This window comes from Elephas maximus, chromosome 4 (assembly GCF_024166365.1).
Source record: "Elephas maximus indicus isolate mEleMax1 chromosome 4, mEleMax1 primary haplotype, whole genome shotgun sequence".
Lineage (NCBI taxonomy): Eukaryota > Metazoa > Chordata > Mammalia > Proboscidea > Elephantidae > Elephas > Elephas maximus.
The window spans coordinates 64,707,749-64,846,437 of NC_064822.1; the positions used below are offsets into that span (position 1 = coordinate 64,707,749).

The following is a 138,689-nucleotide window of genomic DNA, read 5'->3' on the forward strand; positions in this document are numbered from 1 at the left end:
ATGACGTCAAGAACAAAAGTATGATATAGAATGATGGAACCACCATCAAAGCCAAGATTGAAAGCTTAAAGGACCTCATGCTTGATTACCATTAGTGTAGTACTATTGTGGAAAAGGTTCCTGGTGACAAAAATGGTTTGTATTTGACTACTCACCTAAAAGCTGGTGGTTTGAATGCACTCAGCAGCGCTGGGGAAGAAAGACCTGGCAACCTGCTTCTATAAAGATTACAGCCAAAAAACCCTATTGAGCAGTTCTACTCAGTAACACATGGGGTCAACATGAGTTGGAATTGATTGGACCACAATGGGTTTTTTTGTTTTTTTCTCGTGAAAAAAATATCACTGCTCGGTGTGTCCTCTACAATAAATGTGTTGGTATTGATACACTTTAAAACACTTCTTATGATTACTTAGCTTTTTGTAAGCAGTTATATCATCCTTTTTCATCCAAACGGGGCCTTTTATTGATACAAAAAAGAATTTTGTAAGAAAAACAACTGCTGAAAAATGAAAAGAATATATTCAAATGTTCTAGAAAAAAACTGATTACCCTGGGAAAGTTATAAGGAACAAATTTATTATTTTGATGACTAGTAAGTAAATTTAAAGAATGAAGAATATATCCTGCCTTTCCTATATGAACTGTTACTGGGTAACAAAATGGTAGTTGAGGGAAAGCATGTCTTAATAAAACTGCTCCAACTGATAAATGTCAAAGAAATGGTACAATTAGAATATCACCATTTTATAACCCCCAAAGAATTAACGGCACTGAACGTCCATTGATGTTTGCTAACGTTACAAAAAGAGATAATCAGATGGTTTTCCCCATCTGATTGAAGAACACAGCACCACCTAAGATCTTACCAAATAGATGGAACTTGAGTTTAAATGAAACTTTGGATCCAGCTGTCAGTCTCCAGGAAATACAGAAAACACAGGAACAGGCTGAATTGCACCAGGAGTGTGCAAACTACCAGTTCAGGCTGTGGGAAACTTGAGAGGTAGTATTCTTAACATGTGAATTGAAAGGGAAAGATAGACTTGGGTAATACTGAACTACGGTGTGTAGAAATGCACACTTAAGTGATAAAACTATAAAGAGATATAGAGAAGCAAATACTATCAAAGTCAGGATAGTAGTTACTTTTGGGGAGAGAAAAGGGGCAGGGCTGGGAATGGGGTAAGAGGAGGAGCTGGCAAAATTCTGTTTCTTAACCTGGGTTGTACATTTTGTATCTTTGATTTATGTTAGATTTTAAAAGCTTAAGTTCAAAAAATAAAATACATTCCATACATTGTGGTTTATCAAAATATCTTTTAAGTTGCTAGAGGTGTCTTCTCTCTCTTTCTGTTCCCTACCCCCATTCCCATGGTACGTGTGTGTCTGTCTCCCTTTCTCTCTCTTAAAGCTTATTGATAGAAGTCTCATTGTTTGTCCTACATCATTTTCCTACAATTGGGATTTTGTTTATTGTATCTCTGTGTTGTCATTTAACTTGCCCCTTTGTTCCCAACTTTTCTGTAAATTGTGGTTAAATGTAAAGGTTTGATCAAATTCAAGTGGGTTTTTCTTTTCTTTTTTTGTGAGAATAATTCATAGATAGTGTGGTATATTTCCATGGAGAGGCACATAATTGTCTGTTCTTGTTATGGGATGTTCGCAACCATTGATGATAATTGCTTAGATCCATTATTTTACAAAAAAAAAAAAAAACATTATTTTCCTAGTCATTGCAAAACAGTGACATTTTAATTCTAGTGATATGTTTTTAAGAGTCCTAGAATCCTTTTTAGGTATAAATACAAAAATATTTATGAACAAATTGGTGTGATGTCTGAGATTTTCTTAGGGATAATCTGGGGTAGGAAGCAGTGGATGGAGGTATAAAATGAAACAAGATTAGCAATGAGTTAATAAGTGCTAAAGCTGTGTCATGGGTATATAGGAGTAGGTAGTTGCTGGTTAATGGAATTCTGACTAATGATAAGAAAATGAATCATAAGATTATTAAAGTTGAATAGAATAATGGTCTTTATGGCACTAAGAAAAGGAGAGGTGCCAAGAAGTGCTGAATGGAGACACACTACAACCACTACAAGCACAGACACTCCTACGCTCAAGTTCAAGGCAGACTCCAGCCTCTAAAGAGGTTTCTCAGAGTTTGCTGTTGTTGTTCATAAGATCCATGCTTTTCTCTTACTCTTACTTCTGTAGTTTCTGCGGTATTAATTTTGACAAGGGAGTCAGAAGTCATGCTAGTTTGCCAACTTGATCCAAAATATTGCTTTTTTGTACTAATAAAGGTACTGAGCAAACCTAATTCCTAGAGAAACAGAAAAAAATATTTGTACCTCTTCATTTCTCACAGGCCGCTAGACCCTTGAGATAGAGTCTGATGCCTGCATTGTTTGGGGAGAATTAGTTAATTACAGGCCAGTATTCAAGTGTTCCACCACCTGTCTGTACTGTAGTGGCTTGCATGCTGCTATGATGCTGAAAGGTATGCCACAGGTATTTCAAATACCAGCAGGGCCACACATGGTAGACAGGTTTCAGTGGAGCTTTCTAATCAAAGCTTGGCAATCTACTTCTGAAAATTAGCCAATGAAAAGCCTATAGATCACAATGGAATATTGTTCAACATGTTGTTGGAAGATGAGCCTGTAGGATGGCAATCACTCAAAATACAAAGGAGTGCTCCAACAATAGGCTCAAGCATGCCAGCAATCATGAAGATGGTGCAGGACTGGGCACCATTTCATTCTCTTGTGCATTGCATTGCCATGAGTTGGAGCTGACTTGAGAGCAACTAACAACAACATTCGAGTACTTTTGTTCTCTCTCTTGGTTCTGTACAGACAGGTAAGAGGAAGGCCTCTTTGGCATGCAGGCAACACGATTCTTCCCAAATAGACTTGGGGTTGGAGCAGTAATAAGGAACACTTTTTGACTTCAAGTCCGATCTACATTTTTCAGTACAGCTTTAGCAATAGTAAAGCTGGTATTTTGATTCCTTTGTCTATTTCTTAATTTTTTCAAAATGCAGAGGGAAGAGAGGTGTTACTAATTATTACCTTTAAACCCTAAAAAATAGAATTTGATAATGGATTAGATGAGTGGGCGGAAGAGGAAAATTGTTAAGAATTACATGTAGTCCAGACTTACAGCATATTTGGGTTAGAAGTTATGATGAACAGCACTTAAGACCATTCATTTGTTATTTATTCATTTATTTTGGGGGACTTACATAAAGTGACTATAACTGGAGAAGCAGAAAGCACCTATTTTAAATCTATACATTTATATGTAATATTTCCAATCCACGAAGACAAATAAAGATCTGATTTATAAAGATATTGATAATGACAGGTAACACTGTATTTTTATACAAAGAATGCATAACTTCTGTTTGATTGCCAACCAGTCCCTCTCCCAGGTGGTATTTTCATAAGCACTGCTATGCCATATTTTTTTTACATGTTGCTACAAAAAAAAAAAAATTAGCATAGCGAGTTTACAAAAATACCTCTCCAAGGAGGGAATGATTGGTAAATAAAGGTAGAAGGTGCATGTTATTTGCATAAATATACAGTAATAATGAAAACTAAAAAAAAAAAAAAAGTATTCGACTTACTTCAGAACTGACTTACAATGGAATTGTCAGAACAGAGCCCCATAGTAAATTGGAGATTACCCATATTCTTAAAGTTTGAGCACCTGGATATATGTTGAAGCCATTTACTGAAATGAGGAACACTAGAAGAGGCAGAGTTTTGATGGTAAAATCTAGAGCCTCATTTCAACATATTAAGCTTGAAATGCTTAAGATTTCCAAGGCAAGTAGCAGGACCTACTCATTTGGAACTCAGAATAGAGGTCAAAGCTGAATAGGAATTTGAACATTGGAACAGGAAGTCTGATTACTCAAGGCAAAGCAGTAATTTTCAGTAGGATTGCATTTCAAAAGCAGGTCAGAAAAAACCCCTGTCAGTTTTTTAGACAGAGTTTTGATGAATCACACGGTAAGAGGAAGATGGATTACTTCCTTTACATTTCAGCTTTTTTTTTTTTTTTAAGAAGACTGCAACAAGTTTACTCAACCAACCACTTTTGTGATAGTAGCTGATGACTGTTTCATTTATTTAAAACCTATAATCTCCATTTCAAACATACCGGACATAACAGATCCATCAATTGAAAACAAAATTACTGAATTCTCACCATGTTTTAGCACTGGAGTTAGTGTTGGAGATAGGAAGTAGAGGAGGACTCTGTACTCTCCAGGATCTCACAGCTGAGTGTGGACCAAATCAGAGTCATTAATAATCAGAGCCCAGTGTGTCCGAGCTGCACAGAAAATGGTGTTCCAGTTAGGCTGAATCCAGGAAAGCTTTTGAATGACCATGAACCCTGAACTGAATGTTGAAGGCTGAGAATCCATAAGTAGGAGGCAGCAAACACACTCTAGATTAATGCCAAGGGATGGTGCATTTCTGTAAGTGACCCACATATTACATAATCTCTCACTCACCCTCCTCTCAAGGACCCTTTTGGGTGTCCTACTGCGATGACAGTGATCAAGTTCAATTTCCAGTTTCCCCATAAGTGTGACTCTGGATTCTCTCAGGGGAAGAGAGCAGATCATGGTACCCTGCGTGATATGTATTCCTTGTTTTTTCCTTCCTCTGTTCCACCCCTCGCAGAAACACCCTAGGTATTTCCGTGGGTTAGTAATCGCTCCCTTGCCTACCTCACTGAGTTCTTTTATTGAGAGTTTTTATCAGGAATGGGTGTTGGGCTTTATCAAATGCCTTTTCTGAATCAATTGAGGTGATGATATGATTCTTTTCTTTTGTTCAATTTATGTGGTGGTTTACATTAATTGATTTTCTAATATTGAACCATCCTTGCATACCTGGTCGTGGTGTATTATTTTTTTGATATGATGCTAAATTCTATTGGCTAGAATTTTGTTGAGAATTTTTGCATCTGTATTCATGAGAGAGATTGATTTGTAATTTTCTTTTTTTGTGATGTCTTTGCCTGGCTTTGGTATCAGGGCTATACTAGCTTCATAGAATGAATTTGGGAGCGTTCCTTCCTTTTCTGTGTTCTGAAATAGTTTGAGTAGTACTAGTGTAAGCTCTTTTCTGCATATTTGGCAGAAATCACCAGTGAAGTCATCCAGGCCAGGATTTTTTTGTTGATGTTGGGAATTTTTTTTTAAATTGTCTCTTCAATTTCTTCTCTTGTTATGGATCTGTTCAGATTTTCTATCTCAGTTTGTGTTAGTTTAGGTAGGTAGCGTGTTTCTAGAAATTTGTCCATTTCCTCTAGGTTCTCAAATTTGTTTGAGTACAGTTCTTCATAGTATTCTCTTATGGTCCTTTTTATTTCACTTGGGTCTGTTGTAACTTCCCCCATCTCATTTCTTATTTGGGTTATTTGCTTCCTCTCCTGTTTTTCTTTTGTCAGTTTGACCTATGGATTGTCAATTTTTTTAATCTTTTCAAAGAATCAACTTTTGGTCTCGTTTATTCTTTATATTGTTTTTCTGTTCTTTATTTCATTTATTTCTCCTCTAATCTTTATTATTTTCTTTTTTCAGGTGACTTTGCACTTCTTTTGGTGCCTCTTCCTATTTGTTCGAGTTACAGGGGTAACGTTTTAATTTTGGCCCACCCTTCTTTTTGATGTATACATTTATTGCTATAGCATATGTCCTGTTAAGATATAGAAGTTGCATTTTAGAGTAGGGACTCTGTTAAGTGCCCCACAGTTTCGCTGTTGATGTTGTTGTTATCTGACATTGAGTTGGCCTCTGACTCATGGTGACCCGACGCACAATAGAACAAAACTTTGCCCATCGTAAACCATCCCCATGATGGGCTGGAGATTAGATCATTGTGATCCATAGAATTTTTGTTGGCTGATTTTTTGGAAGTAGACACCAGGCTTTTCTTCCTAAAAAATTCTGGAACTTGTTCAACATCATAGCAACATGCAAGCCTCCACTGACAGCTGGCTGCATATGACATGCATTGGTAAAAAGCAGAACTTGGCTCTCCCGTATAGAAGACAAGAGTTCTACTACTGACCCACCATTGCCCTCACAGTTTCCCTAGGACAAGGGAAACAGTTATTACTCAATAAAAATCCGTTGTTTCACTGGTTGCCTGCTTCTTTGTATTTTATTGTTCCCGAAGAAAGCTCAGAAGCCTTTTCAGAGTTTCTGGACATTTCTGACTACTGGAAGCTACAAAGAAACATAGGAGTAAAATAACAAAGGGAAATCTTAACTGCTTTGAGCTATCTTAAGTATCTTAATAAAAACTGTATCTTTGTTATTTGGCAGAACATGTCCTGATCTCTCTCAGTTGCTCACTTCAGTTTTTCAGTCTTTTAATTCATTCTCCTTATTTGTAGAAACTCAAAGTAATCTGATTTCTCCATATTTCTTTAAGTCTAAATATGGGTATCCTAATCTACTTCTGGAAACCCTGCTAGGGTAGTGGTTAAGTGCTGCGGCTGCTAACCAAAGGGTCAGCAGTTCGAATCTGCCAGGTGCTTCTTGGAAACTCTATGGGGCAGTTCTACTCTGTCCTATAGGTTTGCTGTGAGTCAGAATCGACTCAATGGCACTGGGGTTTTTTTTTTTTTTTTTAATCTACTTCCTTTTGATGAATGAAGTACCTACCCTTAAGACCACTTATCTTTTGCACATGATCTTGAAGAAGTAAAATGGAGCTACTTTTGGTGACAATGTTCTTTCTTTGGGTTACTCTAAAGTCTAGGAGATTTTTTTAATGTCCAAGAAAATTGCAAGTTTTCTAAAACAACATGTTCCCAATTCAAGTAAGAGAACAGCTTAGATCATTCTCTCACAAACTCTTATTATCTGCCTTTTTATCATAATATCAGAAAATAGATATATTTTAAAATAAGAAAGAGAGATGAGAAATCCTTAATGCCTTCCATAATAGCAAATCTTGTATATTTACCTAGTGATACAGGAAGCAGGAACAAAATATTTTAGTATTAGATTACTGCCTTAAATTATCCTTTGAACATATTTTTTTCCCCGTAGTATAAAGAACTCTCCCATTAAGATTAAAGACACTAATCTAGAGATTGTAGTTATTGAAGATGTTAATTACCTTGTACAGGATTTTTTGAACCATGGACATTTTTAACACTGGTGAGCCAAAATTGGGAGATAGTGTGTTAGAGGTTGACTACTATTGATACCTACGTATAGACGAGTTCAGAATCAAAATTGGGAAAATACAGCTAGAATTAGGCAAAGGAATTGTAAAATAATACCCAATTATTTTTTAAGTATACTTTAGAATTGTTAAGGGTTGTCATAAGGTTGAGGAAGAAAAAATAAAAAATGTAGTCTCGTTTGGAATTATATTTGAATTATTTAAAAATTAAATATTTTTAATAAGGAAAACGGTAGTAGAGATTGGCATATTTAGAGGAAAAGCATTTGGGAGAAATTTGTTAAAAAAAAAAAAAAAATCTACTGGCCCTACCCCGTTTGGAGCAAGGAAAATGAAGAAAACCAAAGACACAAGGGAAAGATTAGTCCAGAGGACTAATGGACCACAGCCTTTACCAGACTGAATCCAGCACAACTTGACTGTGCCCAACTACCATCACTGACTGCTCTGACAGGGATCACAGTAGAGAGTCCCTGACAGAGCTGGAGAAAAATGTAGAGCAAAATTCAAACTCACAAAAAAGGACCAGACTTACTGGTCTGACAGAGACTGGAGAAACCTGAGATTATGGCCCCTGGACACCCTTTTAACTCAGTACTGAAGTCACTCCTGAAGTTTACCCTTCAGCCAAAGATTAGGCAGGCCTATAAAACGAACAGTTACACAGGCAGTTCAACCATGTATACAAGGCTAAACGGGCACTCTAGCCCAAAAGCAAATATGAGAAAACAAGAAGGAACAGGAAAGCTGGATGAATGGAAATAGAGTGTTGACACATCGTGAGGTTAGCAAGGTTAACAACCAATGTCACAAAACAATTTGTATATGAATTTTTTAATGAGAAACTAATTTGCTCTAAACTCGCACCTGAAGCACAATAATTAAAAAAAAAAAAAAGGAGTAGAAACTTTCATAAAGGTTAAAAAAAAAAAATCACCCATGAGAAACCAGAAACCCAACAACAAAGTACAGATATGGGGTCTAAGCACATACTATCTGTGTATTTCAGAGACACAAAGCAAAAACTGAGACTTGAAACACAAACCTCCTAGTAAATGCAAATCTGAAATCACACTATAAAGTTACTCCCACAAACCATGGCACCACTGGTTTCCTAACTGCAAATCACACAATGAGATGTGTCACTGTGAGATAGTCAATAGACATAATTAATGGGAGAATTAAACAAAAGAATAAAAAAAAAAACAGAAACAAAAAAAATCTGGTACGGGAAATAATGAAGAGATAATTCCATTTCAAGCCGGTATTTACACAGCTGAACTACAGTGAAGTAGCCTCTGAGCAGTGGGATGGAAACCTCAGCAATATTGTGAGGCCTATTTTAGAACAACCAGCTCCCTCCTCTGTCATATCTGCAAGACAAAAGCAGAGGATGACAATCACTCAGCCAACAGACTTGGGAAAAACAGTTTCCTAGGAATTTTGAGCATGGAAAGGGGTAACTAAGAAACTAAGATTAATGATAATGGGAAAAATAAAAACAAAACATTAAGTTAGAAGTATTCTAGAAACATCTTATGAACAAATAGCCACATACAAACTTAGGAAATACTTAGACTGAGAAGTCTGCATCTTGCATCTTCCTATTCTCTTTCTTTTTCAACAGTATTCTCCCTTTAAGGAGCCCTGGTGGTGCAAAGGTAAAAGGTTGGCAGTTCAAACCCACCCAGTGGCTCCATGGGAGAAAGACCTGGCAATTTGCCCCTGTAAAGTTTACAGTCTAGAAAACCCTATGGGGTAGTTCTGCTCTGTCACATGGGGTCACTATGAGTTGAAGTTGATTCAACAACACCTAACAAACAACATACTCCCTTTGCAGCCCTAATTTTCCCCAAACTTCACTGTTGTCTTCAATTTTTCATCTCCTTAATTGTAAGTGGAAACCCTGGTGGCATAGTGGTTAAGTGCTATGGCTGCTGACCAAAAGGTCGGCAGTTCGAATCTGCCAGGCACTCCTTGAAAACTCTATAGTGCAGTTCTACTCTGTGCTATAGGGTCGCTATGAGTCGGAATCGACTCGACGGCAGTGGGTTTGGTTTGGTTTTTAATTTTAAGTTTTTCTTATCCACTCAATTTTTTTGACTCTGAGTCATTTTCCTGAGTTCATCTTTTCCTAATCTACTCTCTTGTTCCAATTCCTAATTCAGTACTAAAACTTTTTAGCTACAATTTTTCACTTTTGCCAATACTCTTAGGTTATAGAAGATCACTTTTGAAACCAAAAGAATTTCTAATCTTCCATTCTAAGTTTCACTTCTCTCTCCTACATGGAACTGAGAAGAAAAGAAGTGCTTACTTTACAGAAACACTGTGTGCGTACCCTCTGGCTCCCCGTAGTGAAACAGACCAGGAACCTCTTAAGCCTGTCTCCCTAAAGTTCTTATCCAGGAAATCTGGATTTATTCACAGAAGTTAGAACTTAATCATCCTACTCTGAAAGGCTGGGATACTTCGAAAGTAAAAATCACCTTTAAACAGAAAATATTGTTAAGGGCTAAAGTTTCCAAAGATTTAGAGATCTTTTCCTTTATTTTAAAAAAAAAAAGAAAGAAAGAAAATTAAAAAATGAAAGGAATGTTAGGGACATGTTCAAATAATCTATTTGGTATCTCACATAAAGTTTCTCTATTTGATTACTAAGTTAGATTATGCAGAAAAACAAGCATTTATATGACATGAAGGAAATTAGTTGAGATACCTTCAAAATATGAAGAAGCATTCCCATCTATTGCTATTCCTATGTACCATTCTTCATGGTACGTTTTCATTGGAATCTATGACATGAAGTAAACAATTCCTTAGAGAAAAACCTAAGTCATCTCATCCTAGAAAGATGAGAGAATTCCAATTTCATGGCTATGGCTTAGAGTTTAAGGGAAGAGATAATAAAGTAGCAATAGGATCCATTAATATTTTACTGTGTGTGGTATGCTTGCAGAAACAGAGTTCTTGAAACTATCTGAGAAGGTTGTTACTAGTCTTCATGAGTCAAGGCCAAGGTGAAGCTCATGTTGGAAAAAGATGTCATGACGTCCTTGGCAAAATAAGAGTGTAATTATCAAAAAAAGAATTGGCTGTCTGAAGCAGGTTCCCTGTCTTCAGTGTCAGTAGCTTGGCGAGAATCTCTAACTTATGGGCCCTTTGTTTTATCCCAAATCATTGATTGCGGCACATTCTCAGGTGAGTAGTCTCAAATATACAAAACCTTAAAGAGATATGGGACTTTTTTTTTTTTTCTGAATACAGCTTTTCAAATGGAGGATATTTAGTTACTGTTAAAAACTTATGAACAAGCTAGAAATAATAAAAATTCCTCTGGGGTTAAAGGAGATCCAACAGCTCATTGGGGTGGGGGTGATGTTCTGAAACATAACTATCAGTTTACATTTCCCCTTGGTCATGCAGGACACAACAAAATAAAGAGTTGAGAAAAATTTAAGGTCCAGACAAAAGAGCAAAGACTTCCTTTCAAACTGTGTAGGTAGTTAACCAGCTCACAGTCCTGTTTTGCTCTTTGCTTACCTATACTTTATGCTCCTGATTTGTCCTCTAGATTGGACTTTTGGCAGCTCTATGCTCCACTCCCATCCCTCCACTACCACTGTTCAATATCCCTCTCCAACCCCAGACAGCAAAGTGTTTAAGAGCTTGGCAGCTAAAGAAAAGATCGGCAGTTCAAAATCACCAGCCACTCCTTGGAAACACTATGGGGCAGTTCTACTGGGTCCTGTAGGGTTGCTATGAGTTGTATTTTTTTTTCTTTTTATCTGATTAGATATTACAGTGGAGTGGTATCCTTTTAACAGACAGTGCTGAGAGAAGAGGTTCAAATCCCCAAACGAAACAGAGGCAAAAGTGAAAATAAAATAAACATCAACAACATACAATCATGGGCAGAGTGACAAATTAGTGTAAAATAAGAGCAAAATCAGTTTTGGTACCAAATCAGAACTGGAGACAGCAGGATATCAGGTGTTGTTGCTTTTGTTGTTGTTGTTGTCATTGTTGTTAGGTACCATGGAGTCAGTTCCAACTCATAGCGACCCTACCTGCAACCGAATGAAACACTGCCTGGTCCTGCACCATCCTCACAATTGTGATGTTTGAGCCCATTGTTGCAGCCACTGTGTCAATTCTCCTCATTGAGGGTTTCCCTCTTTTTCACTGACCCCCTACTTTACCAAGTGTCTTAGTATCTAGTGCTTAGTATCAAAAATTCCACAAGTGAATGCCTTTAGCAAAGAGAAATTTATTCTCTCACAGTCCGGGAGGCTAGAAGTTGGTTCTGGAGGAGGCTCCTTGTTATCAATCTTCCTTTGGTCTAGAAGCTTCTCCTCGCAGGAACCTCAGGCCCAAAGGAGGTGCTCTGCTTCTGGCACTGCTTTCTTGGTGGTATAGGTTAACCTACTCTCTGCTCACTTCTCTTGCCTTTTATCTCTTGTAAGATAAAAGATGATGCAGGCCACACCCCAGGAAAACTCTTTTTGCATTGAATCAGGGATGTGACCTGAGTAAGGGTGTTACATCCAATTCCTAACTCTCTAATCTTGCCTCGTTAATCACAGACAGAGATTAGGGTTTACAACATGTAGAAAAATTACATCAATCACGAAATGGAGGACAACCACACAATACTGGAAATCATGGCCCAACCAAGTTGACACATATTTTGATATTTTGGAGGAACACAATGCACTCCATAACAAAAAGCATGATGTCTTTCTCCAGGGACTGGTCCCTCCTGGTAACATGTCCAAAGTACATGAGACAAAGTCTTGCCATCCTTGCTTCCAAGGAGCACTTTGGCTGTATTTCTTCCAAGACAGACTTGTTCGTTCTTCTGACAACCCATGGTATATTCAGTAATTCTTCACCAACACCATAATTTAAAGGCATCAATTCTTCTTCGGCCTCCCTTATTCATTGACAAGCTTTTGCATGCATATGAGACAATTGAAAATATCATGACTTGGGTCAGGTGCACCTTAGTCCTCAAAGTGGCATCTTTGCTTTTTAACACTTTAAAGAGGTCTTTTGCAGCAGATTTGCCCAATGCAATATGTCCTTTGATTTCCTGACTGCTGCTTCCATGGGTGTTGATTGGGAATTCAAGTAAAATGAAATCCTCAACAATGTCAGTCTTTTCTCCATTTATCATGATGTTGCTTATTGGTCCAGTTGTGAGGATTTTTGTTTTCTTTGTGTTGAGGTGTAATCCATACTGAAGGCTGTAGTCTTTGATCTTCATCAGTAAGTGCTTCAAGTCCTCTTCACTGTCAGCAAGCAAAGTTGTGTCATTTGCATATCACAGATGTTAATGTCTTCCATAAATCCTGACACCACATTCTTCTTCATATAGTCCAGTTCCTATTTTTATTTGCTCAGCATACAGACTGAATAAGTACGGTGGAAGGGTACAACCCTGATGCACACCTTTCTTGATGTTAAACCATGCAGTATCCCCTTGCTCTGTTCAAAAGACTGCCTCTAGGACTATGTACAGGTTCCCCAGGAGCACAATTAATTGTTCTGGAATTCCCATTCTTCTCAATATTATCCATAATTTGTTATGATCTACACAGTTGAATGCCTTTGCATAGTCAATAAAACACAGATATACATCTTTCTGGTATTCTCTGCTTTCAGCCACAATCTATCAATGATGATATCCATCCATCAGCAATGATATCCTTTGTTTCATGTCTTCTGGATCCAGCTTCAATTTCTAGCAGTTCCCTGTCAACGTACTGTTGCAACTGCTTTTGTATGATCTGTGTGATATTAATGATATTGTTTGATAATTTCCACATTCTGTTGGATCACTTTTCTTTGGAATGGGCACAAATATGGATCTCTTCCATCGATTGGTCGGGTAGCTCTCTCCCAAATTTCCTGGCATAGATGAGTGACGACTTCCAGCGCTACATCTGTTTGTTGAACATCTCAATTAGTATTCCATGAATTCCTGGAACCTTGTTTTTCACCAGTGCCTTCCGTTTTGCTTGGATTTCTTCCTTCAATGACAATAGTTCTTGATCACATGCTACCTCCTGAAATGGTTGAATGTTGCTAATTCTTTTTGGTATGGTGACTCTATGTATTCCTTCCATCTTCTTTTGATGCTTCCTGTGTGGTACAATATTTTGCCCATGGAATCCTTCAAAATTGCAACCCGAGGCTTGGATTTTTTCTTCAGTTCTTTCAGCTGGAGAAATACTGAGCATGTTCTTCCTTTTTGGTTTTCTATCATCAGGTCTTTGCACATTTCATTATATTTTTCCTTGCCTTCTCAAGCTGCCCTTTGAAATCTTCTGTTCAGTTTTTTACTTCACTTCTTCCTTTTGCTTTAGCTACCTGGCATCCAAGAGCAACTTTCAGACCCAAGTCCATTTTGGTCTTTCTTTTCTTTCCTGTCTTTTTAACGACCTTTGCTTTCTTCACAATGTCCTTAATGTCATCACACAACTCCCCTGGCCTTCTGTCATTAGTATTCAATGTGTCAAATTTATTCTTCAAATAGTCCCCAAATTCAGGTGAGATACTCAAGGTTGTATTTTGACTCTCATGGACTTGTTTTTAATTTTCTTCGGCTTCAACTCAAACTTGCATATGATAATTGATGGTCTGTTCTGCAGTTGGCCTCTGGCCTTGTTCTGACGATGATATTGAGCTTTTCCATGTTCTCTTTCCACAAATGCAGTCAATTTGCTTTCTGTGTTTCCCATCTGGTGAGGTTGTTTTAAAAAAGGTATTTACAATAAAGAAACCATTAGTCTTCAGTAGTCTTCATTAGTCTTGCAAAATTCTGTCATACAATCTACCACCAAAGCCATATTTTCTTACTACCTATCCTTCTTTGTTTCCAAGTTTCACATTCCAATCACCAGTAATTATCAATGTATCTTGATTGCATGTTTGATCAATTTCAGACTGCAGAAGTTGATAAAAATCTTCAATTTCCTCATCTTTGGGATTAATGATTGGTGAATAAATTTGAATAATAATCATATTAACTGGTCTTGCTTGTAAGTGTATAGATATTATCCTATTATTAACAGCATTGTATTGCAGGACAGATTTTGAAATGTTCTTTTTGACTATGAATGGACACCATTCCACTTCAATTTGTCATTCCCAGCATAGTAGATCATATAATTGTCTGATTCACCTTGGCCAATACCAGTCCATTTCAGCTCTCTAATGCCTCGGATATCAATGAGTCCCATTTCATTTTTGACTACTTCCAATTTTCCTAGATTCATACGGTGTATGTTCCAAGTTCCAGCAATTAATGGGTGCTTGCACCTCTTTCTTCTCATTTTGAGTCATGCCACCTCAGCAAATGAAGGTCCCAAAAGCTTTACTGCACCCACATCGTTAGAGTCATCAGGTCATCATCAAGGACATCAATTTCAGACTGCAGAAGTTGGTAAAAATCTTCAATTTCCTCATGCTTGGCTTTAACGGTTGGTGCGTAAACTGGTGCGTTGGTGTGTAAATTAGTGGTTGGTGCATAAATTTCTGGGCACAGATGGGTGAGCACCTCCAATGCTGCTTCCCTTTGTCGAAACATCTCAGTTGGTATTTCAACAATTCCCGGAGTGCAGCTTGGATTTCTTCCTTCAATACCATTGATACTTGATGATATTCTACCTCTTGAAATGGTTGAACATTGACTAGTTCTTTCTGGTATAGTGACTTGGTATATGCCTTCCATCATAGAACTTAAATCTCCTATTACAGCATTTGTTGGAAGATGTTTATATAGAAAAAAAAAGTATATTTATGTTCCAAAAACCCAATTCAATATTTGTTTTAAAATTATATTCCAAAAATGTTGTGTGTTATATCCAAATATAGTTGACAGATGGTAAGGATCACATACAGATTTTTTAAAAGATCAGACAGCGTCAATAGAGTTTCAGAATCCATGTTACTGCACATACACACAAGCACAAAAACTGCCCCAAACCATATTAATTATTCACTAATCTTGAAGAAATGTGTAAACCTTTTAGACTTTAACATAAAAGATTTACTCAATAGAAATTTTGTTTATTTTTTACATTTTAGGAATGTAGTTGGAAATTTCGGGTTAGTGGGTGTGCTTTATAAATTTCCCATTTAAAACAATGGGAAATAGCTTCCCAGTTGATATTTGTGCAGAATGTCTCATTTTTAGTAACAAAGTACTTGTATTAAGTCTAGAATTTTATAGTTTTTAAAATAGAGCATCGCAGTGTATGTAATCTTCTAGGACTTGTTTTTTCCACCAACATTTACGTTACCAATCTTCATCCATGCTGTTGAGTGTAGTTATCGTTCATTATAGTTTATTCATTTTGAATGCCATATAATATCGAACTGAGGAAACATACCTCAGAGTACTTAAATATTCTTATCAGACATTTCAGCTAAGTTTTTTCTACTACAAACAGTTAATAGTATTGTTCACATTTCCTGAAATACATGTGCAATGTATATGAATGTTGTGCTAGATAACTTCCAATTGTGCCTTCATATTCAATCTCCACACTTCTCCACCCAGCTCTATGACCCAGACAGCTTCTTTGCCTCTGACTTTTGGTTGGGTTTCAGCACCAAGGAGACCTGAAGGGAGATGGGGCACATGTCGGGGAGAAGAAAGAAGGGTGAGGTCAGGTATTATATTTTTATGACTCTCTTATTCAGGGTTACCACTGGCTATGTCCCTTCACCAGATGTCACAGCTCCTCTCATTGTGGACCTCTCCACACCACTCTCTCTCTCTGTATTCTGCTAACTTCATCAGGGGTGACAAAATCTCACTGTTACTAGCCCCAGGGTACTACACTATTCTTTGTGGTTTTCTTATCTTCTGACGTCACCTTTGTAAATAGTCTATTAAATTGTCCTTGAATTATCTTAATTTGAGTGTGCCATATGTTACCTGATGAGAACAAGACTAATACATATGGATCATAGTATATGAATATTTAACTTTACAACATAATTCAAATTATTTTCCAAAGAGGTTGTGCCAATTTAAACTCAAATGAGAGACATATAAGAGAGCCTATTCATCTATGTCTCTTCCAACTCTTGGTATTGTCTTATTAATTTTTCGTCTTGGATATAAAATGGTATATTGCTGTAGTTTTGATTTGTAGTTCTCAAATTATGGGTGAAGGTGAGCATCTCTATAAAAATAAGTTTGTTAGATATACGTATTTCCTTTTCTGTGAAGTGCTTATTCAATTATTTACCCATTTTTATCTTTTTCTAATTGGTTATGAGAGTTGTTTAAATAGTCTTGATGCTACTATTATTTGTTATAGGTGTTTAATATATCTTCTACCAATTTTTTTTCATTTTTTATACTGTCTTAATGAACAGAGGTCCCTGATTGTAGTGTAGAAGAATTTTTCATTATTTTCCTTCTTGGTACATATTTTTGTGTCTTTTTAGAGAAACCTTGCTGTTGTAGTCAGCTACCAAGATGGTTCTCCATGATTCTCACCTTCTGGTATTCATCTACATCTACATCTCTCATGTAATCTTTATTATGTCAGGTTTGGTCCATGTGATCCATGGAAAGTGGTCAAGTTATGGTGTGTAACTTCTGACACTAGATCAAAAAGGATATTGCTGCTTTTACCTTGCTCTCTTGGATCACTTGCTCTGGTGGAAGCCAGCCACCATGTTGTGAGAGCACTCAAGTAGGCCTACAGAGAGTTTTATGTGGTGAGGGACTGAGACCTCCTACCAATAGCCAGCACCAACTTGTGAACATGTGAGTGAATCATCTAGAAAGTAAATCCGTCAGCTCTTGTCAAGCCTTCGGATGACTGCAACCATTGTCATCATCTTAACTGACCAACTTCTCTATGGTATTTTGAAGGAGGAAGGTCAGTTTTCAAAAGAGACTTCCTTATAAGTTTTCTAACTGATGTAATAGTACAGTCTCTAGTACAAGGAATGTTTGTGGAAGGAAGTATAGAGAAAGAAAAGAAAATAATGAAGAACAAGGGAAAGAAAAGAACAGAGGGAAGAGGAGCTCATCCTATCATTAGTGGAAAAGAGGAAACTAGATGAAGGGTGGTTACAGGGACAGAATCATCTGAATGCTTCCATCAACATCTATGACACAAGGATCATACATAGATTCCAAGAGAAAATGATCATTTTATGATAGATATCAATTTTAAGCATGTCCATGAATAAAGTTCCACTCACAGGTAAATCTTCTTCATCTCACATATTGAATTCATTTTTAAATCACAGAAACATCATTCCAGCCCCATTTCCCAGGTGTCCAGAAAACTGTTACAACACATTGCTCTCCAGAAAAGTTGGGCTCCTTTTTGTGCCAGAATCTAACGGAAACAAAAGGTAAAAATATTCTTCATTGAATGCATAATGACCAAATAGAAACTGTGTAGGTTTGGCATTGAATGAAAATGGGGATTGAGGGAAAAAAAATCCCAGTGTTTGCTCCCCATTCTAACGCTGCACTCCTCAAAAACCTCAGGTATAGACAGACTCTTTTACACTTGCTCCTCTAACATTTTACTTGCTAAATATTTGTATGATAGTGTAATCTTGGACCTTTTCCTTATAGTTTGATCTTCTTTTCCCTCTCCACATAGAGCCCTTTTCCTGAGCTGCATTATTAAACAATTTCTTTCTTGCTGGCACATAATAAAGAGGCTGCCTCCTTTCATTTGTCTCTATTCTCATGGAGTTGCCTTAAATTAGTGTCATGGTGACTAAGTCTAGACATAAGAAGTTACCCTGCTTCCAAGGAATATAGTGTGTGGTAGGGGTTGGAGGTGGAGTGGGACATTATTTTTACAATTAAATACCTGGTTTTGCTTCTCACTCATTTTGATCTTGAGCAAGTAGTTGATCTCCTCAGGTATTATCTTCCTCGTTTACAAAATGAGAATCATAATGTTGTTGTTAGCTGTCATTGAGTCAGCCCAGATTCATGGCAATCCATGTACAACTAAATGAAATACTGCTCAGTCCTGGGTTATCCCCATGATCAGTTGTGGATCAGACTGTTGTAATCCAAAGGGTTTTCATTGGCTGATTTTTGGAAGTAGATTACTAGTCTAACTCAGTCTGGAAGCTCCACTGAAACTTGTTCAACATCATAGCAACAGCCTAAGCCTCATTGACAGATGGGTGGTGGCTGGGCATAAGGTGCAATGGCCAGGAATAAACCTGGGCCTCCCAAATTTAAAGGCGAGAATTCTACCTCTGAACCAGCATTGCCCCCAGGAATCATAACAACGTCCCCACACAGCTCACAAGGAAGAATTAAATGAGAGAATGTATAATTAAACTCTGGCTTTTTTAAATCCACAAATAAACAGTATCATTATATGATTATCCTACTAGAATTGAAAATAGCTCTGGCCTCGATATATTAAATCCTATGAATAGGGAACAATTTAGTTGAAATGTCTACTTGTGTTTAAAGGCAGCAAAATGTAATGGTTAAAAGCACCATCTTTGGAGTCAGAATGATGTGAGGTTGAACCCCGTTTCTAATCTTTCTAGTTCATTGACCTTGGTCAAGACAGTCCATTTTTCATCCATAAAATAGATGCTAAAGAAGAGAAGGTTTTGTGAGGAGCAAATATGATAACGCATCTAATTAGTAAGAGCTTTTCATAGATGTTAGATCCTCTTATCATTATAATTATTAATATTAACATTAATAGCCCCAATTAACAAAATTTCCCTAAATTTTCTATTTAAACAATGCCCTATGGTTTGTTAATTCAGGACTGAACTCACCCGAGATTTTCCTTGTAAGGTGTCTGGTCAATCCATTGCCAATTGTTCTTCCCCTGTGGATCTGAGAGTCCAAGAAAATAAGGAAGTGACTCATTCAGCTGCTGAACAATGAAATTCTACATTAAAAAAAAAAGAAAAAGAGGAGTCATAGACTTTGGAATTTCCAGATTGAACAGCATAGGCTGCTTTGTACCTCTAAAGAGAAAAGAAAATGCAAGATGCCAGGAACACGCACTTGCTGGTACACTGCCCAGGAATACAGACCCAAAACACCAAGGAGATTGCAGAGAAGGGCATCCTAACCCATCAATTCCCACCTCAGACCAAACTTCCATTTGGTCTTTACCAAGACACAGAATTCTTTTAAAATGTAAAGTGTGCCTTCAATCATTTTGCCTTCATAAGTTCAGATGTATTTCATCTTTATTTCTGATTAATTCTCGAATTGCACAGTTGCTGTTGTTGTCTACCGTTGAGTCAATTGCAACTCATAGTGACCCTAAAGGACAGAGTAGAACTGCCCCATAGTGTTTCCAATGAGCAGCTGGTGAATTTAAACTGCTGACATTTTGGTTAGCAGCCAGGCTTTTAATCACAGCACTAACAAGTGCAGCCTTTTATACTCCATTATAACCAGAACATCTAACTTAAAAACATTAACTTGCCTTGCTCCTTCTCCCTTTTCTTTTTGTACTCAGAATGCTTAAAACCCCAAACCCACTGCTGTCAAGTTGATTCCAACTCATAAGGACCGTATAAAAGAGAGTAGAACTGGCTCATAGGGTTTCCAGCCAGTGGCTGGTGGATTAGAAATGCCTACATGTTGATTAGCAGCCTGAGCTCATAACCACTTGGCCAAAATTGCACTGGAGTTCTCAAAATGCAAACTTTTAAATCTCTTCCTTCTGTAAAAATTTACAAGTGGTAAATTACTTACGAGAGTTAAACATAAAGGAGCATTCACTAGATTTTAACTGTTGTTGTTGTTGTTAGGTGCTGTTGAGTAGGTTCCGACTCATAGCGACCCTATGCGCAACAGAACAAAACACTGCCCAGTCCTAAGCCATCCCCACAATCGTTGTTATGCTTGAGCTCATTGTTGCGGCCACTGGGTCAATCCACCTCGTTGAGGGTCTTCCTCTTTTCCACTTACCCTGTACTCTGCCAAACATGATGTCCTTCTCCGGGGACTGATCCCACCTGAAAACGTGTCCAAAGTACATTAGACACAGTCTTGCCATCCTTACTTCTAAGGAGCATTCTGGTTGTACTTCTTCTAAGACAGATTTGTCCGTTCTTTTGGCAGTCTATAGTATATTCAATATTTTTTGCCAACACCACAATTCAAAGGCGTCAATTCTTCTTTGGTCTTCCTTAATCACTGTCCAGCTTTCACAAGCATATGACGCAATTGAAAATACCATGGCTTGGGTCAGGTGCACCTTAGTCTTCAAGGTGACATCTTTGCTCTTCAACAGTTTAAAGAGGTTCTTTGCAGCAGATTTACCCAAAGCAATGAGTCTTTTGATTTCTTGACTGCTGCTTCCATGGCTGGTGATTGTGGATCCAAGTAAAATGAAATTCTTGACACCTCCAATCTTTTCTCCGTTTATCATGATGTTGCTCATTGGTCCAGTTGTGAGGATTTTTGTTTTCTTTATGTTGAGGTGCAATCCATAGTGAAGGCTGTGGTCTTTAATCTTCATTAGTAAGTGTTTCAAGTCCTCTTCACTTTCAGCAAGCAACGTTGTGTCATCTGCATAACACAGGTTGTTAATGAGTCTTCCTCCAATCCTGATGCCCTGTTCTTCGTCATATAGTCCAGCTTCTCATATTATTTGTTCAGCATACAGATTGAATAGGTATGGTGAAAGAATACAATCCCGACACACACCTTTTCTGACTTTAAACTAATCAGTATCCCCTTGTTCTGTCCAAACAACTGCCTCTTGATCTATGTAAAGGTTCCTCATGAGCACAACAATTAAGTGTTCTGGAATTCCCGTTTTTCTCAATGTCATCCATAATTTGTTATGATCCACACAGTCGAATGCCTTTGCATAGTCGATAAAACACAGGTAAACACCCTTCTGGTATTCTCTGCTTTCAGCCAAGATCCATCTGACATCAATGATATCCCTGCTTCCATGCACTCTTCTGATACCGGGCTGAATTTCTGGCAGTTCCCTGTCAATATACTGCTGCAGCCGTTTTTGAATGATCTTCAGCAAAATTTTGCTTGTGTGTGATATTAATGATATTGTTCTATAATTTCCACATTCAGTTGATCACCTTTCTAGGAAATAGGCCTAAATATGGATCTCTTCCAGTCAGTTGGCCAGGAAGCTGTCTTCCATATTTCTTGGCATAGATGAGTGAGCACCTCCAGCACTGCATTTGCTTGTTGAAACATCTCAATTGATATTCCATCAATTCCTGGAGCCCTGTTTTTCGCCAATGTCTTCAGAGCAGCTTGGACTTCTTCCTTCAGTACCATAGGTTCCTGATCATATGCCACCTCTTGAAATGGTTGAACATCGACTAATTCTTCTTGGTATAATGACTCTATGTATTCCTTCCATCTTCTTTTGATGCTCCCTGCGTCATTTAATGTTTTCCCCACAGAATCCTTCACTATTGCAACTCAAGGCTTGAGTTTTTCTTCAGTTCTTTCAGCTTGAGAAACGCTGAGTGTGTTCTTCCCTTCTGGTTTTCCATCTCCAGCTCTTTGCAAATGTCATTATAATACTTTATTTGTCTTCTCGAGAGGCCCTTTGAAATCTTCTGTTCAGTTCTTTTACTTCATCAATTCTTCCTTTTGTTGTAGCTGCTCGACTTTCGAGAACAAGGTTCAGAGTCTCCTCTGACATCCTTCTTGGTCTTTTCTTTCTTTCCTGTCTTTTCAATAACCTCTTGCTTTCTTCATGGATGATGTCCTCGATGTTGTTCCACAACTCATCTGATCTTCAGTCACTAGTGCTCAATGTGTCAAATCTATTCTTCAGATGGCCTCTAAATTCAGGTGGGATGTACTCAAGGTCATATTTTGGCTCTTGTCAACTTGCTGTGATTTTCTTCAGTTTCAGCTTGAACTTGCATATGAGCAATTGATGGTCTGTTCCACAATAGGCCCCTGGCCCTATTCTGACTGATGATATCGAGCTTTGCCTTTGTCTCTTTCCGCAGATGTAGTCAATTTGATTTCTGTGTGTTCCATTCGGCCAGGTCCATGTGGATAGTTGCCGTTTATGTTGGTGAAAGAGGGTATTTGCAATGAAGAAGTCGTTAGCCTTGCAAAATTCTATCATTCTATCTCTGGCATTGTTTCTATCACCAAGGACATATTTTTCAACTACTGATCCTTCTTCTTTGTTCCCAACTTTTGCATTTCAATCGCCAGTAATTATCAATGCATCTTGATTGCATGTTCAATTTCAGACTGCAGCAGCTAACAGAAACCTTCTATTTCTTCATCTTTGGCCCTACTAGCAGTTGAAAAGTAATCTCTTGTTCCATTTGGTCTCTAAATTAGCTATTTGATATTTCCATGTTGTTTTCCTAAGATAATTTTATTGAGGTAAAATTTTGAAGTCATTGAACCTTCACACTTAAGGAGCATTTCCTGTGTGTAGCCCTGAGATTCTCTGATTTACACTAATACTCCAGGGAAGAGGGGTACTCCTCAGCCAAGGGAGTTATTTAATATGTCAGCAAGTTTCCCTGACATTAATTTTTTTCTTTAAAAGTACCTGCCCCAGAGGGCAGAGCCAAGATGGCAGAATAGACAGACACTTCCAGCGAGCCCTCTTCACAAAAAAGACCTGAACAAACAAGTGAAACAAGTGTAATTTTGACAAGCTAGGAGCTCTAAGCATCAAAGGCAAGCTTATAAAATGAACAGAGGGGCAGGAGGAGGAAGAGACGGTTCAGAAGCGGAGAGGAGTTACCAGACATGAATCCTGGAAAGCCCTCAGGCACCATTCCCAGAACAGAGGCAGTGGACTGCTACTAGCATTAGGCCACAGGTTCCTCAGGGAGAAGCAGCCAGCCACACGGTCGACTCACACCTCCAGAACCAGAGAAGAATGGTACTCTCATCAAAAGCTAAGTACTTGTGTATATTTTACTGTGCCCCCACCCAACCCCAAGCTGGCTTCAGCAGCTGAATTTCCTGGGCCTGAGATAGGCACTGTAGAGCATCTAGAGGCATCCTCCCAACCTTGGAAAAGGAAAAAACTTGCAGCTGGGGGAAAAGAAAATTTGCCAGCTTCACTAACCAGGGGAGCTCAGGACAGAAGTGGCTCCTGTCCAGACATAAACGATCCATGGACTTTGAGTATCTTTCCCTTCTGTATGGACTTGCGTGGCCTATTTCAGGAAATAGGCCCTTATTGGCAGACTCCAACCATTTCAGCTGTGCGGTGGAGAGTTGGGTGTTTGATGTTTGACATTGCTTTGTCTATTAAACAGGGTCCTCATGTACCCACATCAGGGGCCTAAGGACTGATAGCTCCACTCAGGTCACCAAGCCGCCTGCAACAGAGGTCCAAGGATAACTAGTACCTCCCAGTCCTTACAATCAAAAACATTTGGTACCCATGGTCAGTCTGCAGGACCCACCCACCTGCATGCTCTAGGGAACAGGGACATGCTTTCCTCAGAGACACTTGGGGGTCATTTCTCAGCCCCCTGCCTTGTTCAGAGCATGACCCCCTGCTACAATCAGATACCTGTATGTACACTAATCACCCCTGCCCCTCTAAGACTATAGGACAGAGCCTGTACCACACACTTGATGATCAGCTACCTGGAAACTAGAGCTGAATTCATACAAGAAAAGTGAATGGACTCCCAGACTGATAAACCTGATAACAGTTCTACCCATCTGGGGGAAGGATGTCAGAGCTCCAAAGGCAAAAATAATCAAGCTACCTCACTCAAGCAACCCATCTGGGCATATCAAGACAAAACAAAGCAAGAAGCTATGACACGGTAAGCAAGCATATAATAATACAATAATTTATAGATGGCTTGGAGACAACAGTCAATATCAAGTCACATAAAGAAGCAGACCATGATCACCTCAAGAGGCTCTCAAAACAAAGAATCCAGGGAACTTCTAGATGAAATTGCATTCCTGGAATTCCCAGAGGCAGAATACAAAAGACTAATATACAGAACCCTTCAAGACATCAGGAAAGAAATGAGGCAATAAGCAGAACAATCCAAGGAACACACAGATAAAGCAATTGAAGAAATTAGAAAGGTTATTCAGGAATATAATGAAAAATTTAATATGCTGGAAACATCCATAGACAGACAGCAATCAGAAATTCAGAAGATTAACAATAAAATTACAGAAGTTGACAAGGCAATAGAAAGTCAGAGGAGTAGAAATGAACAAGTAGATGCCAGAATTTCTGAACTTGAAGATAAATCACTTGGCACTAATATATTTGAAGAAAAATCAGATAAAAGAATTTTAAAAAAATGAAGAAACCTAAAGAATCATGTGGGACTCTATGAACAGAAATAACCTATGAGTGATTGGAGTACCAGAACAGGGAGGATAAGAGACAATACAGAGAGAATTGTTGAAGATTTGTTGGCAGAAAACTTCCCTGAATCGTGAAAGATGAGAAGATATATATCCAAGATGCTCATCAAACTCCACATAATCTAGATGTTAAAAGAAAGTCACCAAGACATATTATAATCAAACTTGCCAAAACTAAACATAAAGGGAGAATTTTAAGAGCAGCTAAAGATAAACGAAGAGTCACCTACAAAGGAGAGCCAATTACAATAAGCTCGGACTACTTGGCATAAACCATGCAGACAAGAAGGCAATGGGATGACTTATTTTAAAAATTGAAGGAAAAAAATTGCCAGCCAAGAATCATATGTCCAGCAAAACTGTCTCTTAAATATGAAAGTGAAATTAGGACATTTCCAGATAAATAGAAGGTTAGGGTATTCATAAAAAACAAAACAAAACTACAAAAAATACTAAAGGGAGTTCTTTGGTTAGAAAATCAATAATATCAGGTATCAACCCAAGACTAGAGCACTGGGCAGAGCAATCAGAAGTCAACCCAAACAGGGAAATAAAAAAAAAAAAAAAAACCAAGATTAAAAAAAAAAAGCTCAAAACAGTTTAACAGCGATGTTATTATATAAAAGAAGACAACTTTAAAACAATAAAGAGGGACTAAGAAATGTAGTCATAGACCTTCCATATGGAGAGGAAGATGCGGCAATACAAAGAAATAAAAGTTAGGTTAAAATTAGAAAAATAGGGGTAAATGATTAGGTAACCACAAAGGAGACAAACTAGCCTACTCATCAAAATAAAATATGAGGAAAAAAAAGAGACTCAGCAGAAACAAAATCAACAATGAATATGAGGAAAGGACAATAGATAAAGAGAATCTACCTAGCACAAAAAATTAAGTGGGAAAAGGAAACTCTCAACAACACACAAAAAAAGACATCAAAATGATAGCACTAAATTCATACCTATCCATAATTACGCCAAATGTAAATGGACTAAATGCACCAATAAAGACACAGAGAGTGGCAGAATGGATTAAAAAACACGAACCCTCTATGCTGCCTACAAGAGACACACCTTAGAGACACAAACTAAAACTCAAAGGATGAAAAAAAATAAGCAAACAGCAATCAAAAAAGAGCAGGAGTGGCAATATTAATTTCTGACAAAATAGACTTTAAAGTTAAATCCATCAGAAAGGATAAGGAAGGACACTATATAATGATTAAAGGGACAATATACCAAGAATATATAACCATATTAAATATTTATGCACCCAATGACAGGGCTGCAAGATACATAAAACAAACTCTAACAGCGTTGAAAAGTGACATAGCTCCACAATAATAGTAGGAGACTCATCACACCGTTTTTGGTGCAGGACAGGACATCCAGAAAGACGTTCAATAAAGACACGGAAGATCTAAATGCCACAATCAACCAACTTGACCTCATAGGCATATACAGAACACCCAACAGCAACCAAGTATATTTTCTTTTCTAGTGCACATGGAACATTCTCTAGAATAGACCACATATTAGGTCATAAAGCAAGCCTTAGCAGAATCCAAAGCACTGAAATATTACAAAGCATCTTCTCAGAGCATAAAGCCATAAAAGTGGAAATCAGTAACAGAAAAAGCAGGGAAAAGAAATTAAACACTTGGAAACTGAACAATACCCTGCCCCCAAAAGACTGGATTATAGAAGACATTAAGGATGGAATAAAGAAATTCAGAGAATCCAATGAGAAGGAAAACACTTCCTATCAAATCTTTTGGAACACAGCAAGAGCAGTGCTCAGAGGTCAATTTACATCAATGAATGCACACATACAAAAAGAAAGGGCCAAAATCAAAGAATTATCCCTACAACTTGAACAAATAGAAAGAGAGCAACAAAAGAAACCCACAGGCGCCAGAAGAAAACCACTAATAAAAATTAGAGCAGAACTAAATGAAGTAGAAAACAGAAAAACAATTGGAAGAATTAACAAGACCAAAAGATGGTTCTTTGAAAAAGTCAACAAAATTGATAAACCACTGGCCAAACTGACAAAAGCAAATAACCGGAATAAGAAATGAGATAGGTGACATTACAACAGACCCAACTTAAATTAAAGGAATCAGATTACTATGAAATATTGTACTCTAACAAATTTGAAAACCTAGAAGAAATGGATGAATTCCTAGAAACACACTACCTACCTAAACTAACACAGAGGTAGAACAAATAAATAGATCCATAACAAAAGAAGAGATTGAAAAGGTAATCAAAAAAGTCCCAACAAAAAAAAGCCCTGGCCCAGACAGCTTCACTGCAGAGTTCTACCAAACTTTCAGAGAAGAATTAACACCACTACTACTAAAGGTATTTCAGAGCATAGAAAAGGGTGGAATACTGCCAAACTAATTCTATGAAGCCACCACATCCCTGATATCAAAAGTAGGTAAAGACATCACAAAAAGCATAAATTACAGACTTATATCTCTCATGAACTTAGATGCAAAAATCCTCAACAAAATTCTAGCCAATAGAATTCAACAACATATCAAAAAAATAATTCACCATGACCAAGGGGGATTCATACCAGGTATGCAGGGATGGTTCAACATTAGAAAAACAATTAATGTAATCCATCACATAAATAAAACAAAAGACAAGAATCACTTGATTTTATCGATTCATGCAGAAAGGGCATTTGACAAAGTTCAACACACATTCATGATAAAAACTCTCAGCAAAATAGGAATAGAGGAAAAATTCCTCAACGTAATAAAGGGCATTTATACAAAGCCAACAGCCAACATCATCATAAATGGAGAGAGTCTGAAAGCATTTCCCTGGAGATTGAGAACCAGACAAGGATGCCCTTTATCACCACTCTTATTCAACATAATGCTGGAGGCCCTAGCAGCAGTAACTAGGCTAGATAAAGAAATAAAGGGCATCCAGATTGACAAGGAAGAAGTGAAATTATCTCTATTTGAAGACTACATGATCTTATACACAGAAAACCCTAAGGAATCCTCCAGAAAACTACTAAAACTAATAGAAGAGTTCAGCAGAGTATCAGGATACAAGATAAACATACAAAAATCAGTTGGATTCCTCTACGCCAACAAAAGGAACATCGAAGAGGAAATCACCAAATCGATACCATTTACAGTAGCCCCCAAGAAGATAAAATACTTAGGAATAAATCTTACCAGAGATGTAAAAGACTTACACAAAGAAAACTAGAAAACACTTCTGCAAGAAACCAAAAGAGACCTACGTAAGTGGAAAAACATACCCTGCTCATGGATAGGAAGACTTAACATTATAAAAATCTCTATTCTACCAAAAGCGATCTATACATTTAATACAATTCTGATCCAAATTCCAACGGCATTCTTTAATGAGGTGGAGGAACAAATCACCAACTTCATATAGAAGGGCAAGAGGTCCCGGATAAGTAAAGCATTACTGAAAAAGAAGAACAAAGTGGAAAGCCTTATTCTACTTGATTTCAGAACTTGTTATACCGCCACAGTAGTCTAAACAGCCTGGTACTTGTACAACAAAAGATACACAGACTAAAGGAACAGAATTCAGAATCCAGACATAAATCCACCCACATACAAATAGTTGATATTTGACAAATGCCCCAAAACAGTTAAGTGGGGAAAAGACATTCTTTATAACAAATGGTGTTGGCATAACTGGATATCCATTTAAAAAAAAAAGGAAACAAGACCCATACCTCACTCCATGTACAAAAATGAGGTCAAGATGGATCAAAGACCTAAATACAAAATCTGAAATGATAAAGATCATGGAAGAAAAAACAGGCAACGTTAGGAGCCCTAATACATGGCATTAACAGTACACAAAACATTACCAACAGTGCAGAAGAAAAACTAGGTAACTGGGAGCTCCTGAAAATCAAACACCTATGCTAAGACTTCACCAAAAGAGTAAAAAGATTACCTACAGACTGGGGAAAAGTTTTTAGCTATGACATTTCTGATCAGTGCCTGATCTCTAAAATCTACATGATACTGTAAAAAGTCAACTGCAAAAAGACAAATAACCCAATTAAAAAATGGACAAAAGATATGAACAGGCACTTCACTAAAGAAGACATTCAGACAGCTCACAGATACATGAGGAAATGCTCCCGATCATTAGCCATTAGAGAAAGGCAGATCAAAACTACAATGAGATTTCATCTCACTCCAACGAGGCTGGCATTAATCTAACAAACACAAAACAATAAATGTTGGAGAGGCTGTGGCGAGATGAGAACACTTATACGCTGCTGGGGGATGTAAAATGGTACAACCACTTTGGAAATCGATTTGGCACTTCCTTAAAAAACTAGAAATGGAACTACAATACGATCCAGCAATCCCACTCCTTGGACTACATCCTAGAGAAATAAGAGCCTTTACATGAACAGATATATACACACACCCATGTTTATTGCTGCAGCATTTACAATAGCAAAAAGACGGAAGCAACCAAGGTGCCCATCAATGGATGAATGCATAAATAAATTACAGTATATATTTTTTATATTCACACAATGGAATACTATGCATTGATAAAGAACAGTGAGGAATCTGTGAAAAATTTCATAACATGGAGGAATCTGGAAGATATTAGGCTGAACGAAACGAGTCAGTTGTAAAAGGACAAATATTGTGTAAGACCACTATTATAAGAACTTAAGAAATAGTTTAAACAGAGAAGAAAATATTCTTTGATGGTTACGAGGCAGGGGGTGGGAGGGTGGGAGAAGGTTATTCACTAATTAGATAGTGGATAAGAACTACTTTAGGTGGCGGGAAAGAAAACACACGATACAGGAGAGGTCAGCACACCTGGACTAAATCAAAAGCAAAGAAGTTTCATGAAACTGAATGCTTCGAAGGCCAGCGTAGCAAGGGTGGAGGTTTGGAGACAATGGTTTCAGGGGACATCTAAGTCAATGGGCAAAATAAAATCTATTAAGGAAACATTCTGCATCTGCTTTGAAGAGTGGCATCTGGGGTCTTAAACGCTAGCAAGCAGCCATCTAAGATGCATCAATGGGCCTCAACCCACCTCGATCAAAGGAGAATGAAGAACACCAAGGATGCAAGGTAAATAAGAGCCCAAGAGACAGAAAGGGCCACATGAACCAGAGACTACATCAGCCTGAGACCAGAAGAGCTAGCTGGTGCCTGGCTACAACCGATGACTGCTCTGACAGGGAACACAACAGAGAATCCCTGAGGGAGCAGTGGGATGCAGACCCCAAATTCTCTTCAAAAGAGCAGACTTAATGGTCTGACTGAGACTAGAAGGACCCCAGTAGTCATGGCCCCCAGACCTTCTGTTGGCCCAGAACAGGAACCATTCCCAAAGCCAACTCTTCAGACAGGGATTGGACTAGATAATGGGTTGGAGAGGGTTGCTGGTGAGGAGTGAGCTTCTTGGATCAGGTGGACACTTGAGACTATGTTGGCATCTCCTCCCTGGAGGGTAGATAAGAGGGTAGAGGGGGTTAGAAGCTGACGAAATGGACACGAAAAGAGAGAGTGGAGGGAGGGAGAGAGCTGTCTCATTAGGTGGAGAGCAGTTGGGGGTATGTAGCAAGGTCTATATAAGTTTTGTGTGAGAGGCTGACTTTATTTGTAAACTTTCACTTAAGGCACACACACAAAAAAAAAACAGTACCTGCTCCACTTCCGTGTTGATCACCACCAAATGACCTCCCATCCCAAAGCAGTTCTGCTCGCTCTTAGTCCAGGAATTTGTTTCAGTAGAAATGAAGTAGCAGCTGGAATCAAATGTCATCCAAGTACTTGGGCAACATCCCCAGACTTTGTCTGTGTTGCATGAAAGAGAAGCACAAGATGAGCAAAATAAGAGTAAAATGTGCTCTGTATACATAAAAGTCAAAGGACTTATGGTTGCTTTCTAGATGTGCATTTCTTAGCTTGTGTATTTACTGTTCCCTGAATTATATAATTTGGGGACATAGAATTACTCTTCAATTAACATTCTTTAAAATTAAGTCATCAATTTCTGATCAGCACCTGATCTCTAAAATCTACATGATACGGCAAAAACTCAACTGTGAAAAGACAAATAACCCAATTAAAAAATGGGCAAAAGATATGAATAAACACTTCACTAAAGAAGACATTCAGGTAGCTAACAGATATATGAGGAAATGTTCACGATCATTAGCCATTAGAAAAATGCAGATCAAAACTACAATGAAATTTCATCTCCAACAAGGCTGGCATTAATCCAAAAAACACAAAATAACAAATGTTGGAGAGGCTGTGGAGAGATTGGAACACTAATACACTGCTGGTGGGAATGTCAAATGGTACAACCACTTTGGAAATAGATTTGGCCTTTCCTTAAAAAGCTAGAAATAGAACTACCATTCGATCCAGCAGTCCCACTCCCTTGAATATATCCTAGAGAAATAAGAGCCTTTACAAGAACAGATATATGCACACCCATGTTTATTGCAGCATTGTTTACAATAGCAAAAACATGGAAGCAATCAAGGTGCCCATGAGTAGATAAATAATTTATGGTATATTCACATAATGGAATACTACGCATTGATAAAGAACAGTGAGGAATCTGTGAAACATTTCATAACATGGAGGAACCTGGAAGGCATTATGCTGAGTGAAATTAGTCAGTTGCAAAAGGACAAATATTGTATAAGACCACTATTATAAGAACTTGAGAAATAGTTTAAACTAAGAAGAAAACATTCTTTTGTGGTTACGAGATGGGGGAGGGAGGGCGGTGGGAAGGGGGTATTCACTGATTAGATAGTAGGTAAGGACTACTTTAGTGAAGGAAAAGACAGCACACAATACAGGGGAGGTCAGCACAGTTGGACTAAACCAAAGGCAAAGAAGTTTCCTGAATAAACTGAATGCTTCGAAGGCCAGCATTGCAGGGGCAGGGGTCTGGGGACCATGGTTTCAGGGGACATCTAAGTCAATTGGCATAATAAAATCTATTAGGAGAACATTCTGCATCCCAGTTTGAAGAGTGGCATCTGGGGTCTTAAACGCTAGCAAGCAGCCATCTAAGATGCATCAATGGGCCTCAACCCACCTCGATCAAAGGAGAATGAAGAACACCAAGGACACAAGGCGATTACAAGCCCAAGAGACAGAAAGGGCCACATGAACCAGAGACTACATCATCCTGAGACCAGAAGAACTAGATGTTGCCCGGCTACAACCGATGACTGCCCTGACAGGAAACACAACAGAGAACCCCGGAAGGAGCAGGAGAGCAGTGGGATGCAGACCCCAAATTCTCTTCAAAAGAGCAGACTTAATGGTCTGACTGAGACCAGAAGGACCCCAGTGGTCATGGCCCCCAGACCTCTGTTGCCCCAGGACAGGAACCATTCCCAACTCTTCAGACAGGGGTTGGACCGGACAATGGGTTGGACAGGGATGCTGGTGAGGAGTGAGCTTCTTGGATCAGGTGGACACTTGAGACTATGTTGGTGTCTCCTCCCTGGAGGGGAGGTGAGAGGGTGGAGGGGATTAGAAGCTGGCAAAATGGACACGAAAAGAGAGAGTGGAGGGAGAAAGCGGGCTATCTCATTAGGGGGAGAGTAATTGGGAGTGTGTAGCTGACTTGATTTGTAAACTTCCACTTAAAGCACAATAAAAAGTATTTAAAGAAAAAAAAAAAAAAACTAAGCCAAAAAAAAAAATAGTCATCAATTTTTACTTCGGTTTACCTGAAGAATTCCTCTTAATTTCTTTCTTTTTTTCACAAAAAAATTCACTATTGAGGGTTTCTTTTTCCTGTTATTTCATGCCCCTTATACATAAATTTCTCAGAGTTTTAAGTGAAAAACACAGGTGAATCTGGAACCCTAATTCTGGTCAATAATTGTGGGCACTCCACAGAGCCTTAGGTTTTTAAATCAGAAATGAAACCTCTTCACATGGTGATTGTGAGAATAAGAAATATGCCTCTTTAGGGGTCTGGCATCACCATTTGTTATGAATTCCCTTGAAAAAGTTAGATACCTCCTTGAATGGTAGATATTTCGTTTCAGATATGGAAATAATAATAGTACCAACTTCACAGGAAGATTTAATCACATAATATGCATAAAGCACTTTAAAACATGCTTATTGTTGTTGTTACTGTTGTTTAGTTGCAGTAGAGTTGATTCTGACTCGTGGCGAACCTGCGCGTGCAGAATAGAACTGCTCCATAGGGTTTTCAAGGTTATGACCTTTCAAAAGCAGATCACCAGGCCTGTCTTCCAAAGCACCTCTGGGTAGATTCGAAATGCCCATCCACTGGCTAGTAGTCAAGCGTTTAACCATGTGCACCATCCAGCGACACCTTATAAGGTGCTAACATAGAATAATTCCTCAATAAATATTACCTGTTACTATTTTTTATACAGTATCAAGCAAGCACACAAGAGTCCTAAATAAGTAATTCTTTCTCCTTTCTCATTTGAAGCACTGGTTTGCCGCTGTTTTAGGATTAAACAAATCGACAACTAACCCTGTATAAATCCACTGACATATTTTGACTATATGTATACATAGCTTTGAGAGCAAACCTACAGCCTAGTTTGGAGCTATTTTAAAGTTATTCAAGAAGAGGTTTTACTGAAAAAAAAAAAAAATCTCAAATTCAACCTTACCTCTCTCCCTGCTAAAGCATTGCAAAACTTTAGCCTGTCATCCTTGTCCCTTCACTGAAGCAGGTTAGACTTGAATGATACGTGTGTAGTTCAGAGAGCCTTTTATCACTTTTGCCATATGTAAAATTATAAGTCACTGTGAAGCAAAAAGAAGAATTACTATCCATTTTTTTTAACCATAGAACCTTATAGTCTATATTTCTGTCCCAAGCTTATTTACCTCCAATCTCTATCACTCTTCCTCTCTCTATGCAAGTCCAGTAAAGACTATGCTGAATTATTGCTTGCTTGTTTTTATTTATCTTACTTGTTTGTTTATATGTCTACTCATTTATTTTTTACTCTTTTCCCACTATAATTTAAGTTCTATATTCTAAGGAGGTCATTCATCGTTCAGTGATGGAATTCTTGCCTTCCCTGTGGGAGAGCCTGGTTTGATTTCCAGCCAAAAGCACCTCATGTGCAGCCACTACCCCTCTGTCTTCTTGATAGCAGCTATCAATAACAATATTCTAGGGAAAAGACTCTATTCCTGCATCAATTAATCACAAATACCAAGGGCAATGACTGTTAAAAATACATGTTTGTTGACTTACTGGCTGTCTGCTCTTTCTTCACTTTAATAGTCCTGAAGCAAGCTCACAGGTCAGTTTGCATTTCCTGAAGAGTTCTGACTACTGATAACTACAGATACACATATGGGGTAAATAACATCCAAAGGGAGACTTTAAACATTTAGAGATATTTTAAATATCTCATAATGAAAATTATCTTTTGTGTTCATGGGTGTCTACACTGAGCAAGACCTGTTCTCTCTCTGGTCCCAACTTGATTCGTCATTCATTTCTTTCATGTCTGTCTACTCCTGAAGCTCAATACTATCAAGCTTTTCTACTTTTCTCTTAGTCTATGCCTTGGAGCCCTGAATATCTGCTTCCCTTGATTAATGAAATAACTATCCATAAATTCCTTCTCACTTGTACAGGACCATTAAAAGTACAGCAGATTTTAACTTTGGTGACAATTATTTGTGTTTTACTAAAGACTGAGATTTATTTACATCTCAAGAGAACAGTTCACAGGGCCTATTTGACAAAAGAAGTCACTTTCACTCCCTCCAGATTATTAAATAATTATTTTTAATCATCTTACCTGTGAATAGAGAATCAAATTGTAGGTTGGAGAGTAAAAAGTTCTTTGAGACTTCTCATAAAATAAACTTGAGATACTTATTTGGGGGCAAATGGGAGACAGAAGAAATATTTTAATTTCTTAAACCAAAAAAAAAAAAAAAAAAAAACACCTGTTGCAGTCGAGTTGAGTCATTACAGCGACCCTACAGGATGGAGTAGAACCGCCCCATAGGGTTTCCAAGGAGCATTTGGTGGATTCAAACTGCTGAACTTTTGGTTAGCAGCTAAATGCCTAATCACTTGATTTCCTACATCTCCATTATTTCATTTGAAAACTTTTTTGCACTAGTGTTGGAAAAGACTCCCACCTGGAGATCAAAGACCCTAACCTACAGTATTACAATGATAGAAAAAATTATGGTTGCACTCCCAATAGAGGATTTTTGTGACTAGAGACTACATCATCACTAGTGAACCCAGTACGGGAAGATGGTGTCTTGTGGATGGCTACCACTAACACACATGCATATGTGAGGTCATGATTGTAATTGAGGAAATGCCACAAAAACCATGTAAACTTAGAAGCAGAGTCAAATATCAGAAAAAATAAAAAATAAGGTGGAGGAAAAAGAAGAAATGGAGGAGAAGAAGGAGAAGAAATTAAGAAGAGCATAGCATTCCAAGAAAGGGCTGACATATTATGGGATAAAGGAGAGCATATGTTTTCAGGAAACTTTATAAAACACGATAAGGAAAGGACTCAAGAGAAGTGGCGCCTCAGTGAAAGACTTACCCACACAGCTCACAATGAAACAGGCACTGAGTAGTATGATAGAAATTGCAGCAACAGACCAACATCTCACTTGGGACTGCCAAACTCCTTCCTCTGTCAGATCAGCAAAACAAGTGCAGTTTATCCAAGGGCCAGGAAGCCAGAGTCCCCAAGAAGCTTACAGCAATGAAAAAACCAAACAAATAACCCAAAATAATCTTTAAAAAACAAAGCAAGAAGAGAACTTAGAAATTCCCTCAGGATAAATGACCAGGTAGTAGCCCTGAAGTCCAAGACAACTCTGGGCAAAACTCATCCTCAGCCAACTGTAATTTCCATTTCCTTATTCTTTCTTCTTAAATATTACATTCATCCAAAATATGTCTTTCTCAAAATATAACTTTTGTCTCCCACTTCTCATATCCCTGTTTTAATACTTTGTTTCTTATTCTTTTAAGAGTTCCTGGGTCTGACACATTTTTTCTTTCAGTTCCTTCTGACTCTACTATATTAGTCCAATCTCTGTTCTTTTATTCTGTCCACTGTCTACCTCTTCTCCCCAGATCATTCTTATTATCTCATCATGCATTTTTACCTTCTTCTCTGGAAAGGTACAAAAGGAATGCTTACCTCTATAGTGAGGTTGCCTTTCTCTCACCATTATGTGGGCTCCCTGTGTTCAAACGGTTCTGGAGCCTCTTTATTCTCACTACCTGATGATGTTACACAGAGATACCACTTAATTCAAAGAGGGCAGAGCTCAGAGACACACTGCTGCACACTCTGATAAGGCTCGTAGACTTCCTATATATAGTATACCTCGAAAGAAGAAGTCGTGGTTTGGACTAAAGATTCCAGTGATTTAAAGACGAACAGAAATCCAAAATAGGAAATTGAGAAACACACTTAAAACTATTAATGAGAACTGTGGCAATAGTATTGACATCATTTGTTCAGTTCCTAAAATAAAATTTCTGATTCCTATTCATTCTGCCATGCAAAATAGAAGATTTCATATGCCCTAAAAGATATCCATTTGTAGACCTTAATTAAATTAAGTGTTTTCTAGCCAACCTTTTTACTGGATTTTATGTAAGGTTTAATCCATGTATTTAACAGTGTCCTAGCAGGTGAGCCAAAGTCTCATTGAATGAGTATGGCTTAGCAACTAAATAACATAAAAACCCATGGACATTGTCCAGGAATGTGATTTCAAAAAGGAAGATTCTGAAATCTGTTTGCAAAGATGGTCGCATCAAGGCCAACTTTGAGTAGAAGTTAATAATATTTCATAATCTTTCTAATTATGAAAGGGGAAACCTGAAGTGGTGTATCAGAAGCAGACTTCCTGAATTCCGTGCTTGGGGATTCTTCTTAAGATACACATTCCAAAATGTGACGCTTTCCGTCTTATAACATCATAAAAATCACCACATTCTCAAGTGAGTAGTCTAGAATACAGGCAGACCTCGACTTACAACAGGGTCTGTTCCAACAACTACTCTGTCGTAAATTGGTACTGGCCTAAGTCGAAGGCCTCATTTTTCTTTTTTTTTTTTTAGTTTTCATTATTATTGTCTTTTATTCTAAGTGTCTTCATAAATCCGATCTTTATTTGTCTTTAGGGGATGGAAACATTACATCTCAGAATGATAACATCAGCAAATTACTTGCTGCAACATTGTAGTTCATATTATTAAGGATAAGATGTACAAAAAAAAGGACGATCATAAACGCGATTCAACATAACTCGAATACACAATGAAAATATAAATCACATGCTGTTGGAAAGAATCAAAGTGATTTTTTTTTTTCTATTTTGGCTTGATCACTTTTAAAGGAGACATGAGAGATGAATCAGCAAATTGAAATCATCTCAAATTCCTTTCCAAGAAAACTTCATTAGATTGTTCTTAGGAAAATTAGTATCCATAATTGGACTAAGTAAATTCATTTCGATTCTGTTGTTTATTAATTTATATAAAGATACTTAAATCAAGAGTTGGTGGCAAGCACTACTCCTAGAAGATATTTAGACTCACATATTAAATCTCACAAATGTGTATATTATCAGTATATAGACTCAAATGTACAAGACATGTAGCATTTCTTTCTTATCTATGATTATCATTTCCTATTACCACTGGACTGATGGGAAATTTATTATTGATCATCCTTGGGACTATCCTCTATCCCTGGGATTATCTCAAGATTCTGGGATATACCTAATACCAAGAAATTGAAGGAGGGACACCTGGCTGATCACTGTTCACAAATCCACACTTGTATATCTCAACCCTTATGTTCCTCAAGTACTTAGTGTCTTGGTAGCTCCACAATAGTTTGAATTCAACTTTGTCATGCTAGTTGTTCTAAGTTTGGGGATTGATCTGCAATACGCTAATTCACCATTACTGCAAATGAAACAGCTCATTTTTGTAACCTGAAATTATTTCATTTTTCCTTAGCCCTTTTCAGATGGTTGGAGCAGTGGAGCTGGGGTGTTTAGAAGTTGAAATTATTCTAGATAAATCATTATTAAACTTTTAAGATCCAATGCCCCATCTGAGATTCTGATTAAAGCTTTGGATAAATTAACAGACTTTTTCTTCCATAAATTCATTAACACAAAAATTATGTATAATGTATTTTTATTGGAAATTAATTTCCTTAACATAGACAATGTAAAATGTTTTTACAAAAAAGCTTCGTTTTCACTTTAATATTATGTAAACATTTTAAGCCCTTTCCTTAAATAAATAAATTGGTGCATACTATACTAACAAAACAAAATTAAACAATCATTTTGATCAAAATTACAAGTTAATGGTAAAATTGCTATTATTTGGTGTAAATAAGATTGAATGTGTCCCTACATCCTAGAGGTAATAGTAGATTGTCAATCCCAGATCCAGCAACTCAGCTTTGAATCATCTAAGTCTCTAAATTTGCATTTATGTGTTTGAAAATTATTGGTTTCCCAAACTGCATGTCAAAAACAAAATATAATTCCTCTCTGAAAAGATATAACAAGACATAAAACTAATTGTACGAGTTAGGTTTTTACTTAGAAAAATAGGGGTAAATATTAAGGTAACCACAAAGAGGTATAACAACTCCATAACTCAAAATAAAAGCCAAGAAAAACATAACGACTCAGCAAACATAAAGTCAAATACTATGAAAATGAGGAACACACAATTTACAAAGAAAAATGTCTCAGCACAAAAAAGCATGTGGAAAAATGAAATGGCCAACAACACACATGAAAAGGCATCAAAATGACAGCACTAAAAACTTATTTATCTATAATTACGCTGAATGTAAATGGACTGAATGCACCAGTAAAGAGACAGAGAGTCTCGGACTGGATAAAGAAACACGATCCATCTATATGCTGCCTACAAGAGACACACCTTAGACTTAGAGACACAAACAAACTAAAACTCAAAGAATGGAAAAAAATATATCAAGGAAACAATATGCAAAAAAGAAGAGGAGTGGCAATATTAATTTCTGACAAAATAGACTTTAAAGTTAAATCCACCACAAAGGATAAAGAAGAACAATAATAATTAAAGGGACAATTGACCAGGAAGATATAACCATATTAAATATTTATGCACCCAATGACAGGGCTGCAAGATACATGAAACAAACTTTAATGGAACTGAAAAGTGAGATAGACACCTCCACAATTACAGTAGGAGACTTTGGCACACCACTGTTGGAGGAAGACAGGACTTCCAGTAAGAAGCTCAATAGAGACACGGAAGACCTAATTGCTACAATCAACCAACTTGACCTCATAGACTTATACAGAACACTCCACCCAACTGCTGCACATGGAACATTCTCTAGAATAGATCACATGTTAGGTCATAAAACAAACCTTCGCAGAATCCAAAACATCAAAATATTACAAAGCGTCTTCTTAGACCAAAGGCCATAAAAGTGGAAATCAGTAACAGGAAAATTAGGGAATAGAAATCAAATACTTGGAAACTGAACAATACCCAGCTGAAAAAAGACGGGGTTATAGATGATGTTAAGGAGGGAATAAAGAAATTCATAGAATGCAACGAGAATGAAAACACTTTCTATCAAAACCTCTGGGAGGGCGGGGCCAAGATGGCGGACTAGGTGGACGCTACCGCAGATCCCTCTTGCAACAAAGACTCGGAAAAACAAGCGAATCGATCACATACATAACAATCTACGAACTCTGAACAACAAGCACAGACTTAGAGATGGAAAACAAACAAATACGGGCGGACAGTGACCGTTTTCAGAACTAGGAGCCAGCATACCAGGCAGGTGACCTTCGGAGCCTGATCTGGGGCAGAGCCCAGGGGGGCAGACGGCACAGACAAGGGGCCCAGCCCTACCCCCCCGAACCCATCCCGGGAGAGAGTCTAGCTGGTTGGCGCGGGCGGCGTAGTGGCGCAGCCGGAGGGAGAAGCACCCGGGAGGCAGTGACTGATCTTGGAGTGGGGAGAGCATCGTCCCAGCCGGGGAGCCGTCCCACCGGGAGTTTGGCGGGAAGCAGGGGGGCGCGAGCGGGGGGGGGTCAGCTATATTTCCCTAAAGCGACCCTGGGGCGGGGCCCACACATTTGTGTGGGGGGACGCCCACCCAGTTCCCGCGAGCGGTGCGGCCCACCGGAGGGAGAAGTCCCTGGGAGGAAGTGACTGGTCTCGGAGTGGGTAAAGCAGCGTCCCAGCCGGGGAGCCGTCCCGCTGGGATTTTGGCAAAAGCGGGCGGGGCGTGAGCGCAGGGTCCAATTATATTCTCCTGAATAGACCCTGGGGGCGGGCCCACCCATTCGTGCAGGAGACGCCCACCCAGTTCGTGCGAGCGGTGCCGCACACCGGAGGAAGAAGTCCCCGGGAGGAAGTGACTGGTCTCGGAGCGGGGAGAGTAGCGTCCCAACCGGAGAGCCGTCCCGCCCGGATTTTGGCGGACGGGGGCGGAGCCTGAACGCGGTGATCAGCTCTATATTCTGTGGTGCTACACTCCTAGCTCTCTGATCCCTCCCCCACCCTCCCCAGGCGGCTCCATTAACATCCGAATACCCTGAGCCAGAGGGAGAATTCAGATAGGGATCTGACTGCATTTTTTTTAGCTGATTACCTGGAAAATCTAGTTTCCCAGTGATGGCTCGGAGACAGCAGTCCATATCAAACCACATAAAGAAACAGACCATGACAGCTTCTCCAACCCCCCAAACAAAAGAATCAAAATCTTTCCCAAATGAAGATACAATCCTGGAATTATCAGATACAGAATATAAAAAACTAATTTACAGAATGCTTAAAGATATCACAAATGAAATTAGGATAAATGCAGAAAAAGCCAAGGAACACACTGATAAAACTGTTGAAGAACTCAAAAAGATTATTCAAGAACATGGTGGAAAAATTAACAAGTTGCAAGAATCCATAGAGAGACAGCATGTAGAAATCCAAAAGATTAACAATAAAATTACAGAATTTGACAACGCAATAGAAAGTCAGAGGAGCAGACTGGAGCAATTAGAACGTAGACTGGGACTTCTGGAGGACCAGGGAATCAACACCAACATAGCTGAAAAAAAATCAGATAAAAGAATTAAAAAAAATGAAGAAACCCTAAGAATCATGTGGGACTCTATCAAGAAGGATAACTTCCGAGTGATTGGAGTCCCAGAACAGGGAGGGGGGACAGAAAACACAGAGAAAATAGTTGAAGAACTCCTGACACAAAACTTCCCTGACATCATGAAAGACGAAAGGAAACCTATCCAAGATGCTCATCGAACCCCATTTAAGATTGACCCAAAAAAAAAACACCAGGACATATTATCATCAAACTCACCAAAACCAAAGACAAACAGAAAATTTTAAAAGCAGCCAGGGAGAAAAGAAAGGTTTCCTTCAAGGGAGAATCAATAAGTTCAGACTACTCAGCAGAAACCATGCAGGCAAGAAGGGAATGGGACGACGTATACAGAGCACTGAACGAGAAAAACTGCCAACCAAGGATCATATATCCAGCAAAACTCTCTCTGAAATATGAAGGAGAAATTAAGATATTTACAGATAAACACAAGTTTAGAGAATTTGCAAAAACTAAACCAAGACTGCAAGAAATGCTAAAGGAGATTGTTTGGCCGGATGACCAATAATATCAGATACCAGCACAATACAAGGTCACAAAACAGAACGTCCTGATATCAACGCAACTCAAATAGGGAAAGCACAAAAACAAACAAATTAAGACTAATTCTAAAAAATAAATAAATAAACAAAACAATACACACAACAGGAAATCATGGAAATCAATAGATAAACGATCACAATAATCAAAAAGAGGGACTAAATATAGGAGGCATTGAACTGCCAGATGGAGAGTGATACAAGGCGATATAGAAGGATACAAGTTAGGTTTTTACTTAGAAAAATAGGGGTAAATAATAAGGTAACCACAAAAAGGAATATCAATTCCACAACTCAAGAAAAAAGCCAAGAAAAACGTAACGACTCAACAAACACAAAGTTAAACATTATGAAAATGAGGATCTCACAAGCTACTAAGAAAAACGTCTCAGCACAAAAAAGCATGTGGAAAAATGAAATGGCCAACAACACACATGAAAAGGCATCAAAATGACAGCACTAAAAACTTATTTATCTATAATTACGCTGAATGTAAATGGACTAAATGCACCAATAAAGAGACAGAGAGTCACGGACTGGATAAAGAAACACGATCCATCTATATGCTGCCTACAAGAGACACACCTTAGACTTAGAGACACAAACAAACTAAAACTCAAAGGATAGAAAAAAATATATGAAGCAAACAATAAGCAAAAAAGAAGAGGAGTAGCAATATGAATTTCTGACAAAATAGACTTTAGACTGAAATCCGCCACAAAGGATAAAGAAGGACACTATATAATGATAAAAGGGACAATTGATCACGAAGACATAACCATATTAAATATTTACGCACCTAATGACAGGGCTGCAAGATACATAAATCAAATTTTAACAGAATTGAAAAGTGAGATAGACACCTCCACATTTATAGTAGGCAACTTCAACACACCACTTTTGGAGAAGGACAGGACACCAGTAAGAAGCTCAACAGAGAAACGGAAGACCTACTTACAACAATCAACCAACTTGACCTCATTGACTTATACAGAACTCTCCACCCAACTGCTGCAAAATATACTTTCTTTTCTAGTGCACATGGAACATTCTCTAGGATAGACCACATATTAGGTCATAAAACAAATCTTTGCAGAATCCAAAACTTCGAAATATTACAAAGCATCTTCTCAGACCACAAGGCAATGAAGCTAGAAATCAATAACAGAAAAACTAGGGAAAAGAAATCAAATACTTGGAAAATGAACAATACCCAGCTGAAAAAAGACTGGGTTATAGAAGACATCAAGGGGGGAATAAGGAAATTCATAGAAAGCAACGAGAATGAAAATACTTCCTATCAAAACCTCTGGGATACAGCAAAAGCAGTGCTCAGAGGCCAATTTATATCGATAAATGCACACATACAAAAAGAAGAAAGAGCCAAAATCAGAGAACTGTCCCTACAACTTGAACAAATAGAAAGTGAGCAACAAAAGAACCCATCAGGCACCAGAAGAACACAAATAATAAAAATTAGAGCTGAACTAAATGAATTAGAGAACAGAAAAACAATTGAAAGAATTAACAAAGCCAAAAGCCGGTTCTTTGAAAAAATTAACAAAATTGATAAACCATTGGCTAGACTGACTAAAGAAAAACAGGAAAGGAAACAAATAACCCGAATAAGAAATGAGAAGGACCACATCACAACAGAGCCAAATGAAATTAAAAGAATCATCTCAGATTACTACGTAAAATTGTACTCTAACAAATTTGAAAACCTAGAAGAAATGGATAAATTCTTGGAACAATACTACCTACCTAAACTAACACATTCAGAAGTAGAACAACTAAATAGACCCATAACAAAAAAAGAGATTGAAACGGTAATCAAAAAACTTCCAACAAAAAAAAGTCCTGGCCCAGACGGCTTCACTGCAGAGTTCTACCAAACCTTCAGAGAAGACTTAACACCATTACTATTGAAGCTATTTCAAAGCATAGAACAAGACGGAATACTACCCAACTCATTCTATGAAGCTACCATCTCCCTGATACCAAAACCAGGTAAAGACATTACAAAAAAAGAAAATTTTAGACCTATATCCCTCATGAACATAGATGCAAAAAACCTCAACAAAATTCTAGCCAATAGAATCCAACAACACATCAAAAAATAATTCACCCTGATCAAGTGGGATTTATACCAGGTATGCAAGGCTGGTTTAATATCAGAAAAACCATTAATGTAATCCATCACATAAATAAAACAAAAGATAAAAACCACATGATCTTATCAATAGTTGCAGAAAAGGCATTTGACAAAGTTCAACACCCATTCATGATAAAAACTCTTACCAAAATAGGAATTGAAGGAAAATTCCTCAACATAATAAAGGGCATCTATGCAAAGCCAACAGCCAATATCACTCTAAATGGAGAGAACCTGAAAGCATTTCCCTTGAGAACGGGAACCAGACAAGGATGCCCTTCATCACTGCTCTCATTCAACATCGTACTTGAAGTCCTAGCCAGGGCAATTAGGCTAGACAAAGAAATAAAGGGTATCCAGATTGGTAAGGAGGAAGTAAAGCTATCACTATTTGCAGATGACATGATCGTATACATGGAAAACCCTAAGGAATCCTCCAGAAAACTACTGAAACTAATAGAAGAGTTTGGAAGAGTCTCAGGTTATCAAATAAACATACAAAAATCACTTGGATTCCTCTACATCAACAAAAAGAACACCGAAGAGGAAATAACCAAATCAATACCATTCACAGTAGCCCCCAAGAAGATAAAATACTTAGGAATAAATCTTACCAAAGACATAAAAGACCTATACAAAGAAAACTATAAAACTCTGCTACAAGAAATTCAAAAGGACATACTAAGTGGAAAAACATACCCTGCTCATGGATAGGAAGACTTAACATAGTAAAAATGTCTATTCTACCAAAAGCCATCTGTACATATAACACACTTCCAATCCAAATACCAATGTCATATTTTAAGGGGATAGAGAAACAAATCACTAATTTCATATGGAAGGGAAAGAAGCCTCAGATAAGCAAAGCATTACTGAAAAAGAAGGAGAAAGTGGGAGGTCTCACTCTACCTGATTTCAGAACCTATTATACAGCTACAGTAGTCAAAACAGCCTGGTACTGGTACAACAACAGGCACATAGACCAATGGAACAGAATTGAGAACCCAGATATAAATCCATCCATATATGAGCAGCTGATATTTGACAAAGGACCAGTGTCAGTCAATTGGGGAAAAGATAGCCTTTTTAACAAATGGTGCTGGCATACCTGGATATCCATTTGCAAAAGAATGAAACAGGACCCATACCTCACACCATGCACAAAAACTAACTCCAAGTGGATCAAAGACCTAAACATAAAGACTAAAACGATAAAGATCATGGAAGAAAAAATAGGATTAACCCTAGGAGCCCTAATACAGGGCATAAACAGAATACAAAACATTACCAAAAATGATGAAGAGAAACCAGATAACTGGGAGCTCCTAAAAATCAAACACCTACGCTCATCTAAAGACTTCTCCAAAAGAGTAAAAAGACCACCTACAGACTGGGAAAGAATATTCAGCTATGACATCTCAGACCAGCGCCTGATCTCTAAAATCTACATGATTCTGTCAAAACTCAACCACAAAAAGACAAACAACCCAATCAAGAAGTGGGCAAAGGATATGAACACACATTTCACTAAGGAAGATATTCAGGCAGCCAACAGATACATGAGAAAATGCTCCCGATCATTAGCCATTAGAGAAATGCAAATTAAAACTACGATGAGATTCCATCTCACACCAACTAGACTGGCATTAATCCAAAAAACACAAAATAATAAATGTTGGAGAGGCTGCGGAGAGATTGGAACTCTCATACACTGCTGGTGGGATTGTAAAATGGTACAACCACTTTGGAAATCCATCTGGCGTTATCTTAAACAGTTAGAAATAGAACTACCATACAACCCAGAAATCCCACTCCTCGGAATATACCCTAGAGATACAAGAGCCTTCGCACAAACAGATATATGCACACCCATGTTTATTGCAGCTCTGTTTACAATAGCAAAAAGCTGGAAGCAACCAAGATGTCCGTCAATGGATGAATGGGTAAATAAATTGTGGTATATTCACACAATGGAATACTACGCATCGATAAAGAACAGTGACGAATCTCTGAAACATTTCATAACATGGAGGAATCTGGAAGAAATTATGCTGAGCGAAATGAGTCAGTGGCAAAAGGACAAATACTGTATAAGACCACTATTATAAGATCTTGAGAAATAGAAAAAATGGAGAAGAACACATACTTTTGTGGTTACAAAGGGGGGAGGGAGGGAGGGAGGGAGAGGGCTTTTTATTGATCAATCTGTAGATAAGAATTGCTTTGGGTGAAGGGAAAGACAACACTCAATACAAGGAAGGTCAGCCTAATTGGACTGGACTAAAAGCAAAGAGGTTTCCGGGATAAAATGAAAGCTTCAAAGGTCAGCGGAGCAGGGGCTGGGGTCTGGGGAACATGGTTTGAGGGGACTTCTAAGTCAATGGGCAAAATAATTCTATTATGAAAACATTCTGCATCCCACTTTGAATTGTGGCGCCTGGGGTCCTAAATGCCAACAAGCGGCCATCTAAGATACATCAATTGGTCTCAACCCACCTGGAGCAAAGGCAAAGGAAGAACACCAAGGTCACACGACAACTAAGAGCCCAAGAGACAGAAAGGGCCACATGAACCAGAGACCTACATTATCCTGAGACCAGAAGAACTAGTTGGTGCCCAGCCACAATCGATGTCTGCCCTGTCAGGGAGCACAACAGACAACTCCTGAGGGAGCAGGAGACCAATGGGATTCAGACCCCAAATTCTCATGAAAAGACCATACCTAATGGTATGACTGCGACTAGAAGAATCCCAGAGACAATGCTCCCCAGAACTTCTGATGGCACAGGACAGGAACCATCCCCGAAGACAAATCATCAGGCATGAAAAGGACTGGTCAGTGAGGGGGAGAGAGATGCTGATGAAGAGTGAGCTAATTAAATCAGGTGGACACTGGAGAGTGTGTTGGCAACTCTTGACTGTAGGGGGGATGGGAAGATAGAGAGAGAGGGAAGATGGCAAAATTGGCACGAAACGAGAGACTGAAAGGGCTGACTCAATAGGGGGAGAGCAAGTGGGAGAAGGGAGTAAGATGTATGTAAACCTACATGTGACAGACTGATTGGAATGGTAAATGTTCACTTGAAGCTTAATAAAAATTAATTAAAAAAAAAAAAACCTCTGGGACACAGCAAAAGCAGTGCTCAGAGGTCAATTTATATTGATAAATGCACATATACAAAAAGAAGAAAGAGCCAAAATCAGAGAACTGTCCCCTACAACTTGAACAAATAGAAAGTGAGCAACAAAAGAATCCATCAGACACCAGAAGAAAACAAATAATAAAAATTAGAGCTGAACTAAATGAATTAGAGAACAGAAAAACAATTGAAAGAATTAACAAAGCCAAAAGCTGGTTCTTTGAAAAAATTAACAAAATTGATAAACCATTGCCAGACTGACTAAAGAAATACAGGAAAGGAAACAAATAATCCGAATAAGAAATGAGATGGGCCACATCACAAGAGACCCAACTGAAATTAAAAGAATCATATCAGATTATTACGTAAAATTGTACTCTAACAAATTTGCAAACCTAGAAGAAATGGATGAATTCCTGGAAAAACACTACCTACCTAAACTAACACAATCAGAAGTAGAACAACTAAATAGACCCATAACAAAAAAAGAGATTGAAAAAGTAATAAAAAAACTCCCAACAAAAAAAAGCCCTGGCCCGGATGGCTTCACTGCAGAGTTCTACCAAACTTTCAGAGAAGAGTTAACACTACTACTACTAAAAGTGTTTCAAAGCATAGAAAATGATGGAATACTACCTAACTCATTCTATGAAGCCACCATATCCCTGATACCAAACAAAAAAAAAGAAAATTACAGACCTATATCCCTCATGAACATAGATACAAAAATCCTCAATAAAATTCTAGCCAATAGAATTCAACAACACATCAAAAAAATAATCCACCATGACCAAGTGGGATTTATACCAGGTATGCAAGGCTGGTTTAATATCAGAAAAACCATTAATGTAACCCACCATATAAATAAAACAAAAGACAAAAACCACATGATCTTATCAATTGATGCAGAAAAGGCATTTGACAAAGTCCAACACCCATTTTTGATAAAAACTCTCAGCAAAATAGGAATTGAAGGACAATTCCTCAACATAATAAAGGGCATCTATACAAAGCCAACAGCCAACATCACTCTAAATGGAGAGAACCTGAAAGCATTTCCCTTGAGAACGGGAACCAGACAAGGATGCCCTTTGTCACTGCTCTTATTCAACATTGTGCTAGAGGTCTTAGCCAGAGCAATTAGGCTAGACAAAGAAATAAAGGACATCCGGATTGGCAAGGAGGAAGTAAAAGTATCTCTATCTGCAGATGACATGATCTTATACACAGAAAACCCTAAGGAATCCTCCAGAAAACTACTGAAACTAATAGAAGACTTTGGCAGAGTCTCAGGTTATAAGATAAACATACACTAATCACTTGGATTTCTCTACATCAACAAAAAGAACATCGAAGAGGAAATCACCCAATCAATACCATTCACAGTAGCCCCCAAGAAGATAAAATACTTAGGAATAAATCTTACCAAAGACATAAAAGACCTATACAAAAGAAAACTACAAAGTGCTAGTGTAAGAAACTAAAAAAGACCTACTTAAGTGGCAAAACATACCTTGCTCATGGATAGGAAGACTTATCATAGTAAAAATGTCTATTCTACCAAAAGCCATCTATACATACAATGCACTTCCGATCCAAATTCCAATGTCATTTTTTAATGTGATGGAGAAACAAATCACCAACTTCATATGGAAGGGAAAGAAGCCTCAGATAAGCAAAGCATTACTGAAAAAGAAGAAGAAAGTGGGAGGCCTCACTCTACCTGATTTTAGAACCTATTATACAGCCACAGTAGTCAAAACAGTCTGGTACTGGTACAACAACAGGCACATAGACCAATGGAACAGAATTGAGAACCCAGATATAAATCCATCCATATATGAGCAGCTGATATTTGACAAAGGCCCGGTGTCAGTTAATTGGGGAAAAGATAGTCTTTTTAACAAATGGTGCTGGCATAAATGGATATCCATTTGCAAAAAAATGAAATGGCACCCATACCTCACACCATGCACAAAAACTAACTCCAAGTGGATCAAAGACCTAAACATAAAGACTAAAACGATAAAGATCATGGAAGAAAAAATAGGGACAACGTTAGGATCCCTAATACAGGGCATAACAGAATACAAAACATTACCAAAAATGACGAAGAGAAACCAGATAACTGGGAGCTCCTAAAAATCAAACACCTATGCTCATCTAAAGACTTTACCAAAAGAGTAGAAAGACCACCTGCAGACTGCGAAAGAATTTTCAGCTATGACATCTCCGACCAGCGCCTGATCTCTAAAATCTATATGATTCTGCTAAAACTCAACCACAAAAAGACAAACAACCCAATCAAAAAGTGGGCAAAGCATATGAACACGCACTTCACTAAAGAAGATATTCAGGCAGCTAACAGATACATGAGAAAATGCTCTCAATCATTAGCCATTAGAGAAATGCAAATTAAAACTACGAAGAGATTCCATCTCACTCCAACAAGGCTGGCATTAATCCAAAAAACACAAAATAATAAATGTTGGAGAGGCTGTGGAGAGATTGGAACTCTTATGCACTGCTGGTGGGAATGTGAAATGGTACAACCACTTTGGAAATCTATCTGGCCTTTTCTTAAAAAGTTAGAAATAGAACTACCATACAACCCAGAAATCCTACTCCTCGGAATATACCCTAGAGAAATAAGAGCTTCACACGAACAGATATATGCACACCCGTGTTTATTGCAGCTCTGTTTACAATAGCAAAAAGCTGGAATCAACCAAGGTGCCCATCAACGGATGAATGGGTAAATAAATTGTGGTATATTCACACAATGGAATACTACACATCGATAAAGAACAGTGACGCATCTGTGAAACATTTCATAGCATGGAGGGACCTGGAAGGCATTATGCTGAGTGAAATTAGTCAGAAGCAAAAGGACAAATATTGTATAAGACCACTATTATAAGATCTTGAGAAATAGTATAAACTGGGAAGAACACATACTTTTGTGGTTATGAGGGGGAGAGGGAGGGAGGGTGGGAGAGGGTTATTTACTGATTAGTTAGTAGATAAGAACTACTTTAGGTGAAGGGAAGGACAATACTCAATACACGGAAGGTCAACTCAACTGGACTGGACCAAAAGCAAAGAAGTTTCCAGGATAAACTGAATGCTTCAAGGTCAGCGGAGCAAGGGTACGGGTTTGGGGACTATGGCTTAAGGGGACTTCTAAGTCAATTGGCAAAATAATTCTATTATGAAAACATTCCACATCCCACTTTGAAATGTGTTGTCTGGGGTCTTAAATACTAACAAGCAGCCATCTAAGATGCATCAATTGGTCTCAACCCACCTGGATCAAAGGAGAATGAAGAACACCAAGGTCACACGATAACTATGAGCCCAAGAGACAGAAAGGGCCACATAAAGCAGAGACTACATTAGCCTGAGACCAGAAGAACTAGATGGTGCCCAGCCACGACCGATGACTGCCCTGACAGGGAGTACAACAGAGAACCCCTGAGGGAGCAGGAGATCAGTGGGATGCAGACCCCAAATTCTCATAAAAAGACCAGACTTAATGGTCTGACTGAGACTAGAGGAATCCCGGCGGTTATGGTCCCCAAACCTTCTGTTGGCCCTGGGTCGGAGAAAGATGCTGACGAAGAATGAGCTGCTTGTATGAGGTGGACACTTGAGACTGTGTTGGCATCTCCTGTCTGGAGGGGAGATAGGAGGATAGACAGGTTAGAAACTGGCAAAATTGTCACAAAAGGAGAGACTGGAAGGAGGGAGCAGGCTGACTCATTAGGGCGAGAGTAAGTGGGTGTATGGAGTAAGGTGTATATAAGCTTATATGTGACAGACTGACTTGATTTGTAAACGTTCACTTAAAGCTCAATAAAAATTATTTTAAAAAAAAGGACAATACAAAAAAAAAACTGATTGTAGGATTTTTTCATATACAACATCTAGCACTCAATCAAAAATGACCAAATGAAGAGAAAAAAAAAAAATACATGGGTGAAAATCAAAAGAAACAATAAAACCAAAAAAAATAGACAATAGAAAAAAACCCATGTGGCTCAGGATAATGGAGTTTTCAGGTTAAGAGTTTAAAATAAATATGCTTATTATTCTGATGTGATATAAGAAAATACTGAGAATCTCTGCAGAGAATTTGAAATGATAAAAAAGAACCAATATGAAAATTTACAATTGAAGAATATAGTAACTAAAGTTAAATATTCAATTAGTGTGTTTAAAAACAAATTAGATGCAGATATAACTGGTGAATTGGAAAACAGAGAAAGAAAAAATACTAAACGAAATCTGAAGACCAAAAATGATTAATAATGTAGAAGAGAGAGTAAGAGACATAAAAGAAGGTGAAACATATAACTCAAATCCATGAAAAAAGATCTGAAGTATGTGGCAGAGACAATATTTGTATAGTAAAAAAAAAAAAAATTTTTTTCTTTTTTTTTATACTAGTAAGTCATAATTTAGCAAAAGTGATGAAAGACATTAAGCCATAGATTTAAGAAGCTCTAAGGAGAGAAAACACACACACACATACAACTATACACGTCATAATAAAAAATACAAACCCTAAAAAAGAAAAAGAGAACATCTTTAAGATTGACAAATTTTAAAATTCTGATTATTTTCAAAGGAGCAACAGCTAGCCCCTAATTCCAATTGACATCAAGTCAACTCCTGCTCATGTCGACCCATGCATGTCAGAGTAGAACTAATCTCCACAGGGTTTCCAATGATCGATTTTTTAGAAGTATATCACCAGGACTTTTTTCCAAGGCACCCCTGGGTGAACTCAAATCTCAAACCTTTTGATTAGCAGTCAAGCACTCTAACCGTTTCCACCGCTAAGGGACTGCAACAACTAGCCTACCACTTGATTATTAAACAATGGAACCCACAAGACAATGGGATAATATCTTCAGAGTACTAAAGGAAAAATAACTACCAAGCTAGAACTCTATATGCTCTGAAAATATTGTTCAATAATAAAGTGAAATAAAAACATTTTGAGATAAAAACTAAGAGAAATTATCATCAGGAGACCTTCACTAAATGAAATATAGAAGAGTATTCTTCAAGCAGGAAGAAAATTATCCTATATAAAAGTTCAGAGAGACAGAAAGCAATGAAAAGCACTAGCAAGAGTAAATATGCTGAAAATTAAAATTGTGCATAGAAAGCATTTAAATAAGGTGTTAGCAGTTGTAAATATAAGGATAATTAAAATCCATGACAAAAATAGCAAACAACTCAAGAGATGAGTAAAATAAAAGTGTTCGAATGTCTTTGCATGACTCAAAAAAAAAGTAAAATTACAATATTAGATTTAATTAGTCAAAGATGCATGGTGTAGTCTTTAACAAAATCAGTAAAAAGTTATAAAAGTTTTTTTACTATACTAATGAAAATAAAAAGCTAATAATAAAAAATAAATTTAACCAGGGGGTGAACGTCTTGTACACTGACAACTATAAAACACTGCTGAAGGAAACTAAGCAAAATCTAAATAAATGGAAAGACATTCTGTGTACATGGAATGGGAGACTTAATAAGTCTGAAGATGTCACTGCTACTCAAAGGAATCTACAGGTTTAATGCAATCTCTATCAAAATTCCAACAACCTCCTTTGCATAAATGGAAAACTCACTCCTCAATTTTATATGGAATTGAAAGTCACCCTGAATAGTCAAAGAAATCTTGAAAAAGAAAAAGTATGAGGATTCATACTTCCTAATTTCATAAACATACTATAAAGCTACAGTGATCAAAACAGTCTGGTAGTGGTATAATAATATTAGGCACAAAGAGCAACAGAATAGAATTGAGAGTCCAGAAACAAACCTGTATATCTAATGAACAATTGATTTTGACAAGGGTGCTAAGTTCAACCAATGGGGAAAGTATAGTCTTTTCAACAAATGATGCTGGGACAAACTGGATCTTCATATGCAAAAGAATTCAGTTGGAACCATACCTCACACCACATGTGAAAATTAACTCCAAATGGATCAAAGGTCTAAGTGGAAGAATTAAAACCAAAAACTCTTAAAACAACTGTAGAAATAATGCTTCCAGCTTTCAACAACGGATTTATGGATATGATACCAAAAACATGAGCAACAGAAGACAAAATAGGTAAATGAGACTTTATCAAAATTTAAAACTTTTGTTCATCAAAGAGCTTTATCAACAACCTAAAAAGACAATCTACAGATTGAGGGAAAATAAATGATAAGATATCAGAAATATTTGATAAGGACTTAATATTCAAAATATATAGAAAACCCCTACAACTCAACAACAAAAAGACAAAAAAACAAATTAAAAAATAGGTAAAGGAATTGAATAGACATTTCACCAAAAGGATATACCAATGGCCAATAAACACATGAAAAGATGCTCAAGGTGATTAGCCATTGTTGTTGTTTCTGCTGTATCTGTTGTCAAATGGACTCCGACTTATGGAGACCTGATGTACAACAGAATGATATGTTGTCTGGTCTTGCATTATCCTCACAATCACCAGTATATTCATTCCATCGTTGAGTCTATTGTGTAAATCCATCTCACCAAGGGTCTCCCCTGCCTTCGTTGACCCTCTACTTCTCCAAACATGAAGTCCTCTTCTAGCAATTGATCTCTGCTGATAATGTGCCCAATGCAAGAGAGTTGGACAATCTTCTCTTGTGATCAGTAAGGTTTTCATTGGCTGATTTTTGGAAGTATATTGCCAGATCTTTCTTCCTACTCTTAGTCCAGAAGCTGCACTGAAACCTGTCTACCATGGGTGACCCTGATAGTATTGAAAATATTGGTGGCATAGCTTTAAGCATCAAAGCAACACACAAGCCACCCCAATACAACAGACTGACAGAAGGATGATGGTATTAGTCATTAGGGAAATGCAGATCAAAACCACAATGAGATATCACTTCACATCTACTAGAATGGCTCTTATCACAAACCCAGAAAATAACAGGCACTGGCAAGGATGTGGAGAAGTTGGAACCCTCATCCACCGCTGGTGGAATTGTAAAATGGTTTAACTACTATGGAAAATTTTGACAGAACCTCAAAAAATTAAACACAGAACTACTTTATGGACAAGGTATTCCACTCCTAGGTATATAAAACCAAACAAAAAACCAAACCCATTGCTATCGAGTCAATTCTGACTTATAGAGATCCTATAGGACAGAGTGGAACTGCCCCACAGGGCTTCCAAGGACTGGCTGGTGGATTCGAACTGCAGACCTTTTGGTTAGCAGCCATAGCTCTTAACCACTGTGCCATCAGGGCTCATCTAGGTATATACCTAAAAAAAAAAAAAAAAAGCTAAAGGAAGGGACTGAAACAGATACTTGTAAACCAATGTTCATTGCAGCATTATTCACAATAGCCAAAAGGTAGAAACAGATAGTATAATCAAATCGTGTCTCATATAGTGCTGGAAGATGGGGCCCACTGGTTGGAAGGCACAACTGGGGAAGAGCTACCCCCTCAAAGTAGAGCCGACCTTAATGACATGGATGGAGTAAAGCTTTCGGGACCTACATTTGCTGATGTGGCATGACTCAAAATGAGAAGAAACAGCTGCTAACATTCATTTTTGTTGAAAATAATTGAAAAGCGGTTGCAGCAGTATATCAACAAGGAACTGCCAGAAATTAAAGTCAGATTCAGAAGAGGATGTGGAACAAGGGATATCGTCACTGATGTCAGATGGATCATAGCTGCAGAGAATACCAAAAAGATGTTTACTTGTGTTTTATTGACTGTGCAAAGGCATTTAACTATGTGGATTATAACTAATTATGGATAACTTTATGAAGAATGGGAATTCCAGAACAATTATTTGTGCTCATGCTGAACCTGTACATAAAAAAGAGGCAGTCGTTCATAAAGAACAAGGGGATATTGTGTGGTTTAAAATTAGGAAAGATGTGTGTCAAGGCTATATTGTTTCACCATACTTATTCAATCTGTATGCTGAGAAAATATTCAGAGAAGCTGGGCTATATGAAAAAGAATGTGGCATCAGGATTGGAGGAAGCCTCGTTAACAACCTGTATTATGCAGATAACACAATATTGTTTGCTGAAAGTGAAGAGGACTTGAAGCACTTACTGATGAAGATCAAAGATGACTTCTCAACATAAAGAAAACAAAAATCCTCACAACTGGACCAACAAGCAAAATCAGGATAAACAGAAAAGATTGAAGTTGTCAAGGATTTCATTTTACTTGAATTTCCAGTCAATGCCCTTGGAAGTAGCAGTCAGGAAATGAAACAACATATTGCATTGGGCAAATCTGCTGCAAAAGACCTGTTTCAAGTAATAAAAAGCAAAGGTGTCACTTTGAGGACTAATGTTCGCCTGACCCAGGCCATGGTGTTTAAGAAAAATTGATGTCTTTGAATTATGGTGTTGATGAAGAATATTGAATATACCATGGACTGCCAGAAGAACAAACAAACCTGTCTTGGAAGAAGTGCAGCCAGACTGCTCCTTAGAAGCTAGGATGTTGAGACTTTATCTCACATACTTTGAACATGTTATCAGGAGGGATTGGTCCCTGGAGAAGGACATCATGCTTGGTAAAGCAGAGAGTCAGTGAAAAAGAGAAAGACCCTCAACGAGATGATTTGACACAGTGGCTGCAACTATGGGCTCAAACATAGCAATGATTGTGAGGATGGCACAGGACCAGACAGTGTTTCGTTCTGTTGTACATAGGATAACTATGAGTTGGATTTGACTGGACAGCACCTAACAAGAACAATAACATATAGGTTCAAGGGAATATTATTCAGCCAAAAAATGGAAACAACTCATGTGTCCATCAACAAATGAATGGATAAATAAAACATGGTATAGACATGCAACACATGCAATGATAAATTATTTAGCAAGGAAGAAAAATGAAGTTCTGATACTTACCATGGCATAGATGAACCTGGAAAACATTATGCTGAGTGACATAAATCAGACGCAAAGCACGAATATGGTATGATCCCGCTTATATGAGTATCCAGAATAGGCAAATGCACAGAGACCAAAGTTTATTAGTTGTTACTAGGGGCAGGTGTGAGGGGGAAAATGGAAGGCATTCCTTAAGGGGCACTGAGTTTTCACTGAGGGTGGTGAGAAAATTTGAAAATGGATGGTGGTGACCGTTGCACAGCATGGTCAATGTAGTGGATGTCACTGAATTGGACACATAGAAATGTTTGAAATGTTTGTTGAAATGTCTCACCACAATAAAAATTTTTAGAAAGAGGTCAACTATCTCCTAAATTTTTATGTACATTGACTTCAACCCCAATCAAAGACCCAGAATTTTTTTTGTAAAAATTTACCAGTTGATTTTAAAATGAATATGGAACATTAAATAACTGAAAATAGCAAAACGATCTTGAAAGACAGGACAAAGTTTGAGGACTTCCACACCTGATCACAAGGTTTATTCTACAGAGCTACAATAATCCAGAAACATAGTATTAGCATAAGAATAAACAAACAGATCAATGGAACAAAACCATGAGTCCAGAAATAGACACCGATACATAAGGTCAATTGATTTTTTACAAAAGCATGAAGGTAATTCAGTGGGGAATTGGTAGTCTTTCCAAAAAAATGGTCCCATTTTAACTGCACATATATATGAGAAATAATAAACTTCAGCTGCTACCTCATACTACACACAAAATTTAATTATTGAACTGTAGACCAAAACACAAAAGGCAAAAATATAACACTTTTAGAAGAAAACATAAGAAAAAAATTTTGTGAGCTTGGTGTAGGTGAAGGTTTCTTAGACAGGCCATAAAAGAAAACGTGATAAGCTACACATCATCAAAAATTGAAAACATTTCTCTTCAAAACATACCACACAAAAGCAACTTGAACAGAATCTCATCTAAAACCCATGTAGCAAATTTTTATGGATTTTGCATGATCTTTAAAAAGAATTCCAGATATCATACATGTGCCAAAATGTTTATGGTTTTGGAAGTTCTGAATAAGCAGTGGTTGTCCCAATTGGCTCTATTGTTGTCCTTCTGGCGTGTCTTTATGCTGTTCTTTTGAAGAGTGTGGGATGAAAAATAAGTGATGTAGCACTTCTGTTTTTAATAATTACAGCTTAAACTATCCAGTATTTTTAGTCCTTACTTGAGAAAGCTACCCAGAGTTATTACCAATGGCAATAAGTCTCTTTCCCGGTAACAAGAGCTATTCTGGTAATTTCCTAGTTTTGTCTCTTTGATTCAATAGAAATATTTCAGAGTATGTGACCACTTGATGCATACTCCAGGCTTCTCTATAATAAATCCCTTTGCCAAATGCAGGAGCTGCAAACACTACTGGCAAGAGTGAATCAAATAGGTGAGTTAAACTATCCCAATGTGTGAGTAATTTCCTATAGGAGTTTGGCCTTGATGAAAGTGTAAATGCAGGAATTGGTTTCCTAGGCAGTTTACGGTGTCCTTGACAGAATCTGTCTGCCAATTATTCCTGTGCAATGATGTTGGCATTTGAGGTTGTTGTTGTTAGGTGCCATTGAGTCAGTTCCAGCTAATAAACCTGTTATTGTCGAGTTGATTCCAACTCATAGTGACCCTATAGGACAGAGTAGAACTGCCCCATAGAGTTTCCAAGGAGTGCCTGATGGATTTGAACTGTCAACATTTTGGTTAGCAGTCTTAGCTCTTAAGCACTAGCCACCAGGGTTTCCTCTGACTAATAGTGACTTTATAAGTAACTGTACTAAACGCTGCCCAGTTCTGCACCATTCTCACAATCATTGCTCTGTTTGAGCTCATTGTTGCAGTCACTGTGTCAATCCACCTCATTGAGAGTCTTCCTCTTTTTTGCTGACCCCCTACTTTACTAAGCATTATGTCCTCCAGGGACTGATCCCTCCTGATAACATCTCCAAAGTATGTGAGATGAAGTCTCACCATTCTCTCTTCTAAGGAGCATTCTGGCTGTACTTCTTTCAAGACAGGCCTGTTTGTTCTTCTGGCAGTCAATGGTATATTCAATATTCTTCGCCAACACCATAATTCAAATGCATCAATTCTCGAAAGAGGTCTTTTGCAGCAGATTTGCCCAATGCAATATATCATTTGATTTCTTGACTGTTGTTTTGGTGGGCATTGATTGTGGATCTAAGTAAAATGAAATCCTTCACAACTTCAATCTTTTCACCATTTATCATCATGTTGCTGATTGGTCCAATTGTGAGAATTTCTGTTTTCTTTAAGCTTAGGTGTAACTGTTACTGAAGGCTGTAGTCTTTGACATTCATCAGTAAGTGCTTCAAGTCCTCTTCACTTTCAGCAAGCAAGGTTGTGTCATCTGCATAATGCAGGTTGTTAATGAGTCTTTCTCCGAAGCTGATGCCACATTCTTCTTCATGTAGTCATGCTTCTGGGATTATTCACTTAGCATACAGATTGAATAAGTATGGTGAAGGGATACAACCCTAACACACACATTTTCTGTTTTTAAACCACACGATATCCCCTTGTTCTGTAAGAATGACCACCTCTTGTTCTATGTATAGGTTTGGCACGAGCACAATTTAGCGTTCTAGAATTCCCACTATTTGAAATGGTATCTGTAATTTGTAATAATCCACACAGTTAAATGCCTTTGCATAGTCAATAAAACACAGGTAAACATCTTCCTGGTATTCTCTGCTTTCAGCCAAGATCCATCTAATATCACAATGATATCCCTTGTTCCACACCCTCTTCTGAACCCAGCTTGAATTTCTGGCAATTCCTTGTCAATGTACTGCTGCAACCACTTTTGAAAGATCTTCAGCAAAATTTTACTTGAGTGTGATGTTAATGATATTGTTTGATAATTTCTGCATTCCGTTGTATCACCTATCTTTGGAATGGGCACAAATATGGATCTCTTCCAGTCGGTTGTCCAGGTCTTCCAAATTTGAGGTGGCAGGCAAGATACCCACCTTCTGAAATATTTGTGAATAGCTGAACCAAGGGGAGTTTTGATGACTAAAAGAGAAACAAGGGGTAATTAGTTAAACCAAGGGCTTCATTTGGGAACCAAAAACCTTAACAATAATCTCTGGGGTGTTGAGCCATGTGTTTTTTACTGAAAAGAATGCCTCTTTTCCAGAAAATTTTTGCTGGAGTTATATTGTTAAGAAATGAAGTGAGATGAATATATAGAAGTGCTATTTAGTGGCCTACTATACCAAAAACACCTGCAGGAGAATTAAAATTTCAGCACTTGTTATAACTTTTAAAAAGATTTTGAAATTATCGAAGTGCACTTGAATCAAGTTTTAACGTACTGTATGATGGATAGATGAGGCTGTCCATTGTAAAAATTCTTTATTTGAATTGTCAGACCTGATTTTGTCAGTGCAAGAATGCTGTAACATTAACAAATTCAATAAAAAGTAAATACATGGAAAAAATTAAAAAGCCAGCCACAGACTGGGAGAAAATGTTTACAATACATATATGGCAAAGGTCTTATATGAAGAATAACCTTTTCAAAAACCTACAGCTCAATAATGAGGACAAAACAATGCAATTTGAAAATTGAGGAGGAAAAAGCCTAGACATGAAAGATTTTATGTGGTTTGTCAATACACATGAAAACATGTTCAAAATCATTAGTTATCAGGGAAAAGCAAATTAAAACCACAAGACACCACTTCTCATGCATTAGAAGGACTAAAATTTTTAAAAAAACTGACAAGACCAAGCATCGTGAGGATATGAAGAATTTGAAACTCTCATAAATTGCTTATAGACGTGTAAAATGGTACAACCACTTTGGGCAACAGTTTGATAATTTCCTACAAAGTTAAACATACATCAATCCTATAACTGAAAAAAAATCCCATTCCTAGGTATAGATCTAAGAAAAATTAATTCATGCTTCAATAATTTTGCAATATTAAGATCATCTAAACAAAATCAACATCGAAAGAACCCTAAAGGTTTGTCAAGTATCAGCAGATTCCCACCTTCGGAAAAATCATCACGTTGTTCAGTTTAATCTCAGTGAGCAAAAGTATTTCCCCTGGTACTGGACATTCCACCAAGTTGTCTGTGTCCGTCTCCATTTACTAGGTGGCTTTTTCACCAAAACAGTCTGGTGTGTTGGTAGGTTTGTTTGTATGTTTATTTGTGGGATTTTTTTTATTATTTGTGATAAAATATGTATTTAAAAAATTGCCATTTAACCATTTTTAACTGTACAATTTGGTGGCATTAATTGTATTAATTGCCAGGTAGTACATTTATCATCACCATCCTTTTCCAAACGTTTTTCATCATCCTAAACAGAAACTTAGTACCCCTTAATAACACCCATTTTCCCCTCCCCTTATCACCTGGCAAACACTAATAATCACTGGTCTATTATCTATTCTAGATACCTTTTCTAGATATTTCACATAAATGGAACCATCCTTTTGTGTCTGAAGTATTTTACTCAGCATAATATTTTTAACAATCACCCATATTGTAGCATGTACGAGAACTTCGTTTCTCTTTATGGCTGAAAAATATTCCACTGTATGGATATATCATGTTTTGTTTATCCATATACCTGTTTATAAATGAATGTTTCCACCTTTTGGCTATTATGAATAATGACTCAATGTACATTGATGCACAAATATCTGTTTAAGTCCCTTCTTTCAATTCTTTTGGGATATACCTAGAAGTGGAACTCCAGGGTCGTATGATAATTCTGTGTGTAAATTTTTGAGGAACCATCAAATTGTTTTCCACAGAAGTTGCATTGCTTTACATTCCCAACAGCACTATCCTTGCCAAGACTTGGTATTTTCCGTTTTTCTGATAATAACCATCCTAGAGGGTATTATTTGTTTTTTTTATATAAAGGTGAATATAGAGCCTAAAATTCTAGGATATATTTCACTCATAGGATCAAATATATCTGCCAACTAAAGCAATAAATGAGCTTACTTTCTTTAAATAGTTCTATATGTAACCTGTCTTTTTCTTTTTCTTTTCTTTTACCTTAAAGGGAATGTTTGCCTAAACATTAATTAAGCATTTCAAGACCCATCTTCTAAAATACCAAAAACAAACCCATTCTTGTTGAGTCAATTCTGACTCATGACGACACCACGTTCTACACAGTAGAATTACTCTATAGGGTTTTCTTGGTTATTATCTTTATAGGCTCAGATTGTCAGTCCTTTCTTCCATGGCACCACTGGGGAGGTGTGATGGTTAAGATTGTGTGTCAACTTGGCTGGGACATGATCCTCAGTGTTTTGACAGTTATGAAATAGTTTCATTTTTTAATGATGTAATCGCCTCCATGATGAGATCTTATGTGAGCAGCCAGTCAATTGAAATGGAGTTTCCTTGGGGCTGTGGACTGCATCCAATATAGGTGGACTTTCTGGCAAGGCTTGTTAGATTTTGCTCACTCTGGATCCTGCAGCTGGCTCCTGTTCATCTGACCTCCGATTCTTGGGACTTGAGCTAGCAGCTTACCAGCTGACTTACCTGCCAGTCTTGAGATTCATCAGCTTCCACAACCTGTGAGCCCAAGGCCTCTTATCTGACCTTACAATCTTGCATTCACCAGCTACTGTGGCTACGTGAGTCAGGAGAAACTCGAGCGTGACCCACACAGACTTGGAATGTTCCAGCCTCTACCACCATGTAATCCTTTCCTTGATATAATTCTCACTATATACATACACATATTTTTATATGCTTCACTGGTTTTGCTTCTCTACAGAATTCAGCCTAAGACATTTGATACTGAGAGTAGTTCTAGAGAAACAAAATTTTAAGGATGAGTTTTCTAAATTGGTGCTCAAGTCTGGTTAGTCTTAAAGATTTCAATGATTCTGCTTCCAGCAGCAAAGAAGGAACTATTAATTTGTGCCATGAGGTGGCAATGAAACTACGCACTATATCACCACCAATAGATCAGGTATTGGGGAGAGGAGAGGCTCTGGGTGATCACATGTTTGATATCTTTCTAAAATTATGTCATAATGAAAGGTTTAAAGAAACTGGTTGGTTGGTCCTACTTTTGCTAGACAACATATTGAAAGAAAGAGATGAGCTCAGAGCTTCAGAATCAAAGCCCTACTGCCACATAAACAACCTCAAAATTTACAGTTATGGCTTGAAAGAAAGCCTTATTTCTTGTAGTAATAGAGTTTATATTGCCAAAAACCAAACCCAGAGTCTTACTGTAAATGGCTGAATTACAATGCCTACTCAATTTCCAAACTCGAGTGGTATCTGAAGTTAAGTGAGGGCATTGATTGAGAAGAAATGGAATCCTGAAACTTGGGATGGGGACATATGGGCAGATAATCAGGAAGCTGGGGACACTGAACCCCTAAATTACATTGAATTACTCCTGCAAACAAAGCCAGCCCTCTCACTCCCATATGAAGAGATTATTCCATCTTTGCCTGCTAAGCCACCCTCTCCAGTAAAACCATTAGCCCCTCCAAGCCCGTCTGATGAGATTAACCCAGCTGTGTCTGAAGAGCCTTTGTCTGAGTCATTGACTCGGGCATTGCCTGAGACAGATGCCTTCCAAGGCAATGCTGAACGTTGTTAAAGCACATCTTCACCACCCATTTTGGCTTCTAGACCTATGACTAGACTTAAAAGTCCCAGTGAGCCCCAAAAGGTGAAGTACAAAGTGTGACCCAGGAGGAGTTATGCTGCACTCCAAAAGAACTGCTTGACTTTTCTAATACATGTTGTTGTTGTTGTTAGGTGCTGTCGAGTAGGTTCCGACTCATAGTGACCCTATGCACAACAGAACAAAACACTGCCTGGTCCTGAGCCATCCTTACAATCGTTGTTATGCTTGAGCTCATTGCTGCAGCCACTGTGTCAGTCCACCTCGTTGACGGTCTTCCTCATTTCCGCTGACCCTGTACTCTGCCAAGCATGATGTCCTTCTCCAGGGACTGATCCCTCCTGACAACATGTCCAAAGTATGTAAGACGCACTCTCGCCATCCTTGCCTCTAAGGAGCATTCTGGCCGCACTTCTTCCAAGAAACACTTGTTTGTTCTTTTGGCAGTCCGTGGTATATTCAATATTCTTCGCCAACACCACAATTCAAAGGCGTCAACTCTTCTTCGGTCTTCCTTATTCATTGTCCAGCTTTCACACACATATGATGTGATTGAAAATACCATGGCTTGGGTCAGGCACACCTTAGTCTCCACGGTGACATCTTTGCTCTTCAACATTTTGAAGAGGTCCTTTGCAGCAGATTTACCCAATGCAATGTGCCTTTTGATTTCTTGACTGCTGCTTCCATGGCTGGTGATTGTGGATCCAAGTAAAATGAAATCCTTGACAACTTCAATCTTTACTCCGTTTATCATGATGTTGCTCATTGGTCCAGTTGTGAGGATTTTCCTTTTCTTTATGTTGAGGTGCAATCCATATTGAAGGCTGTGGTCTTTGATCTTCATTAATAAGTGCTTCAAGTCCTCTTCACTTTCAGTAAGCAAGGTTGTGTCATCTGCATAACGCAGGTTGTTAATGAGTCTCTCTCCAATCCTGACGCCCCGTTCTTCATATAGTCCAGCTTCTTGGATTATTTGTTCAGCATACAGATTAAATAGATATGGTGAAAGAATACAACCCTGACGCACACCTTTCCTGGTTTTAAACTACTCAGTATCCCCTTGTTGTGTGTGAACAATTGCCTCTTGATCTATGTAAAGGTTCCTCATGAGCACAATTAAGTGTTCTGAAATTCCCATTCTTCGCAGTGTTATCCATAGTTTGTCATGATCCACACAGTCGAATGCCTTTGCATAGTCAATAAAACACAGGTAAACATCCTTCTGGTATTCTCTACTTTCAGCCAGGATCCATCTGACATCAGCAATGATATCCCTGGTTCCATGTCCTCTTCTGAAACCAGCCTGAATTTCTGGCAGTTCCCTGTCAATATACTGCTGCAGCTGTTTTTGAATGATCTTCAGCAAAATTTTTCTTGTGTGTGATATTAATGATATTTTTCTATAATTTCCACATTCAGTTGGATCATCTTTCTTGGGAATAGGCCTAAATATGGATCTCTTCCAGTCAGTTGGCCAGGAAGCTGTCTTCCATATTTCTTGGCACAGACGAGTGAGTACCTCCAGCGCTGCATCTGTTTGTTGAAACATCTCAATTGATATTCCATCAATTCCTGGAAACTTGTTCTTCACCAATGCCTTCAGAGCAGCTTGTACTTCTTCCTTCGGTAGCATCGGTTCCTGATCATATGCCATCTCTCGAAATGGTTGCGTATTGACTAATCCTTTTTGGTATAATGACTCTGTGTATTCCTTCCATCTTCTTTTGATGCTTCCTGCATCGTTTAATATTTTCCCCATGGAATCCTTCACTATTGCAACTCAAGCCTTGAATTTTTTCTTCAGCTCTTTCAGCTTGAGAAATGCCAAGAGTGTTCTTCCCTTTTGGTTTTCCATCTCCAGCTCTTTGCACATGTCATTATAATACTTTGCTTTGTCTTCTCGAGAGGCCCTTTGAAATCTTCTGTTCAGTTCTTTTACTTCATTAATTCTTCCTTTTGCTTTAGCTGCTCGATGCTCAAGAGCAAGTTTCAGAGTCTCCGCTGACATCCATCTTGGTCTTTTCTTTCTTTCCTGTCTTTTCAGTGACCTCTTGCTTTCTTCATGGACGATGTCCTTGATGTCATTCCATAACTCATCTGGTCTGCGGTCACTTGTGTTGAATGTGTCAAATCTATTCTTGACATGGTCTCTAAATTCTGGTGGGATATACTGAAGGTCATATTTTGGCTCTCGTGGACTTGCTCTGATTTTCTTCAGTTTCAGCTTGAACTTGCATATGAGCAATTGATGGTCTGTTCCACAGCTGGCCCCTGGCCTTGTTCTGACTGATGATATTGAGCTTTTCCATTGTCTCTTTCCACAGATGTAGTCAATTTCATTTCTGTCTGTTCCATCTGGCTAGGTCCATGTGTATAGTCACTGTTTATGTTAGTGAAAGAAGGTATTTGCAATGAAGAAGTCGTTAGTCTTGCAAAATTCTATCATTCTATTTCCAGCATTGTTTCTATCACCAAGGCCATATTTTCCAACTACTGGTCCTTCTTCTTTGTTTCCAACTTTCGCATTCCAATTGCCAATAATTAACAATGCAAACAGAAAACTGGGGAATATGTGTGGGAATGGGTATTAAAGGTGTGGGAAAATGATGCAAGTAACATAAAAATGAATCAGTCTGAGTTTATTGATATGGGCCCACTAAGCACAGCTTCTTCATTCAGTGTTTCAGCTCAAGAAATTAAGACAGGATCTAATAGCTTATTTGGTTGGGTCACTAAAGCATGGATTAAGTGATGGCGTACACTAAATCAAGCTGAAATACCAGACCTGCCCTGGTATACTGTAGAAGAAGGTATCCAAAGACGTAGGGAAATTGGCATGTTAGAGTAGATTTATCAGGTTAGATCCAGAGGTCCACACATGAAGTGCCCAAATTTGTGAAGGGAGCCCCAGCATCCTTGAAGAGTGCTGTGATTGCTATTTTATATAAGTCAGATTTTACAGTGGAAACTGCCCTAACTGAATTAATACACCTTATACATAAAAAAAAAAAAAAGTAGCAGCATTCAATCAACAAATACAAGGTAGGCATGTTTACTGTAATGATCTTCAAAGTCAAAGCAGTAGTCAGAATAGTCTTACTCATATGGACTTTTGGCTTTGGCTACTTACTTGTGATGTACCCAGGAGTGAAATAGATAGGAAATCTACTAAGTATTTATTTGATCTGTACAAGTGGAAGACTTCTAGGTGAAGTGAATGGTAATCTAATTCAAATTGCTAGAATAGAGAGTCAGGCCTCTTAATCAAATTTCAGGCTTGAGCCAGTTTACAGACCATATCCCCTTGAATGAAGGCAAGTCCAGGTCCTCTTGAGGAAGGACCCCACTACACTGCCAAAAATTTATACTGTTTATCTTTCTCCCAGCCTTCCCCAAAGAGATCTATGACCTTTTATGAAAGTGACTGTTCAGAGGGGTAAAGGAAATAATCAGAATTTTGGGGGATTATTGCACACTGGCTCTGAACTGACACTAATTCCAGGAGACCTAAAACATCACTGTGGCCCATGAGTCAGAGTGAGGTGTTTGGAGGTCAGGTTTTTAATGTAGTCTTAGCTCAGGTTCATCTCACAGTGGGTCTAGTGGGTCCCTGAATCCATCCTATAGTGATTTCCCCAATTCCAGAATGAATAATTGGAAGACATACTCAGCAACTGGCAGAACTCCCACATTGGATCCCTGACAAGCATAGTAAGGGCTATTATGGTAGGAAAAGCCAAAAGGAAGCCATTAGAACTCTACCTATCTAGAAAAATAGTATACCAAAAGCAATACCACATTTCTGGAGGAATTGCAGAGATTACTGACACCATCAAGAACTTGAATGATGCCAGGGTGGTGATTCCCACCACAGCCCCATTCAACTCGCCTATGAGGCCTGTGCAAAAAAACAGATGGATCTTGGAGAATGGCAGTGAATTATCAAAAACTTAACCAGGTGATGACTCCAATTGCAGTTGCTGTTCCAGATGTTGTCTCATTGCTTGAGCAGTATGTACATTTATAATGTTGTATAGTATATAATAAAAGTTTTTATTATATACTATACAACATTATAAATGTACATAGTGTATGATAAATAATATTTTGTATATATATATATTTATAAAATCTCCTGACCCCTGATATGCAGCTATTGATCTGAATAATGCCTTTTTCTTCATACCTGTTTCAAAGGACCACCAAAAGCAGTTTGCATTCAGTTGGCAAAGCTAACAATACACCTACACAGTCCTACCTCAGAGCTATATCAACTATCCAGCCCAATGTCATAACTTAGTCCACAGGGACCTTGATCCTCTTTCCCTTCCACAAGGCTTCACGCTGGTCCATTACATTGATGACATTATTCTAATTAGACCTAGTAAGGAAAAAGTGTCAATGACTCTGGACTTTCTGGTAAAACATTTGTGTGCTAGAGGGTGGAAAATAAATCCAATAAAAATTCAGGAGTCTTCCACCTCAGTGAAATTTCTAGGGGCCCAGTGGTGTGGGGCATGTCAAGATATTCCTTCTAAAGTGAAGGACAAGTTATTGCATCTGACCTCTCCCACAACTAAAAAGGAGGCACAATGCCTAGTGGGCTTCTTTGGATTTTGGGAACAACATATCCCTCATTTGGGCATGCTACTTAGGCCTCTTTATCAACTGACTTGAAAAGCTGCTAGTTTTGAATGAGGCCCAAAACAAGACAAGGCTCTGCAACAGATTCAGGCTCTATCCCTTGGGCCATATGATCTGGCTGATCCAATGGTGCTTGAATTGTCAGATGCTGTTCAGAGCCTTTGGCAGGCCTCTATTGGTGAATCACAGCCCAGATCGTTAGGATTTTGGAGCAAAGCCCTGTCATCCTCTGCAGATAACTACTCTCCTTTTGAGAAACAGATTTTGGCTTGTTACTGAGTATTAGTAGAGACTGAATGCTTAACCATGGGTCAGCAAATCACCCTGTGGCCTGAGCTGCCCCTCATGAACTGGGTATAATCTGACCCAAGAGCCATAAATTTGGGGGTTGCAGTGTGATTACTTTTGTGTGCAGTCTTTCTAGCCATGGGCTTCTAACTCTATCCAGGTGATTGTGTGATAGAGTAATTGTGGCGTACCAAAGGTATTGGTCAGTTTGCCTTAAAGAGAGCCCATTTCAGGGCAGAGGAGAGGAGTCTACCACCATCAAGGAAGAAGAGACCAGCAGGAAAGACCCAGCAGCAAAGAGCCAGTAGCAGGAGATGGTGCAGTGGGCTTCCCAGCCCATGGACAGAGAAAGCTGAGTGCCTTTGGGCAGAGACTGAGGGGCAAAGAGAGGTATGCCTATGAGAGCACCTGGGTAGAGGCTATTCTGATAGAAGGGCTGTATCCTCAGTGTTCTTGAGCCTGAATTGCAACTGTTACTTCCCTAATAAACCCCACAATTGTGAGTATGGTCTGTGAGTTCTGCATGGCCATTGCAATGAATTACTGATTCCAGTAGAGAGTGCTGTGGAAAGCACAGTTGGTTCAGAATTAGTAAAGATGGCAGAGAGAGGAGGCTTGTCTGGCATCCACTTCATGGGTGTCAGCCTTGCACTGCTGATCTTGGTTCTCTTTCCTCTTGTGGGGTTGGAGGAGGTCAGACACCTCCCCCACACTATTCTTACAGGCATGCACAGCAGCACTCCATCATTAAATGAAAGTGGTATATATGGTATTGGGCCGGAGCAAGACTGGAAGGCACAAGTTGCATGAGGAAGTGGCCCAAATGCCTCTGGTCTCCACTCCTGTCACATTACCTTCCATTTCCCTGTCTGCACCTATGACCTTATGGGGTGTGCCTATGATCAATTGCCTGAGGAAGAGAAAACTCCTGCCTGTTTTAGAGATGGTTCTGTGTTATATGTAGGCACCACTCGAAAGTGGACAGTGGCAGCACTACAACACTTTCTGGACCTCACTGAACAAGAAAGGTGAAGGAAAATCTCCCCAGTGGGTAGAACTTCAAGTAGTGCACCTTGCTGTTCACTTTGTCTGAACAGAGAAATGGCCAGATGTAAGACTGTATATTGATTCATGGGTCGTGGCCAATAGTTTCACTGGATGGTCAGGGACTCCTAAAGAACATAATTGGAAAACTGAAGATAAAGAGGTATGGGGAAGAGGTATGTGGATAGGCCTCTCTGAATGGGCCAAAGAAGTGAAGATATGTGTGTCTCATGTGAATGTTCAACAAAGGGTGACCTCAACAGAGGAAAATTTTAATGATCAAGTGGGTAGGATGACATATTCTGTGGAAACCAGTCACCCTTTTTCCCCAGCCACTCCTGTCATTGTCCAATGTGCTCATAAACAAAATGGCCATGGTGGAGGGAATGGAAGTTATGCATGAGCACAGCAAAGTGGACTTCCATTCACCAAGACCGACTTGGCTACAGCCACTGCTAGGTGCCCAATCTACCAGCAGCACAGACCAACTCTAAGTCCCCAATATGGCATCGTTTCTCAAAGTGATCAGCCAGCAATCTGATGGCAGGCTGATTACATTGGAATACTTCCATCATGGAAAAGGCAGCATTTTGTTCTTACTGGAATAGACACTTACTCTGGATATGGATCTGCCTTCCCTGTATGTAATGCTTCTGCCAAAACTACCATCTATGGAATTACAGAATGCCTTACCCACCATCCTGGTATCACACACAGCATCGCCTCAGATAAAGGTAATCACTTTACAGGAAATGAAGTGAGGCAATGGGCCCAAGCTTAGGGAATTCACTGGTCTTACCATGTTCCCCCATCATCCTGAAGCAGCTGGCTTGATAGAATGATGGAATGATCTTCTAAAGACATGATTACAGTGCAGGCTAGGTGGCAAAACCTTGCAGTGTTGGGACAATGTTGTCCAGGAGGTTGTATATGCTCTCAACCAGCGTACAAGAGATGCTGCCGTTTCTGCCATAGCCAGCATTCATCGGTCCAGGAATCAAGGGGTGGAAATGGGAGTGCTGCCGCTATTTCCCCTAGTGACCCACTGACAAAACTTTTGCTTCCAGTCCCCACACCCTTATGTTCTTTTTGGTCTAGAGATTTTAGTTCCAAAGAGAGGAATGCTCCCACCTGGAGACATATCACTGATTCTATTGAACTGGAAATTAAGAATACCACCTGGCCACTTTGGGTTCCTTATGCACCTGGATCCACAGGCAAAGAAAGTTTCCGTATTAGCTGGTGTGATTGATCCTGATTACCAAGAGGAAATCCGATTGATATTACATAATAGAGGTAAAGAAGAGTATGTCTGGAATGCAGGAGATCCCTTAGGGTGTCTCTTAGTACTGCCATGCCCTGTGATTCAAGATAATGGAAAATTACAGCAAGCCAATTCCAACACAACTACTAATGGCCCAGACTCTTGAGGAAGGAAGGTTTGGGTCACCTCACCAACACAAAGAACCAGAACCAGAGCCAGCTGAGGTGCTTGCTGAGAGCAAAGGGAGTGTGGGATGGGTGGTGGAAGAAAATAGTTCTAAATACCAGTTACGAACACGTGACCAGTTGCAGAAATGAGAACTGTAATTGTTATGAGTATTCCTTCCTTGTATGTATGCATCAAATATTTTTGTTTTCTTCACTTATAAAATATAAGACATAAACAGGGCTAGTGTGTTTTCAGCTGTATCATGTTAGGCACAAAGATGACCTTATAACTGTCTTTATTCAGAGATTATGTATGGTTTAAGGAGATGTGCACAGGTGCCAAGTTGGCAAGGGGTGGACTGTGATGGTTAGGGTTGTGTGTCCACTTGGCTGGGCCATGATCCTCAATGGTTTGGGAATCTGGCCTTTTAATGATATAATAATAATAATATATAATGATAATAATGATATAATAGTTATATTGTATATGTAATATAATAATAGAATAGAATAAATACAATAGAATAGAATTAATACAAACCAAAATAAAAACCAAACCCAGTGCCGTTGAGTCAATTCCGACTCATAGCGACCCTATAGGACAGAGTAGAACTGCCCTGTAGAGTTTCCAAGGAGCACCTGGTGGATTTGAATTGCCGACCCTTGGGTTAGCAGCTGTAGCACTTAACCACTACGCCACCAGAGTTTCCATGAATTAATACAAAAGAATGGAATTAATACAATAGGATATAATATTATAATACAATATCATATCATATATCATATAATACAATACAATATAATATATATTATATATAATAAATATACTATACTATACTAAATACTATACTAATAACTGTACTAAATATACTATATACACTATACTAAATACACTATACTAAATATACTATACTTAATAATATGCTAGACTAAATAGACTAGACTAGATATACTAGACTAAATATACTATATAAGTATACTATATTAAAATAAATATAATAATAATAACCTTTTAATGAGATATAAAAAAAAAAAAACTTTTTTCTTTTTAATGAGATCTGATATAAAGTGATCACCTTCACGACGAGATCTGCTGTGAGTAGCCAGTCAGTTGAAAGGGAGTTTCCATGGGGGTGTGGCCTGCATCCAATGTAGGTGGGCTTTCTGGCAAGGTTTGTTCTCTTTCGCTTACTGTGGATTCTGCAGCTGGCTTCTCTTCATCCGACTGCCAGTTCTTGGGACTTGAGCCAACAGCTAACAGCTGACTTGCCGATCTTGGGATTCGTTGGCCTTCACAGCCTGTGAGCCAGAGCCCTCCTATCTGACCTTCCAATCTTGCGGCGAGGTGAGTCAGGAGAAGCCTGTAGCCTGACCAACAAACTTGGAACTTTCCAGCCTCTACAACCTCATAAGCCATTTTCTTTATATAAATCTCTATATATATTTATACTCTGCACTGGTTTTGCTTCTCCAGAGAACCCAGCCTAAGACAGTAGCTTTTAACTACCAACTTTTAGGTTAGTAGTCAAGTGCAAACTGTTTGTGCCACCCAGCGACCTTCTTCTAGAACACAAACAAAAAAAAACACCTAATATTGAACATTTATTTAACAATTCCAAACATATGATCTAATGTAATATATCCAGTACATAAAAATAGGGATTAAATTATATTAAAAAAAAACAGTAATTAATCTGATATTTGATTCACTAATGATAAAAATTAATTTGCTTTTACTTTAAAAATTGTTATTAATCTTTTTAGAAACAGCAATGTGATTGACCATGCTTCATTGTTTTGCAGAATATGGGTTCCAAAGATGTCTCAGTTACATATTATTGATTAATAAGCCACCCTGTTGTGGGTTACATTGTGTTCCCCCAAAAGAAATGCTTAAATCCTAACTCCCAGTACCTGTGAATATAGTGATTTAGAAATAAAATCTTTGCAGAAGAAATCAGTTAAGATGAGTTCATAGCAGTCTAGGGTGAGCCCTAAATTCAATGTGATTGGTGTTCTTTTAAGAAGAGAAGACACAGAAGACGTACACAGGGAAGAGGCCATGAGAAGGCAGACAGATTGGAGTAATGCAGCTGCAAGCTAAGGAACACCAAGAATTTCTAGCAATCTCCAGAAGCTAGGAAGAGGCAAAGAAGAATTCTTCCCTAAGGCCTTCAGGGGGAGCATGGCCCTCCTCTTTTTAAAAGAAAGAGGTTCGGAACCACATTCATAAAACGCAAGGCAGAGGGAAGTGAAGAGCTCCAGCACTGATTGGTATCACCATTCTGCACTGTACTCCATGTCAAGCACACCTTCTCATCTCTAATCAAAGGCATTTAGGAAATTGGTTCTTTTGCCCTTCGTTGACATCCGTCCCCATATTATTAAAACACAAGTGAGAAGATTTGATTGAAAACAAAAGTGAAATTCCCCCAGAATTGTTGTGTAAGTTGCTCTCTGAGAGTTAAACTGGTAAATTCTACATACAATGGATAAGATCAGACCTCTATAAAAATAACTCATCTTCAGATACACTTAGGGGGAAAGTGGCAAATGAAGGACTCAGTTGCATTAAGATGGTCAGGGCATAATCTCAGGAGGTCGCCTTAGGAACTGCATATGGGTGTACAAGTATAGCTGGATGGGACCAGCTTTACCATAATCAATTATAATCACTGGACAAACCCAAAACCAAACCAAATCCAGTGCCTTCGAGTCGATTCCAACTCATATGACCCTATAGGACAGAGTAGAACTGCCCCATAGAGTTTCCAAGGAGTGCCTGGCAGAAGGCCATGAATTACAGGCTTTATCCTACATATATTTTATATTTTCATAGAAAAAAAGTTGGGCAAGAACTTTTGTAAAAAGGGGAACAAAAACAAACCAAGGGCCATTTTGAGTGGGAATCCCTGCACAGAAACTATAAAACTGAACCAAAGAAAAGAATTATCAGAATATTGGAATAATGCAATTCTATAGATCAGCTCATCAGCAATGAACCCTAGTTCTCCAATTCTAAACCTCTAACGGTCAATCTCTAATTTTCCTTTGTCCGCACCTGATGTTAAATATCAAGACTGAATAGAGAATGTTTAGAAGCCCTAAGAGTCTACTGGGCCAAAGCAGGAACTCACCATAAATTGATGTGTATTGTATGCCTATTGTTAGATAGTATGATTTTAGTTAAAAGCAATAAATGTGTCTGACAGAAACCAAAAGTAATGATTGGGATTTTTTGCTTTTGACTGGTTCATAAAAAGTCAGTCAGGAGGAGAAACCACATCAAGTTATATCAGGATCTAATTATTTAAAAAAAAAAAAAAAAAAACACCTTGCCATGGAGTCCATTCCGACTCATAGCAATCCTATAGGACAGAATAGAACTGCCCTGTAGCGTTTCCAAGGAGTGGCTAGTGGATTTGAACTGCTGACCTTTCGGTTAGCTGTCATATCTAATTATATCAGTAACTAATTCCTTAGCAGACAAATTAGGAAAGGAAGCTGATGCTCCCCCCACGTGTCCACAAAAGGGTTCTCTAGTAGTTTCTGGAACATGGCGTATGTTCAATAAATGTACATTTATGGACGAATGAGTTGTGAACTGATTCTACCATAAGTGGAATAAGTGACTGCCTACTGAAAATTCTATCCACATCCCTTACACAAGGTTTACACATAAACAAAAAGAGTGAATTACTATATTTTCTGCAAATCATGCAGATGTTATCCTTTTTTTTGTTTGTTTTTTTGCCTACCGTGGATCCCCTCTCCCACATATTATTTTCATAAGCATGCTATACCAATATTTTTACGTTGCTGACTTCAATTTTTCTTTTTTTCTGTCCAAACGGGTTTAATGTTATTACGTCTTCGTCTTGGTGCCTATTGAAGCAGAGTTTTGGTTCCCAGCAGCAGACCCTCACCAGCCTACCCTCGAGTTTCTAAAGAAGCTCCTCTCCTGGCAGGATTCCTTCCCTGTTGTGCAAACCACTTATTCCAATGCAGGAAGAAATCATTTTTTCCGCCCCGGAAACAGCCTCCTCCAGGCTGCTGGGCCCTAGCCCAGGGCTGCTCTGCACGCTCCAGGCCCGAGAAGCCACTCAGCAGGGCGAGGCTGGCGCTCTGCAGCCGCGCACGTTCCTCCTCGCCGTATGCCTGGCCGGGTGCCCAGCGCAGGCCGTTTGAATGTCATGCCACCAGGCTGGTGTCAGAGCCTCCGGCGCAGAGGAATCGCATGTCCCTCGCTCGGAGGAGACAGGTCTGACTGACACCGGGGCAGTGCCCGCGAAGCCCACACCGCCCTGTAGAGGACTTGAAGTGGTGCAGGCACCTCAGGGACCCTGGCGCGGGGCACCGCCCCCCCCCACCCACCCACCAAGGGACCAGCCTGTGCACCGGCTGCGGCAGCTTTCCTACCAGCCCCCGCCCCCCACCAGCCCTCCACCCTACTCCCCGCCAGTCTCTGGGAGGGGAGGTGCCTGGGCACAGATGTACAAGGAACTCTACCACTCTCAGGCTCCGCCGGGAACTGCCTCAGGGCGAGTGCAGTTTCAATTGTCTTTTTTCCAGTTACCGAGATACTACCAAATTGATCCATGACTTCTTGACCACGGCTTATACCTTTATTACACAAATATGATCAAAAGTAACATTTTTAGATTATTGAATGAGGGTGAATAAGGCTGAAATTCCCTTCTGAAAACATCACTCAGCAGACATGAGCGATATATGCACCAGCGCGCTCCGGCAGAACTTTTTACACAATTTCATCCTTTCCGCGCAATACATGTGAGTGCGTTATTTACGTGGGTTGGCTATTTGTGAAAAATACTGTAGTTATTCCTTTCATGGTGGATGCCAATCCAAGCACCCATCAATGGAGAACGTTCCATTCATAAGTAGATCTTCATCATCTCGCAAACTGAGTTTTGAGATTCATGACAAGGGGCGTTATTCCAACCCCAGTTTGCTTTAACAGAATTTATGAAAACACAGTGCTCATTATTATCACTGGGTTCTCCAGGATGCCAGAATCTGAAAGGTGAAAAAGGATGAAGGTTTTATTTCTTCAGAGTGCTTTGAAACGGGTTAGAGACTGAGAGAGCTGGGGTTGAACAGTGCGGAGTCCAGGTCAGACATGTCTAATCATTTCTTCCTCACTTCTCAGGCTGCCTCCTTTTGTAAAACTTTCAAGTTTAAGCAGCTTCTCCTTCATCTATGTGTCTGACAATTCCCTTGAAAACTGTGCCCACATCACCCGATATTCTGACACCTTAAGCAACTCAGGACACATTAAAAATCCTCTTACCAACTGTCCCAGAGGCCCAAGTCTACTTGTTCACCCTTCTTTCCGGTTCCCATGGGACTGCCAATCCCATAGGGCTTCCTTAAGTGATGAAAGATGCCCCCTGGTCTCCAGTATGGATACAGTTTGTTCTTGAGGCACTGCTTTTGAAGTCTGGAGAAGTAGTTAAGCCGTCTGCATCTGCTACTTCCTCCCTGCTATCTTGGGCAAGTAATATAATTTCCCTGAGTCTCAGGTTTCCTATCTAAAAAATGGAGATTGAGTAATATTCATATGTATTTCACACAGTTGGTATGAGGATCAAAGCTGGTAATGTATTCTAAAGTATTTGTTACAGAACTACACAAACAGAAGTTATTATAAGATTATCAGAATTTAGTATTTTTGCTTTAGGAGAAATATTAAATCTTATTAATTAATTATGAACTTAAATGACATGAATTTTTTGTTTTATTTAAAGATATAAATGTGGTTAAGAGCACAGATTTCAGGGTCAAATAGACGTGGGTTCAAAAAAAAAAAAAGTAAGTTTTTTTCGTTGTTTTTTAGTAGCTGAGAGCTGGAATGGCCCAGTATGGCACAGGATTCAAGATTCTTTTATTGAATTCTATACTCACGTGACACTTTTGTCGTATGGTGACTGATCTACCCATTGCCACTGGTACGTCCTTTCTGGGTCTGACAGTCCCATATAGTAAGCAAATCTCTTATCCAGCTTCTGGTATATTAATAGCTGAGAGAAGACAAGAAAGGACTCACCAACTGTAGAGTACTTAGGTTGTACTGAGTTTCTTAATGTCTTAGAGAAAAGAGAAGAACAGGAACCACGGAAAGCCACATGGCCTTTGACCATGACCACAGGACTTCTGAGGCTCAGCAAGGCAGGATCAAATACATCACTTATGAAAACATGGGAGAGAGTTCTAACCATGATTACACTGAACTCTAATCTCATACTCACTTTCCCCCTTTATTTCTCCAAGAAATGGTATTCTGAAAAGTTGTATATGAGACAGTGTTCACAAATACAATAATTTTTTCTTTCATAACTTCAGCGATACTTTTTCATTTCTGATTGTTGATTGTGATTTTTAAGATTCAACTTTATTTCTCTATTCCACTTAATTCCCCTTCTTTGTTAAGTAGTGAATGATGTATAAGACATTTACATTTTGAAAGAGCAAACCGATGTTTCAGACTGAAATTTTCTCATCTTTACACTCAACTCCCACATGTTATATTTTAAATGCCCCAATTTCTTTTGGGGGAGGTTTTATTAAAGCAGAAAGAAGCTGTAGAGTGTAAAGGCTTAGAAGCCTCTCCTATTTGCTTTCCTAAAAGCCTTCTCACGAAGTACCAACATCCCAGAACAATAAAACCTCCTGTCCGCCAACAGAGATGAGCAAACCCCAGGCAGGGCCCCTGCTTCGTGGTCCATTAGAAAGTACCTGCTCCTCCTTGGTGTTGATCACCAGCAGGTGAGCTCCCACCCCAGCACAGTTCTTCTCACTCTCAGTCCAGTTACTTAATTTAAAAGAAATAAAGTAGCAGCTGGTATTTGATGCAATCCAATTCTCTGGGCAGCAACCCCAGCCTTTTCCTATGTTGGGAAGAAGGACATATAAGTACAACATAAGTAAAGTAATTTTTAAAGTGTTCATAATATTAAAACTAATCACGAAGGGAGATTTTTGCTTTTGGGAAGACGAAGTAGACATATTTTCCCTATTCCCCTCACTAAGTATAACTGAACATCCTTGACATTAAATATAAAACAAACATAAGCCTGTAAAAGATGGCAGACTTGCTAGAGACCTTAGGACCCAAGCAATGACATGGTGATGAGTTCCCAGGGCTTCTCTTTGCCCCATAATCCCAGACGTGGAATTGAAGATGTGGTGACCCAGAAACATCAATAAAAAATGGGGGTTTAACAAAAGCCTTCCTACTTTATCCAGAGAACCAGGAAAGTGGCAACCTAGCAAGACACAAAACTTTTAGACAATAATCGCTCTATTACCATCAAAGACCACAAGAGGGTGGGGGGGTGGAGGAACTGTGGTCTCCATTCTAGGAAAGGATAAATAGGTAGCCTAGGCTTTCACTCTTGTGAGGCTGTAATAAGGCCCCCCCACCCCCACCAGAGAAGATCAAGTACAAAGTGGGACTTTTATTTCCGTGGTCAGTAAAGAGACCACTCCACCCTACAGTGTCAGTGCAGATCATGTAGGGAGCCTAGGCTTCCTCTCCAACCTGGTAGTAATGGGGCACCCCTCCAGCGTCTCACTGGGTTGGTGTCAAAGAGGGACTAGTGGAGAGTCAGGACTTTTGCCATGCCCAGCAGTAAAGACAACGTACTCACTGCAGTATCAGTGAAGTCTACACGGAGAGTAGAATTCCCACTCCTACCCAGCAGTAACAAGGATCCCTCACTCCTCAGGTGTCAACACAGGCTGAGTGGGCAACCTAAAATTCTACCTCCTTCTGGCAGCTGCAAGGTGGGGCCCCTTTAGTGTTAGAAAAAGTTAACTAAAAAAGATGGTTTAAATAAGATTTAGAGTCTCATAACATAAATTGAAAATATCCAGATTTCAATAGAAATGTACTCGTCATACCAAGAATGAAGATTTCAAACTAAATTTAAAAAAGGCCATCAATAGATGCTGTCTTAGTTATCTAGTGCTGCTATAAGAGAAGCACCACAAGTGGATGGCTTTAACAAACAAATTTATTTTCTCACAGCTTTGGAGGTTAAAATCCTGAATTCAGGGCACCAGCTCTATGGGAAGGCTTTCCCTCTCTGTCACCTCTGGGGGAAGATCCTTGTTTTTTCAGCTTCTGTTTCCTGGTTCCTTGGAGATCTCCATGTGGCTTGACATCAATATTCCCCCATCTCTGCTTGCTTGTTTAATCTCTTTTATATCTCAAAAGATATTGACTCAAGGACACCCTACACTAATCCTGACTCATTAACATAACAAAGACAACCCATGCCCAAATGGGATTATAACCACAGGTATAGAGGTTAGGATTTACAACACATATTTTTGGGAGACACAATTCGATCCATAAAAGATGCTAACACCAAGATGACAGAAATGTTAGAATTATCTGGCAAAAATATACAAGCAATCATGATAAAAATATTTCAGTAAGAGAGTATGAACACCCTAGAAATGAATGAAAAATAAGAAGCTTCATCAAAGAAATAGAAAGACTTGGCAAAGAAATAAAGTCATAGAAGGTATTTAAAAAAAAGACCAAATGAAATTTTAGAATGGAAAAATACAGCAATCTAAATAAAAAAACATTCAGTGGTTGGTCTCAACAGCAGAATGGAGGTGACATAGGAAAGAACTGGTGAAATGGAAGAGAAAACAATAGAAACTGCCCAATCTGAACAACAGAGAAAGAAGAGTGAAAAATAAAAGAACAGAGCCTCAGGGACCTGTAAGACTATAACAAAAGACCTAAAGTTCCTGTTATCTGAGTCTCAAAAGGAGAGGAGAAAGAGGATGGGGCTGAAAAAAAAATACCCAAAGAAATAATGGCTGAAAACTTCCTAAATTTGGAAATCAACATAAACTTATAGATTCAAGAACCTGAGAGACCCCCAAACAGAATAAGAAAAAAAGAATAAGCCCAAAGAAATCCACGTCCAGATGCAACATAATTAAACTTCTGAAAACTATAACCAAAAAAAAAAAAAAAAACCTGTTGCCGTTGAGTTCATTCCAATTCATAGTGACCCTATAGGACAGAGGGGAACTGCTCAAAAGTGTTTCCAAGGATTGCCTGACGGATTTGCACTGCTGACCTTTTGGTTAGCAGCTGTAGCTCTTAATCACTATGCCGTCAGGTTTTCCCTGGAAATTAGAGACAAAGAAAAAGTCTTGAAAGCAGCCAGAGACAAAAACATCTTATCCATAGAGGAAAAACAATTAAACAATAGAAGATTTCCCATCAGAAACCATGAAAGCCTGGACCAAGTGGCACAATATATTCCAAGTACAGAAAGAAAAAAAGTCAACACAATATTTTATACCCAGCAAAAATATCTGCCCTATCTCCTTCCTGAGGATCAAAATTAATAAAATGTGTAAAAGCACTTTGAAAATTGATGTGGTATAAAATGTTATTGTTAACATTATATTTCCTCCTTATGATTTTCTGCTCCAGGGGAAAAATAGGTAGAAAAGATGGTCAGTCTGGTGAAAAAAGAAAAAAAAAAATGTCTTAATCAACTGGCCAGACTCTCAGAGGACTCTGAAAATGTCATGGAGACCCCAGTCATTGGGCTCCTTCACACAGAGACTGAAATGACCTGAGGAGAGTAAGGATGATTCTTGAGTTTCATAAGTGGCACTAAGTTGTCCCAAAAGGGATGAGAGCTATTCTATAAAAATATCAAATGCTTAATATAAAAATCTATAAAGAGCCTTAAACCAAAAAACAAAACAAGAACACAAACCCATGCCATCAAGTTGATTTCAACTTATAGTGACCCTACAGGACAGAGTAGGACTGCCCCATAGTGTTTCCAAGGAGGGGGTAGTGGATTTGAACTGCCAACCTTTTTGGTTAGCAACCTGAGCTCTTAACCACTGTGCCAACAGGGCTCCATCTAGAGTCTTTATAAGTCAAAATTAAGGATAGTGAATTTACTGTTTTTTTAAGAATTTATTTCTTTTGAAATATTCCAGGTTTTAATAGGGTACAACACACATTTTACAAATCAGTCACAAAGTATTGTTATAATTCCTTCTTTTTTTAATTAAAAAATAAAAAAGCATGATAATGCTTTAAGTGAAAGTTTACAGCTGAAGATAGTTTCTCATACAAAAATTTATACACACATTTTTATGTGACCCTAGTTGCTCTCTCTATAATGTGACAGCACACTCCTTTCCACCTCAGATTTTCTGTGTCCATTCAACCAACTCCTGTCCCTTTTTGCCTTCTCATCTAGTCTCCAGACAGGAGCTGCCCATTTAGTCTCTTGAACTAAGAAGCACACTCTTCACAAGTATCATTTTATGTCTTGTATTCCAGTCTAATCTTTGTCTGAAGAGTTGGCTTTGAGAACGGTTTTAGTCCTGGGCTAACAGAGAGTCTGGGGGGCCATGTCTTCTGGGGTTCCTACAGTCTCAGTCAAACCATTAAGTCTAGTCTTTTTACTAGAATTTGAGCTCTGTACCCCACTTTTCTCCTGCTCCATCAGGGGCTGTCTGTTGTGTTGTCTGTCAGGGCAGTCATTGGTGGTATCTGGGTACCATCTAGTTCTTCAGGTCTCAGGCTAATGGAGTCTCTGGTTTTTGTGGCACTTTCTGTCTCTTGGGCTCGTTTTCCTTGTGTCTTTGGTTTTCTTCATCCTCCTTTGCTCCAGGTGGGTTGGGACCAATTGATGTATCTTAGATGACCGCTCGCTAACGTTTAAGACACCAGATGCCAAAGTGGGATCAGAACATTTTCTTAACAAACCTTGTTATGCCAATTGACCTAAGTGCCCCCTGAAACCACGGTCCCCAAACCACCTCCCCTGCTACTCTGTCCCTCAAAGTGTTTGGTTTTATTCAGGAAACTTCTTAGCTTTTGGTTTAGTCCAGTTTTACTGACTTCCCCTGTAGTATTGTGTGTTGTCCTTCCCTTCACCTAGGACAATTCTTGTCTACTATTTAGTTAGTGAATACCCCTCTCTCCCTCCCTACCATCGTAACCATCAAGGAATGTCATTCTGTGTTTAAATCTTTTCTTGAGCTCTTTTAAAAGCGGTCTCATACAATATTTGTCCTTTTGCAACTAATTTCACTCAGCATAATGCCTTCCAGATTCATCCATGTTATGAGGTGTTTCATGGATTCATCCTTGTTCTTTATTATTGTGTGGTTATACCATAGTTTATCCATTCACTTTTTGATGAGCACCTAGGTTATTTCCAACTTTTTGCTATCGCGAACAGTGCTCCAGTGAACACGGCTGTGCATATATCTATTCGTTTGAGGGCTCTTGTTTCTCTAGAATATATTCCAAGGAGTGGGATTGCTGGATCCTATGATACTTCTATTTCTAGTTTCTTAAGGAAGTGCCAAATCGATTTCCAAAGTGGTTCTACCATTTTACACTCCCACCAGCAGTGTATAAGTGTTCCAGTCTCTTCACAACCTCTCCAACATTTATTTCTTTGTGTTTTTTGGATTAATGCCATCCTTGTTAAGGTGAGATCATATCTCATTGTACTTTTGATTTCCATTTTTTTAATGGCTAATGATCATGAACATTTCCTTATGTGTCTGTTAGCCACCCGAATGTCTTCTTTGGTGAAGTGCCTGTTCATATCTTTACCCATTTTTTGATTGGGTTAATTGTCTTTTTGTTGTGGTTTTGCAGTATCTTGTAGATTTTGGAGATTAGACCCTGCTTGGGCATGTCGTAGCCAAATTTTTTTTCCCAGTCTGTAGGTTGTCTTTTTACTCTTCTGATGAAGTCTTTTGATGAGCATATGTGTTTGATTTTCAGGAGCTCCCAGCTATCTAGGTTCTCTTCTGGTGTTTGTGCATTGTTAGTAATGTTTTGTATTCTGTTTATGCCATACATTAGGTCTCCTAGCATTGTTCCTACTTTTTTTCCATGGTCCTTATTGTTTTAGATTTATATTTAGGTCTTTAATCCATTTTAGAGTTAGTTTTTGTGCATGGTATGAGGTATGGGTTTTGTTTCATTTTTTTTCCAGATGGATATCCAGTTATGCCAGCACCATTTGTTAAAGAGACTGTCTTTTCCCCATTTACTGGACTTTGGGCCTTTGTCAAATATAAGCTGCTCATAGGTGGATGAATTTAGGTCTGAATTCTCAGATATGTTCCATTGGTCTATATATCTGTTGTTGTACCAATACCAGGCTGTTTCGACTACTGTGGCAGTATAATAAGTTCTAAAATCAGGAAGCGTGAGGACTCCCACTTTGTTCTTCTTCGGTAATGCTTTGCTTATCCAGGGCTTCTTTCCCTTTCATATGATGTTGGTGATTTGTTTCTCCATTTCATTAGGAAGTGCCATTGGAATTTGGATCAGGATTGCATTGTATCTATAGATCGTTTTGGGTAGCACTGACATTTTCATAATGTTGAGTTTTCCTATCCATGAGCAAGGTATGTTTTTCCACTTAGGAAGGTCTCTTTTGGTTTCTTGCAGTAGTGTCTTGTAGTTTTCTTTGTATGGCTCTTTTACATCTCTGATTAGATTTATTATTAAGTATTTTATCATCTTGGGGGCTATTGTAAATGGTATGGATTTGGTGATTTCATCTTTGAAGTTCTCTTTCTTGGTGTAGAGAAATCCAAATGATTTTTGTATTTTATCTTTTATCCTGATGTTTTGCTGAAATCTTCTATTAGTTCCAGTTGTTTTCTTGAGGATTCTTTGGGGTTTTCTGTGTATAAGATCATATTATCTACAGATAAAGATACTGTTACTTCTTCCTTACCAACCTGGATGCCCTTTATTTCTTTTTCTAGCCTAGTTGTTCTGACTAGGACCTCCAGCACAATGTTGAATAAGAGTGGTGATAAAGGGCATCCCTGCCTGGTTCCCGTTCTCAAGGGGAATGCTTTCAGACTCTCTCCTTTTAGAATGATGTTGGCTGTTGGGTTTGTATAAATACCCTTTACTATGTTGAGGAATTTCCCTTCTATTCTTATTTTGCTGAGAGTGTTTATCATGAATGGTTGTTGGACTTTGTCAAATGCCTTTTTGGCAACAATTGATAAGATCATGTGGTTCTTGTCTTTTATTTATGTGATGGATTACATTGATTGTATTTCTGATGTTGAACCATCCCTGCATGCCTGGTATGAATCCCACTTGATCATGGTGAATTATTATTTTGACATGTTGTTGAATTCTACTGGCTAGAATTTTGTTGAGGACTTTTGCATCTATGTTCATGAGGGATATTGGTCTGTAATTTTCTTTCTGTTTTTTTTTTTGGTGGTGTCTTTACCTATTTTTGGTATCAGGGTTATGCTGACTTCATAGAATGAGTCTGGGAGTATTCCGTCCTTTTCTGTGCTCTGACATGCCTTTAGTAGTAGTAGTGTTAACTCTTCTCTGAAAGTGTGGTAGAATTCTCCAGTGAATCCGTCAGGGCATGACCTTTTTTGGTTGTTGTTGGGAGTTTTTTAATTACTTTTTCAATCTCTTCTTTTGTTATAGGTTTATTTAGTTGTTCTACCTCTCTTTGTGTTAGTTTAGGTAGGTAGAGTGTTTCTAGAAATTTGTCCATTTCCTCTAGGTTTTCAATTTTGTTAGAGTACAATTTTTCATAGTATTCTGTTATGATTCTTTTAATTTCAGTTATGTCTGTTGTGATATTGCCAATCTCATCTCTTATTTGCTTCTTCTGTTTTTGTTTTTGTTTTTTTTCTTTTTGTCAGTTTGGCTAATGATTTATGATTTTTGCTGATCTTTTCAAAGAACCAGCTTTTGGTCTTGTTAACTTTTTCAATTCTTTTCCTGTTCTCTATTTCATTTAATTTGGCTCTAATTTTTATTAGTTGCTTTCTTCTGGTGCCTGAGGGCTTCTTTTGCTGCTCTCTCTTTTTTTTTTTTTTTTTGAGTTTTGGGGTTAATGTTTTGATGTTGACCCTTTCTTCTTTAAATATGTGTGCATTTATTGCTATAAATTGACCTCTGAGCACTGCTTTTGCTGTGTTCCAAAGGTTCTGGTAAGAGGTGTTTCCATTCTCATTTGATTTTGTGAACTTCTTTATTCTGTCCTTAATTTCTTCTATAACCCAGTAGTTTTTGAGCAAGGCGTTGTTAGGTTTCCATGTGTTTAATTTTTTTTTCTTGCTTTTTCTGTTATCCATTTCTACTTTTATGGCTTTCTGGTGAGAAAAGATGTTTTGTACTATTCCGATGTTTTGGATTCTGTTAAGGCTTGCTTTATGGCCTAACATGTGGTCTATTCCGAAGAACGTTCCACGTGCCCTGCAAAAGAAAGTATACTTGGCTGCTGTTGAGCAGGGTGTTCTGTATATGTCTATGAGATGAAGTTGGTTGATTGTGGCATTTACATCTTCTGTGTCTTTATTGAACCTCTTTTTGGATGTTCTTTCCTTCACCAAAAGTGGTGTTGAAAGCCTCCTACTATTATTGTGGAGCTATTTCTCTTTTCAGCACTGTTAGATTTTCTTTTATGTATTTTGGAGCCCTGTGGTTGTGTGTGTAAATATTTATTATGGTATGTCCTCCTGGTGTATTGACCTTTGATCATTATATAGTATCCTTCCTTATCCTTTGTGGTAGATTTTACTTTAAAGTCTATTTTGTCAGAGATTAATATTGCCACTTCTACTCTTTTTTGATTGTTGTTTGATATATTTTTTTCCACCCTTTGAGGTTTAGTTTGTTTGTGTCTTTAAGCCTAAGGTGTGTCTCTTGCAGGCAGAAGATAGACAGATCATGTTTTTTTTAATCCATCCTGCCACTCTCTGCCTCTTTATTGGTACATTTAGTCTACTTACATTCAGCGTAATTATGGATAGGTATGAATTTAGTGCTGTCATTTTGAGGTATTTTTTGTTGTTGTTGACAGTTTCTTTGTTCCACTTAATCTTCTGTGCTGACTTGTTTTTCTCTATGTATTTCCCTTTCATTCTCTTTTTTCATTGTTGTTGATTTTGTGTTGCTGAGCCTTTATGTTTTTCTTTTTTTTTTTTATTTTGATATTTAGGATTGTTAGTTTCCTTTGTGGTTACCTTAATATTTACCCCTATTTTTCTAAGCTTAAACCAATCTTTTATTTCTTTATATTGCTTTGACTTCCTCTCCATATGAAAGATCTATGACTACTTTTTTTTAGTTCCTCTTTTTTGTTTTATTGTTATCATCTTTTACACATTGACATCTCTGTTTCCCTCTTTTCAGTGTTTTAAACTTGATTTATTTTTATGATTTCCCTATCTGCTTTGATATCTGGTTGCTCTGTCCTGTGTTCTCATCTTGGGTTTTTATCTGATGTTATTGATTTTCTAACCAGAGGACTCCCTTTAGTATTTTTTGTAATTTTGGTTTGGTTTTTACAAATTCCTTAAACTTCTGTTATTCTGGAAATGCCCTAATTTTGCCAACATATTTGAGAGACACTATAATTCTTGGCTGGCAATTTTTTTTTTTTTCCTTCAAGGCTTTGTTATCCCATTACCTTCTTGCCTGTATAGTTTCTGCTGAGTAGTCAGAGTTTATTCTTATTGACTCTCCTTTGTCTCTTTTGTAGGTGACTTTTTGTTTTTCCCTAGCCATTCTTAAAATTCTCCCTTTATCTTTGACTTTGGCAAATTTGGTTTTAATATGTCTTGGTGACCTTCTTTTGGGATCTACCTTGTGTGAGGTTTGATGAGTTTCTTGGATAAATATCTTCTCATATTTCACGATATCAGGGAAGTTCTCTGCCAACAAATCTTCAACAATTCTCTCTGTATTTTCTGCTAGTCTCCCTGTTTTAGCACTCCAATGACTTGTAGTTATTCCGTTTGATAGAGTCTCACGTAATTCTTAGGGTCTCTTCATTTTTTTTAATTCTTTTATACGATTTTTCCTCAGATAAGTTGGTGTCAAGTGCTTTACCTTCAATCTCACTAATTCTGACTTCCATTGCCTCAGTTCTGCTCCTATGACTATCTATTGAGTTGTGTAATCTGAAATATTATTGTTAATCTTTTGAATTTCTGTTTGCTGTCCCTCTATGGACTCTTGCAGCCTCTTAAATTTGTCATTATGCTCTTGTATAACCTTCTTAAGTTCCTCTATTGCTTTGCTGTGTGTTCCTTGGCTTATTCTACATTTTACCTGATCTCCTTCCTGATCTCTTGAACAGCTCTGAATATTAATCTTTTGAATTTTTCTTCTGGTAATTCCAAGAAGTTATCTTCTTCTGGAAGGTTTCTTGATTCTTTATTTTGGGCCTTTGCTGAAGCCATCATGGTCTGCCTCTTTATGTGATTTGACATTGACTGTTGTCCTTGAGGCAACAATAAGTTATTGCATTTTATTTTATGTTTGCTTACTGTGTCCTAGCTTCTTGTTTTGTTTTGATATGCCCAAATAGGCTGCTCATATGAGCTAATTTGATTATTGGTACATTTGAAGCTCTCATGTCCTTTCACCGGATGGTTAGAGCTGTTACTAGGTATGTAAGCACAGCAGGCCATTTCCTTTTTTGTATGGATTCAGCTCAGGTGTCCAGATAATCAGTATCCAAGTGTGTGGTGCAGACTGTCACGTACAGTCCTAGATGGCTAGGGGTGATCAAAGTAGGCACGGGTATCTGGCTGCAGTGCAGGCCATGCGCTGAGCAAGGCAGGGGGCTGACAGTTCCCCCTGAGTGTCTAGGAGGAAACCATGTCCCTGTTCCCTAGAGTGCTTAGGTGGGTGGGTTTTGCAGCCAGGTTATGGGCACCCAGTGCTGTTGGATGTAAGGACTGGAAAGCACCACTTATTCTTGTACCCCGTCATGGGCGGCTAGGTGTCATGGGTGGAACCACCAGTCCTCAGGTCTCTGATGTAGGTAGGTGAGGACGCTGCTTAATGGGCACAGCAGTGTCAAATGTCTTGAACCTGCCACTCCACCTTATAGATGATACAGTTGAAAATAGGCTTCAGGTATATACCCTGTTGTACTGTGCTAAAGAGGGCCTACAGTGTTGAAATGGGCCCACACAGGTCTTTGCAGGGCAAAAGGCATTTCAAGTCCATAGACCCGTTATGCCTGTGCCTAGAGAAAGGGGCTGTGCCTGCCCTGAGTTACCAGCTTAGGGAAGCTAGAAGATTGTTTTTTCTTGTTTATTGATCTGTTCACTCTCCAAAGCCAGGAGAATGGCTCAGGACACTTGATGGGCCCTACTTCTGGCCCAGGGGATGCTGCAATTCCTGAAGCTGGCCCTGGATCCAGTGCAAAGCAGTGACAGGCCCAGTAAATAGAAGAGAGGTTCTTCCCAAAGAGGGTGTTTTTTGACCCATGTAGTAGGTTAGACACCTGTACTTATCTTTTGCCAATTGAGCACTGCTTTTAACTGGTTCTGGAAGCTTGAGTAGACTCTGTGCTGCTCAGTCTCTCCTGATGTGCAAAATGCATCCCGAGCACTACTGCTTGCCTCACCGTGCATGCCAACCAATCTAGCCTGCAGGGTGCTGGTTCCTGCAGGGTCAGGTCTGGCATCTCCTTGCTGCTTCTGAATCATCTCTCCCTCCCTCTGCTGCTCAGTTCAATTCTTCAACTTTGCCATTGATGTTCAGGGCTCCTAGATTGTCATATATAATGGATTTACTTGTTTTTTCTGGTCTTTGTTGTAAGAAGGACCACAGGAAACATCTGACTACTCTGCAATCTTGGCCTCATCTCTATAATTCCTCTTTATATCTTTAAGATATTTAATAGTTTCTCTGATTACTTAGCCAAAATCTTTAGTAGAACCATTGTATTTCTTAATTTATCAATACGCTGTCTTCTACTAAAGAGAATTTGAGGTAAAATATTGAATACGTAGTAAAACAATTGTCCCCTACTAAATCAATATACAATTAACTCTGGTGCTTCCTTTACATACTCATTGGCAAGTTAGACCAATGAGTTATTTGTCAAAATGAAATAAAATAATTACTTTCCATGAAAATCTTCCTTTGGTGAAGGCAAAAAAACTATGATCTCTCTACCTTACTTTTAAGTTGGAGGTGGAAAACCATGATAAAAGTTTACAGAACTATAAAGATTGGCAGGATATATTGTGGAGATGAATAGTCACTGTTGATAACAAAGTTACAATTTAATTTGAGAGATTGCCAACATTACTTTTAAATGAAAATTAATAAAACAATGACTAATGTGCACTCTAAGGAATAAGAAAAGAAAGATTTCCAGGAAAGTATTTCATTTTCCTCCTGGAATCTGTCTAAAATCATCAAGCCAAATGGAAAATAAAAACATAAACTCCCACTTTTGCTGAAATTCTAAATTAGTTACCAACTTTTGCACAGGAGCCATGTGGAAGAAGTAGAGAGAAAACAAAAATAAATCTCAGTGTTGAAAGTCCGGCCAGAACAGCTGTCAAAAATTGCCAACCAAAAAAATCAACAACAAGAATGCAAACACATCCTGAAAAGTAAAAACTATATCCATGGCCCACAGCATTGGGAGTGGTATTGGGAGTGACATGAGAAGGAGCAAAACCACTCACTCCCTTGCTATAATCAGCTTAGAAAATAATCATGTAGATAAGTCAAATTTGCAGGACAAAGTCTATAATAAAAAAATAACAGGAAGAGTGGCAAGATTTACTAACAGATAGATGCTGCCATGAAGCAGACCTTAATTGGGAGCAGCAATTTCACTATGATTTTTAAAACAGACAACTTATTGAGACTTGAGGTTATCACATCTATGAAGGTCACAAAGCAGAAACAGAACTAGAAAAGAGATAGCAAGGCAATAGGGAAAGATAAAACTGAACAAGTACAACTCAAGAAAAAAGTAAAACAAAACCATAACAGAAATGAAGACCAAATTGAAAGAAGCATAATGATCAAAAGAAGCACTACAAAAAAACACAATAAAGGACACTAAGGCAAGATGTGAAGAGATAATTAGCTGGATTTTTTTTTTTCAGAAGTGATAAAGTACATTCATCCACAATTTCAAAAAAAAAATTAAATGGACTAAAAAAAAAAAAGAAAGAAACTACACCTCAATAAGTCATAACATAGAAGTGGCAAAAAAAAAAAAAAAAAACATAAGAGATAATCTCAAAAGCTGATGAAGAAAAAAGTAGACAGACATGAAAGGAACAACAAATAGACTGGCAACTGACTTCTCGAAACCAAGAGATAGCCAGAAAAAAGTAGAATGTTGTTTTCAATACACTCAAAGAAAATAAATACCAATTTAGAACTATATCCCCAGGGAAAATGTCATTCAGGAAGAGGCCAAACTAAAGCTATTATCAGATAAACAAGATAGAGTTTCCAAGAGAAGACCGTCATTTAAGGTAATCGTTAATGATGTACTTTTAGCAAAAAGGAAATGAATACAGTTGGAAAGCATGAGATAAAAGGAAGGAAAGCGGAAGGAAGGATGGAAGGGAAGGGAAGCCGGAAGGCAGGAAGACAGGCAGGAAGGAAGGAAGGTACAAAGAAAGGAAGACAAGAAGGAAGGAAGAAAGGCAGGAAGAAAGTCAAAGAAAATGATAACTATATGGATCAATTTAAAAGAATGTTGACTATATTTTAAAATAGCATGTGTCATATGTTTACATGCAGTGGATGCAGAATATTTGATAAAAATACAATATTCATTAATGAGTTAAAAAAAAAAACTCTTAGAGTCTCTGAGTAGTGCAAGAGGTTAACATGCTCAGCAGCTAACCAAAAGTTTGGAGGTTCAAGTCCACCCAGAGGCATCTCAAAAGAAAGGCCTGGTGATCTACTTCCGTAAAATTAGCCATTGAAGTCCCTATGGAGCACAATTCTACTTTGACACACGTGAGGTTGCTATGAGTCAGAAGTGACTCCATGGAATCTGGGATAGCGATAGGTGGCCAGCACCAATAGCAGAACCAGCAAAAGGGGAACTTCATTAATATGACAAAATGCATTTACAAAAAAACCTGCAGCAACCATTATTCTTAATGACAAAATATTGAAAGCTTTTCCTTGGAAATCAGGACCATGAGAGTGCATGCTATTTCCATATCACTTCGACGTTGTACTGAAGGTCCTGGAGTCCCTGGGTGGTGCAAATGGTTAATGTGATCAGCTGCTAACTGAAAAGTTGGAGCTTTGAGTCCACCCAGAGACACCTCAGAAGAAAGGCCTGGCAATTCACTTTCAAAATTTCAGCATTGAAAACCCTGTGGACCACAGTTCTACTCTGACACACGAGTAGGAACAGACTCCACAGAAACTGGTTACTTGAAGCTCTAGCCAGAGCACTAACTCAAGAAAAATAAAAGTTATAACCATTGACAGGAAGACACAAAACAATCATTATCTGCAGTAAATTAATTGTTCCACAAAAATTTCAAAACAATCCATGGATAAATTATTAGAATTTATCATTTTAACAAGGCTTCTAGATACAAGGTTTATACAGGAAAATGCAGAGTTAAAAATTTAAAGTTTATTTTTTAAAAACACACTCTAAAATATCATCAAAATAAAAATCATCCAGGGAGAAATCTAACAAAAGACAAAACCCATGTGGGGAAAAAAATGAGAAACATAAAGGAAATCTAAATCAATTGAGGCATATACCATGTTTATTGATTAAAGGAATTAATATTGTAAAATTATTGATTGAACCCACATTGATTTGTATATTCAATACAATTTCAATCAAAATCCCAACAGGAGGGGGACCTCCTACCACCAAGAATGCAGAACCGGGAGCAAAGCCCATCCTTTGGACCCAGGGTCCCTGTGCCTGAGAAGCTCCTTGATTGTGGGATGATTGAGGACAAGGACCTTCCTACAGAGCCGACAGAGAGAGAAAGCCCTCCCCTGGAGCTAACACCATGAATTTCGACTTTTAGCCTACTTTTTTCTTTACTGTGAGAAAATAAACTTCTCTTTGTTAAAAGCCATCTACTTGTGGTATTTCTGTTATAACAACACTAGATAACTAAGACAGAATTTGGTACCAAGAGAGTGGGCTGCTGCTCTAACAGATACCTAAAATGTGGAAGCAGTTTTGAAACTGTAAATGGATAGAGAAGCAGCAGTGACAGAGGGGCTGCAGAAGCACAGAACCTGCAGTAACAGAGAAGCAGCAGCAGCAGAGAACAAGTGGCAGCAGAACCAGTAGGCCAGCACCAGATGGCTCTTGAGCCAACCCATGGAGCAAGAGACCTGAGTGCCTGTGTGCAGGAGGATTTCTGGTGGAGTGGGGTGCCTCCAGGCACTTATTAGTGGGCTACTGAGCTTTGGAACACTTGCCCCAGCAGGGCAGATGCAGGCATGAGGCCTGAGGAGTCGATAGGCCAAGAAATCAAGAAGCAGAAGCTGAAGAGACAACACAAGAAGCCGAGCTGCCTCAGCCTCAAATGGTATGGCCATGAACACAGGGGCTTCAAAGTCTGAAGCCATGGCCTCCGGTGTTTCTAAGGGTGGAGTTGCCACTCAGATGGACTAGGGAATGGTCCTCCTAAAGCTGAGGGAGAAGAGTTGCTGTCCCAGTGGGCCTGGAAGGCGAAGGTGAAGCCCAGGGCCTTGGGGCCTCCACTCAGCATCCGGAGTCTGTGGCCAATACCTAGAGTCTGGAGGGCAGGGTCACTGTGTAAATTGTCTCAGAGAACAGGGAATTATTATTGTGTTCTGCTGACTTGTTGGTGCCTGTTATCCCTTCTTTCCCTCCAGTTTCTCCCATTTGTAATGGAAATATCTAGCTTGTGCCTGTTCTGCTGTTGTATCTTTGGAAGAAGATAACTTGTATTCTAGATTTCACAGAGAAGAGGAATTTTTGGATTTTGGACTTGGAGTTAAGACTTTTGCTATGATATGATGGGATGAATATGTTTTCCATGTTACAAGAATGTGATTTGGGGGGGGGGCCAAAGGGTGAAATGTCATAGATTGAATTATGTCCCCCCCAAAATGTGTGTATCAACTTGGTTAGGCCATGATTCCTGGTATTCTGTGGCTGTCCTCCATTTTGTGGTTGTAATTTTATGTTAAGAGGATTAGGGTAGGATTGTAATATTACCCTTACTCAGGTCACCTCCCTGATCCAATATAAAGGGAGTTTCCCTGAGATGTGGCCTGTACCACCTTTTATCTCTCAAGAGATAAAAGGAAAAGGGAAGTAAGCAGAGAGCTGGGAACCTCATACCACCAAGAATGCAGCTCCGGGAGCAGAGCATGTCCTTTGGACCTGGGGTCCCTGTGCCTGAGAAGCTCCTCAAACATGGGATGATTGAGGAAAAGGACCTTCCTCCAGAGCTGACAGAGAAAGAACGCCTTCCCTTGGAGCTGGCACCCTGAATTTGGACTTTTAGCCAACTTTACTGTGAGAAAATAAACTTCTCTTTCTTCAGAGCCAAAAAAAAAAAAAAAAAATCCCAACAGGAGGTTTTTGAAAACCAGGACAAATTGGCTTTAAAATCTATACAGAAATACAAAGGCCAAGAATATGCATTACCAGATATCAAGATTTTTTAAAACTGTATTTAGACACTCTTATTGGTGTAGGGATAAATAAATAGATCAAAGAAATGTAATAGAGAATCCAGAAAGAGACCCAGACCAAAAAAATCACTTGAATTTTGACAAAGATGGTACTATAGATTATTAGTAAAAGGAAGGTCTTTTCAATAAATGTACTGGGAAAAAAATGGTTTTCCGTACAGAAAAAACAAAACAATTAAAATAGACTCATACCTCACAGCATACCCCCAAATCAATTTCAGGTTCATTATACACCTACATGTGAAAGGAAAAAGTATAAAGCTCTTTAAGATAACATAGAAGACCATCTTCATGGCATCAGCTTAGTGAAAGCAAGTTTTCTTAAGACAAGAAGCATAACCATAAAGGAAAAGATTTACAAATATTATTACATTAAAATTAACTTCTGTCCATCAAAGGATACTATAAAGACAGACAAAATACAAGTTAATGAGTGGGAAAACTATTTAATATCATGTAATGAACACAGGACTTGTATCCAGAATATATCGTTTTTTAAAAACTCATAAAGAAAACAAAAATCCTCACAACTGGACCAATGAGCAACATCATGATAAACGGAGAAAAGATTGAAGTTGTCAAGGATTTCATTTTACTTGGATCCACAATTAACAACCATGGAAGCAGCAGTTAAGAAATCAAACAATGCATTGCATTGGGTAAATATACTTCAAAGGACCTCTTTAAAGTGTTGAAGAGCAAAGATGTCACCCTGAAGACTAAGGTGTGCCTGACCCAAGCCATGGTATTTTCAATCACATCATATGTATGTGAAAGCTGGACAATGAATAAGGAAGAACGAAGAAAAATTGACTCCTTTGAATTGTGGCTTTGGTGAAAAATATTGAATATACCATGGACTGCCAAAAGAATGAACAAATCTGTCTTGGAAGACGTATGGACAGAATGCTCCTTAGAGGCAAGGATGGCGAGACTGCGTCTTACATACTTTGGACATGTTGTCAGGAGGGATCAGTCCCTGGAGAAGGACATCATGCTTGGCAGAGTACAGGGTCAGCAGAAAAGAAGAAGACCCTCAACGAGGTGGATTGACACAGTGGCTGAAACAATGAGCTCAAGCATAACAACAATTGTAAGGATGGCTCAGGACTGGGCAGTGTTTCATTCTGTTGTGCATAGGGTCGTTATGAGTCAGAACCTACTTGACGGCACGTAACAACAACAATAAATTAAAAGTAGAAAATCTAATAGAAAAAATGTGCAAGAGACTTGAACAAATACTTTACAAAAGGCCAATAAACTTAAAAAAAAATGCTGAGATTTATTAGTAATAAGAAGAATGCAAATTGAAACAGCGATGAGATAGTACTAGACTGGCAAAATCATTTAAAGTCTGACAATTCCAACTATGGTGAGAAAGCGGAACAATAAAAATCTTTTATAAAATGCTGATAGGGTGTAGACTGGTAAAGCTAGACTTGAAAAATAGTTGGTCAGTTTGTAGGAGAGTTGAATATATACATACTCTATGACTCAGCAATTCTACTCCTTGATACGTGCCCTAGAGAAAAATCACACATACATATACCTGAACACACGTACAATAATGTTTTTAGAATGTTGATTAGAGCCAAAAACTGGAAAAAAAAAAAAAAAAAAAGTCCATCAAGAGTTGTTGCTGGATGCTATGAGAGAGTAGAACTGCCCATAGGATTTTCTTGGCTGTAGTCTTTAAGGGAGCAGATGTCCAGGTCTTTCTCCCATCGAGCTGCTGTGTGGGTTCCAACTGCCAAATTTTCAGTTAGCAGCAGGGAGTTTAACCATTGTGCCACCAAGGCTCCTCCCATCAAGAGTAAATAAAAAATAGATAAATAAGTGTGATATATTCACATAAATAAATACTATACTGCAATGACTAAGTACAACTGCACAAATTTTAAAAACATAATATTGGAAGAAAAACGCACAACACAATACATATGGAATGATCATATAATGTCAAACGCAGACATAACTACTGTATTCAGGGATGAAAATATAGGTGAGGGAACTATTTTTAAAAAATAGCAAATAACTGATTACCATAAAATCAGATTGGGGTTACCTCCCGGGGAGTAGGGAAGGTACGCTTGGGGGTTTTCTCAGACACTAGAAATGTTCTATTTCCAGTGGTGGTTCTAAGGGTGTCTACTTTTTTAAGTATTTATCAAGCTGTATAATTATAATTTACACACTTTCCTGCCTGTTTATTATGCTTCACAATTAAAATATTTAAAATAATATTCATAAAAATAAAATAAAAACGAAACCCATTGTCATCAAGTCGACTCCGACTCATAGCAACCCTATAGGACAGAGTAGAACTGCCCTCATAGAATTTCCAAGGAGCGCCTGGTGGATTTGGACTGCTGACCTTTTGGTTAGCAGATGTAGCTCTTAAACACAAGGGTTTCCTTCATAAAAATAGCTTATGCCTAATACTGTAGATAGCACGTATATGAAGAGATGTACTGTATATTAATATAATACATAAATGAAGAATACACTCAGTAGCTAGCATGTAGTAAGTATTCCAAAAGTTATGACTACTGTCTTTAAGAAACAAGAAAAGTAATGCATAGAAATGAAAATTTACATGAGGATTATTATGGTATCAGAATTTATAAAAACAAAAAATGGTGGTACTTGGGAAGGTGACTACAGAACAAGCCTTTCTCTTCACACCAGCAGGCCCATAACAGGTTCCAGTATCTAAAGATTTCCCTTCTCCTTTCTCATCCTCCCTCAAATAAATGAGAAAGGAGTTTTGAGAATGTAGAAACCATAGCATCTTCTTGAACTGCTACCCACGCTGTCACTGTGTTATGAACGAAAACTTTTCCCATTTCCAAAACTCTCAACCTGCTATGAAAAAATGTCTAAAATTCCTTTAAGAATAGATAGATTCCATTTCCCCAACTAAAGGTAAGTTAAAATACAAGGTAATGTTTGGTTGAAACCCATTTCAGCTACACGAACAAATATAACTATTTGCTCTTTTTTTAAAATAAATGTTTTAGCTATTAAAAAATTTAATTCACTTCCAGAAGAGAACCATCATCCTCATCATAAAACAAACCTAAATGATTAAAAACTGAAAGTTTCTCTCTCTTCCCAACATCTTCAATTCCACTTCCAAGAGGTAAAACCCCATAAAATGCATTCTTCCAGAAAAGTTTTATGCACATTCAGTATATTTTCTTAAAACATATTTGTCTTAGGTACTTGGGACATGTTATCAGGAGGGACCAGTCCCTGAAGAATGACATCATGTTTAATAAGGTAGAGGGTCATGCAAAAAGAGGAAGACCCTCAGTGAGATGGACTGACATAGTGGCTGCAACAACAGCCTCAAATATAGCAATGATTGTGAGGCAGTGTTTACAGAATGTAGGGTTGCTGTGAGTCTAAACCAACTCAACAGCACCTAACAACATATATTTTCAAACTTCTGCTTAAAATAACCATGACAGTCAACTTCTTAGGATCATTGAACTGGGAATCTTGCTGGAAATATTGATTTGGTATCCTTACACAGTAGATGGCAAATAAATTATAAGCATAATATTTTTTACCTTCCACAGTCAAATTTGTTTTCTCACATGTCAATTTTTCATGAAACACATCGTTTGAATTCTTTTTTTCTTTAGGCAGCTGATAACATCTTTGAAAGAAAACTGAAAAAAAAAAAAAATAAAGACCATTCACTTTCCTGGTAGTAGTATGACTTTGCTCCTGGTTGTTATTTTGTTGCATTCTGTGCAGGAACAAAATCTACAAAGGCTCAAGGACTTGAGTAGAGGGATCCTGGCTGTAGAAAAAATTTCCCATCACTCCACCATCAACATAATCCTAATCTTACTGATTTTAAAACCATAGATTTTTCCAGGAATAGCTGAATGAGCATATGACAGTTTTGTTAGAATCGATCTGATCATATTTCAATACTAACTGTATGATCTAGGCAAATGCTAAGCCTGGGGTGGGAGGGAGAGGAGGTGGAGAGAAAATACAAAAACGTATATCTGAGGATGTACCCAGCATGGGTCTTTGAGGGAGACAATTCAGCTAATTTTGGGGAATTCTGGATTAGGTTAGAGAGTGGGGAATCAGGAAAGGTCCCAGCAACATTGATCAGAAGAACATTATTCTCTTCTTCTTTCCTTTCCTCTACTCCCTTCCAATAAACTCTAATCCTCAGAATACGAACATGCTCAAATCTCTCCAATTAAAAACTCAATTACCGGAGGCGGGTCCAAGATGACAGAGTAGTCAGATGCTTCTGGTGAACTCTCTTACAACAAAGACCAAAAAAAAAAAAGTGAAACAATTATATTTATGACAACCTACGAGCCCTGAACATCAAAGACAAAGTTAGAAAATGGACTGAGCAGCAGGGGGAGGGAGAGATGTTTCAGAAGCAGAGAAGAGCTGCTGGACCTGAATGTCCCGGATCCCTCAGGCACCATTCCCAGGAGTGATGAAGGTGGACTGGTGGTAGTGTTCAGCTGCAGTTTCCTCAGGGAGAAACAGCCAGCCTCATAGCCTACTTACACCTCAGGAACCAGAAAACGGTGCTCTCAGCAAAAGCTAAGTACTTGCACACAAGCCAGCTTCAGTGGCTGTTGATTTCCCTGGGCCTGAAATAGGCTCTGCTGAGTGTCCTGAGCCATTCTCCTGGCCTTGGAGAAGGAATAAATTCACAATTGGGGGAAAATATAACATGCCAGCATCACTAATGTTGGGAGCTCAGGACACAAGCTGCTTCTGTCCAGGCAGAAATGATCCTTGGACTTTGAATAACTTTCCCCACTGCATGGACCTGTGTGGGTGTATTTCATGAGAATGGAAATAAGCCCATGGTGGTAGATGGCAACTGTGTCAACTGTGCAGTGGAGAAGTGGGTGTTTGATGTTTGACAGTGCTTTGCCTATTAAACGGGGTGCTCACCTACCCACATCAGGGGCCTACGGACTGGTGGCTCCACTCAGGTCAAAAAAGCCACCTGTGACAGGAGTCCAAGGATAATTGATACCTCCCAGTCCTTACAACCAAAAGTATTGGGTGTCCATGGTCTGTCCGCAGAACCCACCCAACTGTGCACTCTAGGGAACAAGGATATGCTTTCCTCACAGACACTCGGGGGATGGTTGTCAGTCCCCTACCTTGTTCAGAGCATGATACAGGAACCTACACAAGTCAACCCTGCCCCTCTAAGACTTTAGGACAGAGCCCGTACCACACAGTTGATTATCAACCACCTGGACACCTGAGCTGAATCCATATAAGAAAAGCAAATGGACTCCTAGGCTCATATACCTGATAAAAGCTCTAGCCATCTGGTGACAGAAGGTTAGAGCTTCAAAGTTGAAAATAATCAAACTAGCTCACTCAAGCAAAATATTTGGGCAGATCAAAACAGAAAAAAGCAAGAACCTAGGATACAGTAAGCAAACATAAAAGAAACTAATGCAATAACTTATAGATGGCTTGGAGACAACAGTCAATATCAAATCAAATAAAGAAGCAGAACATGATCTCTTCAACAAGCTCTCAAAACAAAGAAGAGAGGGATCTTCTGGAGGAAGTTGCCTTCCTGGAATTACCAGATGCAGAATACAAAAGATTAATATATAGAACTTTTCAAGACATCAAGAACGGGATCAGGAAGGAGATCAGGCAATGTGCAGAACAAGCCAAGGAACACATGGATAAAGCAGTTGAAGAAATTAAAAAGGCTATTCAAGAACATAATGAAAAATTTAATAATCTGCAAGAATCCATGGAGAGGGAGTAAACAAAAATTCAGAAGATTAACAATAAAATTACAGAATTAGAAAACTCAATAGAAAGTCAAAGGAGCAGAATAGAGCAAGTGGAAGGCAGAATTGCTGAGATTGAAGATAAAGCACTTTGCACCAATATATTTGAAGAAAAATCAGATAAAATAATTTAAAAAAATGAAGAAACCTTAAGAATTATGTGGGACTCTATCAACAGAAATAACCTACAAGTGATTGGAGTACCAGAACTGGGAGGAATAGCAGAAAATACAGAGAGAATTGTCAAAGATTTGCTGGCAGAAAACTTCCATGGTATTGTGAAAGATGAGAAGATATCCAAGACCCTCATCGAACCCCACATAAGGTAGATCTCAAAAGAAAGTCACCAAGACATATTATAATCAAACTTGCTAAAACCAAAGATAGAGAATTTTAAGAGCGGCTAGGGTTAAATGAAAAGTCACCTACAAAGGAGAGTCAATAAGAATAAGCTCAGACAACTCAGCAGAAACGATGCACGCAAAAAGGCAATGGGATGACTTATATAAAGCACTGAAGGAAAACAATTGCCAGCCAAGAATCATATATCCAGCAAAACTGTCTCTCAAATATGAAGGTCAAATTAGGACTTTTCCAGATAAACAAAAATTTTAGGGAATTCGTAAAAACCAAACCAAAACTACAAGAAATACTAAAGCGAGTTCTTTGATTACAAAATCCATAATATCAGATCTCAACCCAAGACCAGAACACTGGACAGAGCAATCAGATGTCAACCCAGATAGGGAAATCATAAAAATAAATCAAGATTAAAAAATGCTCAAAACAGGGAAACAGCGGTGTTATTATGTAAAAGAAGACAACATTAAAACAATAAAGAGAGACTAAGAAATATAGTCATAGATCTTTCATATGGAGAAGAAGACAAAGTGTTATAAAGAAAGAAAACTTAGGCTTAAACTTAAAAAAAAGGGGTAAATATTAAGGTAGCCACAAAGGAGACTAACAATACTACTCATCAAAATAAAACACAAGAAAAAAAATAGAAAATGAGCAGAAACAAAACCAACAACAACACATAAGAGGAAAAGGCAATACATAAAGTTAAACTACTCAGCATAAAAAATTAACTGGGAAAAAGAAACTGTCAACAACACACAAAAAAGATATCAAAATGACAGCACTAAACTCATACCTATCCATGATTACGCTGAATGCAAATGGACAAAATGCATTAATAACGAGACAGAGAGTAGCAGAATGGATAAAAAAGACACAGTCCATCTATATGCTGCCTACAAGAGACACACATTAGACTTAGAGACACAAAGAAACTAAAACTCAAAGAGTGGAAAAAATATATATATCAAGCAAAGAACAATCAAAAACAGCAGGAATGGCAATATTACTTTCTGACAAAACAGACTTTTAAAGTTAAATCTACCGCAAAGGGTTAGGAAGGACCCAATATAATGATCCAAGGGACAATATACCCGGAGGACAGAGCCATATTAAATATTTATGCACCTAATGACAGGACTGCAAAATATGTAAAATAAGCTCCATCAGTACTGGAAAGTGAGATAGCTCCACAATTATAGTATGGGAATTCAACACACCACTTTAGCTGAAGGACAGAACATCCAGAAAGAAGGTCAATAAAGACACTGAAGATCTAAATGCAACAGTCAACCAACTTGAGCTCATAAACATATATAGAACACTCCACCCAATAGCAGCCAAGTATACTTCTTTTCTAGTGCATATGGAATGCTTTCTAGAATAGAACACATATTAGGTCAGAAAGGAAACCTTAGCAGAATCTAAAACATCAAAATATTACGAAGCATCTTCTCTGACCATAAGGTATTCAAAGTAGAAACCAATAACAGAAAAAGCAGGGAAAGAAATCAATACACTGCTCAAAAATGACTGCATTTTACAAGATGTTAAGGATAGAATAAAGAAATTCATAGAATCCAATGAGAATGAAAACACTTCCTATCAGAACCTTTGGGACACAGAGAAAGCAGTGCTCAGAGGTCAATTTATGTCAATAAATGCACACATCCAAAAAGAAGAAAGGACCAAAATCAAAGAATTATCCCTACAACTTGAATAAATAGAAAGAGAGCAACAAATGAAACCTTGAGGCACCAGAAGAAAGCAAATAATAAAAATTAGAGTAGAATTAAATGGAACAGAGAACAGAAAAATAATTGAAAATTTTAAGAAGAACAGAAGCTGGTGCTTTGAAAAAATTAACAAAATTGGCCAAACTGACAAAAGAAAAACAGGAGAGGAGGCAAATAACCTGAGTAAGAAATGAGATGGGCGATATCACAACCCAGACTCTACTGAAGTTAAAAAAGTCATATCAGATTACTAGGAAAAATTGTGCTGTAACAAATTGGAAAACCTAGAAGAAATGGATGAATTTCGAGAAACACAGTACCCACCTAAACTAACACAGAGGTAGAACAGCTAAATAAATCCATAATAAAAGAAGAGATAGAAAAGCTAATTAAAAATCTCCCAACAAAAAAGCCCTGGCCCAGACAGCTTCACTGCAGAGTTCTACCAAACTTTCAGAGAAGAGTTAACACCACTATTACTAAAGGTATTTCAGAGCATAGAAAAGGATGGAATACTACCAAACTAATTCTATGAAGCCACCATATCCCTGATACCAAAACCAGGTAAAGACACCACACAAAAAAGAAAATTACAGACCTCTATCCCTCATGAACTTATATGCAAAAATCCTCAACAAAATTCTAGCCAATAGAATTCAACAACATATCAAAAATATAATTCACCATGACCAAGTGGGATTCATACCAGGTATGCAGGGATGGTTCAACATTAGAAAAACAATTAATGTAATCCATCATATAAATAAAACATAAGACAAGAACCACAAGATCTTATCAATTGATGCAGTAAAGGCATTTGACAAAGTTCAACACACATCCATGATAAAAACTCTCAGCAAAACAGGAATAGAAGGAAAATTCCCCGACATAATGAAGTGCACTTATACAAAACCAACAGCCAACATCATTCTAAACGGAGAGAATCTGAAATCATTCCCCTTGAGATCAGGAACCAGACAAGGATGCTCTTTATCACCACTATTATTCAACATTGTGCTGGAGGTCATAACCAGAGCAATTAGGCTAGATAAAGAAATAAAGAGCATCCGGATTGGCAAGGAAGAAGTAAAAATATCACCATTTGAAGATGACATGATCTTATACACAGAAAACCCTAAAGAATCCTGAAGAAAACTACTGAAACTAATAGGAGAGTTCAACAGAGTATCAAGACACAAGACAAACATACAAAAATGAGTTAAATTCCTCTAAACCAACAAAGAGAACATCGAAGAAGAAATCACCCAATCAATATCGTTTACAGTACCCACCAAGAAGATAAAATACTCAGGAATAAATCTTACAAGAGACATGAAAGACCTATACAAAGACAACTACAAGACATTACTGCAAGAAACCAAAGGAAACGTAAATAAGAGGAAAAATATACCTTGCTCATGGACAGGAAGACTCAACATTGTAAAAATGTCTATTCTACCAAAAGTGATCTATACAAACAATGCAATTCCTATGCAAATTCCAGCACATTTCTTAAGGGGATAGAGAAACAAATCACAAATTTCATATGGAAGGGAAATAGGCCCCAATAATTAATGCGTTACTGAAAAAGAAGAACTAAGTGGGAGGCCTCACTCTACCTGATTTTAGAAACTACACACCACCACAGTAGTCAAAACAGCCTGGTACTGGTACAGTGACAGACACACAGACCAATGGGACAGAATTGAGAATCCGGACATAAACCCATCCACATATGAGCAGCTGATATTTGACAAAGGCCCAAAATCAGTTAAAAGGCTAAAAGACCGTCTTTTTTAACAAATGGTGCTTGCATAACTGTATATTCATCTGCATAAAAATAAACAAGATCCATATCTCACACCACACACAAAAAATAAAACTCAAAATGAAGACCTAAACATAAAATCTAAAACGACAAAGATCATGGAAGAAAAAATAGGGACAATGTCAGGAGCCCTAACACGTGGCTTAAACAGTATATAAAACGTTACTAACAATGCAGAGGAGAAACTAGATAACTGGGAGTTCCTAAAAATCAAACACCTATGCTCAGCCGAAGACTTCACAAAAAGAGTAAAAAGATTACCTACAGATTGGGAAAAAATTATTAGTTATGACATTTCTGATTAGTGTCTTATCTCTAAAATCTACATGATTCTGCAAAAACTCAAATACAAAACGAAAATAATCCAATTAAAAATGGGCAAAGGATATGAATAGGCACTTCACTAAAGAAGACATTCAGGTAGCTAACAGATACATGAGGAAATGCTCACAATCAATTAGCCATTAGAGAAAGGCAAATCAAAACTACAATGAGATTCCATCTCACTCCAACAAGGCTGGCATTAATCCAAAAAACACAAAATAATCAATGTTGGAGAGGTTGTGGACAGACTGGAACACTTACACACTGCTGGTGGGAATGTAAAATGGTACGACCACTTCGGAAATTGATTTGGTGCTTCCTTAAAAACATAGAAATAGAACTACCATACGATCCTGCAATCCCACTCCTTGGAATATATCCTAGAGAAGTAAGGGCCTTTACACGAACAGATATATGCACACCCATGTTCATTGCAGCACTGTTTACAATAGCAAAAAGATGGAAGCAACCAAGGTGCCCATCAACGGATGAATGGATAAATAAATTATGGTATATTCACACGATGGAATACTACACATCGATAAAGAACAGTGAGGAATCTCTGAAACATTTCATAACATGGAGGAACTTGGAAGGCATTATGCTAAGTGAAATTAGTCAGTTGCAAAAGGACAAAGATTGTATAAGACCACTATTATAAGATCTTGGGAAATAGTTTAAACTGAGAACAAAACATTCTTTTGTGGTTATGAGAGGGGGGAGGGAGAGAGGGTGGGAGAGGGGTATTCACTAATTAGATAGTAGATAAGAACTATTTTAGGTGATGAGAAAGACAACACACAGGACAGGCGAGATCAGCACAACTGGACTAAACCAAAAGGAAAAAGTTTCCAGAATAAACTGAATCCTTCGAAGGCCGGTGTAGCAGGGGCAGGGTTTAGAAACCATGGCTTCAGGAGACAACTAAGTCAATTGGCATAATAAAATCTACTAACAAAACATTCTGCATCCCACTTTGGAGAGAGGCGTCTGGGGTCTTAAACGCTAGCAAGCGGCCATCTAAGATGCATTAATGAGTCTCAACCCACCTGGATCAAAGGAGAATGAAAAACACCAAGGACACAGGGTAATTACGAGCCGAAGAGACAAAAAGGGCCACATAAACCAGAAACTACATCAGCCTGAGACCAGAAGAAATAGATGGTGCCCAGCCACAATTGATGACTGCCGTGACAGGGAACACAACTGAGAACCTCTGAGGGATCAGTAGAGGAGTGGGATGCAGACCCCAAATTTTCATAAAAAGACCAGACTTAATGGTCTGACTGAGGCTAGAAGGACCCTGGTGGTCAAGGCTCACAGACCTTCTGTTCGCCCAGGACAGGAACCATTTCCAAAGCCAACTCTTTAGACAGGGATTGGGCTGGACAATGGGTTGGAGAGGGATGCTGGTGAGGAGTGAGCTTCTTGGATCAGGTGGACACTTGAGGCTATGTTGGCATCTCCCCCCTGGAGGGGAGATGAGAGGGTAGACGGAGTTAGAAGCTAGGGAAATTGACAAGAAAATAGAAAGTAGAGGGAGGGAGTGGGCTGTCTCATCAGGGGGAGAGAAATTGGGAGTATGTAGCAAGGTGTATGTAAGTTTTTGTGTGAGAGACTGACTTGATTTGTAAACTTTCACTTAAAGCACAATAAAAATTAAAAAAAAAAAAGGCCTGGACTGGACTATCAAAAAAAAAAAAAAAAAAGAAACAAGGCCCATACCTCATACCATGTGCAAAAAATGAACTCAAAATGGATCAAAGACCTAAATATAAAATTTAAAACGATAAAGATGATGGAAGAAAAAAATAGGGACAATGCTAGGAGCCTGAATACATGGCATAAACAGTATTCAAAAACATTACTAGCAACGCAGAAGAGAAACAAGATAACCGGGAGCTCCTAAAAATCAAACACCTATGCTCAGCCAAAGACTCCACCAAAAGAGTAAAAAGATTACCTACAGACTGGGAAAAAAATTTTAGCTATGACATTTCCAATCAGCGTCTGATCTCTAAGATCTACATGATACTGCAAAGACTCAGCTACAAAAAAAGCAAATAACCCAATTAAAAAGTGGGCAAAGGATATGAACAGACACTTCACTAAAGAAGACATTCAGGTAGCTCACAGATACATGAGGAAATGCTCGTGATCATTAGCCACTAGAGAAATGCAAATCAAAACTACAATGAGATTCCATCTCACTCCAACAAGGCTGGCATTAATCCAAAGAACACAAAATAAATGTTGGAGAGGTTGTGGACACACTGGAACACTTATAGACTCCTAGTGGGAATGTAAAATGGTACAACCACTTTGGAAATCGATTTGGCCCTTCCTTAAAAAAGTAGAAATAGAACTACCATACGATCCTGCAATCCCACTCCTTGGAATATATCCTAGAGCAATAGGAGCCTTTACGCAAACAGATATATGCACGCCCATGTTCATTGCAGCACTGTTTACAATAGCAAAAAGATGGAAGCAACCAAGGTGCCCATCAAAGGATGAATGGATAAATAAATTATGGTATATTCACACAATGGAATATTATGCATCAGTAAAGAACAATGATGAATCTGTGAAACATTTCATAACATGGAGGAATCTAGAAGGCATTATGCTGAGTGAAATTAGTCAGCTGCAGCTGCAAAAGGACCAATATTGTATAAGGATGGCTATTATAAGAACCCAAGAAACAGTTTAAACAGAGAATAAAGTATTCTTTGATGGTTACAAGTGGGGGGAGGGAGGCAGGGACAGAGAGGGGTTTTTGCTAATTAGATAGTAGATAAGAACCATTTTAGGTGAAGGGAAAGACAGCACACAAGACAGAAGAGGTCAGTACAACTGGACTAAACCAAAAGGGAAGAAGTTTCCTAAATAAACTGAACGTTTCGAAGGCCAGTGTAGCAGAGGCGAGGGTTTGGGGACCATGGTTTCAGGGGACAGCTAAGTCAATTGGCTAATAAAGTCTATTAAGAAAACATTCTCCATCCCACTTTGAAGAGTGGCGTCTGGGGTCTTAAACACTAGCAAGAGGCCATCTAAGATGCATCAATTGGTCTTAATCCACCTCTATCAAAGGAGAATGAAGAACACCAAAGACACAAGCCCAAGAGGCAGAAAGGGCCACATAAAGCAGAGACTACATTAGCCTGAGACCAGAAGAACTAGATGGTGCCCGGCTACAACTGATGACTGCCCTGACAGGGAACACAACAGAGAACCCTTGAGGGAGCAGAAGAGCAGTAGGATACAGACCCCAAATTCTCATAAAAAATCCAGACTTAATGGTCTGACTGAGACTAGAAGGACCCCAGAGGTCATGGTCCCCAGACCATCTGTTAGCCCAACACAGAAGCCATTCCCAAAGTCAACTCTTCAGATGGGGATTTGACTCTACAAGACAGACAATGATACTGGTGAAGAATGAGCTTTTTGGATCAAGTAGACACATGAGACTATGTTGGCTTCTCCTGTCTGAAGGGGAGATGAGAGGGTAGAGGGGGTCAGAAGCTGGCCGAATGGACATGAAAAGAGAGAGTGGAGGAAAGGAGTGTGCTGTCTCATTAGGGGTAGAGCAATTAGGAGTATATAGCAAGGTGTTTATAAATTTTTGTATGAGAGTCCAACTTGATTTGTAAACTTTCACTGAAAACACAATAAAAAAAATTTAAAAATAATTTTTATTGTGCTTTAAGTGAAAGTTTACAAATCAAGTCAGTTTCTCACATATAAACTCATATAAACCTTACTACATACTCCCATTTACTCTCCCCCTAATGAGACAGCCTGCTCCCTCCTTCCAGTCTCTCTTTTCATGACCATTTTGCCAGCTTCTAACTCCCTCTACCCTCCCATCTTCCCTCCCGACAGGAGATGCCAATATAGCCTCAAGTGTGCAACTGATGCAAGTAGTTCACTCCTCACCAGCATCCCTCTCCAACCCATTGTCCAGTCTAATCCATGTCTGAAGAGTTGGCTTCAGGAATGGCTCCTGTCCTGGGCCAACAGAAGGCCTGGGGGCCATGACCACCAGGGTCCTTCTAGTCTCAGTCAGACCATTAAGTCTGGTCTTATGAGAATTTGGGGTCTGCATCCCACTGCTCTCCTGCTGCCTCAGGGATTCTCTGTTGTGTTCCCTGTCAGGGCAGTCATCAGTTGTGGCCGGGCACCATCTAATTCTTCTGGTCTCAGGCTGATGTAGTCTCTGGTTCATGTAGCCCTTTCTGTCTCTTCGGCTCGTAATTACCTTGTGTCCTTGGTGTTCTTCATTCTCCTTTGATCCAGGTGGGTTGAGGCTCATTAATGCATCTTAGATGGCCGCTTGCTAGCATTGAAGACCCCAGACTCCACACTTCAAAGTGGAATGCAGAAAGTTTTCTTAATAGATTTTATTTAAAAAAAAAAAACTTTAAACAGAGAAGAAAATATTCTTTGATGGTTACGAGATGGGGGAGGGAGGGAGAGTGGTAGAGGGGTATTCACTAATTAGATAGTAGATAAGAACCATTTTAGGTGAAAGGAAAGAGAACACACAATACAGGAGAGGTCAACACAACTGGACTAAACCAAAAGCAGTTTCCTGAATAAACTGAATACTTCGAAGGCCAGCATAGTAAGCGCGGGGGTTTTGGGATCATGGTTTCAGGGGACAGCTAAGTCAATTGGCATAATAAAATCTATTAAGAAAACATTCTGCATCCCACTTTGGAGAGTGGCATCTGGGGTCTTAAATGCTAGCAAGCGGCCATTTAAGGTGTGTCAATTGGTCTCAGCCCACCTGGAGCAAAGGAGAATGAAGAACACCAAAGATACAAGGTAATTATGAGCCCAAGAGACAGAAAGGGCCACATGAACCAGAGACTACATCATCCTGAGACCAGAAGAACTAGATGGTGCTTGGCTACAACCAATGACTGCCCTGACAGGGAACACAACAGAGAACCCCTGAGGCAGCAGGAGAGCAGTGGGATGCAGACCTCAAATTCTCGTAAAAAGACCAAACTTAATGGTCTGACTGAGACTAGAATGACCCCAGAGGTCATGGTCCCCAGGCCTTCTGTTAGCCCAATACAGGAGCCATTCCCAACGTGAACTCTTCAGACAGGGATTGGACTGGACTATGGGATAGAAGATGACAACTGGTGAGGAGTGAGCTTCTTGGATCAAGTAGACACATGAGACTATGTGGGCAGCTCCTGTCTAGAGGAGAGATGAAAGGGCAGAGGGGGTCAGAAGCTGGCCGAATGGACACGAAAAGAGAGAGTGGAGGGAAGTAGTGTGCTGTTTCATTAGGGGGAGAGCAACTAGGAGTATATAGCAAGGTGTATATAAATTTTTGTCTGAGAGACTGACTTGATTTGTAAACTTTCAGTTAAAGTACAATAAAAATTAAAAAAAAACAAAACTCATTTACCTCACCTTCTGGAAACTGACTTTTCTCTCTTCCATTCCTCCTTACTTTCCATTTGCTTCTTGACCCAACACATCCTGACTTCTGCTTCCACCATTCCACTAAAATTGCCCTCGTAATGGGTTATCAGTTACCCCTTAGAGCATGTATACTAAGGCCACTTACTAGTCTTCTTCATACTTGACCTCCCTGAACACTGGATCACAGTTTTCTTCTTATCTCTTGGGGCACTATTCTTTCTTGATTTTCCTTTATCGCTCTTGCTGCTGCTTCTTACACTCTTTCAAAAGCTCATCTTCCTCCATTCACCTCTTTTAAAATGTAGCATTCCCCAGAGCTCCATCCTTATCCCTCTTTTCATATTAAATCCTCTCCTTGAATGATGTCATATATTCCTGTTGCTTCAACTGCTACCTACATATAAATGGCTTCCAAAGCTCAGACCTCTCTCCTGAAATTCAGACAAATATGTCTCCCACTAGGTATGTCCATTTGAGATTCCCACGGTCATATGAAACTCAACATGCCCTAAACTTAAATCACTATTTTCCAACCCAAACCTGCTATTCATCCTATACTGTGTGTCTCTGAATAACTTCATGATTTCTGTGTTGATCAAGGCAGAAGCTTAGAATCAGTCATACTTTACTCCTCTGGGACTTTATTCTCCAAATCTAAATGCCTGTCAAGCCTCTACCTCCTTGATTCTTCCTCCCCACTATCGTCTTCTCCCCCTCTCCCCCCTGCCACCACCACTTAGATCTTCTTTTTCCTCACTATTATTAGCCTTTGGTCAAACTCTCACTATTTCTCAATTGTATTAACGAATTAGCCCTATAAATGCTCTCTTTGCCTCCAATTTTATCCATATATTCATTTTCTTCTGCCAAAAGCATATTTCTAAAAGTCACGTTTGATTGTATCACTTCCCTGTTTAAGGTTCTTCAATGGCTCTACGTGATTGTGGCACATTGCAAAAATCACCACAATTCTCCATCCTTCCCTGTAGTCACATCACTTTGAAATGTGATTTGTCAGCTTGTCCCATCAATTGCAGGGTTCATTTCTTTACCAGTTGAATCCTGCTGGCCTTATGACTTCCTTCGGCCAATACAATGTGGCGGAAGTAGCAATGTGCCAGTTCCAAACCTAAATTTCAAGAGGCTTTGTTTACTCCTACTCTCATTCTTGGGAGCCTGAAAGTTGCTATGTGAAGGAGCCCAGGCTAGCCTGATGAATAATTGCTCTGTTATTCCAGCCAACTTCTAGCCAATCCTCAGAAGCTGAGTTGCCTAGGTGACTGGCACCTGCCTACATATGCATGAGTGAGCTCAGCAGGGACCAGAAGAGCCTCCCAGCTGAGCCCAGTCCTAACTGCCAACCCACAGAATCATGAGTTAAATAAAGAGTTGTTGTTTTAATCCACTAAGGTTTAGACTGGTTTATTAAGCACCAAAAGATATTGATATAATGCCTTCAAGAAACAAATACAGACTCCTTAGAATGGTACACAGCACTCTTCATGCTCTGAGCCCTGCTTATTTCTCCCATCTACAACTTCATCTCTCACAGTTCCTCACTTAATACCATACATTCCTTCTATACATATACATATTCCCCAATTTTTACTATGCTCTTTCTTATCTCTGTGTACACACAGCTTCTTTCATAATGTACTTTTCATTCCCTTCTTAACTAAGCCCAGATGTCAACTCCATCGGGAAGCCTAACCCAGCCTCCTGTAATTACTTCCAGTAAACATTTACAGCACAACATTATAACCACTGGTTCATTTGACTACATCTAGCACCATTCTCTGCAGTTCTTGGGACCCTGGGCTGTGGCTCTGGCTGGCCTCTCTGACTGACATAGTGCCTGACATACAGTAGCTACCCATCACTGCTTATTTAATGAACAAATGAATGAATAAAATCTACCCAAATATACATTGGCTGTTATATCTTTAAAAAACTTGTTAAACAGCCAAAGATATGCAGAAATTCATCTATTTGCTAAGTTGGCTTTTAGAAGTCACATAGTCTTGAGCAGGACAAAAATAAATAGGCAGAAAATGCAATGGGGAACTCTCCCTGATATGTTTCCTCTTGTCCACTTACTCATCCCAAAATACAAGTTTTTCCTACTATATAGCTATGGTAGTCAAAACAGCACAGTGCTGGTTCAATGATAGACACATTGACCAATGGAACAGAATTGAGAACCCAGATGTAAATCCATCCACCTATGGTCACCTGATCTTCAACAAGGGCCCAAATTCCATCAAATGGGGGAAAAGACAGTCTTTTTAACAAACGGTACTGGCAAAACTGGATGTCCGTCTGCAAAAAAATGAAATAGGACCCATACGTCACACCATACACAAAAACTAACTCAAAATGGATCAAAGACCTAAATATAAAGGCAAAAACTATGAAGTTCATAGAAGAAAAATAGGATCCATGCTAGAGGCCCTAATACACAGCATTCATGGGATACAAACCACAACCAACAACACGTAAGTTCCAGATGATAAGCTAGATAACTGTGATCTTCTAAAAACTAAACACTTACACCATCATCAAAAGACTCTGCCAAAAGAGTAAAACAAGAACCTACAGACTGGGAAAAAAATTTTGGCTATTACAAATCAGACAAAGGTCTAATCTCTAAAATCTATATGAAAATCCAACACCTCTACAACAAAGAGACAAATAATCTAATTAAAAAATGGGCAAAGGAAATGAACAGACACTTCACCAAAGAAGACATTCCAAAGGCTGACAGACACATGAGGAAATGCCCACGATCACTAGCCTTTAGAGAAATGCGAATGAAAGCTGCAATTAGACGCCATCTTACCCCGGCATTACTAGCACGAATCAATAAAACAGGAAATAGCAAATGTTGGAGAGGCTGTGGGGAGATCAGAACTCTTATGCACTACTGGTGGGAATGCAAAATGATACAACCATTTTTGGAAAACGATATGCCACTTTCTTAGAAAGCTAGAAATAGAAATACCATATGATCCAGCAATCCCACTCCTAGGAATATATCCTAGAGAAATAAGAGTCATCACATGAATAGGCATATGCATACCCATGTTCATTGCAGCATTGTTCACAATAGCAAAAAGATGGAAACAACCTAGTTGCCCATCAACAGATGAATGGATAAGCTATGGTACATATACACAATGGAGTATTACTCAAAGATAAAGAACAACGATGAATCTGTGAAGCATCTCATAACGTGGATGAATCTGGAGGGCATTTTGCTTAGTGAAATAGGTCAGGAACAAAAGGACAAATATTGTAAGAGACCACTTCTGTAAAAACTCATGAAAAGGTTTGCGTACAAAAAGAAACAATCTTTGATGGTTATGGGGGGGGAGGGGTGGGGATGGAAAAACACTTAATAGACAATAGATAAGTGGGAACTTTGGTAAAGGGTAAGACAGTACACAATACTGGGGAAGGCAGCACGACCTGTACAACACAAGGTCATGGAAACTCCATAGACACATCCAAACTCCCTGAGGGATCAAATTGCTCGCCTGAGGGCTGTAGGGACCATGGTCTTGGGGAACATCTAGCTCAATTGGCATAACATAGTTTATAAAGAAAATGTTCTATGTTCTGCTTTGGTGAGTAGCGTCTGAGGTCTTAAAAGCCTGTGAGCAGCCATCTAGGATACTCCACTGATCTCATCACTTCGGGAGCAAGGAAGAATGAAGAAAACTTAAGATACAAGGGAAAGATTACTCAAAAGGACTAAGGGACCAAATGTACCACAGCCTCTACCAGACTGAGTCCAGTAAAACTAGATGGCGCCTGGCTACCACCGCTGACTACTCTGACAGGGGTCACAATAGAGGGTCCTGGACAGAGCTGGAGAAAAATGTAGAACAAAATTCTAACTCAAAAAGAAAGACCAGATGTGCTGGCCTGACAGAGACCAGAGAAACCCTGAGAGTATGCCCCCCAGACACCCTTTCAGCTCAGTAATGAGGTCACTCCTGAGATTTACCCTTCAGCCAAAGATTGAACAGGCCCATGAAACAAAACAAGACTAAAGGGGCACACCAGCCCTGGGTCAAGAACAGAACAGGAAAGCTGGTAATAGGGAACCCAGGGTTGAGAAGGGAGAATATGGACATGTCACGGTGTTGTTAACCAATGTCACAGAACAAAGTGTGTACTAACTGTCTGATGAGAAACTAGTTTGTTCTGTAAATCTTCATCTAAGGTATAATTTAAAAAAGGAAAGAATAACCAAAATATAAGCTTTTGTGCACTCAAATAGGCTTGGCCTCAAAAGTGCTGCTAAGGAAATATTTATTCTCACATAATCTATAGGCAGTATGCCTGAAGTAGAGCTAGTGCCCAGAGATTTTCCTCTGCAAAACACAGATACACACCTATACATATTTTTTTTCAATTTCTTTAATGGAGTGGAATCCATTATTTTTAAGGAGAGTAACTACAAACAAAGAGCAAAATTCCCAATAAAACCAAACCAAAGCCATTACCGTAGAGTCAATTTCGACTCATAGCGACCCTATAGGACAGGGTAGAACTGCCCCATAGGGTTTCCAAGGCTGTAATCTTTATAGAAGCAGATTTGCACATCTTTCTCCTGTTGAACAGCTCTTGTGTTCAAACCTTTAGCCTTTCAGTTATCAGCCAATCGTTTTAACCACTGCACCACCTGGCCTCCTTAAAATTCCTGATAGACTCCCGCTAATTATGTCTCCCCCAGAGAAAATTTCTCCACATTTTTGGATAAAAAACCAAATCAAACCCATTGCTGTCAAGTCAGGTACAACGTATAGCGACCCTGTAGGACAGAGTAGAGCTGCCCCATAGAGTTTCCAAGGAGCAGCTGGTGGATTCAAACTGCTGACTTTTTTTTGTCATTGTTAGCAGCTGTGCTCTTAAGCAATGCACCACCAGGGCTCCATTTCTGGATACGCACATTGTTAAATGTCAGTATCTAATACACACCTTCTGTTCGTGTAAGGCAGACATTCCTTACTGATTCAGGTGGCATACTTACTGATAAAAGCAATAAAGGATGAGATTGCCAATAGCAGCAGAAATATCAGCAATGAGGCAAGAAGCTGCTTGGGAAAACCAGGGTTACTTTGCTGAGGGCTGGTCTTCTCTTTGGGAGCTGAAAGAGAAACCAATTAGATTCATCAGTTATAAATTCCGCCCTTGCTTCCTCTTCTTCCTTTTCTTGGATGACACACAATTACCAACTGTATGACATTTGAAATCATAATAGGAATAGAAAAAGGAATGTGAAAGAAATAATAATGTTCATTGTAGAAGCTTTAGAAAATGCATAAAAGCCAAATTCCTGCCATTGAGAGATCACTATTACTAACATTTTGCTCTCTATCCTTCCAACAATTTTTAAAGTGTATGTACATACATGCACATTTTCCCACATGATTGACACAAAATAAATACTGATTTCTAGTCCACTATTTTCCTTTACACTATACCATGAACATTTTTTGTACCACCACATTTTTTTCCTTAACATTATTGCTATCACGTGATATTTTACTATAGCTTTAAATAACTCTCTCAATTGTTTCCATCTTCAACTACCTTAAATAATGTTAATGTCGTTGTTGGTTACTGTAGAGCCTATTCCAACTCATGGCGACCCCATGCGTGCAGAGTAGAACTGCTCCACAGGGTTTTCAAGGCCGTGACCCTTCAGAAACAGATCACCAGGCTTGTCTTTCCAAGGTGCCTCCTGGTGGGTTCAAACTGACAACATTTTGGCTAGTAGTCAAGTGCTTAACCGTTTATACCACCCAGGGACTCTGAGTAATGGCTATGGAAGATAAATTTGTATTATCATCCCTGGTCATTTCCTTAGGATAAGGTCAGTTCATTTCAGTTTCCTCTTCATAATTAAGAATTACTTTCTGAAAATTATATTGTCAAGTGCAGGGAGAAAAATGCCCTCAGTGTTATATAATATGATCTCATATTTAGAAAAAAAATACACATAACCATTTATATATATTTATATTTGGAAGGATATACACTAAAAAGTAAATTATACTTATCTCTGGATAGTAAGATTAAGCATAATTCAAATTTTTGTATACTTCTAGTTGATAATTTTTTCTATAATGAACATTATTGTATAATAAAGAATGAACTGGTAGAAGAACAAATCTGTTTTGGGAGAAGTACAGCCAGAATGCTTCTTAGAGTTGAGGATGGTGAGGCTACCTGCCACGTACTTTGGACATGTTATGTTATGAAGAGGGACCCATCCCTGGAGAAGGACATCGTTCTTGGTAAAGTAAAAATGAGGAAGACCCTCAATGAGATGGATTGACACAGTGGCTGCAACAATGGGCTCAAACATAGCAATGATTGTGAGGATTGCACTGGCCTGGGCGGTGTTTCCTTCTGTTGTACGTAGCGTAACCAGCTCAACGGCACCTAACAGTAACACCATTATAAATGATATAAAGTTTTTAAAAGGAAAAGAGAGTCTCCCTTCATGCTTGTCCATATCTCTGGAGAGATATTTTCAAAAAGCCTAAGCAATCCTGACCCCCTGCTATAGCTCCATAGTCTACATATATTTTCTTAAATTTCTTTTGCTCTATAGCAAAGATACCAGACAGGCCACCCAAATTACCTTTTATCAACTCCCTATTGTTTTTTTTAGCCTAACTAAGTCTATCTTGGGATACAATTTGCAATAGATTTTCTGATTTTAGAAAATTTTCTCTGTAGATTTAAGGCATTTACTTTCTTTGACAGACTTTCTAGTCTTTCATCTATAATGTTCTTTTGTTCCACTTCAGCTCAGAACTAAAAAATACACCCTCAACACTCTCCACCCAAAGTGCGCTAATACATCAATAATCCCTGTGTCTGGCCTGCACATGGTTCATGAGCTGGACCTAATCCTCAGACCCCAGCCCCACTGAACCTCAGAAGACACAGGAGAACAACTTCTCAGAATCATTAGTGCTTTCATTACCGAGGGACTGTAGTTGATTTCTGACACCTTAGTTTTCTCGTAGTCACCCGAATTAATAAGGCTAAAGACAGGATCATCATATGTTTTCTTCCCCATCACTTAACTGTACAACCCTTTAACACCTATCTACAGGCAACTCAGTCTTATAGGAATCCTCAGTGTTTTCAGTCATGGCTACTCACAGAGCCAGCCACTAACACCACCTATGTCTCATATATAATGTCTTGTCTTCATTCTTCATCTCATCACCAACTCTGACCACCAGAAAATGTTTCTTACCTGCAGAAGGCTCTGAGCTGGCACTTGAGATGTTGGATTCATTTTTGAACCTCACTTCTGCATACGTGACCTCTGAAGCCATATTGAGAAGAGGTCTTCTGCTTTCTTCAGAAAATTTGTTTCATTCTTTCCTTAAAATATCTTAAAAAAGAGAACAAACATGGCGCTAAATAGTGATATTTTCTATCACTCAACTACAAGAGAGCAGAGATCCCAAATGAGCAAGTACCCCAGGGAAGTATCTCATGAAAACTAAAAACCTCAAAGTAACCACTCTGTCCACAGACAGACGTCCAATCCCCAGGAGCAGCACAGTGAGAAAAACAGCCTTTAAACAAACCCTAGCATATGTAATAAGTGGAAACCCAAAGGGTGGGGAAAGAAATAGGAAGGAAAGGAAAAGAGGAACAAGTGGTTAGAGAATGTATGCTGATGACTGTGTTCTCTGAACTCACCAGGAGGAATGAAATCCAGATAATTATGTTAGCATGTGAGTGCGTGTGGATTCGAACAGCCCACTGGAGGCACAGTGGTTAAGCTCTCAGCTGCTAATCCCAAGGTTGGCAGGTCGAACCCACCCAACTGCTCCATAGGAGAAAAGACCTGGTGATCTGCTCTCGTAAAGATTACAGCCTATGAAACCCTACAGAACAGCTCTACTCTGTCATATAGTGTCACTATGAGTCAGAATCAACTCAAGGGCTCACAACAACAGCACCATCAATATCACCCAATATATTTCCCCAAGCCTGACTTTTGTAGTCTGAAGTCATACTCCAGGGCAGAGGGGACGTCCAACAAGAAGATCACTAATAGCAGCTGACTTCCGAAGTCCACCAGAAAAGTATTGATAGTGGACATGGTTGCAGAGGAAACTGGATATTCAAAACATCCCAACATGGGCCACAGTGGACATGAGCACTCTATGTTGAAACTCCTCATGATCCCCTTCCAGTGAGAGTTACAGACATACCTACTGAAACTCAAAAAACTTTTTTTGCCATTTTTTTTTTACTTTGGAACAAAACAAACTTAGAAAATTTACAAGTACAAAACTTCTTTTTCCTGAGCCATTTGAGAGAAAGTTGCTGATCTGATGCCCCATCACTCCCAAATACTTTAGTGTGTATTTCCTACACACAAGGATAGTCTCCTGAATAACCACAATATAATAATCAAAATCAAGAAATTAACACTGTACATTAAACAAGTTGTTATAGAGTTGATTCCAACTCATGGAGACCCCATGTGTGTCAGAGCAGAATTGTGCTCCACGGGGTTTTCAGTGACTAATTTTTCAGAAGTAGATTGCCAGGCCTTTCTTCCAGGGCACCTCTGAATGGGTTCTAAATGCCAACCTTTTGGTTTGTAGTGGAGCCCTTATCCGTTTTTGCCACCCAGCAGCCTCATGGATACATTACCCATTGCTGTAGAACTGCCCTATAGGTTTTCCAAGGTTGTAATCTTTCCAGGGAGCCCTGGTGATGCAGTGGTTAAAGGCTATAGCTGCTAACCAAAAGGCTGGCAATTAAAATCCACCAGCAGCTCTTTGGAAACCCTATGGGGCAGTTCTACTCCTTTCTATAGGGTTGCTATCAGTTGGAATGACTCAAAGGCGATGGATTTAGCTTTTTTTTGGCGGGGGGGGGGGGATCTTTCCAGAAGCAGATTGCAACATCTTTCTCCCACCTAGCGGCTGGTGGGTTCCAACTGCCTGCCTTTTGGTTAGCAGCTGAGCACTTAACTACTGTGCCATCAGGGCTCCTCCACTGATACGTTTTACTATCATCTAATTATCAGACCCCATTCCAGTTTTGCCAATTGTCTCAATAACATGTCTCCTTAGTCTTCTTCAGTCTGCAACTATTCCTCAGCCTTCCCTGGACTTTCATGACTGACATTTGGGAAGATTACAGTCCAATAATTTTATAGAATTCACTCAATTGGGTTTTGCCTGGTGTTCCTTATGGGCAGGAATACCCCCAAAATTATGCTATGTTCTTATCATTACATCCTATTAGATGGTATACAATTTCAACTTATCCCTTTATTGATGATGTTCACTTTGATCACCTAATTAAGATGATATCTGCCAAACTTCTCCGCTATGAAGTTACTCTTTTCCTCTTTTGTAATCAAAAGTATTTTGTGGGAAGGGTCTTTACAACTATATGTATCTCGCTCCTCATCAAATGTTCAGTTCATTATTATTATTAAAGTATAGGATCATCGTTTTCTATTTTATTTATGGGATTTATTTATATATGGGATATAATCTGGTACTATATTTATTCTGATGCTCTAATTGTCTCATATTTGGCCAACGGGAACCTGAAAAATATGCGTTGTTATTCCTCATTTGACCAATGTGGAGACTGACAGTCTGAAAAGTTAACTAGTTGGCCAAACTCACATTTACAGTAAAAATAGATTTTTTTATTTTAAGCCAGGCTTACTAATTCCAAAACCCAACTTCACATTACAAAATAGTAGTTTTCAAGGATATTTGGTAATTGTCTTTCAAGGATGTTACTAAAAAAGGCTCTTTTTGGCAAAATTGTCTATAAGATCTCTTTCAAATGCAAGATTCTGTGGTTCCTTAGAACTATAAGAATATTAAAGATTTTTATCAAAAAAGGGGTGGAATTCATGTAGTGGCTGGTGACAAATGGAAAAGGATGAGGGTCTCCAGCCAAGCTATGGTGGATTATTCTTTTTACAGAAGCCCCATGCAACTAAACATAAGTTGTGGCCACCTGTCAATGGTTAAGAGACACTCCTCCTGCCAAGGAGATGTCACAGAATCAGCCCCTGATGGTCTTCGTACTGAATAACTCCAGCCTGACCTTCAAGCCCGAAGTGTGAAGTACACCCTAGGCAAATAGCCAGGCTAAGTAGGCTGTAGCTTCTGTTTTGGGAACTGAACTAACAATTCAATACTTGGTTACCAATAAACGTAAAGACAAAACGTTTCGAGAACAACGTTTTAAATGCATTTAAAAAAAAGTGCTAATGTTTTCACTAGAGACATAGGCCAGTCCAAAGAATACTTTTATATTTACAAATTATATTTACACTAGAAGATACTAGTTGGATAAAAATCTGATTAACTTTTACCAAAATATGTGTAAAATCCTGAACATGAATTAGCATAATCATTCGCCTTTATTTGTACTCAATATTTTTGATGTCACCTTTAAATTATAACTTTAGTTACTCTTCAGAAATTACTCATGTGCTCTGGCTGAGGAGTCAGTAAACAGAAGTCGCATGAGAAGGCCTATAAATCAGTGCAGATGACTAAGAAAAAAAAATCCTTATACTTAATGTAACCACAGAGCCTTTAATGAAACGCAGCACTGAAATAAGTAACATAACAGCACTAATTAATTTTGCCAGCTTAAATAGGTCATCCTCATTAGGTGTGTCCCTGACTAGTTTGGAACAAATCTGTTTCAAAAAATCAGATACCTAAGTCCAGGTTCTTGTCACATTATTATTTCAAAAGCAATAGTTGAAACTTCAGATTAGGCAAAGATTTCTTAGCTATGACACCAGAAACACAATCCAGAAAAGAAAAAATTGATAAATTGAACTTTATCGACATTCTAAATTTTGCACTTCAAAAAAAAATCATTTGCAAAGTGAAAAACACACTACACGCTGTGAGAAAATATTTGCAAATCATTTATATCATAAATGATTTGTACCCAGAATACATACAGAACACTTAGAACTCAGAAATAGACAACACAATTCAAGAACGGGCAAATATTTGAGTTGACATGTTCCCACGAAGATATACAAATGACTAATAAGCATATGAAAAGATGCTCAATGTCGTTACTCACTCGGAAAATGAAAATTAAAACCACAATAAGAAAAGCATGTGTGCGTCAAAGGGCTTTATCAACAAAGTGAAGAGACAACCTACAGACTGAGAAAAAATATCTGGGAACCATGGTTTTTTTTTTTTTATACCTGAAAAGGATTTAACATCCAGAATACATAAATAACACCTACAACTCAACAACAAAAAGACAAAACAACCCTCTCAGTCACTCTTGGGGAGAATAAATGGGACTCATATCACAGCCCTCTCTGGAGAGTCTTTGGTAAAAATGCTCCCTGATCGCCACCAACCTGATTCTCTTACCCACTTCAAATGGATGAGAAGTTTAAGAGTCATGTAAGAGATTCACAAAAGTTCTTTAACATCCTACGGGATGTCCTGTGCCACAACTTGTTTTGACGTCTAATATCTATCAACTTAGAATATTGGCTAAAACTTTCATTTTAAAATAATTTTTCATTTTAATAACTTTTTTCACACAGCTAAGGACAAGTGATGATAATTAAACTCAAACCAAATCTCTAACTCCAAATTTTATACTACTTCCGCTTTAAAGCACCTTGTTTCATGAAGGGCAATCAACACTAGGGAAAATATTTCCAATGTATGTGACAGAGTTCTTTCCCTTAATACTTGAGGAGATCACAAAATCATAGGAATAAGACCAACAAACCTGGAGAAAAAAAACCAAAAAACAAATGAACAAGCAATTCACAGAAAAAAATAAATCAAATGGCGACTAAATGCATGAAAAGTTGGTCACCACCCCAGATGGTTAAAATGATTATATTTTATCTAAAGATTAGCAAAAATTTAAAATATCCATAAATCACAGATCATAATGCACAGTTTTTAAAAGCTATTTGAAAACCCTATTACACTGTTAAATGCACATGCTGTTTGACCTAGCATTCTGTTTCTGAGAAACTACTGGATAAATACATTTCCAGAAGCATGCACAGATAATATACACAGATATTCACAGCAGTATTGATTTGTAAATGTAAAACCTGATTAAAACCTCTTTGCCAAATAATGACAAAGGGATAAATAACTCATGCTGTATCTACCACAATGCAACTGTTAAAAAAGAATAAGGTGGCGTCCTATGCAGCCCAAAACGGAGTAAGCCCACTACAGAGCCTATCTCTCCCTTTGATTAAAACCGAAAACTCTGGGTAAAGTACCAAAAGCAATTATTTGAGGACTCTGAAAAGAAAGTAAAACCAGGCAGATTGTGGAGGGGAGTCAAGATTGGAGACGTGCCCTGAAAGATGATGATTTCCCATTTTCTTGTCCTCTTTTCCCTCACAGCTACAACTTGAGGGCAGGCCTCACCTGTGGAAGTGCACAGGAGCAGCACAGGAGAAACCCCATTAATATGGCCAGAGGAAATAGGAAAAGGGGACCTTCTGGTCATAGACTGTGTGGATATTCCTGGGGCAAGAAAGAGTTTGTAGAAGAGAACCCCCTAATTCTGTGTAGGAAACTTCCAAAGTCCCAGACTCATTCCGAAGCTGCACATGTGTAAGACAGGCTCAAAGTAGCAAAGCAAAGGCAATTAAGACTTAAAACAATGCTCAAGACTCAGACAAACCAACTCATGTGGGTCACACTCAAAGCAGCAAAAAGGTTTGAAAACTAAACTAACGTTGGAGCCATCAACAAAAAAGGTAAGATAGAATTTGTGGTCTAAACATAACTGAATTGATTTACTGTTAAAACAAAAAATTAACATTAACATTCTTTAAAGGGCTTTAATGGAACCCAAAACCTACATAGTATAATATTCAAGTATCTAGGATACAATCCAAAACTATTTAACATAAAAAGAAGCAGGAAAATGTGGCCAATTCTCAAGGTTAAAGACAATCAACAACCCCAAGATGACCCAGATGTTGAAATTATCAAACTTTAAAGCATCTGTTCTAACTACGGAAGTCCCTGGGTGGTGTAAATGGTTAATGCGCTTGGCTGCTAACCTAAAGATTGAGGATTCCAGTCCACACGGGGGAAGAATGGCCTGGTGAACTACTCCCCAAAAATCACCCATTGAAAACCCTGTGGAGCACAGTTCTATTCTCACCCACACGTGGTCGCCATGAGTCAAAGCTGACTCAAGTGCAACTGGCGGCGGTGGTAGTATTGGTGGAGAATCACTTTTCTAGCTCACCCCCCTCAATTACACATTAACACCTGCCTTTGATGCTGCACTGTAAGCCTTTATTACTCCTCCATTCTCATGACCTTCTAGCTTGTCAGCTTACTTGATAGCTTTTTCCTTCCAATTCAGCTTACATGCTGCCACCAAAACAGTCTCCTTAAAGCTCTGCTCATGCCCCTCACTCTCTTCATTGCCTTTAATGGTTGTCTTTTGCTTACAGAATAAAGTTCAAAGTATACTTCCATCCTCAACTCTCAGTTTTCCCTTTCACTGAAAATATGCTCCAGCAAACCAGAGTGTTAGTCAAACACCATAACCTCCATGAGCACTTAATGCATGCTAAAATTCCCTCTGCCTAGAGTAACTTCCATCCTATACCTGCCTGTTGAAATATTTCCCGTTGTGTATGGCTTGATCAAATAATACTTCCCGGTCTGAAAGAGGATCACCCTTGTTTTCTTCTGGTTGCTACTGAAATTCTCTTCTACTAGTTTGTAAGTTCTTTGAATAGGAGAACGATGTCTTCATTTTTGTCTACTCACAGTAGTTCACAAACACCTTTCTAGACAGTAGATGCTGATTAAATACTTCTTGAATTAACAGGGCTTTCAGCAAAGAGAGACTAGAAGTCAGTGAGTTGAGCGTTTTCCTTATTTTACTATTTTCATTTGAAGTTTTCCTAGCTAAATGACTTCAGTGTTCACTATATGCTTTGTCATAGTTGCAGAAAATCTCATTCCTTGCTAAGAATCAGTCACAATATACGAGGGCCAAGTAAGAAAGGATTAAGACGAATTAAGATAAATTGTACCCTGGTACATAGACACTACAACCTGAGAAAAGGAAAATTAGGGATTGTGTAGCACAGATGTTGATAAATTTGGTAGCTTGCTGTCTTGTTTTAACGATCACAACTGGCTAAACTCACGTTGTAGTTTGCTCATGTGTTAGTTACTTATTTCCTACCTTAAAAAAAAAGTCTATGATTTCCACTTAACTCTGTATGAAGACAATCCAAATAGTTTGTGACTCTAGAACTCATACTCAAGAGCTGCTTCTCAGACACATTCTCTTGAGAAAGAAAGGAAAAAGGAAAAGAATATATTTACTTGTAGGTCCTTAAGGAGGATGAATAGGATTGTGGTGGGTTTTCACAGCAAATTTATGATCTGGCGTTTACTTCAAAATTTTGCAGAATTCTACTTTCCATCCCCTTTTGAAAGATGTCAAGATATGGGGTGGGCGTACTTCAGTTGTCCGGATCTGAGCCAGGAGTAAAATTGTCCAACTTGATCTTGCATTCAGCCGCATAAATAGAAGGATAGTGTCATCCTCTCAACTAAAAAAAAAAAAAAAACTGCGTGCTCCTTCCAGCAACTCCCACACAACAGTAGGACATACTGCTCAGACTTCCTGGTAAAAGGGTAAGCACTTAAAAAGTAACAAACAATTGAAAATAGTCCAACGAAATTTCATTTATAGAATATAAATCTGTATTCCATCCAAATTTGGGGGGGATGTGGGAAACCCTGGTGGCGTAGTTGTTAAGTGCTACAGCTGCTAACCAATAGATTGGCAGTTCAGATCCACCAGCCGCTCCTTGGAAACTCTATGGGACAGTTCTACTCTGTCCTGTAGGGTCGCTATGAGTCGGTATCGACTCAAAGGCAATGAGCAATGGGTGGGTAGAAATCAGCAGTTTTGGCTGGCAAGAAATGAGATATAGAATGAATTCAGAGTACCAGCTCCAGGTGAAGCCTTTCTCTTTCTATTGACATTGGGGGAAGGTCCTTGTCATCAGTCTTCCCCTGGTCTAAGAGATTTTCGGCACAGGAACCCCAGGTCCAAAAGATGCACTATTCTCCTGGCTTTTGTATCTTGGTGGTATGAGGTCCCCTGTGTCTCTCTATTTGCCTCTATCTTTTATATATCAAGGAGATTGATTTAAGACACAGCCTAATCTTGTAGACTGAGTCCTGCCTCATTAACATAACTACCTGTAATCCTGCCTCACTAACTTCATAGAGTTTGGATTTACAACACATAGGAAAGCCACATCAGCTGACAAAGTGGTAGACAATCACACAATACTGGGAATAGTGGCCTAGCCAAGTTGACACATATTTTGGGGGGACACTATTCAATCCGTAACAATGGTGAAAATGAAACCCAAACCCAAATCCCTAACTTTAGATTTTATGCAGCTTACACTTCTGTAAACTGAATGATATATTCATTTCCTTCTAGATGGTCACAAGCTGCCAGGTTTGTCATCTGTATGAGTCAGGGCTCTGTCGCTAAGAAATTTGGAGAAATAAAATTGACATCTATATCTGAAGAGAATGAGATAAACCTATTAAGTGAGATAAGATCTATTTCATTTTCAAGGAATCTTCAACAAAAATAAGACTAACATGGTCTGTACATCCGGGCTAATTAATTCGACCAACCAGCCCCATTGCTGTCAGGTCGATTCTGACTCATAACAACCTTATAGGACAGAATAGAACTGCCCCATAGGGTTTCCAATGAGGAGCTAGTGAATAAAACAAACATATAGAGAGCTGTCTAATCCTTTGGCTGAAGGATGAACTTCAGGACTGACTTCAGTTCTAAGTTAAAAGGGTGTCTGGGGCCATAGTCTCAGAGGTTCCTCCGGTCTCTGTCAGACCAATAAGCCCTGTCTTTTTTTTGATGAATCTTAATTTTGTTCCACATTTTTCTACCACTGCGTCTGTGACCCTCTATTGTGATCCCTGTCAGAGCAGTCAGTGAAGGTAGCCAGGTACCATCTAGTTCTTCTGGGCTCTGGCTGGTGGAGGCTGTGATACTCGTGGTCCATTAGTGCTTTGGACTAATATTTCCCTTACGTCTTTGGTTTTCTTCATTCTCCTTCTCACTGGATGGGATGGGACTAGTAGATGTACAATAACACACACGAGAAACATGCTTCATAGTTCAATTATGCATATGAGACCAAACGGTAACACCTGCCCAAAAGCAAAGATGAGAAGGCAGGAAGGGACAGGAAAACTGGAAGAATGGAAACAGGGAACCCCGGGATTGAGAAAGGGAGAATGTTAACAAATTGCAGGGATTGCAACTAATGTCACAAAAAAAATTTTGAATGAGAAACTAACTGGCTCTGTAAACTTTCACCTAAAGCACACACACACACACACACACACGAATACAGTAAAATTTCAAAAAAAAAAAAAGGAAAGTCCTAAAATCTGCCAAAGAGAAAGCAAGGTCATAGAAATAGAAATTAGAATCAGAGTTGCTATTGTACTTCTCAACAAATACATTGGTTACTACAAGACAGTGAAGCAATGTCCTCAAAATTCCCAGGGAAGACTGTTTTTAACCAAAATTCTATAAAAATAAAGTCATGTCAGTAAGTAAGGCAAGGGCTGAAAGTTTACCTCTCATGTTTCTGTTTTTAAAAAAAGCTAATAGAAGAGCAATCTCCAACAAAATGAGAATGTAAATAAAGCAAGCATGGGATTGAATCCCCTGTAACCTCCCCAATAAAAGCACGCAGAGCAACTAGAATAGCAAAACCTAAAAGCCCATGGAAAACATAGACAAAAAAACTGGGGAACGAGGTATTCTCATGAACTCTAAAATATAAGCAGGTGGAGACAAACAATGGAGAGTTACAGGATCTGCATGTTACCAGTGTCTGCACAAGAGAAAGCAGGGGGAAGCAACTGGGCCTCAGAGGAGTTAGAAATTCAAAATAACCAACAAGTACTCACTTAAAAGGACAGTGGTGGTTCAGTGGCAGGATTCTCACCTTTTGTTCTTGGCCAATTCACCTCAAGTACGGCCACCAACTATCTGACTGTAGAGGATTGTGTGTTGCTGTGATGCTGAACAGGTTTCAGTAGAGCTTCCAGACTAAGACAGACTCGGAAGAAAGGCCTGATGATCTGCTAAGAAAACTCAGTCAATGAAAATTCTACAGATCACAACTGTCCAATTCCATTGTGCATGAGATTGCCATGAGTCAGAGCAGATGTGACAGCAGCTAAAAACATACACTTAAAAACCTAGCAAGTCAATTTGAGAATAGCAGCTGAAACTGGGTTTCATCTCCAATAGCTAATGCGTGCAAGGGTCTAAGGAGGTGGAGATGTTTGGAGCTCATGAATATTTCAAATGAAGAGTCAAAGCTTCCTTCCATGACAAGCCCCCCACCCACAGAAAAAACTACTGGCACAGAATTCAAATTTGACCAAGATGGGGACAATAGAGAGAAAGGAAAAAGAAAGTCAAGATAAAAGTGGAAGAGGGGAATAGGGCCAAGAGACCTCACAAAGTAAGCTGCCACTTCACAAAAGATGACAGAAAGGCAAGCCCTAGAGCTGTGCTAACCAATACATAGCTACAAGTTACATGTGACTACTGAAATATGGCTAGTCCAAAATCTGTTTGGCTGTAACTGTAAAATACATACCTGATTTCAAAGACTTATTTTGGGTTTATACACCATGACCAAGTGGGGTTTATTCCAGGAATGAAAAGTTGGTTCAGCATTAGAAAATCAATTGAAGTATACACCGCATTAAAACAGCAAAGGACAAGAACCACATAATCATCTCAATGAATGCGGCAAAGGCATTGGACAAAATCCAACATCCTTTCATGATAAAAACACTCAAAAAACTAGGAATATTATTCAGTATTACAAGGGACATTTATGAAAAACCCACAGGTCACATCATACTTAAAGAGAAAGATTGACAGCTTTCTCCTTAAGATCGAGAACAAGACGAGATGTCCATTTTCACTAATGCTATTCGATATTGTACTGGAATCCTAGCCAGAGCAATTAGGTTAGAAAAAGATATAAAAGGCATTCAAATTAGAAAGGAAGAAGTAAAACTATCACTATTCATAGATATCATATTCCTATATAGGCAGTACCCAGGTTATGAACAAAATTTGTCCCTAAGTGTGTCTTTAAGAATTTACAGGTACGTCGAAACAGGTGTATAAGATTCTTATGTAGCCTTTCTTTGGTGCCAGAAAAGGCTCATAGACTTTTCAATGATTTAAAAACTGCATGTGCAGCAAATGAAGGTGATTGTGATGAAAAATTTGTTGTCGGCAGTACTTGGATCAATCATTTCAGAGTGAGAGAAATTTACATAACATTAAAGGGTAAGTATGAATTGTCCATATGTCGAACATTTCTAACCCGGAGACTGCCTGTATATAAAAAAAATCCTAAACAGTTCACAAGAATGCTACTAGAGCTAATAAATAAATTCAGCAAATTTGCAGAGTATAAGGTCAACTCACAAAATTCAGTTGGGTTTCTATACACCAACAATAAACAATCTGTAAGAAAATCATTTGTTTAAAATAACTCCTAAAATAATAGAACATTCAGAAATAAATTTAAATAAGGAGGTGAAAGTCTTGTACACCAAAAACTGTAAAACACTGCTGAAGGAAACTAAAGAATAAATAATAGGACAGATAGTCCATGTTTACGGATTAGAAGACTTAATATGCCGTAAGATGTCAATACTACCTAAAGAAATCTATAGATTTGATGCAATCTTTATCGAAATTCCAAGAGCCTTCTTTGCAAAAATGGAAAACTCAATCCTCAATTTTATATGGAATTGCAAGGGACCCTGAATAGTCAAAGAAATCTTGAAAATGAAGAGAATTCATACTTCCCAATTTCAAAAACATACTATAAACATTTTCAAAAACATACTATAAAGATATAGTAATCAAAAACAGTCTGGTACTGGTATCATAATGATAGGCACATGGAGCAATAGAATAGAATTAAAAGTACAGAAATAAACCCATATGTCTATGCCCAATTGATTTTGACAAGGGTGCTAAGTACACCCAATGGGGAAAGTATAGTCTTTTCAACAAATGGTGCTGGGATAACTAGATCTCCACATGCCAAAGAATGAAGTTGGAACCATACCTCACACCTTATATGAAAATAACTCAACAAGGATCAAAAAGCCTAAGTGGAAGAATTAAAACCACAAAACTCTTAGAACAGCAGGTTTCTGAATACGACATCAAAAACAAGAGCAACCAAAGACAAAATGGGACTTCATCAAAATTTAAAACTTCTGTTCATCAAAGGGCTTTATCAACAATGTGAAAAAACGACCTACAAATTGAGAGCAAATAAAGGGAAACCATATATCTGACAAGGGTTTAATGCTAAAAGTATGTAAAAGACCCCTACAACTCAACAACATAAAGGCAAACAACTCAATTTAAAAATGGGCAAAGAAGTTGAAAAGACATTTCACCAAAAATGCAAATGGCCAATAAGCACATGAAAAGATGCTCAAGGTCATTAGTCGTTGTTGTACTGTTGTATCGACAGCCAAATTGACACTAACTCAGGACGACCTGATGTACGACAGAATGAAATGTTGTCTGGTTCTGCATCATCTTCACAATCACCAGTATGTTCTTTCCATCTTTGTGGCTATTATGCCAAACCATCTCACTGAGGGTCTCCCGTGCCCTCACTGGCCCTCTGCTTCAATAAACATGACATACCTTCTGTAGCAATTAATCCCTCCCTATGATGTGTCCAAAACAAGAGAGCTGGACAATGTAAGGTTTTCACTGGCTAATTTTTGGAAGTAGATTTTCAGGCCTTTCTTCCTACTCTACTTTAGTCTGGATGCTCTGCTGAAACCTGTCTACCATGGGTGACCCTGCTAGTATTTGATATACTGGTGGCATAGCTTTCAGCATCAAATCAACACACGAGCCACCACGGTACAACAAACTGACAGATGGATGGTAGCATTAGTCATTAGGGAAATGCAAATCAAAGCCACAATGAGATATCACTTCACACCCACTACAATGGCTTTTATCATAAAAACAGAAGATAACAAGGGTTGGCAAGGATGTAGAGAAATTGAAACTCTCATCCATTGTTGGTGGGATTATAAAATTGTGCAACCACAATGGAAAACAATTTGTCAGTGCCTCAAAAAGTTAAACATAGAACTACCTTATGACCAAGAAATTCCACTCCTAGGTATATCCACCCCCCCCCCCCAATTAAAAGAACAAACAGACACTTGTACACCGATGTTCACTGCAGCATTATTCACAATAACCAAAAAGTAAGAAAAACTCAAGTGTCCATCAAAAGATGGATAAATAAAATGTGATGGTGCAGTGATTAAGAGCTACGGCAGTTAACCAAAAGGTCGGCTATTCGAATTCACCAGCAGCTCTTTGAAAACTCTATGGGGCAGTTCTACTCTGTCCTGCAGGCTGGCTATGAGTCAGAATCTACTCAACTTCAACGAGTTTAATTTTGGGGTTTTTTTTTGGTATATACAATAGAATATTATTCAGTCAAAGGAAACAACCCAAGAATCCCTTAACAGATAAATGAATAAATAAATCATAGTATATACATTGTTGTTGTTGTTGTTAGGTGCCGTCGAGTCCATTCTGACTCATAGCGACCCTATGCACAATAGAACGAAACACCGCCCGGCCCTGCGTCATCCTTAGAATCGTTGTTATGCTTGAGCTTATTGTTGCAGCTACTGTGTCAATCCACCTCGTTGAGGGCCTTCCTCTTTTCTGCTGACCCTGTACTTTGCCAAGCATGATGTCCTCCTCCAGAGACTGATCCCTCCTGACAACATGTCCAAAGTATGTAAGATGCAGTCTCGCCATCCTTGCTTCTAAGGAGCATTCCAGTTGTACTTTTTCTAAGACAGATTTGTTCGTTGTTTTGGAAGTCCATGGTATATTCAGTATTCTTTGCCAACATCACAATTCAAAGGCATCAATTCTTCTTCGGTCTTTCTTATTCATTGTCCAGTTTTCACACGCATATGATGTGATTGAAAATACCATAGGTTGGGTCAGGCGCACCTTAGTTAGTCTTCAGGGTGATATCTTTGCTCTTCAACACTTTAAAGAGGTCCTTTGCAGCAGATTTACCCAATGCAATGCATCTTTTGATTTCTTGACTGATGCTTCCATGGGTGTCGATTGTGGATCCAAGTAAAATGAAATCCTTGACAACTTCAATGTTTTCTCCGTTTATCATGATGTTGCTCATTGGTCCAGTTGTGAGGATTTTTGTTTTCTTTATGTTGAGGTACTAAGTATAGGAAGTGTAGAAAGAAGGAAAGTATAGGAAGAAGGACCTGGCAGTCTATTTCTGAAAAGCATTAGCCAGTGAAAATCTTATGAATAGCAGTGGAACAGTGTATACATACAATGATATTATTTAATCATAAAGAAAAATGAAGTTCTGATACATGCTGTGGCATGGATGAACATTGAAAATGTTCTGCTGAGTGAAATAAGTCAGACACAAAAGGACAAATATTGTATGATCCCACTTATATGAGATATTCAGAATAGGCAAATGCAGAGAGACCAAAGTTTATTAGTGGTTAATAGGGGCAGGTGGGAGAGGGGAAAAGGGAAATCATTGCTTAATGGGCACAGAGTTTTCATTAAAGGGTAGTGAAAAAATTTGGAAATGGATAGTGGTGATTGTTGCACAGCATGGTGAACGTAGTTGATGTCACTGAATTGTATGCACAAAAATGCTTGAAATGTTTCACCACAATGAAAAAAATTTTTAAAGAAGTCAATTATCTCCTAAGTTGTTCAGTACATTGATTTCAATCCCAGTCAAAATCCCAGAATTTTTCTGTAAAAGTTGACGAGTTGATTCTAAAATTTACATGGGACATTAAATAACCGAAAATAACAAAACAATCTTTAAAAAAGACAGAACAAGGTTTGAGGACTTTCACTACCTGATTACAAGGTTTACTATACAAAGCTACAATAATCCAGAAAATGCAATTTTAGCATAAGAATAAATAAATAGATCAATGGAAAAAATCACGAGTCCAGAAATGGGCTCACACAGAGGTCAGTTGATATTTTTTGAAGGCATGAAGGTAATTCAATGGGGAGTTGATAGTCCTTTCGAAAAAATGGTCCCATCTTAACTGGATACTCATATGTAAAATACAAATCTCAACTGCTACCTCACACTATGCATGAAATTTAGTTATTAATGGCACAGTAATGCAAAAGGCAAAAATGTAAAACTTCTAGAGGAAACATAAAAGAAAATTTTTATGAGCTTGGTGTAGGTGAAGGTGTCTTACACAGGCCAGAAAAGAAAAAATGATAAGCTACACAACATCAAAAATTGAAAACCTTTGGTCTTCAAAACATACCACATAAAAGCAACTTGAACACAATTTCACTTAAAACCCATGTATTTAATTTTCACGGATTTTGCACAATGTTGTCGTTGTTAAGTGCTAATGAATAGTTTTCGACACACAGTGATCCCATGGGACACAGTAGAGCTGCCCCATAGGGTTTTCTTGGCTGTAATGTTTACAGAAGCAGGTTGTCCAGATCTTTTCCACACACTCTCCCCCCTCAAGAAGCTACAACCCCTGGGTAGGTTTGAACTGTCAGCCGAGTGCTTACTATTCGCAAAGTGGAAAGAATCCAAAGGTTAACAATAGGAAAGTAGATAAATTAGAGTACGTTCATACCATAGAATATAGCTCAACATAAAATTAAATGTATTGTTGAAATAATGCAAAAACGAAGATGAATCTCACAGTAAAACAAGGTAGAAGCAAAACAGCATGCTTTATGACTCCATTTATGTGACATTTTAGAGCTCACAAAATGAATATATGTTGATAGAAACCAGATTACTGTTTGCCTAGGTTAGGGGCACAAGGGAACATTCTACCGTGATGGAAATGTTCTTTATACTAACTGGTGTAATGGTTATAGAGTTGCATTAAAAAAAAAAGGAAAACTCATTACCGTTGAGTCGATTCCAACTCATAGTGACCCTATAGGATAGAGTAGAAACTGTCCCACAGGGTTTCCAAGAAAAGGCTGGTAGATTCCAACTGCTGACTTTTTGGTTAGCAGCCAGATGCTTAACTACTGCACCAAAAGCCTCCATAGAGTTGTATAAGAGTTGTATACAGGTGTTAAAATCATTGAACTGTACTGTGAACTGTACTATATCCTAATAAAGTTTGGGCAATAAAAATAATATACTTTCTTGGATCAGTCAGAATTCAAATACACTCAAAGAATTCAAAAATGTATTAGTTCTTACAATTTAAAAACTCAGAGTAGAGTGGGCTTCAAAGATAGTTGAACAAGTAGCTCAATAATACCTTTAAACACCTGGCTCTTTCTAGGGTTCTGCTCTGCTATCCATGGAGTTCATGTCATCCTAAACTTGGTTCCCCTCATGACCATAGAATGACTATCAGTAGCAAGCAGTATTACATGTTTCTTTGTTCATGTTCATTGGAAGAGATTCACTCACAGAACCTGATGAGAACAAGAAAGAAGAAATTCATTGGATGACTTGCAATTAATACAATTTAAAAACTCAGAGTATTCCTAAACCAGCCTCTAGGGGAGGTGATTGTTTCGATTGCTTTGGATTAATCAGGGTCCTGGTTTGCTCAAATGGTTAAGTACTGGACTACATGGAAAGGCTGGCAGTTCAAATACACCCACAAGCCTTAAAAGACAAGTCTGGCGATCTGCTTTCAAAAAGGCACGGCCTTGAAAATCTTATGAAAAAGTTCTACTCTGCATACACGGGGTCACCATGAGTCACAACTGACCTGGCTTGATGCCAACTAACAACAAAAACCCACAGAACTTAATGTGAAGTCAGCGTCCCAAGTCACCTGGGCTGATTGAAGAAAAGTGACTAACAACACTGAAGATTTTTTTCTAAGGAAGAAACGTTGAATAGACAACAATATACACCACAGTCCTAAACAGTGATTCTTCATTACAAAATTCCATTTGCAGCAATTTTGCTATTTTGCAGAACATTTCATCATGTGGACATAACGTGATTAATTTAATCAAGCACGTATACTAAACATTTGGTTGAATACAATTGAAATTGTGTCACATTATTTCATCCATCCTGAGTCACCGAGGTATTCTTTTTTTTTTCTAAATTTTATTGCCTGTTGTTGAGAATATACACAGCAAAACATATACCAATTTAACAGTTTCTACAAGTACTATTTAGTGACATTGATTATATTCTTCAAGTTGTGCAACTATTCTCACCCCCCTTTTCTGAATTGTTCCTCTGAGTTTACCTTTCACAAGGTGTGCACCATTGTTAGAAAGCCCTGATGGCTCAGTGGTTAAGTGCTGGGCTGTTAACCAAAAAGTCAGCAGTTTGAATGCATGACCTGCTCTGTGTGAGAAAGATGTGGCAGTCTGCTTCCATAAAGACTTGTAGCCTTGGAAGCCCTATGGGCAGTTCTACCCTGTCCTATAGGGTCACTGTAAGTCAGAATCAACTTGACGGCAACACCTTTATTTATTTTGGATTTTTTTTTTTCATGTTTTGTTTTTGGCACCACTGATGATTTCTATGTTGGCAAAGACAGAGAACTATTGATCCATGCTTCAATATTAAGATCATCTAAACAAAATAAACATCAAAAGAGCCCTGAAAGATTGTCAGGTATCAGCAGATTCCCACCTTTGGAGAAATCAACAAGGGTGACCATTTTAATCCCAATGAAAAAAATTATTTCCCCTAATTCTGGACATTCCATGGAGTTGTCTGCCTCCTTCTGCATTTACTAAGCAGCAGGTTGGCCAAAACTATCTAAAGTGTTGGTAGGTTTATTTATTTGCATGTTTATTTGTGGAATTTGTTATTTTATTGTGGAAAAATACATTTTTAAAAAAATTGTCATTTAGCCATTTTTAAGTGTACAATAAAGTGACATTAATTGTATTAATTACCATGTCACACAACCATCTTCACTGTTGATTTTCAAATGTTTTTTATCATCCTAAACAGAAACTCAGTACCCCTTAATAACACCCATCCCCCCATCCCTTTGCTCTCTATACATCTGCCCATTCCTGATATTTCATATAAATGGGATCATACAATATTTGTCCTTTTATGTCTGACATATTTTACTCAGCACAGTGTTTCAAGGTTCGTCCACGTTATAGTATGTATCAGAACTTCATTTTTCTTTATGACTGAATAATATCCCATTGAATGGATATACCACATTTTGTTTATCCATATATCTGCTGATGGATGGATGTTTCCACATTTTGACTATTATGAATAATGGTATAATGAACATTGGTATACAAATATCTGTTTTAATTCTTTCGTTCAATTCTTTTGGATATATAACTAGGAGTGGATTTCCTGGGTTATATGGTAATTCTATCTGTAACTTTAAGGAACCATCAAACTGTTTTCCACAAAGGTTGCATTATTTTACATTCCCACCAGCAATGGATGAAGATTCTAATTTTCCATATGCTCTCTTAAGACTTGGTATTTTCCATTTTTCTGATAATAGCTATCCTAATGGTGTTATTTGCTTTTAATAGCAACTATAAAGATGACTATAGAGCCTAGAATTCTAAGACACATTTTATTCATAGAGGCAAATGTATCTGCCAAATAAAGCAATATGTGAGCGTACTTTCTTTAAATAATTCTGTAGGTAACCTCTACCACTCATCTGTCAGTTTGTTGTACTGTGGTGGCTTGCATGTTGCTATAGTGCTGGAAGCTATGGCACCAGCATCTCAAATACTGGCAGGGTCACCCATGGTAGACAGGTTTCAGCAGCGCTTCCATAATAGCAGCAGAACATTGTCTGACATAGTGCTGGAAGATGAGCCCCTCAGATTGGAAGGCACTCAAAATATGACTGGAGAAGAGCTGCCCCCTCAAAGCAGAGTTAACCTTAATGATGTAGATGGTGTCAAGCTTTTGGGACCTCCATTTGCGGATGTGGAATGACTCAAAAGTGAGAAGAAACAGCTGCAAACATCCATTGTGGAATGTATGAAGTACAAATCTAACAAAGTTGGAACCCATAAATGAAATGGAACCCATAAAGATTGATATTCCAGGTATCAGTGACCTGAAAAAGGCTGGTATTAGCCATTTTGAATTGGACACTTATATGGTCCACTAAGCCACGAAGGACAAATTGAAGAGGAATCGTGTCCCATTCATCATAGAAAAGAACATTCCAAGATGTGTCCTACAGGGTCACTATGAGTCAGAATCGACTCGACGGCATTGGGCTGGGATCCTAAAGTACAACGCTGTCGGTAATCAGATAATATCCACACGCCTACAATGAAGACCAGCTAATACAACTATTATTCAAATTTACACAAACCACTAAGGCCAAAAATAAATTGAAAATTTTTACCAACTTCTGCAGTCTGATATTGATCAAGCATGCAATCAGAATGTATTGATAATTAATGATGTTTGGGATGTGAAGGAACCCAAGAAAAAGTTGGAAATTATGGCCTTGGTGATAGAAACAACACCAGAGATCACATGATAGGGTTTTGCAAGACCAGATTTTTCATTACAAATACCTTTTTTCAACAACATAAACGGTGACGATACACATGGACTTCACCAGATGGGATACACAGGAATCAAATCAAAAATATCTGTGGAAACAGATGAAAAAGAAGCTCAATATCATCAGTCAGAATAAGCCCAGGAGCCAACTGGGGGACAGACCATCAATTGCTCACATGCAAGTTCTAGTTGAAGCTGAAAAAGAGTCCACAAGAACCAAAACACGACCTTGAATACATACCACCTGAATTTAGGGACCATCTCAAAAACAGATTTGACACATTGAACACTAATGACAAAGCTCATACAAGTTGTGGGATGATATCAAGAACATCATACATGAAGAAAACAAAAGGCCGTTAAAAAGACAGGAAAGAAAGAAAAGATTAAAATGGATGTCAGGAGAGACTCTGAAGCTTGTTCTTGAACATAGAGTAGCTAAAGCAAACTGAAGAAATAATGTAATAAAAAAGCTGAACACAAGATTTCAAAGGGTGGCTTGTGAAGTATTATAATGAAATGTGCAAAGACCTGGAGTAGGAAAACAAAAAGGGAAAAACAGGCTTGGCATTTCTCAAGCTGAAAGAACTGAAGAAAAAATTCAAGCCTCAAGTTGCAATTTTAAAGGATTCTATGGGCAAAATATTGAATGATGCTGAAAACATCAAAAGAAAGTAGAAGGAATAAACAGTCAGTATATCAAAAAGAACTGGTCGATGTTCAAACTTTATGGGAGGTAGCAAATTATCAAGAGTTAACAGCATTGAAGGAAGAAATCCAAGCTGCACTGAAGGCATTGGCAAAAACAAGCTCCAGGAGTGACAGAATACCAATTGAGATGTGTCAACAAACAGATCCAAAGGTGGAGGTGGTCACTTGTCTATGCCAAAAAAACTCAGAAGATGGCTACCTGGCCAATTGATTGGCAGATATCCATATTGTGCCCATTCCAAAGAAAGGTGATCCAACAGAATGCAGAAATTATAGAACAATATCATTAATATCACACGCAAGTAAAATTTGCTGAAGATCTTTTAAAAGCCATCACAGCAGCACATCAACAAGGAACTACCAGAAATTCAAGCCAGATTCAGAAGAGAACGTGGAATGAGGGATGTCATTGCTAACGTCAGATGGATCTTGGCTGAAACCAGAAAATACCAGAAAGATATTTACCTGTGCTTAATTGAGGATGCGAAAGCATTCTAGTGCATAGACCATAATAAATTATGGATAACATTGTGAAGTATGAGGGTTTAGAACACTAAACTGCTCATGAGGAACCTGTACATAGACCAAGAGTCAGTCATTCAAACTGAACGAGGGGAGACTGCCTGGTTTAAAATCAGAAAAGGTGAGTGTAAGGGTTGTATCTTTCACCACACTTGTTCAATCTCTATGCTGAGCAAATAATCCGAGAAGCTGGACTATATGAAGAAGAACATGGTATCAGGTTTGGAGGAAGGCTCATTAACAACCTGCAATATGCAGATGACACAGCCTTGCTTGCTGAAAGTGAAGTGGACTTGAAGCACTTACTGATAAAGATCAAATGCTACTGCCCTCAGTACGGATTACATCTCAACATAAAGAAAACAAAAATCCTCGTATCTGGACTAATAAGCAACATCATGATAAATGGAGAAAATATTGAAGTTTTCAAGGATTTTACCTAGATCCACGATCAATGCCCATGGAAATGGCAGTCAAGAAATCAAACAACATATTGCATTGGGCAAATCTGTCACAAAAACCTCTTTAAAGTATTAATAGGCAAAGATGTCATTTTGAGAACTTAGGTGCACCTGACGCAAGCCATGGTATGTTCAATCACGTCATATGCATGCAAAAATGTCTTTGAATTATGGTGTTGGCGACGAATGTTGAATGTACCGTGGACTGCCAGAAGAACGAGCAAATCTGTCTTGGAAGAAGTACAGCCAGAATGCTCCTTAGAGTTGTGGATGGTGAGATTTTGTCTCACGTACTTTGGACGTCTTATCAGGAGGCATCAGTCCCTAAAGAAGAACATCATGCTTGTTAAAGCAGAGACTCAGCGAAAAAGAAGAAGACCCTCAAGGAGATAGATTGACACAGTGGCTGCAACAATGGGCTCAAACATAGCAAAGATTGTGAGGATAGTGTAGGACTCGGCGGTGTTCCATTCCTAACAACATATGTAACGTATCTTTTTCTTTTACCTTAAAGGAAACGTTTACCTAAACTTTAATAAGCATTTCAAGGCCCATATTCTAGAATATCTAAACAAGTCCATTCCTGTCGAGTTGACTCTGACTCACGGAGACCCCATGCGTTACAGAGTAGAACTGCTCCACAGAGTTTTCTTGGCTGTAAGCTTTACAGAAGCAGATTGTTAGACCTTTCATCCCTGGCACCACTGGATGGGTTTAAACTGCCAATCTTTAGGTTAGTAGACTAGCGTAAACCGTTTGCACCACCCATGGACCTTCTAGAATAAAACAAAAAACTCAAACCCAATGCCGTCGAGTTGATTCCAATTCATATTGACCGTACAGGATAGGGCAGAACTGCCCTGCAGGGTTTCCAGTGAGAGGCTGGTGGATTCCAAATGCCAAACTTTTGGTTAGCAGCTGAGCTCTTAACCACTATGCCACCAGAGATTGCAGTGATGCAGCTGCAAGCCAAGGAACACCAAGGATTTCCAGCAATCATCAGAAGCTAGGAAGAGGCAAGGAAGAATTTGTCCCATCCCTGAGACCTTCAGAGAGAGGATGGCCCTAACAGTGTCTTGATTTCAGGCTCTAGCCTCCAGGATTGTGAGAGAATAAATTTCTGTTGTTTTAAACCTCCCAGCTTTTGGTACTTTGTTACAGCAGCCCTAAAACTCAATGTTGTTCTGTGATGTCGAGTCAATTTCAACTCACAGCAACCCTATAGGGCAGGGTAGAACTGCCCATCTTCTAGTTAACAACCAAGATCTTAACCATTGTGTCACCAAGGCTCCTTTCAAAAATAATACATACATACCCAAAGCTTAGTGGCTTAAAAAAAAATTTTTTTTTAATTTCTCACAAGTCTGTCCATTGATTAATGCTCAGTTTGATGGCTCTTCACTTTAATTTCATTCTTTAAACACAAAACTTACATAAAAATTATTACAAACAACTTTAACTTAACGGTGCTCAAGGGGAAATTAAAGAAAAAGCCTTTGAACTGCATTCATAAAACGCAAGGTAAGGGGAAGTGAAGAGCTCCAGCACTGATTGGTATCATCATTCTCCATTGCACTCCAGTTCAAGCACATCTTCTGTCCTGCCAATCAAAGGCACTTAGGAAAGTGGTGCTTTTTGCCCTTCGTTCACATCCATTCCCATATTACTGAAATACAATCAAGAAAATTTAATTAAAACTAAAGTGAAATTTTCCCAGAATGGTTGAGTAAGTTGCTCTCTGAGAGTTGAACTGATAAATGCTACATATAATGGATAAGGTAAGACCTCTATAAAAATAACTCATCTTCAAGTATACTTACAGGGAAAGCGACAAATGAAAGACTCAGTTGCATCAAGATGATCAGGGCATAATATCAGAAGGTCACATTAGGAACCGTATATGGGTGTACAAGTATAGCCATGGATGAGACCAGCTTTACCATAATCAGTTATAATCACTGGACTAAGACAGTGAATTACAGGCTTTACTGTACCTATATGTTTGATATTGCAGTAGAAAGAAAATGATGAGTAAGAACTTTAGTAAGAAGGGGAACAAAAACCAAGGGCCATTTTGAGCTGGAATCCATGCACAGAAACTATAACACTAAAGCAAAGCAAAGAATTATCAGATTATCGGAAGAATGTAATTCTGTAGATCAGCTCATCAGCAGTGACCTCTAGTTCTCTAATTCTAAATCTCTAGTGTTCAGTCTCTAGTTCCCTTTTTTCTGCACCTGAAGTTAAATGCCAAGACTCAGTAGAGAATGTTAAGCAGCACAAAGTGTCTACTGGATCAAAGCTGTACCTTAAATTGATGTGTATTGTATGCCTACTGTTACATAATATGCTTTTAGTTAAAAGCAATAAACCTGTCTGAGAGAAATTAAAAGTAATGGTTGGGATTTTTTGCTTTTGACCAGTTCATAAAAAAGAGAGTG

At 38.5% G+C, this 138,689-nt stretch overlaps 2 protein-coding genes across 5 annotated transcripts; both read right to left on the reverse strand.

Moving 5' to 3' along the window:
- Window positions 1–16,640: 16,640 nt before the first annotated feature.
- Window positions 16,641–36,121, reverse strand: CLEC6A (C-type lectin domain containing 6A). Its single transcript, XM_049882383.1, is given in 7 exon segments — window positions 16,641–17,517; window positions 17,520–17,608; window positions 19,041–19,156; window positions 30,301–30,446; window positions 33,324–33,425; window positions 35,216–35,308; window positions 35,825–36,121. Coding segments are annotated over 7 exon segments (630 nt in total). The 5' UTR covers window positions 35,856–36,121; the 3' UTR covers window positions 16,641–17,464.
- A 19,890-nt stretch (window positions 36,122–56,011) lies between these two features.
- Window positions 56,012–115,406, reverse strand: LOC126075138 (C-type lectin domain family 4 member A-like). 4 transcript variants are annotated; one of them, XM_049882373.1, is made up of 7 exons: window positions 115,342–115,406; window positions 115,082–115,222; window positions 112,835–112,951; window positions 95,857–95,958; window positions 76,498–76,649; window positions 75,667–75,782; window positions 74,353–74,778 (listed from the first exon to the last, which is right to left on the reverse strand). In XM_049882373.1, the coding sequence occupies exons 2-7, from the start codon at window positions 115,161–115,163 to the stop codon at window positions 74,637–74,639; spliced, it is 711 nt and encodes a 236-aa protein (XP_049738330.1). In that variant the 5' UTR covers window positions 115,164–115,222; window positions 115,342–115,406; the 3' UTR covers window positions 74,353–74,636. The 4 variants fall into 4 exon arrangements, with proteins under 4 accessions (XP_049738332.1, XP_049738330.1, XP_049738331.1 ...); XM_049882374.1 differs by having other exon boundaries at window positions 115,311–115,380; XM_049882375.1 differs by lacking the exon at window positions 74,353–74,778 and adding an exon at window positions 56,012–58,715 and having other exon boundaries at window positions 115,082–115,403.
- Between the last annotated feature and the right edge of the window lie 23,283 nt (window positions 115,407–138,689).

Bases quoted from the DNA above. Each gene is read 5' to 3' on its own strand.
- LOC126075138 (XM_049882373.1), bottom strand. From the start codon at position 115,163: ATGGCTTCAGAGGTCACGTATGCAGAAGTGAGGTTCAAAAATGAATCC. The intron at 112,952-115,081 runs GTAAGAAACATT...TTTCTCTTTCAG, and splicing joins CAGCTCAGAGCCTTCTGCAG to CTCCCAAAGAGAAGACCAGC. The intron at 95,959-112,834 runs GTAAGTATGCCA...TTTTTTTTTCAG, and splicing joins ATCCTTTATTGCTTTTATCA to TTTTCTTTCAAAGATGTTAT.